This window comes from Delphinus delphis, chromosome 1, assembly GCF_949987515.2.
Source record: "Delphinus delphis chromosome 1, mDelDel1.2, whole genome shotgun sequence".
Lineage (NCBI taxonomy): Eukaryota > Metazoa > Chordata > Mammalia > Artiodactyla > Delphinidae > Delphinus > Delphinus delphis.
In genome coordinates this window covers 78258604-78402782 of record NC_082683.1, presented here as the reverse complement: position 1 = coordinate 78402782, position 144179 = coordinate 78258604, and the positions used below count along the sequence as shown (strand labels likewise).

Sequence of the window (144179 nt, the reverse complement as noted above, 5' to 3'; positions counted from 1 at the left end):
CGTGTGACTGGGTAGCTTTGAGGTGGCTGCTGAAGATTATGGTCAGGCCAACTCCTGCTGCCCCCTACGTATAACTTATTTTATTTATTTATTTATTTAGTTTTGGCTGTGTTGGGTCTTCGTTGCTGCACGCGGGCTTTCTCTAGTTGTGGCGAGCGGGGGCTACTCTTCGTTGTGGTGCGCAGACTTCTCATTGCGGTGGCTTCCCTTGTTGCCGAGCATGGGCTTTAGGCGCCCAGGCTTCAGTAGTTGTGGCTCGCGGGCTCTAGAGCACAGGCTCAGTAGTTGTGGCACACAGGCTTAGTTGCTCCGCAGCATGTGGCATCTTCCTGGACCAGGGCTCGAACCTGTGTCCCCTGCATTGGCAAGCGGATTCTTAACCACTGCGCCACCAGGGAAGCCCCCCACAAGTCTTTTTCTTGTTGATTTCTTAAATCCCCAATGTTTAGCATATAGTAAATAATTGTTGCATTGAGCTTAAACAGAATAAAGAAGAGAGAATAAAGAAGTAATTTAAAAAAAAGAAAACATAATTATACAAGTGTTAATCTTATTCCTCAATACTTGTATTTGAATGTGTTTCCCATCATTAGTTATTTTTGGCATTCCCAATGTGATCTACAAGAAGCTGCAACAGGATAATCATACTGAATTCAAAAAAATCCACCTCATGCCATCTCCAGTAGAGTGTACTGGAGACCACAGGGGAGAGTAGAGAGGCATATTGTCTTAGAACATTTAAATTTAATATTTAAATATTCATTTAAGTGTGTGAACAACAAAGATACCCTACCGGCTGGACGCACGTCAGACATTTATACCTACTGTCCCAATCCTCCCTCTCCCACCCAAACCGATTGACCCCCCGAGAGCCCCCCGAGCCCGGGGAATCTCTAGAGATAAACTGTCATGAAAACCCCATAAGCTTTCCTTCCCCAGGACATGGCATTAGAGAAGTGATCTCAGCTAAAACAATTATCACTGGGCTACTGCCAACAGAGAATATTGTATTCCCGGCTTAATAATAATACAAAAAAGAAAATGTAAGTTGAATCCAAATGAAATATAATTCTATCTGCTTTTTATCCAAGTGATTTCGGTGGACAGAGAGTAGGGGCTCTGCTGAGAGCAAATTAAATGAGTCCTGGGATACATCACAGTGGCTTTTAGAGGGAAGGAAGGTCACACCCCCTCCCCAAAGGCAAGTCTCTGAATGTCTGAAAAGAGAGGGAGGTGAGGGTGGATTGAAGCCCTGCCCTACTGATATTCCTCCCCAGAGGAGTTGTTCTTCCCTTGGAAAATCACTGCTGTAAGCAATGGGGAGCGACAGAAGATTCTTGAGTAGGCGAGTGGCAGGACCAAAGTAGCATTTAGGAAGCTGAATAAATATTAGTTGAATGAATGAATGATTCAGATTAAGGGCAAGACAGAGACATGAATTTGGCTACTTCTGAATATGGATTTTAATAAAGGATTTAGAAAAAAGGATTAGAAAATAATATCCAACCAATACCGTAATTATAGTTTTAGGTTACTTGTAGCTTTCTATCTGCTTATTCTTAGGTTAATGTAACAAAGGTGTTAAAACAGATCTGACTTGTGGAGGTGCTAACATGCAGCTCTGCTTTTGCTTTTACTGATGACGTTTACTTGGTGTGGCCCTCTTTTCCTGTCCTGGATAAACACGATTCACCTATAGGTAATAGACTGTCAGTCCTGTGGTCATTTTAAGTCACAAACACGGCCTAAGACACATTAGAACACACAGCTCTGGGAATAATTAAAACCCTGAATTCTATTTAATGTCAAATCTTGCTTTCCCTGGCCCACATTTGGCTGGCAGCCCACATTTCCCCTTTATTTCTCTTTTCTTTCTTCTCCTTCCTCATTAGGCATGCTCCTAGGGTTGGAACACAGAGAAAGGGAAGATGAGAACAGGAAATGATCTTCTGCTGTATCTGCCGTTCCTTGGCTTTGTGCTGAGTTAGGCTCACGTTTAAAGCTGACATTCTCTTGAGGGCACTTTCGGATTCTCTGGAGATGTGTTTGTTGATGCCCCTTTTTCAGCTGGATGCCCACCCTCTTCTCTGAGGACCCATCCACACACTGCTGGGGTCCCATTGCCCTTTCTAGGATGGCAGACTCTTGATCCTGGGGACTCTGCACTGGGAAAACACTTGTACTACTGCTGGAGGGGGTTGAAGTAATTTCCCAGACAAAGTGGCTAGTTGCCTTGACGCCATCATCCCCAACACACTTTCTCTCCTACCCTTCATATTTTCTGGGGCAGAAGTTAGCCCTCAGCTCACTTTGTCTCCCAAGCTTCAGACAACACCTGCCAGACTCTCAAAGTGGCTATGCTGAACACCTCCAAGGCTTGACCTCCTTTATTTCTCCAGGGGATGAGAGGTTTTGAGGTTCTTAGGACAAATTTCTCCAAAGTAATCCTTCTCTCTAGAATCTTTCCTCTTGCTTCCCATTCTCCCAAAACCTTTTATACTTTTGAAATGCAAAAGAAGCCCCTGCATAAATATCCTGAATTTTTAAATCAAACCTCAGATTTCTTTTAAGAGTCTTCTTGTGGCAGTCTGTGTCATATATACCTTGGTACCTGAGAGCTATAACATCAGTCCTGCTGGAGAAATTGAGGTGAGAATTGTTCTATTTAATATCAAGTAGGGCATTCTATACAGCAGCTTAAATTCCACTCACTTAATATTCTTGTCCTTTCAAAGTCTGAAGTTGAAAGAACTTCCAGAGTACTCAAACTGGTAAATGATATCTGCAATCTTTTTTCATTCGTAATTCGTTAATTTATTAAACATAAAAATTAAAAGCAGAGTGGGCTGCTACTTTTCACCTAATAGGTTAATAAATATTAAAAAGTATGGTAAAACTTAGTAATGATGTGAAAAAACTTTCACAAACTGTTAGTGGAAGTAAACACTAACGCAAAATTTTGGAAGGTAATTTATTAACATACATCCAAATTTAAAATGCAATCTCTATTGATTGCAACCATTGCCTGACCTTCAGAGACAGCTCTGGGTTGTGTAGAAGATTTTACAGTTTGAGGGGCACTCTTTAAGAAAGAGAATGAAAAATTAGGAATACAAAATTGGATATGAAAGCATATATTTAGTTAGAATGCAAAAAAAATTTACAACGAATTACAAATTTTAAAATGCTGATACCAGAAACAAAAAAATCCAGAAAAATTACATGATGCTTTTGTGAATAAATTATCTTATACATATACTTCTAGAATTTCTTTTGAATTTTGATATGATTCAAGAATTCTGAATAAATATAGAAAATGATCTGAAATTAAGGCATGCACAGGAATAATTAAAATGTGTTAAAACACTTCTACATTGCATTATGCTACTTGATTATATAATCACATTATTTTTATATTACATACATTGATTTGTTTATAAATATGTATAGTGATTTTGTCCCTGGGTTGTCTCTTTAAGTTCTTATGCTCCATCAATGGATAATTTTTCATCTCTTTTTGTCTAAAAGTGCTGATTCTCTTCAGGATGTGATGTGATCCAATATGTTGGATGTATAAAATATGTAACCAAACAAATAGACATGGTCATCATGGGATTTGCACTGGTTTGTACCCTACAAACCCAGGAATTCTGATAACTTCTATTTTATAAGATTTACACCAAAAAAGAAAAAATATATTGTGGGTTTATAATTGCTTATCAAGTATATTCATGGCAGGACAGAACTTTTGCCTAGGCATCTGTGAGAATCAAATACTCTGCTTATAATTGTAATTATCTGAAGATTGGCAGAACTTTCTCAGACTAGCTTCTGCTTCACACTTTTGAAAACTCGTTTCTCCATCAATACCTACATACTTCCAATGCCTGGTGAATAGATCACATGCATGTCCCAGTATGGCCTCTGGCATTGCCAAAGTAGGCAGTGGGGATATTGCCTGAAGCCATCCCTGCACCAGAATAGCTAGCAATAACTTAACTAGATATGAAAGTGAACCGCATACATATAACCTTCTTAACATAAACCCTATGTGTCTTCAACTCAACTTCCCCTTAGCTGAATCCCAAGCAGCCCGTGGTCTCTCTAACACCAACCTACAGAAGAGCGAGTGTAACACAGGGTAAGTTGGAGAGGAAAGAGACTGAGGCCCTAAATGACTGTGGCTAAAATAACTTTCACATTTTACAAAAGCATGTGATCATGGGAACACATTGCTTGGGCCCCAAACAGGGCCTAGAAAGGGGCCTGAGCACATGAGGGGCCTAGATGTCGTTAACTTCAAGGTCAATCTGCCTTGCCAACCGGGAAGTTACCCTTTTTGGATGAGCCTTCTATTCACAGCACACTTCAATTTACAAGGTTGGTGCACCAGGGTGTTTGTCGCAAATGCAGGTCAGTTAGGTTTACAGTTGGCTAACCTCCGACAAGAGTCAGCAATTGAGTAGAATTTTCCCAAGTCTTTATTTCCTAGCCTCAAGGGCTGAGGAAAGTTACTGACCTTATTATGGTGATCATATACCATTGAAAGGTGTTTGACTTAGAAAATGAAGGTACTGATATTTTGGTAGACTAGCAAGAAGGAGGCTCATGGAAGGACCATGAAAGGGGTGGGTTGTGCTCAGACACTGGGAAAATTAAAGAGAGCGTGGGAAGATGCCTTGATGATCGGTTTAAGGACTCTCTTTTGTACCCTTTATAAGGGAATAGTCAGGAATGATTTCAGCTGGAAGTAACAGAATAAACTAACAGCGGCTTAAATAATCAAGATGCTTAATTAACTCTTAGAATAAAAAATCTGAAGATAGGTGACCTTATAATTCTGCTATTTGGGACTCTGGGTCATTGTCTCTGTGATTCTCATGGTCAAAATATGGTTGTCACAGCTCCGTGAATCATTCATCCAAAGGCAGAAAACAGGGGACAGCGAGAGAGAGTGTGTGCGTTTCTCCTTTTAGCAAAGAGGAAAAATCTTTCTAAAGAGTTTCCCATCAGAATTCCTCTTTAGGTCTCATTGGCCAAAACTGGGCACATGGGCACCTCTGGGAGAAGAGGGAATTGGGAAAGTGGGTGTCTGGCAAAGGGTCATGGGAGTTCCATGTTTGGCTTAGTCATGCTTCATCTTTCTGGGCTGAACATATGGTTTCCCTGAACAAAAATATGGATTCTAGTAGGAAGAAAATGGGAATTTCTATTTGGAGAAAATTAATGTTACATGCAGTTGGAACTTTTGTGTTGAGTATCATAAAACTATCCTTTGCTTAATAATTATTAAACTAACATGAATTGAGAACGTAACATGAATACAAATTATCAGTTATTTAGTCAATACTCTGTGCCAGGAATGGGCGCTAGCTGTTAGATATATGTTATCTGCAACTAGCCCAGCCCTGCAAGATGAATATTTTTATTATTATTTTCAGAGAGATTAGGTTACCTCCCCATTGGGGAAATAAGTAGCTCTCTTTGACCTCTATCATTAAAGTCCTTGCCTTTCTTGAACTTCAAACGAATTAAATCATATAAAATGTTCTCTTTTGTTTCTGACTTCTCCTGCTCAATATTAGGCTTGCAATTCATTCATGTTGGAAAGGGTATCAGTAATTCATTTTTTTATTACTGTGTATTATTCCATTATTTGAAAATATCACAATTTATTTACCCATTGTACTGTAGATAGATATTTGGGTTGTTTCTAGTTTGGAGATATTCTGAATAAAGTTGCTATTAATGTTCTTAATGTGTGTCTTTTGGAAAGCCCTCCTTTCTGTTGGATTTATATCCAGGAGTAGCACAGGGTATTTTTAGCTTTAGTAGATACTCTTTAAATCTTTAAAAGATTTCCAAAGTGGTGGTACCAGGTTACACTCCCACAGCAATTGATGAGAGAACCATCTACCAGTGTTTGTTTGGTTTCATTATATAGAAGGTGGTAAGAGGAAAAGTTGGGCAAGATAAAGGGGATTGTTAGCACTGGGGGAAGTGGGGCAGTTTGAAATTTTAAATACAGTGGTTAGGATAAGCTTTCTTTTTTCTTTTTCTTTCCTTTTTGAGAAGGTGATGTTCGAGAAAAGTCACAAAGGAGGTAAGGGAGTGATCAATGCAGGCATATGGAAAATGTCCTGGACAGAGGGGAGAGCAAGTGCAAAGGCTATAAATAAATGCCTGGTGCCTGCAAGTCAAAGCAACAGGTCAATGTGGAAGAAGCCAAGTGAGTGAGGGGGAAAGCAGTAGAAGGTAATATAAGCGAGGCGGATAGAGCCAGAGCCGGCAGGGTCTTGTAGGAATAGGGAGGACTTGGGCTTTTACTCTGAGGGAAATGGGGAGTCACAACAGGGTTTTGAGCAGATGAGTGACATAACTGACTTACATTTTGAAGAGATTGTTCTGACTGCTGGGTTGAGAATAGACTGTAGGGTGGGAGCAGTAAGCTGTTGCAGGAGGTGACAGTGGCCTGGACCAGATGGTGACAAAGATGTCAAAACTGGTCACATTCTGGATATATTTTGAAGGTAGAGCCATTGTTATTCTTGGCATCACCAGCTTTAGTATTAGCAAGGCTATGATAATAATAATAATCATTTTCAGCCTCTTACTATGTCCCTGCTCTCTGTTTTATTATCCTCATAAACTAAAGCTCGAAGACATTAAGCAACACCCCTAAGAACACACATTTCATAAGAGATAGTCCAGGGGTTCAGTCTTAGCTCTAGCAGATTTCAAAGCTCTTAAAACTGCTTTATCACCTGTTTCTGGTTTCCTTTCTGCCTAGCCCACTCAGTGCCTTATACAGTGCCTTATACATAATAGTGATCAGTATCTTTATATTGAATTAATTAATGACACCATACACCATTGCCCGTGTACCGCAAAGCAAACAAACAAACAAACAACCTAGGCTGGGTTTGTTGGTTCATATTCTTATTGTTTGTTTAACTTTTTTTTTTTTTTTTGAGGTATGTGGACCTCTCACTGTTGTGGCCTCTCCCGTTGCGGAGCACAGGCTCCGGACGCGCAGGCTCAGCGGCCATGGCTCACGGGCCCAGCCGCTCCGTGGCATGTGGGATCCTCCCAGACCGGGACACGAACCCGTGTCCCCTGCATCGGCAGGTGGACTCTCAACCACTGCGCCACCAGGGAAGCCCTGTTTGTTTAACTTTATAAGAAACCGCCAAACTGTTTTCTAAAGTGGCTGTACCAGCATTTTAGTTGTGAATAAACACGGCATAAGCATACTTAAAAAAAATTTACCCCCTGCCCTTCTAGACCCAGATATCTTTACGTTTGGAGACTGTGTTATTGTGATGTAACTTAAATATAAATAAAAAAACTTGCTTGCAGGATTTTGTGGCCAAGAAGGAATTCCTTATGAAAGAGGCCTAAGCTTTGCTTTTCTTTCAGGGATGTTGTAGAAGTTAGACAATCATCATGAGATGATGAATGGAAAATTGCCTCAAGGTATAAGAACATACATTAATATTATTCCTAAAGATGCCGTCACTCATTAATTAAATGAAGGCAGTGTTTACTAAGTAGCTAATATAGTGAAGGTATTATGTTAGAAATGGTCTATGGAGAATATAAGTATAAAACAGAGGTCTTATCCTCATGGCATTTATAATCTGGTTAAGGAGACAAGTAAAATGTAAAAGAATTTTAAATAACTGATTCCAGTAACACAAGAGTATGCATTACAAGGATTTATTTAACTTTTCAAAATGGTTGTACAGACAATAAAAATATCATACTTATCTATTAAACATCCATATGTATATTTATGTATATGGTGAACCGTTGCAAAGTATGTAAGTTTCCTCTTACAGTACATATTGTGTGAGGTTGACAGGTCCAATACTATTATATCCGTACCTAAGCAGGTGAGGAGATTTGAGCTGGGTTTGGGAGAACAGTGGAGTCTTGGTATTAGAGAGGAGGGAGAGGACATTCCAGACAAATCGAGTGTCAAGAGCCAAAGTGCAGAGTTAAAAAGTGCAAGGCATGTGCGGGCCCCGTAAGTGAACCAGTTGGCTTGTTAACAGGTGAGCGGTAATTGAACACTGACTATGTGCCAAGCACTGGGCTAAGTCTGATACACGGGCTATCTCACTTAAATAGCTCCTCAACAGCTTCGTAAAGAAACAAAGAATTTAGATCCTTCTATACAGTTACAAAGCTAATAAGTTGTAGACTTGGGGCTCTAACCCAGATAGTCTGATTCTAATTCTTCACCTTGACATTATGCTGTAGCTTAAGGCTAGAAAGGAAAGTCGAGGCCAGATTATGGGGGGCTGAGATGTTGGAACTTTATACCCGGAGGACTTGTGATTCTCCATCTTTTCGCCACTTCTCTACGTTTGAGGGATAGGACACCTGGAGGAACTGCTCCTCAGTAAGTGGTTCAGTATGAGCACGGTTTGGGGGAAGAACATCCACGTCGCCAGCCTCCGTGTGGACTTGCTACTCACCTGTCCTGAGAGGGTGAGATGCCTCTCCAGGAAGGGCATCTCCCTTTTGAGGATCAGCGCTTTAGACAATGGGGAGGCGAGGAAGACTCTCAAACACAGAACACAGAAGGTAACAGTGAACGTCTGGAAAAAGAATTTGGCAGCAAGGTGTGTAAAGAATTAGACACGAGCGACGGAGGCAGAGAATCCAGGGAAGAGACTACTGCAGCATGATTCAGCCTGAGTGATGAGGCCACAGCTGGGCTGGAGGCACGGGAGAGCTGTTGGGAAGGGCAGACTGATAGGACTTGGTGCCCAGGGGGATTTGAGGGCGATGGAGAGGGAGGAGGTAGGCTCTAAACATTTTATTACTGTGCTTCCTTCCTGTGTCTTCCAGGAGAGCTGACTAGCCTCGGCACAGAGTTCCTGGGCCCTCAAAGACTATTGCCACATCGGCCATGGCCACTAGAGGGCTACCCGGCCTCGTCTGCTTGCACCCAGGGAGGGCAGCTCTGCTGTTTAAAATCCAAGCTAGGCTGGCCCCAGAATGCTTCGGGGGAGCTGGGGTTTAGAGCACTTGATCTCCATTGACACAGAAACTTGGAAGGTCTCCCACTCGATTGACAATGGCTGGAAACTGGGCCTAAGATGTAGCGATGAATTACAGAGCGCAGGCTCTTCGGGACCTGGAGGCGGGGAGGAGGAAACAGCTGCCTACAAAACCCCGGCTGGGCCGCAGCCCTTGGCTTGTCCTGGCCCCAGGGGCCTGAGGCTCCAGAGATTCTGAATCCCTGCCTGCCGTGGTCTCTCAACTGGGCCAGCAGTTGTTATGTTCCTCTCCTTATCCCAGGTTTGAAGTGTGTGTGAGTGTGTACACGTGTGGATGCATATGCATGCGTGTGTGTATATAAGTGAGTACGTGTGTGCATGTGTGTACACATGTGGGTGCAGATATGTGAGTGTACGTGTGTGTATGCTTGTGAGAGTGGGTGCCTGTGAGCGTGCTTGCGTGTGTGCCTGCCCTGCAGGCGGAATGTTAATGTCCGTTGCTTGGCTTTAGCCCAAAAGAGAGACAAATAATGAGATGAATGGAAGTAAGCTGGAGTCTGGGCTTCAGCACTAATTAGCTGCTATCAGTTTTGACAAAGAGGGCAGACAATAGCCACACATGAGCAAAGGATGGAAAACGCAGGGACCAGGGTTGTACAGGGGGCTGGGAGGCCACCCAGCAGTCTCATTGCGCAGGCAAGGCCGTCTCAGAAGGCCAGGTGCCTGGGTCAGGCGGGTGGATCCTTCCTGCCCTTCGGTGCAGTTAAGTGCGTGACCCCAGCATCTCTTCCGGCTGGTCTTGCTCTTACTAAGTGCCACTTCACTTTCTGATGGGCTGACAGTTACCCACGTCACCCTCCCCTGGGCGGTTTTCTCCTTCTCTTTGTCAAGCTGGCCCCTGTCCACATTTCCCAGAGATGTGGTCACAGCCTTCTTACTCACCAGCTGCTTAGATGGCCCTGGCTTTGACCTGTGTCTGCACCTAGTCATGTTGTTTTGTCCTTAGGCTCCCTGTGGAGGGTTGGAAGCAGAATGGTAAAGGCAGAAGCGCAGACTATTTAGTCGATTGCTGAGAAGTCGATTGCTCCTTAATTTCTAGACCTGCGTATGTGCTTATGTGCAAGTGGGTGGGAAAAACGGTGGTAGAAGGTGACGTCAGACCCCCACCCCACAGGCAAGTTTTCACTCGTCAGCAATAGCTGGGGGCCCTGTCCGTGGGTTTCCCACAGGCCCAACTCCCATGGACTTCAAAGACACGGGTTCAGCTGGGGGATGAGTGTCCCCCAGGTTGCCAAAGTGCCGGCCCTGCCTTCAGAGAACAAGGTCTCTCCTGGGCCCTCACAAGCCTTGTGAACATGTCTCAGGGGATACCAGGCCCCTTGAGCGGGACTACGAGACATTTTTCCAAATCTCTCCATACACGGCAAGTTCTCCTCACACTTGTACACTTGAGTGTGTGTGTGGTGGTGAGGAAGGGGTGACTGGGAGGGTATACATCATCATTTCATTCACACCCTAATAAACCTAGAGAGCTCGCTGCTTCTTAGAAATTATTCATAACACCTCCTGTTCGTTGTTTGTCTTCAAATATTCCCTGTTCTTTGTTTGGCCTCTTCAGGGCACAAGTGGCCCAGTCCCAGGCGGTTTTCTTTCTAATGTGATTCTTCCTTTATAGTTTGCTAGAACGAACAGCAGTGGCAATTCTCAAATTATAGTAAGAAAAAAAAAATCTCCTGAAGAGATTGCTTTAAATGCAGCTTTCTCAGGCCCTGTCCAGATCTATAGAATCAGGCTCAGGAATTTGCATTTTACCAAGCTCTCCCCTGTTACTCCCTACCCCAAGATCCAAAGTCAGGTGGTCCACAGAACATATGCTGTAAAACATGATGCTGGGGCTTCCCTGGTGGCCCAGTGGTTAAGAATCCGCCTGCCAATGCAGGGGACACAGGTTTGAGCCCTGGTCTGGGAAGATCCCACATGCTGCAGAGCAACTAAGCTCATGTGCCACAACTACTGAGCCTGCACTCTAGAGCTCACGAGCCACAACTACTGAGCCCATGAGCCACAACTACTGAGCCCACGAGCCACAACTACTGAGCCCGCAAGCCACAACTACTGAGCCCACGAGCCACAACTACTGAGCCCACCTGCCACAGCTACTGAAGCCCATGCGCCTAGAGCCTGTGCTCCACAAGAAGAGAAGCCACCGCAGTGAGAAGCCCATGCACCGCAATGAAGAGTAGCCCCTGCTCACCGTAGCTAGCTAGAGAAGGCCCGCACGCAGCAGTGAAGATCCAACACAGCCAAAAATAAATAAATTAATAAATTAATTAAAACAAAACAAAACAACAACAAAAAAACATGGTGCTGAAGGATGTACCTTTTTTTTTTTAAAATGTTGAGTTTTGAGAGTTCTACATATATTCTAGACCCAAAGCCTTTGTCAGATATATTTTTTCCCAGGCCATAATTTGTCTTTTCATTCTTTTTATAGGATCTTTCGCAGAACAAAATTTAAAATTTTTATTAAGTCCAATTTATACATTTTTCCTATTATGGATCATTCTTTGGTGTCAAGTCTAAAAATTCTGCCTAGTCCTAGGTCAAGAAGATATTCTCCTGTGTTCTTTTCTAGAAGTCTTATAGTTTTGGGTTTATATTTAAGACCATGATCAATTTTGAGTTAATTTTGTATAAGGTGTGAGGTTTAAGCCCAATCGCTCCTGCACTGCTTACTGAAAAGGCTATTTCTCCTCCAATGGATCGCTTTTACTCCTTTGTCAAAAATTAATGGGGGATATTTGTGTGGATCTATATCTGGATTCTCTATTCTGTTCCACTGATGTATGTGCCTCTTCCTTCCACTAGCAATACATTGTCTCCATACTGCAGTTATATATCAGACCCTAACATTGAGAAGAGTGATTCTCCCACTTTATTCTTGTTTTTCAAAATTGCTTTGGCTATTCTAGGGCCTTTCTCTTTTTCTTTCCTATATAAATTTTAGAAGAAACTCATCTAGGCCTATAAGGAAACTTGCTGAGATTTAGATAGGAATTGCATTAATATCGATCAGTTTTAAAATGGGACTATTTTTTTTCTTGCAGCAGAAGATTTTTAAAAAGCAGCTGTAAAGTCTTACCTGGTTAAAGTTATATTTTTACTTCCAGGCAATACAATCTATTGTTTTGGTTACAGAGAAGAAACTCTATGTGGAAAAGTTGGGGGGCTGTAGTTGGTATAAGATTTGCTAGTAAACGGTGTTCTATCCTAGAATCCTGGAAGCTAAGCAGACTAGTAAGTGTTCAGAATGAGCTTCCCCGAAATGTGTCACTTTTATGTGAGAATCATTTTGTGCTCAAGGCAATTGAGACCCTGGTAGTTCAAGAGAAACCACTACCCCTCCCTTAGCTACCTAGAAGAATTTAAATTGGGGATGTTCCCCAGAAAAGAGTCATTACCAGAGATAAATTTTATTGACGTGGCGCCATCTGTGAGGCAGAGCAAATATCTAATTACCAAACATCTGCTCTTCTTCCTATTGTCCTTTGAATGACCTTCCTGTCCTTGGAAGCACCAGGCCCCTATCCCATTCCTTAGCTCAGGATGACATACATACCTCATTTTATCTTTCTGTCTTCGAACCTCTTAAAGTACGTGAGGTTTCTGACCCTGCCATGTAGGTGGGGTTCCCATACATATGAAATTAAGTTTTTCTCTTGTTAATCTGTCTCACGTCACTTTAATTCTTAGACCAGCCAGAAGAACCTAGAAGGGTAGAGGGAAGATTTCTTCCTCCTCAACAGACTCAATGCTTTCAATTGGCTTCTTCAGGGCCCATTGTAGCTTAATTCATATATTGTCTTAGGAAAACAGAATAGAGATGTCTGAAGAGAAGTGGGTTATACTTCTTGAGTCTGTGAGAACCAAGTGTTTCCTTCCGCAAAATTGATCCTCCTCTCTACTTTGCCAGAGAAGGAAGATTGAGTGGACTTGAGGGATTATTGGAAGTAAACCTCCTACCAGCACCATCAGGAGCTGTTCTGAGGGCAGGGGAAGAAGTCGTGGTGGTGCACTAAAGGGAAGCTTTGTTGAAGGCCTTCCAACCTCCCCTCACTGCTCTTGTCTCCTCTTGTGTTTTCTTCATACTTCTTATCCATGAGGGAACCAGCTCTCAGCATCAGATCCTCCTGTCTTTACACCCTTTTCTTCAGTGTTAACACATCCTCCTAGTCACAACTTTAGTTCTCCAATCTGTTGTCTTATTTTTAGGCAGTGACCCAGATACTTGGCATGTTAACCTTCATTTTAGTTAACACCAGATGAAGCAATCTCAGTTCCCCTTCTGTCCTCATCCAAAAGTTGGCCCCAACTAGTTCAACAAAAATCTCTGATGTCTTTCTGGGCTGGGCTAAGCAATGTGTGCTCCTTTCGTGATATGATTTATACTGGCTCTGTGATGGGCACCACATCACATAGCTGCAAGCATTGCTAGGGAAGCATTTGATAAGAATGACAACTTATTCAAAATTTGCCCTCAGATTGTGGGAATGACTACGGATGACGGTTTTGGGGCATCCGCAGATGCTTTAAGGGGTTCTTTAACTCTGAATTTTATAGAGGCAATCAAAAGATTTGTTGAGAATGACTAACCTTACATGTGAAATGAGAACTGTATCCAGTTAACTGAACAGTTAATTATATCAGTTAATATTTAAATGTGGTATCAACACAATAAGCTTCAAGTGGCATCAGGTATGTTGTAACTTAAAATGCCTCTATCTTAGGGAATTAATGACAGCTTTAGATCTGGCTAAAGAAATGACTTTATCCGAGCTCGAAGACCTCTTTCCCCACTCCTTCCCCCATTATCCTTATTCTATATTGCTTACCCATCCTCTCGTATGTCCTCTGCCATGTTCCATTGGAATGGTTCTTTTTGGATGCAAACTGTAGCTGATGTGGTCATTGGGTCCATTGTCCCCCAAGAGCTCACTCATGGTGACAGGCATGTCCAGGGCCTGAGGGCTGGAACCCAAAGGAGACAAGGGTGGAGTGTTGCTGAGCTAACCAAGCATCTATGTCCTCTCTATTTTCTCTCCTTGGACCGTGAGAGCACACAGCTGCCTTGCTTGGGACTACAAGCTGTGGGGCAGGGCCTGGGGCTATGGAAACAATAACACCCACGGGACTAAGCCATCACTTCTTTTCTTTGCTACATTCACTTCCATCACCAGAGCAAAAACCACAGTCATCCTCTTCCCCCACCATTTCTGCCCAATCAGTCACCTCTTCCTAGGCTCACCACACTCTCTCTCCTTACTTGCCCAAGGAAGAGGGGGTCTCTGTTGGGATGCACAGAGGATCCTGAGTTTCTAGTGACACTACTCTGTCCTTCCTTGCCCCAAGCTCCTTCTGCTGATTGCAGAGAGTTCTCAGTTTGCAGGGGCTGTTTCTTTCAGTTCTGCTCTCTGCAGAAACTGGCCCAGCTGCTATTTGGGGGATGGTATCTCCCGCTGAGGTCTGCATGGACTCTGTCCCTGTAGGCTACAGGGATGAGAGTGATTTTTTTTTTTTTAACATCTTTATTGGAGTATAATTGCTTTACAATGGTGTGTCGGTTTCTGCTTTATAACAAAGTGAATCGGTTATACATATACATATGTCCCCATATCTCTTCCCTCTTGCATCTCCCTCCCTCCCACCCTCCCTATCCCACCCCTCCAGGTGGTCACAAAGCACCGAGCTGACCTCCCTGTGCTGTGCGGCTGCTTCCCGCTAGCTATCTATTTTACGTTTGAGAGTGGTTTTTAAGTCCTTGGCTTTTTGGTAGGAAGTGAGACGCTTTCACATTGAGTATAAGCTAAAACAGGTTTTCCCCCTCTGAACTGAGATCCTTGATACTTCCTGTGTTTGCAATAACAAACAGCCCTCCTAGCTGCTCCCGGAAATGGATTTGACTGTTTAACCCCTTCAGGCTCACCACGCAGGTGGGGCTCGGAGAGTGGGAGCTGGGGTGCTACCCTTTCAAGTAGGCTCCATCTACAGAGCACTTCCTATAACTCCCTTCCTGCTTTTGTAATCTTGGCAGGACAGAGCTGCCACCATTGCTCTTTGCCAAGCACTGTCTCTGCTCAGCGCCTCCTGTGCCCTCTCTAATTTCCCTCTTCCTTATAAAATCCTGCTGCCTGTTGAGGCTTCTCTCCCTGTATTTACAGCTGTCTGATCAGCTGGTAATTTACTTTCAATCAGTGCCAGATTGCGTTTCTCAGGTTTGTATCTCTTTCATTTAGTGAGGAACTTATTGCCTTTTTCCTTTTCACCATTCGTTTTACATATTAGCTGCCATATTGTGCTGATTAACAGTCCCTTAAGTATGAAGGTATATCCTGCCAGTTCAAGGGCACATTTGTCCAAAGCTAGGTCAGACTTACATCACAGCAGGTTCAGATGCCTGGGAATGGAGTAGAGTCTTTCCTAACCAGTCTTATGGCTCATGCCTTAAATCTTTCAGTTATCAGTGTCAAATCTAGATTTCTAGAAGCTTTCTATTATTTAATTCCAGCCAGGAATCATTTTCCTTGCAGGCTGCCTGTCAGGACCATCCTGAATCCTTAGAGGTGGGGGAAGGATGGTGGAGCCGTGTCTAGGTGTTCTGTCCCTAAGACTTGAGCTATACCCGGTTATAGAGGCTGCCTGATAAAGTCTGAAAAACTGTAGGCCAATAGCAAGGAGATTATTCTTGTGGCTCGTGAAGCTGGCTGAGTCAAGCGGAAGAGAAACTGGGGCAGGTGAGGGCAGATAGTCAACTGAGTGAAGGACAGATGGGCTGAGGGTCAACTGAGTCCCATCCACCCAGACTTTCCCCTGAAGCGCACCTTGGGCTGCTTCACTGGACAGGGGATGTGTCCTTAAATGACTGACATTAGTAATCTGTTGGTCTTTCTGCTTTTCTGAGAAAGACTCGCTTAGTGGGACAGGATCAGGGCTGGAGCCCTTGACCCCTGCCCACCCTTAGCACTCCCTCCCTTTGTTTGACTCATCCCCAAGGGTATTCTAGGATTTCTCTAGAAGAGGGGCTTGCTGGTGACCATCTGCTTGAAGCAGGTAGGTAGGGTGATGGTTGATAGGAAACCTGTTACAAAGCTGCCCGGCATGGTGGGCAAACTTCTTATCCTTGTGAGAAAGGGTGGGAGAAAAGAGCAGCTCTGGAGGCAGACTGCCCAAGTTCAAGTCCCAGGAGCTCCACTTAGCTCTGTGATCCTGGACAAGGGTCATAACCTTTATGTGCCTCAGTTTCCCCCCATATGAATGAAGGATAATAATTTGGGAGATCTGTCACTGGACTAGGGCCTGGAGAGGGGAAGGACTGGCAAAGGTGTGAGGGAAGAGCAGGCCCCCACCTAGATCTGTTCAGGGAAGGGGCACCTGGGGACACCAGGCAGCACAGGAGCCCACTGGGGGCCCTGGATCCTGGCTGAGGTTAGCAGCAGATGTGGGTCTGTCAGTTCTCGAGTGTTGTGCTAAGGCCCTGGGGCCAGGAAGGAGACTAAACTATACAAAGTGAGTTAGGCCCTCCCTGCTTCTCATGCCTCAGGATTACCTCTATGGCTTCATGAAAGTCAGATCTGAGGCCCCATCTTGGAGTTACTGAGATGAACATATCTGGAGGTTAACCTTCAATCTGAAGATCTTTACTGGGATGACCACAGGCTCTGATGGGAGGAGCTAGAGTCAGCAGAACCAGGGGAAATGAGGTGGAGCTCACGTTGGAATCAGCCTGCAAACTCTCACATCTCTGGACTGATTCTGACTGTATTCATTTGCTAGGGCTGCTGTAACAAATTCGCACCAACTGGGTGACTTAACACAGTAGAAATTTGTTGTCTAACGGTTCTGGAGGCTAGAAGTCTACGATCAAGGTGTGGACAGGCTTGGTTCCTCCTGAGGCCTGGGAGGAAGACTCTGTCTCATGCCTCTTCCTTGATCCTGGTGCTTTGCTCCCAATCTTTGGTGTTCATGGGCTTGTGATATATCGCCCCATCTCTGCTTTCATGTTCACGTAGTGTTCTCTCTGTTGTGTGTCTGTCTCTGGGTCCAAACTTCTCCTCTTTATTGGAGTTAAAGATGCCATCATTATAGATTATGACCTCCTTTTTTTTTGGCCGCAGCATGCGGTGTGTGGGATCTTAGCTCCCCGACCAGCGGAACCCTTGCCCCCTGCATTGAGAGCATGGAGTCCCAACCACTGGACCTCCAGGGAAGTCCCATATGACCTCATTTTAACTTGATTTTCTCTATAAAGACCTTATTTCCAAAAAATATTACATTCTCAGGTACTGGGGCTTAGGGCTTCAGCACATCTTTTTTGGGGGAGAAAGAATTCAACCCATGATACTGACCAGGTGGGAACTGGATGGAGGATAGTAGAAGGTGAGTGGGAATCATCTGAGAGCCCAAAATTGCTCAGGAAGGACATCTTGGCTGCTTCTGACATGCTTTCAAAACTCAAAATAACACTTGAAAATTTTTGAAAAAGAGAAAGAAAAACTCACAGTTATATCAAGAGATCCAATCTTGAGAGATAAGTAACTTTCAAAAAAAATTCTGATAACACAAGTGGAGGTGATCCTGAAGAAAGGAATGATTGTGTCTGCAAAGAGAGCTCTTTGGTGAGTTCTTATCGTAAAGGGTCGTGGGCAGAGGAGCACATAATCGAGAACAGATATAACCCGCAAAAGAAACCTGAGAGTGAAATGCATCTTACAAAAATACTTAGGGTGTTAAAATGGACTTTGTTACACAGGTGTAGAGCAAGGAGAACAAATGAGGCAGAGGTGATGGATGGTAACTAAACTTACTGTGATCATTTCACTACATATATATATATCCAATTATTGTGTTGTGTACCTTAAACTTAATATAATGTTCTATGTCAAGTGTATCAATAAAACTGGAAAAGAAAAGAAAATGTTAATTGAGTAACTTAAAAAATGAGAAAGTGATTTTTGTTTTCAATAAATGAACTTTATCACAAAAAGTACCAAATGTAGAAGAGACACTGCATGGGGCAGAGGATATATGTCAGCAGATGATAATAGGCAGGTGTCTATTTTGTTCTGAATTCTTTAATAGAAAGAATACATCTGAAATTGTAAAGGCAGTTCAAAGATGGGCAAAAGGAAACATCCAAATATAGATGAGCTGACAGAAAGAAATCACATAGCTGTCTTAAATGAGTTCAAAAATTTACCCTAGACTAGGGGTTGGCAAATTTTTTTCTGTAAATGTGATATTTTAGGCTTCGTGGGCCGTGTGGTCTAGGTTGCAATTACTCAAGTCTGCTTTTGTAGTGTGAAAGCAGCCACCGATAATTTGGAAATGAATAGGTGTGGCTGTGTTCTAATGAGACTTTATTTATAAAAACAGGCAGCTAGCCAGAATTGGGCTGGGCTGTAGTTTGTAGATCCCTGCACTGAAGCAATGACAACCCCAGAAAATGAAAAGAATTATTGTAGGTCATCTCTGAGGAAGCTTAAGGAAAGAGGAATCATCCAGAATCTGGAGAAGGGCCGAAAACAAAAAGGGGAGATTATTTTTCTTTTTAATTGAAGTATAGTTGATTTATAATGTTGTGTTAATTTCCGCTGTACAGAAAAGCGATTCAGTGATATATATATATATATACACACACACACACATTTTTTAAAAAAATTTTAATTAATTAATTAATTTATTTTTGCTGTGTTGGGTCTTCATTTCTGTGCATGGGTTTTCTCTAGTTGGGGCAAGTGGGGGCCACTCCTCATCGCGGTGCACGGGCCTCTCACTATCGCGACCTCTCTTGTTGCGGAGCACAGGCTCCAGACGCACAGGCTCAGTAATTGTGGCTCACGGGGCTAGCTGCTCCGCGGCATGTGAGATCTTCCCAGACCAGAGCTCGAACCCATGTCCCCTGCATTGGCAGGCAGATTCTCAACCACTGCACCACCAGGGAAGCCCCACACTCTTTTTAATACTCTTTCCCATTATTGTTTATCACAGGATATTGAATATAGTTCCCTGTGCTGTACAGTAGGACTTTGTTGTTTGTCCATCCTGTATATAATAGTTTGCATCTGCTGACCCCAAACTCCCAGTCCATCCCTCCCCCACCCGCACTCCCCCTTGGCCACCACATGTCTGTTCTCTATTTCTGTGAGTCTTTTTCTGTTTCATAGGTAGCTTCATTTGTGTCATATTTTAGATTCCACATATATGTGATATCATATGGTATTTATGTTTCTCTTTCTGACTTACTTCACGTAGTATGATAATCTCTAGTCCCATCCATGTTGCTGCAAATGGCATTCTTTCTTTCTTTTTTTATGGCTGAGTAATATTCCATTGTATATATGTACCACATCTTCTTTATGCATTCCTCTGTTGATGGACATTTGGGTTATTTCCATGTCTTGGCTATTGTGAATACCACTGCTGTGAACACAGGGGTGCATGTATCTTTTTGAATTAGAGTTCTGTCTGGATATATGCCCAGGAGTGGGATTGCTGAATCATATGATAATTCTATTTTTAGGTTTTTTGAGGAACCCCCATACTGTTTTCCATAGTGGCTGCACCAACTTACATTCCCACACCAACAGTGTAGGAGGGTTAAGGGGAGATTTAAAACCTGCAATCCACTTAGCGTCACACTTACTTCTGACACATTTTCAGAACAAATTATTAGATAATCCTATTCAACAAATGTTATTTGAACACCTACTTTGCACTGTTCTAAGTTCTCAGGGATAAACACAACAGGCATGGTTTTTGCCCTCAAAGAATTTTTTTAGTCTCAAAAAGAGAGAAAGTGCTTTTGTAAGAAGTGATTGCCGGGGTATTGAATGTCCTGAAAGGGGAAGAGCAAAGGGCAAATGGTTTAAGTGAGGGGATCTAACTTGGTTTAGGGGGTCAGGGGAGGCCTCCCTGAGAAAATTGAAATTTAAAGTTTGAGGAATTAGCCAGGAAAAGGGGACAAAGTAAGAAAGCATTCTAAACATAAGAAGGAGCTTGTGCAAAAGCCCAGCTTTGGAAAGAGTCCTCAAGGCAGTGAAGGAAACCAAAAGGGGTACAAGTGGCCAGAGGACCGATGAGAGAGAATGGGCAGGACCAGCCAGAGTGGTGCACAAGAGCAGGTTCAGGGCTATGGATTTGGTCATTTCCCTGGTACGCTAGTCTAGCGACACTGGCAAATGTGGAAATGAAGTGATTCTGACAGAACTGTGCTTTTCTTCAGCTCATAGTGGCTCCCAAAATCATCACCCCCTTTCCAGATGCCCTTGAGCCAGCCTCTTAGCTGTTCTTCCCACTTCCGGTCTCAGTTCCCTCCAGTTCGCTCCCCATTAGATACATCTCTAAAATTCAAATCTGATTATATCACAGCCAGGCTTAAAAACCTTCAGTGGATTAACTACCATGGTCCCTGGGACTTTAGTGTAGATGGATTTTAATGACATTTAATTTACTCTTTTTAATGTCTTTGGGTGATAAATTCAATTTGTAGCTGGATGTAGAGTCTTTAATGGAATTCATGTAAGCTCCCCCTGTAGTTATGACATCTAGAACTTGTGGCCTACAAGGTCTCTGTGTCAGGGGAACGTAAGAATAAAAGAATCATACTGGCTTTTAAATGACTTGGCCCAGAAGTGACATCACCTTCATTCACAGTCCATTGGCCACAGGAAGTCACATGGCCCCAACCCAATTACAAAAGAGTCTGGGAAAAGCAGGGGAGTACATGGCATATTTGGTGAGAACTGTCTTTGCCACAGTGTGTTATTGAGTTTATATCTGTCATAAAACATGGATGGTTAGGTAACATGCCTGATAAGAGAATTAATATTCAAAAATATCTCAACTGGATAGAAGGATAAATCTAAACTAACAAAAAGATATTTAGGAGGATTCAATATATAATCTTATACCTAGGTGAAAGGTTAGACTTGATGACCACTAATATCCCCTTCTATGTCCAGATTCTATGACTGTCTCATTTATGTCACTGTTCACAGGATGGGCAATAACTAGAAAGTTTTAAATGGTTCTTTTCAATGGTAATGCTTATCTAAGAATGCCACCATTCAATAAGCCACATGTATGTATCGATGTTTCTGCTCCTTGATTTTGTCCCTGAACTACCTTCAGCAGAGCATGGGCGGCTCTTGGAGCAGTGGAGATGAACTAATGCTTCTTCATTTACCTTCTTTTGTCTGGTGTCCCATATGACCAAAGGGAGCCTGTGAAGTATACAGCCAGATATAGAGAGGAAGAGGGAAGCAGCATTCATCATGCAATGATGCAGTGCTGATGGCCCATGTGCTGATGGCTCTTTGGCCCTCTGAGTGAACCAAGATTCAATGCTGTTTGAGGGCTTGCAGGGAGGAGAATAGGGCCACAGTTGTGTTGACCCCCAAATAATTCAATTCCAGTGGAAAATAGCAGAAGACTAGGACCCTGGCCCACAGATATTCCTCCATGGTGATCTTATTTTTTTAAAAAAACCCATATCTGACCACATCACTCCACCAATACTCTCCAACTGTCCTTATAATAATATCCAAACTCTAGATCATGGCTTAAATGGTCTGATTCTTGCCCCTCACTCCAACTTCATCTCATATACTTGTTCTAATATTTATTTCTTGAGGGTAGAAACCTTTTCTTGTGCCCTGTTGCATCGACAATGTTGAGAACAGTACTTGGCATATACTTTAATAACTATCTGTTAAATAAATGAATCCAGATTTGACTTCCAAAGAACTTGACTGAATTCATGTAATGGAACCTCTCATCACTAAATTCTTAAGAATAATCCTGTTTTAGAAATTCCATCCCCATATCTGCATCATGCTTTGGAAATGAAAAGCATTAGTTTAATTAATGAGGGGATAGCTGAAGGAGTGAAGAATAATATTGAATATCATGTCCAGTTCAAACTCCTTGGGGGAATTTGGTTGGGAGGATGGAATTACCCAAGTTGGACTGTGCCCAGTGCACCAGGCTTAAGTTATTGGATAAGAGTACATTAGAAAGATGAATTTTGGCAGCCAACAATATATTCTCTTTATGTGGAAGTAAGTGACCTTGGATTTAGTTTCTTTTAAAGACTGGTTTTCTCTGGCAGGGGCAAGAGATGATACCTTGAAGGAGCCAGGATTCTGTAATGACAGCGGCAGTACCAGGAAACTTGGGGGTGGTTGTCCTGCGTCCATTTCTCAGCATCTATTAGAGTAGGAATGTGATGGTCCAAATCTGCTTCTTGTTTTGCCAGTATTTGGTCTCTTCATCTGGAGAATCACCCATGATTGTAGCTGACTGTATTCCAAGATTCGTGAGCCTTGGCACCTGAATCAGATACCTATGGATAAAAAGAAACCATTTATTTATTCCTTTCTTCTTTCTCTCTTCTTACTCCCCTGTTTAACTGTCCCAAATTGTCAGCAAATGAGTCAAGCGTTCAACGTTTTTTTTCACAGAGACTGAGTTTGGAAAAGCTGATACAGTCCATCATACTGTTTCTCAGCGAGTTTACCGTGACATTCTGGGATTTTGAAAAGACATCTTTTCTGTGTCAAGCCATCCTAGGGTAGTTTATACTCCTTTGTTCATTTTTGGCAAGACAGATGGAGGACAGGGCAGTAACACAGCAGGATGAAAGGGAGAGAGTGGCGGGATGAAGGGTGTAGACACGGACGTCGGCAGTGGAGGGTGCGGATGGGGCAGAGGGCAAAACAGCAGGGAGGGCTGAGCGACCTCCTTGTCTGAACTGCTCCATATTCCTGCATGTCCCTAAAACTGGAAAAGAACTTGAACAGTGGAGGCCTTCTCTGAGGTATTTATAGTCTTTGCTAATAAGGTCATAAATAATCACCTTTATCGTGAAACTAAATAGAGTATGTAATGCCAGTCATGGTGGGGTTTGGAGGAAAACACCCCAAAACACCTCCCCTACCAGCCTGGTCTGGTGCCTACAAGCTCTGCTCCCAACCTTTCTTTGCGCAAAAGCCCTGTTCCTCAAAGCCCCTGTGAAAATGCTGGCATTTTTCCTGGGAGGGGAGGGAGGTCAGCTGACTGGAATGGGGTCGTTTTATTTGGCTGTCAGCTAAGAATTCAAGAGATTGTAGCTAGAGAGTTTGGAATGGGGGCGGGGAGGTGGGGTGGCAGCTGCAATTGCTTTCACACTGGAGAGCTCTGGGGTGGCAAGAGCAACAATAAAAGACACCTGTTTGGGGCCAACAAGGTGAGTCAGAAGATTAGTGGCAACAGGTGTGAGCTACAAGAGGACCATTGCTTTGCTTCTCCCCTTCAGATCTCCCACAAGAATATCTCCTGTGGCCACTCTGATGGGACACGTGCAGGGAAGGGAACTCTGGGAAATGCAGTTCTGCCTCACCAGGTGGACACTTATCAAGCCAGCCTGCCAGGCCAGCTGCTTCCACATCCTGCAGACTTTCCATGACACCACATCGCCCCTCTCCAAATGGCCTTCTAAGTTATTTGTTCATTCTTCCTAGTTCAGCCTGGTTTAAGTATTGATACCACAGGCCTCGAGCAGGGTTAGTGCTGGGGGCAGCATGGAGGCGAAAGACTCGGAGGTTAGTGTCTTCTCGGGGAGATCCAAGCACAGATGAAACTCCAGCTGCAAAGGAAAAGGGTCTCATCCTTGGGGTGCATAGAGTAGGAGTCAGGCATTTTGTTTTTCATTACCCCTAGCCCTCCAATACCTCCTTCTCACATAGCCAGCCACCAGGTGCACTTATGCAGTTTCTGTCCTGCACAAAAATGTCCAGCCAAGCAGGAATATAGCCCTACTTCTCTCATTGGGCTCACAAGTGCTTCAGCCTTGAGGGATAAAAAATGTTTCCGATCCAGGGCCCTGAAGGAGGCACATTTTTACAGTTTGCACAAAGGCACTGGATGTGTAGCTGTGCCCCTTGAGTCACCTGCCTGTAGCTGTCTCACATTTTTTTTTTTTTTTCTTTTCATTTGGGAAAGCCGAGCCAGTGTGGTGCGCCTGGACTTCACAGATCGCCCTCATCCAATGAGCTCAGCTCCTGGCCTTCCTGTCTGGAGCCTGAGTGCACCTCCAGGTGAGGAAGGTAAGAGCTGAGAGGAGGAAAGTTCTCCCAAAGCATCGGTACAATGATACCTTCATTATGATTTTGAAGAGTTTCTCCTTTTCTTTTTGAGGATCAGCAGCGCATTTCAATCAGAAACTGAGCTTGATAGAGGAGGATTTGGGGTGTGTGTGTGTGTGTGTGTTGTAGGAAGTGAGGCGATAGAAGCGCATTTTCAAAGAACCAACTTCCCGTCAAGATGAGAGGCAGACTGTTGACTGATTTTAGCTACATACAGTCTGTGAGCTCATAGAATAGGAATGTGCCTTATCAGGATAGCTTAGTACCTGATAGCTTAGTATCTACTGAGGATGCTTCTTTCTTTCCTGCTGCCTGTCATGGCTCAGACCCACCTGCTTTAGCACTTCCAGCCTTTTGCTCTGATGTCCCTCTGAGCTTTTGCTTTGGCCCTTATAGCCTGGCACACTCCTGGTGGTGCTATTATGGGATGGCTAACTGGAGCTGGTTTTGGACAAGTCTTCATATTTCCTTTTAAGCATCAAATGAAATACTGAAAGTATGTAATGCTTGTGATTAAAATTGTAGTGGAAAGTACAACTGGCCCACAGCAGATTCTGCTCTAAGAATCTAAACGAGATAAAGTAGTTGGCTAAAGAGCAGACGTACATTGTTTTCGAGGCTTTCTGATGTAGACACAATGAATCATCATTACGTGGTGGGCACTTTGTGCTATTTAGGGGTCCAGGTCTGGAGCCATTCACATACCCGCATCTGTAGACCCAACCCCAAGTAAAACTATGCCATTTAGGAAGTCTGTTCTTCTGTTCCTGGATCCTTACTAATTCTTTTATCTGCATCCCTTTCTATCCTCTCTGGAACTTCCTAATTCTTTACTCGTTTTTGCAACGTGGAAAAATACAAATAATCATAGTTAGTTAATGTGTATTACATACTTGGCATGTACAAGGCATTGTTCTGAGCACTTTACATAAATTGAATGCTATTATCCAATAAATATTTATATAGGACTTATTATATATTAGAAGATGTTCCAGGTGCTGGGGATATGGAATAAAGCAGACAAAAATCCCTTCTGGGGCTTCCCTGGTGGCGCAGTGGTTGAGAGTCCACCTGCCGATGCAGGGGACACAGGTTCATGCCCCGGTCCGGGAAGATCCCACATGCCGCGGAGCGGCTGGGCCCGTGAGCCATGGCCGCTGAGCCTGCGCATCCGGAGTGTGTGCTCTGCAACGGGAGAGGCCACAGCAGTGAGAGGCCCGTGTACCGCAAAAGAAAAAAAAAAAAAAAAAAAAAATCCCTTCTGTATGGAATTTACATTCCAAAGGGAGATAAAGAGAATTTAAAGAGGAAACTATATGATAAAGGTGATGATAAATGCATTGTAGAAAAATAAAATGAGGAAGCGTACTAGGAAGTGCCGGTGAGCGTTGGGGAGCAGACAGTGTGGCTATTTTAAGTAGGGCGGATGGCAACACTGAAAGCTGATCTGCGTGACAGCTCTGTAAGACAGATAATACTGCTATCCTCATTTCACAGATGACACTGAGGCTTAGAATATAAAAACTTTTTCTCAAGAGTAGATCTACCCGCTCTTCTTCCGCCAGAGTCTATCTCTCCCAGAAGCATTTGCTATAACTTCCTTCCTAGCTGTAGAATGCAAAGCAATTGTACACAGTTGAGGAATTATATCAGCAGCGGCTATGCCAAAAGCGTGAGAAAGAGGAGATGTTCCGTTTCTTGTGGCTCCTACAATCACGATGGTTTAGCTGACTTGCTTACCTTGTCTCCCTCTTGAGATAGAACAGACCTCTCTGCGTGATGCTCGGGTTCTACGGCCATAGAACTAAGACTTCAAAAACAAAAAAATCTCAGCCAATTTTAAAAAATAGACTTTATTATTTAGAGCAGTTTTAGGTTTGCAGCAAAATTGAGCGGAAAGTACGGAGAGTTCCCACACCCTGCCCCCATTCCCACCCTGCCAGCCTCCCCCACTATTGACATCTGCCTAGTCTTTTATTTACAAGGGTAACTTCTTCCCTGTCCTGTTCCTTTCTCATGTATTGAATCTTGGCTGCAGGTTCAAATACTATCACTCACTGGGTGCCGAGGCCCCAACTCACACCTGGGCTGCCCCATCCAACAGGGGCCAGCTGTTCTCTCTCTTCGCAAGGAGGACGCAGTGCAGGCAGAGGAGGTCAGAAGGACATGCAGGAAACGCGGACGGACAGATGGCTGCGTTCCTGAGTGCTTGCAGGGCCGCGAGCTGCTGCAGGTCTGAGGCCATCCCCGCCTCATAGCCCTGTCAGTTCCACCAACCTTCTCCTCCCGGCCAAGGTTGTGCAATTTTCTAGGAATTTCTCAGCCCTGGGTTTCCCCTTTTGCTTTTCAGTTTCTCATTGTGAGTCAGCTCATCTTGCCCTCCAGACTTGCCTAAAAACTCCATATTGGATGTTGAGCGGTGAATAAATTCCTGTCTGCTGCCACGTGCTGAGCCACCAGGGACTCCTCACTGACTCCTGGCTGCCTTTTGGGCTGGGGGGCTTGCCCTAGGGCTGAGAGGAAGCAGCGGGCAGCCGGATAACCGCACCTTCAGGCAGAGGCACTTCTGAGAAGCCGTCCTCCATCCTCCGGGTGAAAATGTGTCATCAGCCAGGCAGGTGGGAGAGTTGCGTGGGCTGGCGTCGGGGGTGACATCATGCCCGATCTTTCCTGCCAGATTGGAGGGGAGGTCATGCGTAAGCTTGACTTTTGAGGGAAAAGGAGGTGGAGTCACTGATGAGTTTCTGTACTTGAGAGTCAAGGGATGAGGTCGCATCTGGGTTTGTCTTCTTTGGAAGAGTGAGGTCATGCTGCTGTTTCCCCTATTTTGGGTCCTGGAGTGAGGAGACAGGGTACACTGTGCTAGGATTTGCCTTCTTTAAGAGGCTGGGGAGGTTAGGAAGCTGCAGTGCCTTCACAGGGAAGAGCTTGCTTCTCTCTGGGAAGGTGCCTGAGGAAGCAGCCCTCTGGGGCAGCACAGTGTTGGAGAGCTCTGCTGTTCTGCTCGGGAACACCCAAGGCCACACTATGATTTTCATAGGCCCCTTCCTCCATGAAAAAGAAATTAAGAATTTTCTTTTATGAGTGTGTTGGTGTAGAGATGAATAGAATCCAGACTGGAATCATTATCACATATGCCTTATATTCATTTTCTTCTGATTTTAAAAGAAAATGAAAACATTCTCGTGGGTCTCTAAAAGGTTTCATGGGCCTTAGGCTCTCTCTGCCTAATGGATAAATTAGCCCTGAGGTTAGGGGTCTCCTCTTCTTCAGAAAGGAATCTGGGGCTGGAGCAAAACACACAGGGCACCGTCAGCTCCCCACCCTCACTTTGCCTGACTGAGATGCTCTGCCGGGACCTGGGCTATGAGACCGCACAGAACGCAGCCTGTCTTCTTGTGCAGACAGGGACTGAGCAGAAGCAGAGTGGTCCACCAGGCAACAGGCTTGCTTAAGAGGACTGATGTCCAGAGAACTGCCCTTACGCTAAGTACATAATTCATCCAAGAGCAGATACTAGTCATCTCCTCAGGCAAAGGCAGAGATCCACGGGGGCAGGATTTGGAAATTCATGTCAGGTGATCAGTGTTGAGGAAGCCATGTAAGGTAAGAATGATCACATACTGTATTCACATTCATTCATTCAACAAATATTTATTGAACATTAGCTATGTGCTAAGCACCAGGCCTTGGGGGTTACAAGTTCTGACATTCGTGGAACTTCCATAAATATTATACCCTGTCCATTCTCCAAGGCATCTATTTATAGCCACAGATAAGTTGGGAAAAAGGGGAGGGAGAAAACCATTAAGTTGTGAGAAGCCACGTCACCTATGACCTGCCAGCAGCCTGATGTGTGTTGTCACTTGATCCTCCTCACCACCCCATGAAGCACAGATGTAAAGGTACGTGCATGCCTCTGGTTGAGGTACGTGCAGCGTCACTATGGGTGCCACACCTGAAGTGTGATTGCCTGCCCCAGACACACTCAGCAACTGGGCACGGCAGCCAGTAGAACATGGAATGAGAGGTCTGCTGGGCAGGAAAGTTCTGCAAATGGAAATCAAGTTTCAAGGAGCAAACCTAGCTGGGGTCAAAATCCTGGGATGTACAGAACAGGAATCTCAGATCAGCCAGTCTCCTTCAGGCGGGCACCAACGATCTGGGCACACGCAGTTCCGGAAGCAGGGAGTCAGAAACCACGGCCCTGGAGGCCTGGACCCAAGCGAGGTGAACACCAGTCCTACAGAGGGAGCTGTCTGCTCCTGATTTGTTTTTGCCATGTGCTGGTGTGTGTGTGTGTGTGTGTGTGTGTGTGTGTGTGTGTGTGAACATCAACTGGGGCACAGGGAACTGGATTCCAGGTACTCACAGGAGCCAGGAATCTAGCCGTTTCTGGATGAACCCTGTTGCCTCCTGAGGTAGGGTTAGATTATTGTGTTGACCTCTCAAAAATGTGAAATTGCTCGTTCGTTTTACACTGCCATAGCATCTACTGATTGAAATGATCGAAAATGTACTTAAAAATAATACAAACAGGTATTTTCCTTCACAGTCTTCTTATACTGTCCTTGTTTTTCTCTTATATACTGAGACTCACGTATAACCCAGTCCTGCCCCACCTAGGCTTGGTCACATAATAGTAACTCAACAGAATAATATGCTGAGACCCATCATCTGTCCATTAACTAACCTCTATTTCTGCTTCTAAGCCCAAACCCCATTACCCACCCAAGTCACTTTAGAAATAGATTATTTTTTCTTCTTTCCCCTCTAAGTATCTGACCAAACCAAGAGCATGTGAGTCTTTGGATGAGATCCAGTCTTCCCAATCTGTATGGTCTTCCCTCCCTCCCTCTCTCCCTCCCTTCATTCCTCCTTCCTTCCTTCCTCCCTCCCTCCCTCCCTTCCCCCCTTCCTTCCTTCCTTCCCTCCTTTCCTCCCTTCCTTCTGAGTAGTAAGTAGAGTACATAGAACATAATTTAATCTGTTTTAGTTGATAACGAAAATCCTTCTGGAAATTCAGATTCACCATTAGGAATTATTTTCATTGGATAGAATGGTGAATATTCATGTATGAAGCCTATAGACTAGTCTGAATTGATAAATCCTTGAGAAATGTCCTGAAAGTTGGTGATGAGCAATCCTCAATTTAGAGTCACTTTTTTTGTGATTTCCCATTTCCTCCTAAAAATCAAAGGCAGAAGAATTTCTGATTAACTGAAGTTTCTGGTTATTTGGTCTCTGGTTAAAGCTTTCTTTGCCACTTTCTTCTCGTCTTTTCCTGATACATCTGGGTTAAAATATTAGGAAGACCCTAACAAAGGAAAAGCCCTGCTCTTTATAAACCATCCACATATTTGTCTGCAAGATCATCTTCATGTTCATAATTATCTCTAGTTGAAAACATTTTATCTTGATTAATTAAAGCACTTCTGCTGCTACCAACAGCAGGGAAGAGTCTCTGGAAAGGACTACAAAGTCACTTGGCCTCTCTAAAACCTCTACTGTCCACAAGTCTAGACAAGCACGTGTCTACCACCACTTTACTATTTTATCTAGCATAGCAGAATTGTGGCAATTACATACTTTCAATTGCTTCTGTCACACTTGAACTCTACCCACATAATTAACAACCTCAACTTTTAAAAAATGCTTTTCTGTTTTAAATTCCATATATTTTCATTGTAGAAAATTATAAAATACAGAGAAACATAACGAAAAGTACAAAGATCGCCCTTAATCATACTACTAAGTGATAAACATCAACATTTTGGTGAATACCCCTCAAGTATTTTTTTTATTGACACAATTTTTTATATTCAACTTAAATCTTACATTTTTAATAGGGATTTGTTGTTTTTCCACTAAAAAATATATTTTTTATATTATATATTTATATATATATATAATATATATAATATATATAAATATATATATATAAATATATAAAATATATAAAAATATATAAAATATATAAAATATATATAAAAATATATAAAATATATAAAAAATATATTTTTATATATTAACAGATATTTGTTCCATGCAGGTAAGTATTCATATACAACGTGACGTTTAATGGCTACGTAGTGTCCAGTTGTGTAGATGTATCATGATTTAGTTAATAAATCTATTGGGAACCACAATTAGGTTGTTGTCATTTTTTTTTTTCACTGTTGTATGTAATAGAGACATAGACAGCCTTGTACGTAGATCTTTGCAAGAAATCCCAATTACTTCCTTATGGCAAATTCCCAGAAATGGAAGAGTTGGCTGACAGGGCTTAAACATTTTCAAGTCTTTTGCTAAAATACTGCCAACCTTGTCTCCAGAAAGAATGTACCAATACTAGTGAGGCTGAACACTGTTTTACATGTTTAATTGGCCATTTGTATGCGAGCCTTAGGGAATGGTTCATTAATGCCTTCTACTCAATTTCCTAATGTGATGGCTATCTTTTACTTATTGGTTTGTAGGTGAGCTAATTGTTATGTAGTTTCCACTGTCAGATCATTTCCAAAAATAAATTTTATGGCAATGTTTGTTTTATACACTTCTTTTTTGTCACCTTCTCTAAGAAGGTTATGGAAAGTGAATGCATGTTAAAAACCCGCCAGATTACTTTGCTTCCAAATTTGCAAGTAATGTTTCTCCTAAGTCTACGCATATAATTATTCTGTTTTGAAATTTTGCAGTGACTCCTTCTCACCTTCAGGATGAAAATGAAACTCACCAGAAAAAAGCAACATACCTGATCTAGCAGCAGATTTCTTCTGGAGCTGTGCTGTTCAATACACACTAGATCTGATGTTAAGCATTCTCATCACACACAAAAAAGAATAACAGAGTGCAGGAGGAAACTGTTAGAGATGATTGATATGTCTGTGGCATAGACTGTGGTGATGAGTTCACAGCTATACACTTATCTCCAAACTTATCAAGCTGTATACATCAATTATGCACAGCTTTTTGTATGTCAATCACACCTTAATAAAGTGGTTCAAAAACACAGTAGCCACTAGCCACATGTGGCTACTTAAATTTTAAAAATGAAAGAAAATTAAAATTTCTGTTCCTCACCTGCTCGACAGCCACACATAGTGAGTGGCTAACTTTTTGAATAGCGCCGATATAAAACTTTTCCATCACCACAAATGGTTCTGGACACAACTGATCAACAGTTTTAGCTTTTTCCAGTTCCTGTATCTGCTCTCTTCTATACCTCCTAGCCTCTACGTAGAATGCCCTTCTCCTTTTCTTTGGCTGATTCCCACATACCCTGCAGACCAACTTTCACCTACTCTGGAGAAGTGTCTCCTAACCACTTGTGTCTCCAGCCTGGATTGCATGCCCTTCTGTGGCCCATTGGAGCCCTGGGCATAGAATGCCCACTACAGTCAACTGCAGATGTCGGTTCACTGGTCCTTGTCCTCTACCAGCTCGCCGAAGGAAGAGTATGTCTTCAACTTCTGATTCCCCAGGACCCAGCTTTGTTTCTGAAAAATGGACAAAGCTTAGTGTATGTTGAATAAATGGTCTGCCCATCATTTGCCCCCATCCTGTACAAATGCAGTGGTTTATTCTTAAAAATTCTCAAGAACTAAAATGTATACCAAAAGAAGTAGTTAAGGAACAATGTATTTATTTTAGGAATACAGTTATTAACTGTAATAAAGTAATGAAATCCATGGGCATGCTTTATGAACCGCTTCATAAAAGATAGTTACAATACCAATACTATAACCTTTCTCCTGATAGAGATATAGACATATTACCTTTATACTTCAACAAATATACATCATTGGAATAATTACAAACCATTTCCTCTTAATAATTCTCATAAAAAATAAAAGCTTTTCTGTTATCCTTAGTCTTCCCGAATCTCTCTGGGTTCTTCATCTCCTGTTCCTTCTAAAGTGACAGAATATTGCTTGAGAATGTGCATTTGTGAGCACCAGGTCCAGTGTACTTTTTAATCTTTTAATTTAAAAAATCACAATTCATATATATTTCTTAGAGAAAAAAATAAAATACTGATACAGGTAAAAACTAAAGGATAACTCACTCATAATCCCATCACCAGATGACAACCTCTGCTTGCATCTGACATATAATTTCCTTTGATTTTTCTCTATGAACAGATTTTTTTTTGTTTCTTGCAAAAGTGAGATCATACTGACCTTAGATTTTAATTTTTTCAATTAACACATCATAAATAAGTTTATTTATCAAGAAATATGTCTGTAACATTATTTTAAATGTCTATCTAGTGTTTAAAATAACACTGTCCGCTTTTGGGAAGCTTAGATCGTTTCCAATCTTTTTTTTTTTCTTCTTGTTAATAGTGCTGTGACGGCTCTCCTTCTGACTAAATGCTTTCCAGGGATCTATAGATCTGAATGTGTTCTCCTCCAAGGCAGAAACGAGGAAGGACCTTCTTTTGGGGCTGTAGAGAGAAGAGGTGATTACAAACCTGCCCAGGCCAACCCAGAAACAAACCAACCAAATTAATGGGTCAGTGGACCACTGTTGGTGGATTCCCTAGAAAACCGTCTGAGGTAAAGCTTACCTGCTAATGCTTCTCTGGGAGGTGCAATGGCAAGGTCGTGAAAATGAGGGAAAAAGAAAAGCAAGGCAGGGAAGGAGGAAAGCAAGTACTTGCTAACGAGTTGGTCACAGCTTCATGGTAAAGCACAGCTGGCTTCTTGGTGACATGGGACAGCTCTGGCAGGGCATAACAAACAACCGAGCCTCGGAATGGTCCATAGCAGGGAGGATCCCTGGGTCTCCTTTCTCTCTTTGGTTCAAGTAAACCCCGCCGGCATGAACTGCCCCTCACTTCCAGGTTGTGTCACCTGGTCAGCTCTGGACAGCGGTCACTATGGCGCGGTGTTTCCTCTAGGTCTGAAAGTGGTTGGAAGAGCAAGGGACTCCCTGGGTGTAGTCAGGGTGAGCATGGGTTACAGAGATGCTTCCACCATGGCAGGCTCACGGGGTCCTGGCAGAACCTGAGCCTCACCCTGAGAGAGGCAGGAAGTGCAAATAAACTAAGAAGTGGTACCAGCAAAGGAGGCGGATAACCTCTGGCTTTTCAACCTGTAGCTTTCCCAGTAGGCCTATGGTTTTGAGAAAAAAAGGGATTCTGCAGAGAGCTAGCCACGTGAAACACCAAGTCCCATTCCCCCCAGGAGGTAGGACAGGAATGCAGCATTGTGAAGAATGGGGAAAGGAAATTCAATTCTGTGGGCAGGAAAGCTCCACCTTTCCTCTGGGGACAGAAAAAGAGCAAGAGGTCAGACGGGGACACTCGGCTGAGTCCAACCACGTCCTCCTCTGCATCTTCTGGTCTGGACCATCCAGCCCACGTGACTCAAGCCAGCAGCCGGGCTCAGCCAGGAGCCGGCTTCGGAGAGGGTGGGCAGATGCAAACTGTACACCTTGTTGTGCCCTGAGACCCACAGCACCTCCAAATGAGCAACCCCAAACCACAAGGGGCAGAGGCAGAGGGGGGAGGTTTTGACTCGAGAATGACACTAAGAGTTCAGTTTGAGTGGTTTCCTTTATGACTTTCTAGACTCTAAACAAGGCAAGTTTCCCACAATCAGCTGGTCTATTAAAAAATGGCAGCAAAGGAAGAAACTAGGGTGTGAAAGAAGAGGAAGAGGCAGGGACAAAGGAGAATGAGTCTGGGTGGTTTCCCTGAGGTCTCCCACGCCAAGGACAAGTTAAAGCAACACATTACTGTTTATGAGTCTCATTATGCAAGGCCAAGTTTGCTCTGGGCATTGTCAGTCTGCCCACACTTGGCTTCTCCTTGCAGCCTTTGGTTTTCTTCAAGACCAACCAGATGGTAGTTTTTTCTTTTTACAAGGATTTGAAAACAGAGAGGAAGGTCTCAGACAGCCTCTGTAAGATTATCCAGGCTTGGAAAGTAACTGAGGATAGGCTTAAATTCCTTCCTGTTTCCCACTGCCTGAAGGATAAACCAAAGAGCTCTCTGGTGTTGGTGGCATATCCAAGGCACCCTCAAGCTGATCTATCCATCCTCACTTCCCACGCATTTCAATGGCTCTTGATCCTTCCCTGCCCCTAAGACCTCCAATGACAACATGGGCCTCTCAGGCCTCTGTGCCCACTCAAAAAATCTCTTTCCCCACAGTGCTCTCAATTCTTCCTGGGCGTCACCTGCATCAGGACTCGGCTCAGGTTCACCTCCTGAAACCCTTCCTGTCATCAGGTGAATCTGACTGCATCCTCCCTGTGCGCATGTGTAGTGTGAATGGACATCTAGGTGAGCTCTTGGAACACACTGTAGCTATTGAAGACACGGCTGTCATTTCCTACTACATTATGAACAATTTAAACACAGGGATCATATTCATTTTTGAACTTTCAGCATCTAGAACAGTGTCTGGCACCTGGAATGTGCTCAGAAAATGCTGGTTGGTGGAGAAAGCGCCTGTGTTTCCAGCGTAGTACAGTTGGTCCTGTGGATACAGAGGGCTGACTGTTCTACACTATTTTATATAAGGGACTTGAGCATCCACGGATTTTGGTATCTGCACAGGAGTCCTGGAGCTGTGAAAGGAAAATCAAAATGGCACCAGTGTTGCTAAGAGAGCTCTCTAAGTGGAGCTGGAAGGCCACTGAGGAAGTGTGACTTGTACACATCTCGCCCACATAGAATCTGAACTTTTGACCACTTATTGTCTTAAATGCAGGCACCCAGAACAACTGCCAGAAACTCAAGATGCTTACCCGACCCTTACCTTAAAACAACTGGTGACAGCCTATCCCTTAAGGACAAATATTTCTTTTCTTTTGTCAGAGTACAGCCTCATGGCTTTTGCCTTTATAAGCCCCTGACTCTTTCTTTTCCCTGGAACACTCTTTTGGCTTTACCTGAATCTGTCTCCCAAAATGCAATTTTTCAGACCCCAAATCAACATTTTTCCTATTTGTAGCCTTCTGGGCTTTTTTGGTCCACAGAACCAGTCCCCTACAGATATCTAGGGACGACTTAACTGCATTTACATGTCTGCTACACCACTCATCATGCTGCCCAGTGGTAACTGCTTACCTGTGGCTCTCCTGGGATGTTTCAGCTCCTTGAGGGCAAAGACAATGCCTTTGAGACGATGCCTAGCACATTCTAGGTGCTAAATAAGTGTTGACTTTAGGAAAATGTGCAGTATTGTAGGCTACTTTTTACATTATCCAGAGCTCAGTACATAGTCATAATAACACAAGCAAATCTCTTGAGTGCAAGCATTGAGCTAAGCACGTCTTACACATTACACAACTAATCATCACAACAGCCTTTAAGATGGGTACCCCTCCCCCATCACCCTCCATTGTATGTTGAAGAGACTATGACTCAAGGAACTAAGTGATTTGCTCTAATATACACATCCGGACAGTGGCAGAGATGAGATGTAAACTCTGGTCTGAATTCAGATGCTATGAGGCAGCCAGCATTTGGGCTCTAGCCCTTCCTCCCCATATCTCCAGTTACCTTTCAGCATCTGAACTTCCAAGAAAAGGGAACAAGCCTTCCTTCCCAAACTCTACCCACTTCTCCTCACAGCCCCCACTAACTGCTCTCCATATAGCTAACCAGATACTTGGTTGATTGCATTATTACTACATTGTCATTCCGTTTTACTTTCTGGCTATCAAACTTTAGGTTGTATCATAGAGACGTTGAAAATAGCTATGACTTGTGGCTGAGGGTGCAAGAATGGAATACTATGCAGCCATAAAAAGGAATGAAATAATGCCATTTGCAGCAACATGGTTGGACCTAGAGATTATCACACGAAGTGAAGTAAGTCAGCCAGAGAAAGACAAATACCATATGATATCACTTATATGTGGAATCTAAAATATGACACAAATGAACATATTTACGAAACAGAAACAGGCTCGCAGATATAGAGAACAGACTTGTGGTTGCCAAGGGGGAGGGGGAGTTGGGGAGGGATGAATTGGGAGTTTGGGATGAGCAGATGCAAATTACTATATACAGAATGGATAAACAACAGGGTCCTACCGTACAGCACAGGGAACTATATTCAATATCTTGTGATAAACCATCCTGTGATGAAAGAACATGAAAAAGAATGTATATATATGCATAACTGAATCACTTTGCTGTATAGCAGAAATTAACAAAACATTATAAATCAGCTATACTTCAATAAAATAAAGAAAAAGAAGAAATTTACAACTAGTAAGGACAGACTTGGTACCAGCATTAGGATATATAACATCTTAGTACTTCCTGAGAAGGGCCAAAATACGGATAACTTTAACATACACAGAGGCCAGAGAGTTTACATTAACTTTCCCAAAGTCATACATCAGGTAAATGGTGAGTGAGGATTTGAATTCACGTTGGATTCCAGGGCCTGTATTGGAAATGCAGGTCAGGCCTAGATTGTGGTAGATCTTGAAGTCTAAGACTGTATTAAGAAGACAGCGAGAAGGTTTTTGAACAGAGGAGCAATAAGATCAGAGCTACACTTTGGAAAACTAGTCTAGTAATGGAGAAGAGAAAGTGAGGGTGGAGGGACCAGAGGTCTGTGGGGAGACCGTTTAGGAGGCTGTTGCCACGACTAGTTATGCTTAGATGAGCTTTGCTCTCAGACACATTAAGGTGTGTCTTGAGATGACAGGACAAGTGGAAATGCCCAGAAGCTAGCTGGAGGTGAGAGGCAGAAGAGAAGTGGTAATCAGAGGCAGAGATCTGGGAGTGGCTACAGAAAGGCTGCAGACAAAGCCCTGAAAGTGAATGAGGTCACTCGTGGCTGGGCTAAGAAGGAAGGGGGCCAGAGGAGTGAGGATTAAGCTTGGAGACTTGGCATTTTCAGAAGGAAGGAGAAAGGCAGGACATTTTGAAGACAGGAGGAATAGTCAGAGAGGTGCAGCTCAGAGCAACGACTTGTAACAAACTGGCTGATAAGACAACTTAACAACAGACATGAGAACTCCTCTTATGGGATGGAAGTGTGTTGAGAAAAACTGTGATAAGCTGCCAGGGTGACAGGGGTGAGAGCGAGGATGTAGATAGCGGGAGAACGTTAAACTACCCGGTGCTGGAAGTGAGGAACTTGAGATTAGGGCTGTGGTGGAGCAAAGACCAGAGGGCTGGGGAGAGGGAACGATGGGTGTGGGGAGGGGGGAGGGGGAGGGGTGATAAGGGAGGTAGAGGGGATGGCCAAATCTCTTCGTAGACTGGCTGAAGGGCTGTTACAAAATTAGGGCCCTAAAGTGGCTTTCATGAATGCTCTGCATCTCTCCAAACCTTCGTTAAAATCTGAAATGCACCAAAGCCTGGTGTGTGCACTGGGGGAAATAAAGGAAAGTGCAGATTGTCTTTCAGGTGTAGAACAGGGATCAAACAGGGGGAACAGTGAGTATGAGTGGAAGACATTCTATAGAAACAGAGGTTCAGAGCCAGTGGCCTGAATCCATAACCATACCAGAAATTTGTGAACTTTGGGGAGGACACTGGACTTCCAAAGGGCATGGAATGGGGGAATAGCCAATTTCATCTAAATCTTGAGACATTCAGACTCCAGCTGACACCTGTGGTACAACCTTATGGTGGAAGACATGCCCTTCAATAGTTATTCCTTCTGAATGAACTAAATATGCTGGTGGATTTTAGAGAGTGAACATGAGCAAGGAGAGCCCTCAGGGAACTGGTTTGGAGATTAAGTAGGATGCAGGGAGAACACAGATCTTAAGGCAGCATTACATAGACAGCTCACATCAGCTGTAGCAGGCAGGCTGCCCAGCTGTGAGTCATTAGTTTAAATTGTCTGCTGGAGAACATCTCTGGGACTTTTCTGGTCCATTTGCTCATGAGTAATTGTTTCCTAGAAAACTTTTCCAGCCCCCAAATGTTCTTCCTGAGCTAGAAGGATAGGACCTAACAGATAAGGCTGCTGCAAGCAAGGGGTCAGAGGCTTCAGAGATCTGTTCTTGCTGCCTGTCCTGCAGTCACTGTGAGGGTTTGTCAGGAAGGGAGCTAGGGAAGGAGACAGCTTCTGTGCCTGGAAAAAACGGAAGCTGAGGAACTTGGCTAAGGGACCACGCAGGGCTCTGCACTTTTCCCCACAGACACTGATAAGACTTTTCCTCTTATTAATCTGTGTAAGTAACAGACCCAGGGTGTATGCATGTTTGTGTCCACATGCATCCCTGAGCAACTGAGGAAATTTTGGCTAACACTGGGAGAAACATATGATAATCAAATAAAATTTCTGAAAGCACCTTACTTATACCCTGTCAAAAAGTTGACGATTTTAAAGATGTGATTCAATAAAATGATATGATGGCTTTCTTCCAGTTATTTCATAATAGTTATTCTACCAGGCTCTCCCAGCTTGCCCAAAGAAATTAGGAACAAAAGGAGTGAAGAAAAGACTAGCTTTCTCAATTCTCTGGTTTTTTACAGTAATCACCAGATATGCTGAAAGATTGTATGAAGTTTGTGAGTGTACTTGGCCTTTATGGATTTTGTGTTTCTTAGCTACAATTGCTCGTGAACATCAGTTATGGAGAGGTGCTGCCCAGTGGTTGAAGAGGATGGTGTATATAGTGTGACAGATGATATTTTTCACAGGTGCCTCAACACTATCTCCGGCTCCACATATGCTTCTTACAATGTGACACGGACACTCCTCCCATTGAAAGGTGGGGGTCCGTGTCCCCTCTCCTCTGCCCTTGAACTGGACAAGATTTATGGCTATTTCAACCAATGGCAGAAGTGATATCATAAAGTGTGAGGCAGTGTACTTTCTGGCTGTTGGAATAGTCGCCTCGGAACCCTAAGCTATCATCTAAGATCTCTGACTACCCTGAAGCTGACATCCTGTGAGGAAGCCCAGGCCATATGGAGAGGCCCATCTGAGGTTCCAGCCAACAGCGAGAATCAAATGCCAGACATGGGAGTGAAGATGTCTCCAGAAGATTCTAGCTTCCAGTCACCGAGTCTTCCCAACTGAGGTCCCAGACATCATGGAGCAGAGATAAGCTGCCTTTGCTGTGCCCTTTCCGAATTCCCTATCCACAGAATCTGGGAGTGTAATAAAATAATTGTTTCACCCTATTAAGTTTTGGGGTGGTTTGTTACAAGGCAATAGTAATTGGTACAGATATGAAACCAGGAGCCCTATGTGGTCCCCAAGTCCTCCTGAGATAGAGATCTGGGAGTGGCTACTTTGTGGAAGAGTTAGAGCTTCTTGGAATACTATTTGAAAACCTCTGGACTAACCAAGGGCTCCAAATTCTGTGTTTCTAAGAAACCTGGAATTTAATAGCTTTATCAAGAAAGAGAATTGTCTCGTTCAGTGTTATGAACTGAATTGTGTCCCCCCAAAAGATGAAGTCCTAACCCCCGGTACCTGTGAATGTGAACTTATTTGGAAATAAGGTATTTGCAGACTATCGACTTAAGATGGCAGCATCAGGGTGAGCTCTGATCCAATATTCTGTATCCTTATAAAAAGGAGAAGTTTGGACACAGAGACAACACACACAGAGATAACGCCATATGAAGATGAAGGTAGAGATTGGGTGCTGCATCTATCAGCCAACGATTACCAAAGATTGCCAACAAACCATAGACTTATGGAACAGATTCTCCCTCACAGCCCTCAGAAGGAACCAACCCTGCTTTCACTTTGATCTAGAACTGTGAGACAATAATTTTGTTTGTTTAAGCCACCCAGTATGTGGTAGTTTGTCACGGCAGCTCTGGGAAAATAATACATTCGAGAACCAGTTTGAACAGGAGTGATAGCCCTTTATAGCTCCAAGGTCCTCAGCTAATACAAGTTAGGCCTCTTGATTCATTCAGCAATATCTTTTCAAGGTCCATCTCATAGAAGTCACAATGGGAAGCACTTTAGAAAAATACAAAGATAAATTAAGTCTTGGTTTCCACAATCATTGGAACACCAACTCTGGAAGGAGAAATATGATAAGTCCTAAAATAACCATAGTACAAGTGATAAGTGCCCTAGATGATGAGGCATGTAGAAAGTGTTAAGAGAAATTCTAAATAAGCCTTAAAATTCTTTTAAAAAGTCTCAGTGATCTTAGTATAAGTAGAGCCAAAATTAGATTTGGATGGACAGAGTTGAAGGTAGAAGGGGCATTTCTATGAATGTCTAACACTCAGTGGGTCCCTGGCTAATCAATTAAAGTACATAGGTAAAGTATAACTCCTTTATTGTCAGGTCTATTTAAAGCATTTATAGAGTCCTAGATACATTTTTGTATAATGATTGTTTCCTCCCTGTACACATGAGAAAAAAAATGTGTATGAGTCTAAACATTTTAAAACAATCTAGAATGCAACTTCTGTCTTACAAGCATTTACTACAAGGTTTTAGAGTCAACTTTCAGGCATTTTTGATGCAAGTTCTTTTTTTTTTTTTTTTTTTTTAGTTTTTATTGGAGTATAGTTGATTCACAATGTTGTGTTAGTTTCAAGTGTACAGCAAAGTGACTCAGTTATATGTATACATATATCCACTCTTTTATTTAGATTCTTTTCCCATATAGGTCATTACAGAGTACTGAGTTGAGTTCCCTGTGCTGTACAGTAGGTTCTTATTAGTTATCTATTTTATATATAACAGTGTGTATATGTCAACCCCAATCTCCCAAGTTATCCCTTCCTCCATCTATCCCCTGATGCAAGTTCTTGATCAGATTTATAATTAAAGCTCTCAATAGTCACGAGTAGTGTCTTTTTAAAAAATTATTTTTATTTGTTTTATTATATCAGTTTCTGAGTTAGGAAAAGTTATCTGAAAATAATGGTCTAGTTAGTTTTCCATACTTGAGCTTTGATTGTTTTCACATTGTTGGTAGAACTGAAGGGCAACAAATCAGCCTGAAGTTTAGAAAGTGCACTGAGCATCCTTTATCAGGAGGTTCCCCGTTGACTCACACCTCTACTCCCCATACTACCCCACAACAAACAAAAGCCTTATGTAATATAAATCAGGTATTTAATCCCTCTGACATTTTTCATATTTCCCATTTGAAACCAATTCAGTTTCTTTAAGAGGTTATCTGGACTTAAACTATTTATGTAGCTAAATGTTTTGACTGAGTAGTTTTGACTGAAGCTGAATCTCGTTTTCAATTTCACAAGCAGAAACTCATTTTAAACACTTCCTCACTTCTCGTAATAACCTAGAATGGAAAATAATCTTAAAATTATATATATATATATATATATATATTTATATATATGAAGTACTTTCCTGTACACATGAAGCTAACACTACAACGTAAATCAACTATATTTCAATTAAAAAAAAAGCAAAGGGGAAAAATACTAAAGTTAGGGCAGTCAACATCCTGTCTTTGTTTCTGGATGCATAAAACAACTAAACCTGTTAGCCTGCTGATACTGTTAAGGCTTAGAATGTGACTCCCAAGAAAATACGCAAGTTGCATCACCAGAGGCTAGAACCTGGGGAGAATTAAGAAGAAACCCTGAATAAATAATAAGTCCTGAATAAAGTCTTCCTTACCATTCTAACAAGTATCAGATTAATTTTTTCTTTAACACCACTTAGAGGTCATTAATGTACATGGCCTCAGGTTTTTGTTGAGATTGGCTACATTAAAGTATTTTTCATAAAGCAATTTAAATCATTAAGAAATATAATTTATACATACAACTCAATGGGCATAAATGGAACACATCAACTATTTCATAAACTTGTGGACATTTATTTCTCAAACTTACAATGATTGTAGCTTCACATTTTGCATTGATTTTATCTATACTTGGACTGAATCAGCCTGAGATGTTGAAAGCTGTTCAAATGTTACTTAGAGTATTTTTTTTTTTTTTTTTTTTTTGCGGTATGCGGGCCTCTCACTGTTGTGGCCTCTCCCGTTGCGGAGCACAGGCTCCGGACGCACAGGCTCAGCGGCCATGGCTCACGGGCCCAGCCGCTCCGCGGCATGTGGGATCTTCCCGGATCGGGGCATTAACACATGTCCCCTGCATCAGCAGGCGGACTCTCAACCACTGCGCCACCAGGGAAGCCCCTAGAGTATGATTTTAACAAAATTATTCCACATAATCTATGTGAAATTAAAATGGAATCCCAAGAACCTTGTAATTCAGATTGAAGAAATGCAATTTTTTCCTATACCAAAATCTCTGCTGAATAGTTGATTTTTTTTTCCTAGAAGAACTATGGAGGAGATATAAAATGCAAAACTTGCATGTTGCCTCTTTGTGTCACTTTCCCCAAGATCTGTATTACATGAAACTAATAAGAATGGAACTAAATATTTTTTTAATGGTGCTGTCTAAATGTAACCTGAGTTGAAATAAAATTAATTCCACAACAAGGACCTACTGTATAGCACAGAGAATTATATTCAATATCTTGTAATAACCTATAACATAAAAGAATCTGAAAAAGAATATATCTGTGTATATTTATATCTGTATATCTGAATCACTTTGCTATATACCTGAAACTATCACAACATTGTATATTAACTATTCTTCAATTAAAAAAATTAATTCCTTAAGTGTTTAAAAAAATAAAGTCCATCTTCTAATTGTTCCCAAACTTTACAAAAGAAGAATCCCTGAATCAAAATAATCAGAATGGTCATTTCCGTTCAGATGTTTGGTAATCAAATCTTTGCCTAATGTTGTGTTTTTTATGCAAAATCTCCACAACTCTGAAAATACTTCATCACTTATGGTATGCCTGATCACATAAATGTTTACTTGTACCTTGCTTTGTTCAAAAATGTTTAAATATGAAATCTAAAGTATAGCCTGTATTCAAAGATTTACACACAAAAATAATGTAGCTTATGAAGAGCTTTTCACTTTTTCCTACTTGGATATTTAGGATGACATTCAAACGTACATTCAGAAATACGCACGCCTTATGCTATGGCTATTTAAGTAGCCCACTGAGTCTAAAATTGGTTTTAGTGACTACTCTCTTCATATACTTCTCCATCCAAATCAAAGTGCTTATCTTATATCTTGCTAGGCAACAATAATGAACAACTGAATCAATCTAGTTAATTTCAGTGTTTATCTCAATATTCTGTACAAATGAAAGGACTGGAAGATGGGGCAGTGGAAGGTGGCAGTGGACAAGAGACTTTTTCTTATGTGCATATTACACTGAAATCACCAGATGTCTCTAATCTGCTGCCCATCTCAGTTCTTGTCTCCATAGTTTCTCCAGAGCTCTCACATACTCTGATACACACATTCGCAAGGCCTCTCTCACCACACTCACAATCTTTCCTCATCTCAACAGTTCTTCTCCAAAGGATTATCAGTAAAATAACTGAGTCATAAATAACTATGGAAAAATATGTAAAGTGACAATTTAGCTTCGAAATTTACCCATCACAATTTTCTTATGCATAAGTGGTACATAAAGTTTTCTTATAAAGGGCTTCCCTAAGCCTGGGGTGTATGTGTTTAACTAGGGGAGGCCTTCTGGTTGTACAGAACCATTCTGATTTCTTTAATGACAATCATTACCATAAAAGTATTTACCGAAAGCTGGGCTGGACAGCCATGGTACAATGTGATCTGGCAAACGCACAGAAACTGCGCTCCAGATTACACAGTCAGGCACTAATTACCCAAATGAAACTCCAGGGGCACCTTGGGGAGATGCAGTACAGAGAATTAAGGAAGGAAATAATTAGTCACAATTGCAGAAACTAGCTAAATACAAAGTGAAAGAATGCATGCAGCCTATTTCCTGCAGAGTACAGGAAGCCTTAATAACAGAATATGCAAAAATACAAGAGAAATCCAAAAGAGAAACATGATTTCTACAAATGAATAAGAAAGGGACCAATCTCAATTTTAAATTACAAAAATGACTTTATTTTCTGTTCCTATGTACTACATAGCCAAATAACCTTAAGACATTGTATCATGAGTTTACACTGTGACAAATCAACTTTCAAGCATTTTCTTGACAGTCTTAGAGGTTTTGCCAGCATTTGACACAATCTGAACACATAAAGCGAGAGAAAACAAGCAGCAGAAGGAAAACTAAGTGACCATGTAAGGCATTGAGTTTCAACCCTAGTAAAAATGTTCATTAAACAGGCAGAATCGTATGGGAGAGGGAATGGTATTCAGCAGAAAGCAAATTTATTCCACATCCGAAACCACACATAGGGGCTGTTATTTAACATGGCCGAGAAATTAAGTTGTTCGAAGTTATATACCCCTTTTTATATATACCTCCTTGGGGTGGGAGGAGACCCTCTTCCCTCACCCCAAAAGGAATTCAAGGATGTTACCTTTATCAGTGAAAGGCTCTGGGAAGATGGAGTAAGAGTGGACAGCTAGTTTGGAAGGATGTAATTGTGTTAGAAGCAGGTCACTGAGGCCTAAATCTGAAAAATCAATGGCACGTCTGGTCGAGACTGTCCAGGCTTTCTTACAATGTATCTGAATAGACAAGAAAAAAAGTGAGAAAGTCTTACCGACCCTTGAGGCATTCCCCTCACTAATAACTGTGCTGTTTTGCTATGGAACCCTACGTACCCTGAGTTCTTGAGATCCTACCAAATATGTGAATTGCTTGAATGGCATTATCACATGCAGGATTTATAGGAGAATGTAAATTGAATCTTACTTTAGTCTCTAAACACAAATGGAAATTGTTTTGAGGTTTATCTTATCTATTCACTACTGCATATTGCTGACAGTTTTCATAAAGATGGATCATGAGTGTTCACTGTTTTAGTAAATATATCATTACTACTGATCAGGTGTTTGGTATGAAATTAGATTAGAGAGTAAAATACGCCTTAAAAAATGGACTTTTCTTAGAATTAGGAACATAAACAACAGCAAAACCCTTGGGGGAAATGATAACAAGAGATGTAAAGATTTTTTCTTCTCTTTCTTATAACAGAAATCATAAGATAGCATATTGCAGAAATGTGGACTTTCCTCATCCCAAGTAACCCAAGGAAGATTCCAGGTTGCTTAAGCCCCTCTCTATAAAGATGGCTTCAGAGGGAGATAAGGAGGCACCTCTAAATGACCAAAGTATTCACAGCAGGCTCATGTCCCGAGCCTTTCTGAAAAAGCAGTGCCTGCACACAGGATGCCATGGAAATTGTTAGAACGCATTACAATAGCTACATTGGAAACCTAAGGCAGAGAAAGGTGGGTGAATGAACAATCAGAAAATTTACCAGTGTAAATAACAGGTTTCACTGTATCAAGAACATTTATATTAAAAGTGTTGTATTAAAAACAAAACAAAGTGAAAACCCAACATAGAACTAGTTTTCTGAGATGTGGTCTTCTTAGGTGAGTTCCACTGGGATATACTTAGATGCTCTGTTTCAACCAGACCATCTCCGGACAACTGTCTGTTCTACACTTAACCATTAAAACTGACCAAAAAGCATACTCACTATGGGTGTCCAATAGCCGTAGGATTTAAGAGTACATATGATGCTTTTATATTTACATAAGCTGTTTCCCATGAGTCTTACAGAAGTTGGAGAAATAGAGCTAGTTGTTCCTTTTTAGCAAGAGCACTTGTAAAAATACGAAAAGGATTGGGTTAATACCCCTTTTAACACTGAGTTGATTCATTAAAGAACTTTAGAAAAGTCAGCAGTTCATTTACCTGAGTTTCCCAGTTAAAGGCTAAAGAGTAATTTAATGCTTTTCACTTAAGAATGTGAACAAAAATATACAATATTAAAAAGGGTCAGGGTCAGAAAATTTAGACTCAAGATGAAGTTTGAACATTTTGAATTTTTATAAAATCTAACAGAAACATCTATGAATTTTCCTTCCTAGTTAAACCATAAAGTCATAGAACTATACTGATTTACTGGATGTTATTTAGAACTTAGGTTAGGGGTCAGCCTGTGAAATCATTAAGAAAGCGAATCAAATTCTTTTGGCATTTTGAGCAAATTGTCACAAAGACTAATTATTAGTTACTTCAGTTATGAACACATATGAGATTATGCGTTAACACCAGATAAAGATTTCAGCATAAATATGATTTTTAACCTGAATAGGTCCCTTTTAAGGGGGATACAGAAAACAACTATAAATTTTATCCAGAAAAATAGTGCACCTAGTGTTTTACCAGTGGTTATCAAAGCTCACCTTGCAACAGGGTCATGCTCAGCCATGGACAACCTTCCAGGTTTGTTTGTTTGTTTAAAACAGGTAGCGCTATGTTTCTAAATATAACACATCGTTCATAATCAGGATCCTAACAACATTCTAGAATTGAATATTTTATCCTACAAGAAATATAACCATGTTACTATTTTAAACATTTTGTTTCAATTCCAGGGCAAAATAAACCAGCTATACAAAATCACCATTGTAACACTTAAACACAGAGCAGAGGCAGCAAAGCATTTTGGTCTACATGATTCAATTATTAAATAAATGAAAAGCATCTCTTCCCCAAATCCTTTACCCCACGAAGTATCATAACATTTAAAACACAGTTGAGGTACATATATCTGCTGAGTAGTTCCCATAGCTGTGTTCCATGTATGACTCAAAGTAGCATTAAACAAAGTCACCAGGATCAAGGGGTAGATTTTAAAAGCAGCATCTTGAAACCCCAAACCATCTTTCTATTTTTCTTCGTTAAGTCACAAAACTTCCTTAGGTCAGACTAGGGTTCCGAAAACAGTGTGAATTTGGAGCATAAAACAAAATTCCCATGATAGGTAGCACTGGTCCTGGATTGAGGGCACAAATAGTGCTTTCATTTTCCTGTTCTATACAGCTTAATAGTCAGTGAAAACTTGTGCCCAAGACCCATACTATGTTGGATGTTTAAGTACAGAGATAAATAAAACTTGGCTAACCACCAGGCAAAAATTATTTCTATCTACTTAGCAATTTATTCACACTTAAAAAAGAAAAAAAAAAGGAACAGAACCATTTTAGATGAGATGCTTTTTTTTAAGCCAAAGAGAGCAGACTTTCTGTGCTTGCATCACTAGCATTTGCAGCAAGGACAGGCTTGAGGGAGACAGATTTATATACGTACATATACGTGGATTATTTCGTGTAACAGGCAGAATTTGAATAGAGATCCCCACTTCCACACTACCCAGAGGAGCCAGTGTGCCTACCTGGAGTGCATCAGCTCTTTAGCAGAGTGCCTTAGTAGCACATTTTTTTTTCTTCCATCGGATGTATTCCCATATCAAGATATCAAAGATGATTAAGTTACTAACAAACAGGCTTCTGATTTTTAAATTTAATTACCTATTATAATTAAAATAAATTAGCATTTCTAAGGTTGTTCACCAGTACTACATACAATATTGATAGTAAATGGGAAGAACCTCTGTATTTCCTTTTCAGTGATATTTTTTAAATGTTGGTAAAAATGTAAATCAGTTAAATTATAAACGACCAATTCAAGCAAGCTGACCACGGGAGATTATTGTCTTTACTCACTTACAAAATCCTTGCCTAAGGATAAATAACTGTCAGGTATGTGAAAGAATAGAATTTAGGGTTCTGTTGGAGGCAAGGGGAAATTTCGCAAATAATAGTCTATGACAATGCCCTTATGTGAGTTTACACTCCAGAGAAGTGTTTTCTATAGAATGAAATACTTGGCCAATGGAGAAGGCAGCTGGAATTAAAATAACTAGCACAGATTCCTTGGTACACATACAATGAAAACAAAGATAAGGACCCTGTACAGGTGTAAACAAGCTAAAAATGACCTTGGCAAAATATCTTCATGGATTTAAAAAACACCAAAAGCATGCAACTTAACGTTCCCTTCCCTTCACAAGAATGAACTGAAAAACCAAAACAAACAAAACAACCAAAACAAAAAAACAGACGGAACCATCTGTTTCTGTCAGTAGAAAACAGTAATAGATACATTAGGTTCCAGGACAAATAAAACTTTAAAATATTAATATTGAAAAAATACAATTAACTTTTTATTAAAAATACATACTCCTTACTCAGTCTTTGTGTACATTTTGTTTTGTGTGAAAAAGAAAAAAATAATAAAATAGGAAAGGCATTAAGACTACCTAATTATTTATACTGTATTTGGTAGAAGCATGTTTCAGTCAAACTTTAAACAAAAATAAGTTATTCTGTTTTCATTTGCTCCCGGACATCAGAAGGCAGGGTTTCAAACAGAGCATCTTCTACAACTAAACCAGCTCGCTTCAGAGCCCGACAGTCGCCCAGTTCGGGAGGGAGGATTTCAAAGTGATTGCCTTTGACATCTAAATAGGAGAGAAATAGTAAATTTCCAATTTTTGGTGAAAGTACTGATAGGCTGTTTTTCCCAATCTTCAGAGTTTTGAGTTTCTTACAGAAATAGAGTTCATCTGGAAGGCTCTCCACTTTGTTACAAGTGATGGAAAAATACTGTAAACTTTGTAGAACTCCGATCTCAGGCGGGATAAATCTAATGTCGTTGTAGGACAAGTCCAGGTATCGGATCTTGTTGCATAGGAAGAGGTGGGAAGGCAGCACCTCTATTTTGTTGTGACTAAAGAAGAGGCGCTCCAGGCTGGTGAGTTTCTTTATGTGCTCTGGGATGTAGGTGATGCTGTTATGCCACAGTTTTAGCACTGTCAACTTTCTCAAGTGCTGGAAGCTAACGATCTCCTCTATAGACTTCAGATTATTTTCCTTGAGGTCCAATTCCTGGAGGCTCAGCAGGCTGAACACGGCGTGAGGAATGCGCTCCAGGTCACAGTGGACCAGCTCCAGCTCTGTCAGGTTGGTCATCTTCTTCAGATTGTTAAGCATCACCAGCTTGGTGCCATCGTTGTGTATGCACATCTTCTGGAGATGGCTGGAAACGTCAACCACTGCCTGTGGGATTTTGGAAACGTTGCTTTTGATAGAGAGAATTTTAAGGCTTTTGAGATCCCGCAGAGACTCAAGGGTGATATTTTTGGAAATATCGTGACTTAGAGAGCCAACCAGGTAGAGCTCCTCCAGGTTCCGGAGGCCATACATCCAGGGGGGCAGCTCCCTCATATCATCAAACTTGACGCTCAAGACCTTGAGGTTCTCCTTCAGGAAGGAGAGCGCCGCGCTGTGGATTTTGACCGAGCACTGGTGCAGAGAGAGCTCCTGGAGATTGTCTAGCTGTGCAATGGTGGCTGGTATCATGACATTCTTAATGATTTCAAGTTTTAGAGACTGCAACTCCGTGATTTCAAAAACAGTGTCTGGAAGGCCAGAGAGCATGATGAGAGGCAATTCCAGGCGGTTATGGGCATTCGTCTGCAGCTTCTGCCTCAGTTTATCCGGAGTCCACTCGTTGTTTAAGTTCAGCTGCTTTAATTTGTTTTCACTCACTTCAGATAGGAACACTGCAAATCTCTTGGAATACAGAGGGTCGTACTGATCTATCATATGAAGCATAAAAGCAAAGTCATTTTTCACGTCTGGAATATCATCAATTCCAGTTTCCTGCCGGACGTACTCAAAAGAGTACTCCCTCAGAGAACGGTAGAACAGCCAGTATAAGGTATAAAGGCACGTCAATCCGTAGATACTTACAAAGCACAAGTAGCAAAAGGAGAGTTTCGAGAACAAGTGTGCCATGGTGTGATTGCAGGAAAAGTTCTTATATCCAGTCATGTCCTGAATGTCAACATTGCAGTCCACTGTAAATTGGACTTTGGAAACCAGGGCGCTATTATATGCAATGATGATTAGGAATTTTATAACCTTAAGTACAGTCTGACGAACATACATGGCGTATAATATATCACCTTCTTCTACGTGCAGCCTGAACTTCTTCACCTTCTCAAATAAAGCCTTCGCTTGCTCACCCTCCTTCTTATCTAGAGCCCCTGCAGTGGATTTGTCAACCACAAACTTCTCAGGAATTGACTTTAAAGACTGAGAGTTGACCAGGCCGCCTTCCGGACCAGACGGGGTGGCGTTGGACCTGCTCACGTTCTTCCTGTTGTCCTTTTCTTCTGAGTCCTCCCCAGACACTTCAGATAAAGCCCGTGTGGTCCAGGGAGAGTCAAAACACTTCCCCAGGATCGAGATGAAATGTTCTATTTTGGAGCTGGAACCGGGGAATTTGAACCAAAAGTTGCTACAGAGCATGAAGACCAGGGTATGGATGAGGACAAGGTAAGGGAAATACTTGGCGTACCAGTGGAGGGCTCGCTCATAGCACATCTGGTTAATGAAGCTGTACTGCTGAAGGTCCAAATCCGTCTTCAGTCCTTTCATTTCCACAGTGACTGGGTTAGTGGGAGACGGTTTCGGTGGAGGCAGTGGGGTGGTACTGGCCACTGCTTGAGAGACATTCGAAACGGAAGACTGGTTCTGAGAAGCCTGCACTCTTTTTGGAAGGCAGATTATCTTGTCTTGCATGACCTGAAACAAAGAAAGAATATTTTCAAATTATATTACTCAAAGAGCTTTCATAATGTCATTAGTGCGAAGAAAGCAGCAATACCATCCAATAAATGTGCATTTCCTTTGCCTGGAGAATACAATGTTCAATTCCAGCACCGAGATTTTTATTCTTAGCCCACATGTTGGAAAAATGAATTGTATCAATATATCTTTGTTCACCATGTCTAACTCAGGACACAAAACGCAGCAGTTTTTTAGGACACAGAACGATTCACAACAAAATAAATAGTTAAAGAACATTCATGTATTTAAAAAAATTTGCATTTCTTCTCTCACTGAAGCCTGGGAGAATCAGTCATTGGTCTGGGAAATACATCTTCTTATCAGACTCAGTCTTGAATTGGATGGCTCCCAAGACTGATATTAGTTTCTGTACGAGAAGCATTAAAAGGAGGAAATACGGGAGAAATTCCCGTCTTTATTGTATCCTCTTTTCTTTCTATCCATATCTTAGACATGCGTAGATGAACGTGAATGGCTTTAATAAAATGGGAATTTACTAAGCTTTTGTAAAAACTATTTCTTCAGACAGAGATGAAAAAATACAGAAATGTTCGATAGTAAAATAGTTATGTCTAAACTTGCTGCTTTTCACACAAAATATTACATCAACTTCTATCCCTCTACCAATGCTTCAATTTGTTGAAAAGAATATTAAGCCCTAAGAATGTCCAGCAGTCTCATAAGATTGCAGTTTGGGTAAGAGAGAACACATTCTTTCTGAAGATGAGGGAGGATGAGGCAAAATACTCCTTGAATCAACCTGGAGGAATCATCCCCAGGAAGAAGTACACGTAAGTGGAATCATCTGGACAATAAGCAAACAGTTCAGAGAAAGAATAATAACCAAGAAATTGATGGTAATAACATGGAATTGATAATGCAGGGGAAGTCTATTTGTACCTTATTAGGCCAAATGGCTGAAAATCCATAGAGTATCATGATTTTGCAACAGCAAAGCTCTTTATGTTGATTCTAGAAGTAGAAACTGACTCTATTACAAAGTAGACTGCTATGGCATGAGAATATGACCATAACCTGGTGACATGGGAGATAAAGCCCCATAGAGAAAAGTATTTACAAGGTTTGACAATGCAGCGGAGCACCCAACCCTTAGTTGAGTGTCCGATACATAGGAGACCATCAGTATTTGCTGAGAAAGTGAGTGAATCTAGAACTGACACTAGTCCTTCCAATTCAGAGTTGCATAGGTCTGGGTGTAGACCACACGTCTCCTAGGGATGAAGATAAGGATGGTGATTATAGTGATGACAGCAACAAACTTTCTGTTGTATTTAATATGCAATCCTGTTCCAATAATGTCATGGGTATTAATTATTTTAATTGTCACCTTCACCTGATAAGGCAGGCACTCCTTTTATCCCAATTTCACAGATGAGGAGACCAAGCCACAGAAAGGTTAAGTAACTTGCTTAATGTTATCAAGCCCAGGCCACCTGGACCCAGAGCCCACATTCTTATTTTATTTTATTGAATTTCTAGGATTAAACCAAAAAGATCTCAATTTGACTTTATCCTAAGTAACAAATTACCTTATATAAATTATACATATTTTAGGGAAAAGCTTTTCTCTCCCCATATCCTATGCAGATAACAATGAAAGAATGAGGTTAGGGGAAGAGAGGAAGTTTCATTTATAAAGATTTATAAAGGCTCCAGCCTAAAAGATATAGCAGGGGGCTACTACTTACTATGTAAATCAAAAGAAGGCAGGGAAGAAAAACAAATGTAATTGCATTCAGAGGGTTCAATGGCTACAGAGGTGTGAGAATGTTTGAGAATGCCTTCAAACATTTTAATCACTTACCTGATGTTAAACATGCCCACGTTTGTGGGCATATATATGTCTACTTATAATTATACCCATAAAGTATTGCCAATCCATATGTCAAATATTAGAAAACTTAATTATTTTTCCTTTAAGTTTAAAATAAACATAAAGCTTTCATTTTAATCTCATCTCAATGGGGCATGCTTTATATTTCTTGGAGGTCAAACACTCTACCTTGGAAACCTCTGGAACAGAAAAGAGTAAGAGAAAGTCTTGACAGATGCCGGATTATCCTGAAGAAATATCAAAGAGAAAAAGTAAGAAAGTCAGTGTTTGGGGCCATATTCTAGATGTTTTCTCATTCGTGGTCTCATTTAATGCCCCCAATAATCTGTGTAGTAGGCATAAGGTAGGCGCTAGAGACCAGCATGGAAAGAAATGCTTCCCCAGCACCTTCTCCAAGAGTGACACCTTTGAGCTAGTATGTTAATATGACATTGTTAATGGTGTGATGAAAATAGAAACGAGCTAGAAGGTAAAAAGGCAGGCACCTTCTGGAGGTGCTAAGTCCCTGCCAAGCAACCAGGTGGCCCCATTACTGCCCCCTGCCCAGCCCTTCTCCAGGCTTGCTCCTCATGGGGAAAGACGATAAACCTCTGGAGCTTGGCTGCTACACAGGGTTTCAGGTTATGTCCTGCACCAGGGTGCCCAGCTGAGGGGCAAGTGTGGGCTGAAATTCTGCTTCTGCCCGCCTCGGTCAGCTGTTCAGCCTCATGGGATGCCTTTTTATATTCTGCACAAAGGTACCTGACTGGCTCGCATCTGCCACGCTAGAGAGGTAGGTCATCTTCTCCCCATTCTACAGAAGAACCCAACTAAAGTTCAGAGAAGTTCAATCACTTGCCCACGTTCACATAGCTAGGAAACAGCAGAGCAGACTAGTATATTTCCACCATTCCAGATAGTCTCCGCATTCCTCCGAGTTTCTGCTACGATGGCTTTAAGAGAACAGCCCAACGTAGGAGGGGAACATGTAGACAATCTCCAGAAGTTCCTCTCCGCCTTCTGATGTCATATTTCTTTCAATCTTCACAAAGATGTAATTTTTAAAATGTGCCTATTTAAATCCCAGGAAGGTAGAGACAGTGCTCTATTTTCCAGAAGCTGTTAACTACTCAGAAATGAGCACAGAGTAGAAAAAGATGCTGGAATTTAGTCACCACGAACAATTGCTGCTCATGCTGCCAAGAGAACACATCCTAAGAAGACTCCAGCAGAGACACAGCTCATAGTTGAAGTCCCAAAGAATGTGATGGCCGGTTGTCTATCCAGGACTACGAAAAGGAAGAGGGCAGGTTACGGAGTCCAACAGTAAAGAGTGTGAGGACTTAAACAGTGAAATAGCCACAGGAGAGAGGAAGGAAGTTATCTTCCGTGGTTAATGGAAACTTTGCAACACTGAGAAGAATTGGGAGAAGCATCAATATTTTCAAAGGTAGAGTAAAACAGAGAAAGAAGACAGAAAAAAATAAGGCAGATAGGTTTCTTTTAAAAAAAGAAAAGGGTAAAGGGTGTTTCTGGGGGATATCTGTAAATAGCAGCTTGTAAGAACTTGAAAGTTTCTGCTTCACCTTTTCTGCTCTTTTGAGAAGCTTGTCTAATTAAACCTATACCTCACTTCTTTTTGCCTTTACCCAGAAATTTAAAGATTAAAGTACAAAACAAGCCTTAAGGAAAGGCTGCAAAACAAATTGCAAAGGCATAATGGTAGGGTTCCAGGCTGCCGGTGCAGGGCTAAGGGAGAGTGCTTGGGGTAAGACCAGGGAGAAAGCCACCGCCCACATCCCATCCTACAAACCATCGAGGCTCAGACCATCACCACCAGCTCATACACACACATGTCATTATGACGAGGAATCCCATCCTTTTCTTCTGGGGACAGCCCTCAGACTGCCTTTGGATGAAAAAGCATTGAGACTAGAGATACACAGAGTCTTTATATAGAGGGAGGGCGAGAAAGAGGGGAAAGAAATGAGGGTAGGAGGAAGAGAAAAAAATTTAAAAAACAAGATGAACAAGAGAATCTGATCCACAATATAGCAAGGTGAGAACGTTACTCTCCTAAAAGCAGATACGAGAATAATTCTTCAAAAAAAAATTTTTTTTTTTTGATGTGGACCATTTTTAAAGTCTTTATTGAATTTGTTACAATATTGCTTCTGTTTTATGTTTTGGTTTTTTGGCCACTGAGGCATGTGGGATCTTAGCTCCCCAACCAGGTGTCAAACCCACAGCCCCTGCATTGGAAGGTGAAGTCTTAACCACTGGACCACCAGAGAAGTCCTCCATGAGAATAATTCTTGAACGAAATCATCTACTTTCAAGAAAACATCTCAGTTTGGGAATGAGGAAGATAGGGATATAGAAGGAGGTGAGTCACTGAGGGCAAAGGTCAGGTGAAGCCAGGCAACAAAGATGCTAACCGCCCCCCACCCCCACCCCGCGCTGTATTGGGATGAACAGGCTTGGAGGTAGGAGGAGTGAGTCAGCAGAGCAGAGAGGGGCTAGAATCGAAGGAAATAGCTCAAGCAACATGGTAGGAGGCTGGGGTGTACACTCATTATTTCTATTTTGAGATGTAAATACCTTTCACTCTTCCCTAAACCTTTGGTAAAATCGGCTAAATGCACACATACACCCCTATTATGAATGAATTTTGTGGAAATCACAGCAAAAATAGGACTAAATTTCATGCTTGGATCAAAACTGAACAGACAAGGAGAGTTTGCCTGGGATGCTAAAAATCTATAAACTGTTTCCATGGAAGCAGGAACTGGGACCATGAGAACCTAATTCTTCTATGAGTCCGTCAGAACTTAGGCCACGGACTGGAATTTGATCCAATATCCTCTAGGTCCTACGGAGCAGCTGACATCCAGTAACATAAGTATATAAAATGCTCCTCAAGACTTTACAGTGAAAGTTCCTAGAGGAATAAAAAATATACATGTAAAATTGTTCCATGTCTGTCATAATATCTAGGTAATATCTCTGGAAAAGAAACACAAGGGTTGCAGTGATTGGAGAAATGGGCTCACTAAAGTTGGATTCATGAATTCCCATTTGCAAATTATTTTGAGATAACACCACAGCTGTTTTTGAAAAAAAATTCTAAGGTCAATGAAATCAACTGAAGTTCTTGCTTTTACTTTCTACAGGGGGATGTCTTTCAAGAGAAACGAAGTAAAATTCAAACTTCTTTAAAAAAGGAAGCAACCCATCCAAACTATGCCCTGAAACGCTGCTCAGATCTAGGAAAAGAAATCAAATATTTTAAATTGTAATTATCACATTTATACTAGCAAAGAGATGCATTTTTAAGTAGAGTATGTACACTCTAGATCACATATTGAAATACCTCGCATGGTCAATGTAAACTTAGGGCCTTTTAATAGTAATCATCACAGTTTTAAATCATTAATGTTCATCTACATCTTTGATTGTTTATCTTTGATGATGGTTATTTGATTCTCAGTCCCTTTGTTAGAATCATAACACCCATTATTATAATGTAAAACTAAGATCTACTTAATTTAGGCAGTTTCCAGAAAAGGACTGCGGTGAGAAGCAGCAGGGAACAGTGGTACCATGTTGAAACAGTTTCACATTTGCATGAATGAGACACCAAAGGGCTGAGGTTCAAACCAAACCAAACCAAACCAAACCACTTAGCTTCAGAGAAACGGCTTGATATAACAAAAATAGAGCAACATAAATAAAGGCCAGCTTATCTGTTACATGAGGGAGACATAAATGACATCGATGGCGGTGGTGTAGGATGTGTAGAACACAAGTGCTGAGTAGTTCTGCGTGTGCCTCAGGAAAAGTCAACCATTGTGGAGGCTCTGCTGTACGTCAGATATGTTAGAGATACCAAGAGCAATGTGCCCTTCCAGGTCAAGCACAGGAGAAAGACAACTGAATCAGTCATGAGTGTTGCAAGTGCTCAAATTCATGCTCGTCTTTCACAATGAACTTTATAATCAACTTTATAGTCTAGATCCAGAAAAAAAAAAAAACAACTTGGTGGTATTTTTATTGGGATTACATTACATTTATAAATTAATTTAAGAAGCACTGACATCTTTATGGTGTTGATTCTTCCTCTCCATGGTGTGTGTTTCCACTTGTTCAATCTAATTTTCTGTCTCCCAAGAGTGTTTCATAGCTTTCCCCAAATAGATTTTGGACATTTATTGTTAAGTTATGCTTAAACATTTTATTTTTTGCTATTATAAATCTTTTTTAAAAAACACACATTAAGCACAGAAGGGAGCATCCTCCCTTCACCTTTCCTACTCCCTTGCCGTTCCTTAGGAAGCCCTGATAAGCTTGGTGTGCACTCTTCTAGATCTATATCTGTGCATTTACAGAAACATGACATATAAACACATGGGATCTTCCTACATGAGTTGTTCTTGCACCTTGAGTTTTTCACTCTCATAGTATGTCTTGGAGACCTTAACACATCGGCACATAGGGATCTACTTCATTCTAAGGGCCACATTATTACATGGTGTGGATGTGCTATAATTTATTAAAAACATTCCAATGACGATGTGCATTTAGGCAATTTATTAAAAACATTCCAACGACAGTGCCAGTCTCAAAAAAGTACATGCTGCCTGATTTTACATGGCATTCTGCAAATCAGGCCAGAGAACAGATCAGCGGTTGCCAGAGGTTCACTGCAAAGGTTCAGAACCAGGGAATTCCTTGGGGTGTTGAGATTCTTTTTATCCTGCGTGGTGTTACAAGAATTTATGCATGTTTTAAAATTTAAATAGATACCTTGTTTTGATAAAGAGTGCATTTTAGAAATGCTGTCTAATATTAACAGAGCTCCACTGGCTTTTTTCTGTTTTTTAAATATCCTTCTTTAATCTCTATTTTGCACCTTTGTCTGTGATTTTGTTTTATTTTTTTAGGTGTCTGTTTTATGTATTTTTAAAAAAATCTAAACTAATCACCTCTTTCTCTTACAACTGAATTTAATCTATTACATTATTTTGCTAACCTCACTCATATTGGGATATTTACTGATATTTGGATTTATTTCCATAATTTTATTTTGTTTTTTTAACATGTTCATTGGAGTGTAATTGCTTTACCATGGTGTGCTGTATAACAAAGTGAATCAGCTATACATATACATATATCCCCATATCCCCTCCCTCTTGCGCCTCCCTCTCCACATTTTTATTTCTATATATACCATTTCTTCCTTCTTCCTGTTTTCTGTTGCATTGATAACATCTTCCACATCTCCTGTTTTCCATCCTGCTTCAGCTGGTTGGGAAGGTGAAGATTAAATTTCTGTAATAAAGGTTATCTATAATTTCTCAAAACATATACACTTAAAGCTTTTCAGAATCCCTACCTCCCCTTCCAAGCATGTTTTAACTAGCCGCTGAACCATCCCGTTTTGTTGCTCCCAGAGTTTGTTTTAGCTTTCCTTTGAAACACACAATTAAAAAAAAATAATCTGTAGTTGCTTGTGATTATTTACATATTTATCATGTGCTCACCAATTTTCTTAGATCCTTTATCTTGCCCCTGGGTTCCTTTTCCTTTTGATTAAAGTATCTCCCTTAATAATTCTCTAGGGTAGCTTTGAAGATTTTACCTTTAACCCCAGATCTTCTATAGTTTCACTTTAATTTTAAGTGTATGTAGATGAACACTGCTTGGTATCTGTAGCTAAGGATTTGACTTTCTTCAATTTTGGAAAACTTTAGCAAAATCTCCTTAAATAATTGCTTCAAAACTTGCTTCATCATTTCTTCCATTTTTTCCTGCAATTCCTATTAGATGTACGTTAGAGTCTCTCAACTGATCTTCCACGGGTGTGTGTTTGTGCTTTTTAATACCTGTCTCTCTCTGTGCTGGCCTCTGGGTAACTCAGAACTCTTATCTAATTCATTACATCTTTCTACAACTGAGTACAGTGTCATTATTCTACCTATTGATATTTTAAAGTTCAGTGGCTTTTTTATTTCCATGATCTCTAAATTTTTTATATCCATTTGATCTTATGTCATATCTACCTACTTTTTAATATTATTTCTTTGACCACTCTAAATCTATTTTTTCTGCTTTTTATTTTATTTTTTTTTGAACTTTTTTTTTTTTTTTTGGTACGCGGGCCTCTCGCTGTTGTGACCTCTCCCGTTGCGGAGCACAGGCTCCGGACGCGCAGGCCCAGCGGCCATGGCTCACGGGCCCAGCCGCTCCGCGGCATGTGGGATCTTCCCGGACCGGGGCACGAACCCGTGTCCCCTGCATCGGCAGGCGGACTCTCAACCACTGCGCCACCAGGGAAGCCCTTTTCTGAACTTTTTAAAGTAAATGTATTTATTTTAACTTCACTGCTTGTTTTAAAACTTAGTTTCATCTCAAGTGGAGAGTATCAATATTCCAACTGTCAGTTTTGCTGAGAGAGTTTCTTAACATAATTTTCTTCACGTGTTCTGGGTGGTAGACTTGTTCTGAGATTGTTTTCTCTTGCGCACTCTTTTGTGGTTTCTGCACCCAGCTCCCCAGTCCACCATTAGGGCTCGTCATGGTGTTTTGATGTTCTACTGTGATGTCAGGATCTCACAGTTCCAGTCAGGGAGACATGGGCAGGCTGACTCAGTTCCTGGTTGGGAGGCACCCCAGATGCACGGTTTCCTCTGAAGTACCAGCTCCAGCGGCCAGTTAATTGCCATTCTTTTTAGCTTCCTTTTGGGAGTGAGGACCTTTGGCTCCAAACAGTGACCAGGCTCCGGTCTCTTATCTTGCTTGGTGCATTTTTAGTTCCTTTACTGGCAGGAGCTGAGCTCCTGGCCGCTACTGCCTGCGTTTGGATGACAGCCCAGCTGTTGCTTCAGCCCCACTCAGTATTCCATTTGTGCTCCACAGAAGTGTTTATCTTGTTTTTGAGTCCATGTATGCATTTTTGGTACCTCCTTTTATATTTTATCATGGCTATACCCGTTGAACACAGGGAGTGTTTTCAAGCATAACTCTTGCTTTACTATCTTTTCATAAGAGAGAGACAGTGTGCTGTAATATAAAATTAGTCTCAAGACTACCATTATGAAGAATCAACATTGCTTGGGTAGCGCCAAACAAGGTAAACCTGCAATGTCAAATTCCTCTCCCCACAAGAAAAGGCTGGACTTCTTTATACATCTCCCCCTAACAGCATATGAGAGTACTTATTTTCCTACAACCTCAACAATTAAGTACAATATTTTTTCTATGAACTGTAACCCCCAAATTATTTCTCTGGTTTAGACTTTAAATCTTAGTTATGACTCTATTATCACTGAAAGGAGTGAGAAAACTTGCTGCATATGGTGAAACAGCAGGCATCATTCCAATATGTTAATGTGTGACCCGGGGGTATTCTCTAGATTGTGATCTGTTCGTTTAAAAGATGGTGCTTTAACTTGGTTATGGCAAGTTGGATACAGACATGTAGACTGGAGCCACAAAGTGGCAGGTGGGCCAACAGAAAGGTGATTATCTTTTACCCTCCCTCCACTCCATAGATTCAAATACAACTGGTTCCAAAGGGTTGCACCCTGAAGCTGATTGTCCAGATTTGTCCCCAGTCTGATAGAACAAAACAAGCTATCTCTGCTGATCTGAGAGTGACCTAGCAAGAAACAGATCCCAAAGACCTATTCCCCAGGGCTTGTTCGGAGAGATACTAAGGACAGACTATCCATATAGTCTAAAACTATAAGGACAGTTTATAACTTATTGAATATCTACTTTATGCTAACCATTATAGGAAAATCAAGGAGGCATAACTAACGTTCTAAAACTTACTGAATATCTACTTCATTGAATATCTACTAAAACTTATTGAATATTTACTTTATGCTAACCATTATAGGAAAATCAAGGAGGCATAACTAACGTTCTAAAACTTACTGAATATCTACTTTATTGAATATCTACTAAAACTTATTGAATATTTACTTTATGCTAACCATTATAGGAAAATTAAGGCGGCATAACTAAAAGCACTTACAGTCTCGTTGGAGAGACATAAATAGCCACATGAAAAGTCAAACAACAGTGCACGCAAGGCTGTATATATACCATGTGAATGATGTGGTAAATGAAATAAAAGCTAAGGCTTGCAGTGAGCAGAGAAGGATTCATGCAGTAGGAGCAACTTCATTTGGGCCTTGAAGCTGCTGGACTTGGATAGGTTTTGCGGGGAGGGTAAGGTCAGAACCTTGTGGGTTCCAGAGACAGGAGGCAAAGGGCTGCATTTGGGAAGAACAAGGAATAAGATTAAAAAGATGGGACCTCCCTGGCGGTCCAGTGGTTAGGATTCCGAGCTTCCACTGCAGCGGGTGCAGGTTCGACCCTTGGAAGGGGAACTAGGATCCTGCATACCGCACGGCGTGGCCAAAAAAAATTTTTTTTAAATAAATAAATAAAAAGGTGGACTGTTGCTCTTCCTTTCTGAGGTAGACCCATTTCTCCTGGGAAAAGAGATGGAGATACAAGGGAAGGGAATTAACTTTCATGTCACTAAGTTATCAGTTAATGTACAAACTAATTATGTTCTCTCAGAAATAAGATGCTAGAAGACAAAGCATCTATCCTCAAGAGATGTGAGATTTACCTTCATCAGTGATAGGATTAACTCTGAGAATGCAGAATCTGTTTTAAGGCTAACTACTGAAAATATTTTAAGTACCAAGAAATCTTGTTGAGAAAGAAGGAACTGAAAAGGCAGGGAAGATGGTTTTAAAAGGGCGAAGATTTAAGTGATTTCATTCTCAGCAAATGTCATATTCAAAAGGCTTACTATTCTCCAAGTCCAATACATGTGTATTTGGGGGCAATCACCCCTGGAGCACAAAAACAGGCATCCATGATCACCACACACACTGCATCACTCTCACTAACACAAACGAGTCCTTGTCTCCAGGGGAAATGGAAAAGCATAACTGCAAGGGTGTGGCATCATTTCCTGCCTGCTGTGCACATGGTATCTTTCTTCTTTAATGACAATGTTTAAAACTCATGTGTTGGTCAGGAAATAACACCCTGCGTATGGAGGAAGTTTAGACCCAGAGAGTAAAGAGAGAAAGAGAGCGAGCAGTCTAGAGATAATTGACAAACTTTCAGATGTTTATTAATAAACACAAGGGCTGAGTAAAAAGTCTGTTTTTATTGGTTGCTCATTTCCTCAATAGCAACAGGAAAAGGAGAGGCACAAGATCATACCCTGGCACCTCTGGGGCATGAAGGCAATGTCCTAGGGAAAAAAATCGAAGGGGTTGGAGGGGTGAGCTGATTAAAACTTAGATTTTTTTTTTTTTTTTTTTTTATATTTTATTCTCTTTGCGGTACGCGGGCCCCACCCTCGTGGCCTCTCCCGTTGCGGAGCACAGGCTCAGCGGCCGTGGCTCACGGGCCCAGCCGCTCCGCGGCACGTGGGATCCTCCCGGACCGGGGCGCGAACCCGCATCCCCTGCATCGGCAGGCGGACTCCCAACCACTGCGCCACCAGGGAAGCCCTAAAACTTAGATTTTTGAATTAACGAATTCTCTTGGTGATAAGGTATAACAACACTACACTTGCTATAGGATTCATCTGTACATGATTAAAAACCAGACATCAAGCAAATCTTCTCTAGTGAAGCATCATCAGAAATTTCTCTGCTTGAGGAACATAAAATGCCACCAGTCTGGTGGAAGAATTAAACATTGAAAAAGTTAAAGCATAATTACCCGAGTCATTACTATACATTAACAGAACAAAAGTATACAGTTAACTGGAGCAGTTTTTAAGTACTGATTTTCCCTCTATCGTAGTACCTGTGGAAACACAGTGTAATTGGCTATTATCATTTTACCTCCTAGACCAATAAGCTCTCTAAAGGCAAGCTCCAACCTTGTTGACGTTGCCTGGCACAAAGTAAGTATGTACTAAATATGAGGTGAATAAACACACACTGTGCCCCCTCCCCAAAGGAAAACAAACCACAACAACGGCAAGTACACACATGTATAAAATCAGATGCCAGTGGACATCTGGAAAAATTTGCCTTAGCTACCTTCCTCTGAGATGAAACAGCTCACTTCACACAACCTCCAAATTGCCAAGTGATGTCAGCCTAGTGATTCCTAAAGCCGGAGCTAAGTGCTGACTCATTGAAGGTACACAAAGAGAGTGCCAGATTTGGGAGGCACAACCTATTCATTTCATTTCCAAGTGAAAGAAGAAACCATCACACCTACTTTAGGATCCTGTATGCATTTTGATACCTCTCTTAATAAAGGCAATTCTCCTACCACTATGAATATACAGACACTGACTTTTAGAGGGTAAGGATGACTATACATACTATGAATGTGAATTTTTTTTAAACCCTTGGTCAGCCTGAGACTTTCCAGCCATCAAGGATGCTTTCGTTTCCTGTAGCTTGTATTTTAGTTGTATCTATGTTATGTTTTCGTCTCCTTTCTTTTGAGAAAAGCTTCTCCAGGACACAAAAAAAGAAAAGAAAAATGAGGGAGTGGACGAGATTCAAAACTGTTTTCATTTTGCTTCATGGCATTTTCCCATAAGCCAAGTAGACTAATGAATTATTTAATCCATGGCAATTTTTTTTTTTTTTTTTTTTTTTTTTTTTTGCGGTACGCGGGCCTCTCACCGTTGCGGCCTCTCCCGTTGCGGAGCACACGCTCTGGATGCGCAGGCTCAGCGGCCATGGCTCACGGGCCCAGCCGCTCCGCGGCATGTGGGATCTTCCCAAACCGGGGCACAAACCCGTGTCCCCTGCATCAGCAGGCGGACTCTCAACCACTGCGCCATCAGGGAAGCCCGATCCATGGCAATATAAGATCTAAGTGGAAAGCATCCATTTCAAAGTCAAACCATGCGAGAAAATTCAGTGCATCTACAAAAACTATGGATAAACATTAGGAACATATTGTTAGTGATTCATAACCAAGACAATTTGTTTCTGGTGCTTAAAATTTTGAAATATTTATAATTATGCTCTTGAAATAAGAAAAAGCTCTGAAGCGACCCCCAGGGACTGAAACCATAGTTCTGTACTCAACTGACTTATCTCTGGACACCCTGCAGTTCACTGATAAATCTGTGAGCAGTAGTAAGATAAAAGAAATTGGGAGAGTCCCGGAGAAACATAAATCCTCTGGACTATCCACACCAATGTACAAACAGCACAAAGATACAGAATTCTAACACTGGAATCATACAAATAAACAAAAAAGTATTAAAAGAATCTTTTTAAAAAAAGATCATTTATTTTAGAAATTTTCTATAGTAATCAAAGAATAATTTGCTCTAGTACTCGGCAAGTGAATGATGTCAACTGCCAGGCTGTGGTAGCTGTACCTTGTTATGACAAGAAGACTTGTAGGTAAGGTAAGAGTCATGACAATTTATCATTTAGGTGTGGTGGACGGTAGGAGAATTTTTTTCCCAGCCATTATGCTTTTTGGAAGTTAAGCTATCCTGGACTGCAGAAATACCATTAATTTGGTTCCACACATTCCAAGCGAATAGATCTTTTACCATATAAGGTGAATTTCAGTTATGGATTTTTCCTTTTTTCTGACTCATCTAGATGGCTGATCTCTGGGCAGGACTCAAGACTCTTCTTTGTTCCTCCTTACTTCTTTCTAGAAGGAGGGCAAGTAGACATGGCAACATTTCAGGAGTAGTATTAAACCTTGGTGCTCATAAGGGGTTAAGGCTCTGAGTTCAAACAGGGGATCTCTTGGAATTAGTTTGTTTGGAGTCTCTTTTTAGAGCTCCTCTTAGAAGCCATCACTTTGAAGTCTCTCTTCTTCCTTGAAGTTGATGTGATAGGGTGGGTCTGGAGCTGCTCTCTCTTGGAAGTGGATTATACCCTAGGAGGGCCAGGGGAGGATAGCTCACATAAGCTCTCCTCTTGGCTTTAGGGAGAATCAATAGTCAATTTCCTCCTCCCCACCCCTTCCTCACCCTGTCTCCTCCTTGCCCAGGTTCCCCTTTTCTTCATCTGGGCAAACAGAGATTAAAGTACAGGGAAAGAGGGTAAGGAGGCTTCCTGTGCTTCCTCCAGCTTCTGGTCCAGGTCTTCAGCACTTAGGCAAAGGAAGTCCTTGTGACTTAACCGAGTTCTAGCCTAGCTCACCAGGAGAGTGACGGTGAGGTTTGGGGCCAGAGCTTAGTTTTCATTAAATGTTCTTTTGCCTGTCTTGTCCTCTGTCTATATAGCTCCTGCAGATCCTCTGGGAGAGGAAGGCAGATAGCTGTGGGAGGGAAGAATTGGGCATTGTGGACCTTGATCTCAGACTTCTCTCAATCAGAGGCCCAACTCATCACACCTGTGACATATGGAAATGCCCCAGATGAAAAGAAGGCATTTGAAGTCTATAGTTTAAAAGACTAAAAATAATAAATTTCTATTTTACCATCATTTTTTTTTTTCTTATCTGTGAAGTGGAAATGATGCCAAGCCTGCTCCTTTAATAAAACTGGCTCAGAAAGGCCACGTATTTTACCCAAAATCACATGGCAGAGTCCATGCTTTCTGCTTGAAGCTCTGGGGAAAGATTTAACTCTTCTCTTTAATTTACTTGACCTAGCTGAAGTTATAAAAATTAACCAAGATTTTATATTTCCGCTGAGCATATGAGGTTCCTTACAAGGTAAAATGATGATGTAGCTGATGGCCTGCTTATTAGACAAAAGATTTGTGGCGGATACTGCAGAATTTCTAAAAATATTAAGTTAAGAAACTGACCAGTACAATGATACACAAAAGTGATTCAGAAAGGGATCTCTACAACATTGTCTCATCATGCATTAGGTATTTTCTGAGTCCAGTATCCAGCAGCAACATTTTAAAACTTAACATCAACATCCCAAAACATAAGCTAATGTATTGGAATTTAAGATTACACAGCCTTAGCTTTAGGTATCGGTGCAAAGAATCTCACTAGCTCTTAAGACTAATATACCTTGAGTAGGGAGATGCCAACTCAAATTTAAAGTAGCTAACTCTAATATTGCCAGTTAGCATAGTTTATTTCTTGGGAGGGCTAAAGATTTAAACTTGCTATTACATGATGAACAGTCATGTGTACATTTAAAAGCCTTTACTCCTTTATTCTTAGAAATAAAGTGCTGTTACATCTAAAAAGCTGAAAGTCTTATTTGCTAGACACGTCCATGTGGACATTTGCCCCACAAGTCTTATTCTTTGTAACACACCACAACACATTTTTTTTTTCAGGAATATAATTTAAACCATCCTACCTAGAATATCAAGAAACGTGATTTCCCCAGGTAGACTTAACTATCCTTCCTCTTTTGCAGCTATTGCAATATATGGTCATTGCAATATGAACACACACACACACACACACACACACACACACACACACACACACCCCGCAGCAATTATCTTCTGTTTTAGAAGGATGTATGTGAATGTCCATCTTTGCAACAGTTTAAACAACTTCAGGTCCAAGACCAAGTTTTGTGTTGTCAGAACTTAGCACAGTGCCTATAACATCGCATACTGAATAAACTGGTACAATGAATGAATGTGTTATTTTGCTTCTCCAACTATTCCTTAAGCTCCTTTGGGGCAGAGATGGAGCCTTAAATTATTTTTTATTCCCAATAATACCTAACAGTGCTGGGAACCTAGTCAACATTCAATAAATATGCACTGATTTATCTGCAGTTTCATAGCAAAAATTTCATTAAACAGAACACTTCTTGCTATCACCAAATACACTCAAGTAGAAACTAGATATTAATCCATCAAGGAACTATAAAAGATTTCTATACTGGATGAGAACTTATACTAAATCACCTCTAAATTCTTTTCCAATTCTGAAATTCTATTATTTTTATTTTTAAAAGACATTTAACTAGTGCAGGATTATAACCTTCTTAGATTAGAATAAACAAATATCATGAAAATATCACCATGACTCAGAAACCACTAAATTTTAAACGAATTTTAAAAAATCTCCAAAAGACTAAAGTATACTAAATAGTTAATGAACATTAGCAAGCCCTCAAAAGTTCATTTGAAAACTCGTTGTTTAGAAAGAAGAAACCATTTTCCCACAAAACAACATGGAGGTTTTTAGGCTCTCAGGGCAGTTCATAAAATCTATTCCATGGGTACAAGATCAAGTACTAATACTGTTACAGAACTCAATCAACACTCATAATGTGGTTTATTTGGGGATGCCCGAAATATTCTTCTCCATACGACATCTGTATGAATGGGCAATCATCCGGGTAAGAAAAACCTGGTTTTCACCATGGCATTCAACTTTATTATAAAACAACCACATATGGCCAAAACATAAATTCTCAGTTCTGTAAAAATATACTTCATTGGTCTCACTGAAATGATTCTGTAACTTGCTCTACTGAGGTGCCTCAATGTCTATCGTTTCTTAAGTTTCTCTGTCACAACAGCATGATTTTTTTTTATACACAGACTTTGGCTGTAGTTTTCTAACATGTGAGGGCATATAACATATACAAGTCAGGAATTGTTGATCTATTATTAGCACATTTTTGCGGTACATCCTCAAAGGACTTTTTCTTTCAGGTTTATTGCTCAAGCATAAGGGCCTGTCTCCCTTCTCTGGCACTAGGTTTATGCTAATTATTCTAGAGAGGATGCTCCTAGTATTCCTGTCCAGCTCTGCAGAGTGCTGTGGTTAATCTCTGATGCTACTAAAGAGAGATCATTTGCTGCTGGCCGCTTTTTCTACTTTTTGCAGGGGAGATCTGATTTTTATCACCTTGTCGTTAATTATCCCACACAAAGCTCTCCTCCATCAGTTTATGATCCAGTTTTAAATGACAGTTTGTACAATTGTTTTTATTATTAAAAGAGTCAATGAATTCTTAGAGCTGCTGAAGCACATTGATGCATTCACTCAACACACATTTCTTGAGCGTTAGGTCTAAGACACAAAGGTGGGTACAAAGATGTCTCACACACAGATCCTGCCTTTTAGCAACCTGAAGTCTTGAATGGGCCATGAGATATGTTCTTAACATTTGCTTCCACACACTGTGGTTAGTTAAGTGTCAACAAAGAGGTAATACTAATTGTTTTGGTAGTTCATAAGGTCCCAGGTTCCAGATACCGCAGGATTAAATGCTTTTTCTTAACTCTGGCAAGTCTGAAGCTTAAATCTCAGAAGGCTGACATTTGCAGTAATGCTCAATTTAGGTCAATACTGACTTCAAGTCTTACACAGTGGATCCTAGCAAGAAAACACTGCAAGGGGCTACACTCCCCCGTGCTGTCTCTATATCTGCCACACTGGCCTCTTGTGATTCCTTTGCCTGGAATGTTCTTCTCCCAGATACCCACATACCTCCCTCTCTCAGTTCCTTTAGTTCTGCTCCAATGTGACTTTTTCAGAGAGGACAACCCTACTTAAAGTAGGACCCCTGTCCCTCTCTCTCCTTACACTGCTTTTTCCTTACAAAGCACTTATATCTGACATTATATTTTAAATGTATCTTTATTTTTTTGGCAGGGCCTTGTCATTTTTATCACTGCCTAACCCCATTGCCTGGAACTATTTATTATATGTTAAAGACAAATGCGCATGGTTCTGTCTGAGGACACGTGGACTCTCCTTGTAGCCTCCCCTCCACCAGGCTATTCACTCTCTACAATGGGCATCTGCAATAATAGGAATCTCACTACCTAACATGACATTTTCAGAAAGTTGTTAACTTTTTGAAAGTTGAGTTTGTATTGAGCGAAAATCTTCTTTCCTAAAACTTCTGCTGTTGGTTCTATTTGGTGTTCTAGGACACGTGGAATCAGTTTAAAACATCTACACTTTCCACATGGCAGCTCTCTGAGCATCTCCTGTCTGTTTTCATAGTCCCATCAATCTTCTCAACTTTAGGCTATATATACCTTCAGCCAGGTCTCATATAAGGGTTTTTGGTCTCTCTTTTATGCTGGTCACAATCTCTTAAGTTATGGTGTAAAATACCCAGAAATTAGCACAGTATCTCTGTAATTCAAAGGTCTCAGTCCCTTTCCACAGCCGTTAAATGCTCACTGTACATTAGCACATGCCAAAAATGTCTCATCCACTTTTCCTCACTCACTCGTCCCTTCATTCCACAGAATGAACTCTGGTGAGCGCTTACACATGACCCACAGGACTGCTATTGTCTTTCATTCTGGGGATGTGGGAATGAACCCTACAGACGAGGCCTGGCCTTATAAAGTTTCTATTCCTAACAATTAGAGGTAATTCTTCCAACTAGAGTTTTGTTTTTGAAACAGAGGGATTCTAAATCTTAGAGCTAACAATTTACCCACTTGTGAAATCTAGAGTTAGGAAATTTCCTCCTTGTGAAATAGAATATTTGCACAGAGATTTATAAATTTACAACTGGAAAAGGGATGAGAATTAGATGGAGCTTCTGAAGAAATTAGTTCATATAGTCAAAGTGTTTTGTTGTGTGTGCGGTGGGATTGGGGACCCTCGGGGCAGAGGGCTGAACTCTCCATATTTCTCAAGGTACAGTATGTTATCAGGTCCTGCAAAACCCCTCCCTCCCCATCTCCTTCATCTCCTCTTCCTCCTCTGTTTCTTTTCTTTCCTTTTATCACCTTACACCATTCTATTCCTCTTCACCACCATAAGTGAGCACTCTTCAAATAAATTTTGGTATATGTTCACCAAGTTGCTTTTTCTTAAAAAAAAATCTAACTAGACTTTTCTTAATATTGCTTTGAATTTATAAACTAATTTGTGAGGACTGAACATCTTTGTAATATCAAGTTTGTGCCATCCAAAGACATACAATGTCTTTCCATTTATTCAAATTGTCTTATATGTCATTGACTAGGCATTTAAAAGTTTTTAAGTTCTTGTGTATTCTTTTTTTTTTTTACTTTATAAACTTATTTATTTATTTATTTTTGGCTGCGTTGGGTCTTTGTTGCTGCGCGCGGGCTTTCTCTACTTGCGGTGAGCGGGGGCTACTCTTCGTTATGTGCGCGGGCTTCTCACTGCCGTGGCTTCTCTTGTTGCGGAGCGTGGGCTCTAGGTGCGCGGGCTTCAGTAGTTGGGGTGCACAGGCTCAGCAGTTGTGGCCCGTGGGCTCTAGAGCGCAGGCTCAGTAGCTGTGGCGCACAGGCTTAGTTGCTCCACGGCATGTGGGATCTTCTCAGACCAGGGCTCGAACCTGTGTCCCCTGCATTGGCAGGCGGATTCTTAACCACTGTGCCACCAGGGAAGTCTCTGTGTATTCTTGATTAGCTTAATTCCTAGATATCTGATAGTTTTTGTTGCCATTCTGAGTGGTATCTTATTTTTTGTTAAATCTTTTAGTTGGTATGTATCTTTCTAGTTGGGAGTGTTTTATTTCATAGTTTAAAAATTAGACACAAAACAATAATACTAGATTTAAAGAAAAACTATATGAAGGCCAGATGTCCCAAAACAATAGGGATTATAAAATAATAAAAATGCAGGATTTTACAAGAAAACAGTAGTATAGGGGACAAAGGAGCAGCGCTCATTATTTATATTAAATAGAAGACTCCAGATATAACCTAGAAACTTACTAGCCTTGTAATTAAAATGTAGTCCAGTGTTGGCCTAAGCCTTAGCACAGGGTCACTGTATGGCTGGGAGGATCCAGATGTGGTCAGTGTTCTCAGCGAAATGGGGAAGAAGGGCCTTGGAGAGGAACCAAGCGAGGACAGAAGAATTCAAGTGGATCTGTTCGCCTGATAGGATGAGAGGATCGGGGAGGGTCTCCAAATCAGGGGTCCTGATTAGAAATACAAGATTATCTCCCTCCATATCATGATAAACCCACTTAACAGAGATTTTTAAACATGCATTTTGGTGATTTACAGTACAGGATCCACAACAGAGACTAAATATACAGTAAATCTCATTTGCTTCACATAGGAAAAAAATCCAGTACTCTGTCAGTGCTTTATTATTTGAGGGAAAAGATGTAATATTAAACAATCAATGGCAACATGGTCATAACAATCCATAACAGTGAAATAAAAGGAAATGTTCCCCATTCACTGACTGGCATTGGACGGCATCCGATGATCTAAGAAAAGCATTTAGATTCATGCCCTGTGTTAAACCCAAGCAAGTGAGGTGAAAGGCACTCATATATTATTCTTGTGGCCAGGAATTCACTGCACATTAAGTTGTCAAGGTGATAGATGACAAGAAATAAAGTTCTAGGGAAGAAAAAAGTATCAGTTTGAATAAACCACCATAACAAGGAAGTCCTAACTGAGGCATATTTTTGTTACTAGATGTAACAGGGATTCTGAAGTAGTGTTTCTCTCACAGCATCTACCGCCATCCCTACAGAGATGCGAAAGGTTTTCTTTAAAATTATGTTCACCATCAAATGATTTTTGTTTCATATTCTCCAAAGACTGAAGTAGAATATTGACATGTCGTGGGTACACAGAAACTTTATAAAACATATCGTAGACGAGGTCTTCATTTTAAGCCTACCCATTGGTGCTATCTGCTGTTTCATTAGCATTCTGAATTTCACCTTAAACAATAGGCTAATCTAAGTACGAATTTCTGAGTCTCCATCTGTAAATTCAGATCTGGCAAAAGAAAAAGATCTACTAGAGATCCCGGTTAGTATGGGACAGAGGACTGGGGGAGAGAGGTATTATAGAAGCAAGGATTCAGGGCACATTATCAAAATGAACTACTCTGAAATCCCTCTGCGGTCTATAATTTTTACCACCCGTGCTTTCCAGTGAACTGCCTGTGAGCATTATCGGCTGAAGGCCATGTGCCATGGCGTTGATGCTGATGGTTCTAAATCAGAGAAGCAGTTGAGTATGTACCAAAAATAAAAGTGGGGATTAACTCCAACCAAGCAGCTCAGATGCACCAACTCTTGTCCAGTGTGATCCTGCTGGTGCCAGCCAGTTTGCTCCTGGCGACTGGCTTAGTCCACAAGGAATTTTTTTTTTGGTAGGTGGTTTCAAGTCATTGAAATCATTCCCTTGGCTTCCCCCCCCACCACCCAATTCAGAAAGCAGGAAATGTCTTTCCTGTGTAGCAGTCACAGAGCAGTCCCCTAGGGTTTTCAGGGGGCTTGTCTTCCAGTTCCTGCTTCTGGTTTCTAACTGTTAACTCTATATTTGGTAATGGCCTGACGATGGGCTGTTGTGGATTTGGTCATCATAAGATAACCTGGAGTCACGGAGCAGAGATCTAAAGCAATCTTATTTTTCCAGGAAGCAACGTGTTGACCTTTCAGGATTTCGTCTATTTTATTGAGTGTTTTGAGTAGTTGAATAATGTTGTTTATTTATAGCACAAGATTGGGTGTTTACGCTATGGGTCCTTGAGGGTCTGTGACTGTACAGAAATAGGATACGTACACTCTCCTGGTTTACAATGAGTTTATATTTGTTTCTTTGTTTCTTTCTGATGTAATCTAAGGAATGCTCTTTATGCATGCTCTTATCCCATGGCAGCCTTGAAAATAGCTACTTGCTCAGAAACGAATAAATATTTGTCAGATGAGTAAGACAAGTGTTGACTTTAATCCTTTTACATCAGGGCAAGAAAGAATCAACATCCCATTGATAGTCGATGACTTCCTCCTTCCTCCAGTATCTTTAAAGCTACATAGTGTTAAACCTATAGGCACACAATCTTTTAGGAATAAAGAGATAATGAAATAGTGTTTGCCATTGGAAGAAGCCATTTAGAAAATAGTCCAAAATAATTGGATTCCTAGTTTACCACCAGAGTGCTCTTCTAACCCTACTTAGATTTTGCTTTGTCGTGTTTTCAAACCCCAAGCGTTAACTTGTTTTGTAAGTAAGATCAGAATGACTGCACTTTCATTTCACAAAAGGAAAATCAAGGCATAAAAACATATTTTGATTATTGTAAGATCACCTTGGAAATGGGAAAGGATTTTGAGCTTCACAGAGAACCTTTTGTTTATGAAGTTATCAGTCATTAAACCAATTTCAGAGGATTATCATAAGAGAGCTAAAATAAGAGATTAAATTCTCCCCCTTGGAAACATTACTTTCATTTGTAATATGAATACTGAGTGGTTTTACTTTCTTCAGTAATTTATATCTTATTTCTTTTCTCTTCAATGTTCACTATAGGTTGGAAGTTTTTTTTTTTAATAGCAGGTGTATAGTGAATAATCTTTTAGAGAATCTAAGCTGTAATTCAGAAAATCAATTCCTTTTATAACTTTCTATTTTCTCTTTTAGTCATTTTGCACTTGTTTTTATACTTAAAATCCTGTTTTACGAGCCAAAATTTGGCCACAGGATCTGTGCAACTGTAATGATTCCATAATATCCCACAGCAGGGTGCACGGGGGTGAAAGCCACATGCTGGAGAACTGACCTGAGATCTGAACCCTCGCTGCATCCCTCTTGGCTTTGGGGGCATTACGTAACCTTTCAGACGAGAATTCTCACCTGAAAGATGGGACTAATCTACTCCCCAAGGGTCCTTCTGGGAGCTAAATAAAGTACATAAGGATTCTACACACAGGTAGCACAGGTTCCTTACCAGTATCACTCGATGCGAGTGCTATTAGCATCCTGGATTCTGTGGGAATGCCCCACCCAGTGCAGGATGCCCCCGAAAATGCCATGAGGACCCATAATGAGGGCTTTGTGAAATGATCACACTAAATCTATTGCTTATGCTGATTTTTTCTTCCATTCCTCTTTTTAAAAAATGTATATTTTGGATTTGTATACTCATTCTTTGAGAATTAGCTCAAATTCACCTCCTCAAGTCCCTAACTTCCAGTAGCTGAGATGACATCATATTTAATGCTCTTGAAATCTACCACCATAAAAGCGCTTACACACCAAATGGCACTGCTTCTGTATTTGTACAGTCTGTAGACTATTAGCAGTCTGACGGCAGGGGCTGTACTGTATTTCTCTTTCAGTGTTTCGAGCACCCCATATAATGCCTGACATATCTCGGGTGCTTAGGGATGTTTGTTGAACAAATGGTCCATCCCATATGAATTCTGAGCCTGGTAACCTTCATGTTCTGATGGAATCTTCCTTTGGGGTATTCCACATTTTTTAGAATCTTGACATCTCAGACTACACTTCCTGTACCCAACTGGCGTCCATATTCTTCTTAAAGGCTGTAAGGATAAAACAGGCCTGTGTGTGAAGTGTCCAGATTAGGTCACCCATCTGAGGAGCAGGTACTCAGCGTGCTGGGCAGGGTGCTAAGTGGGATGCTTCTGTGCAGCAGAGAGACATGACGGGGGCTGTGCTCCAGGAAGAGGGTTCTGACCAGGGCTCAGGAAGAGATGCTTAAGTTGTTCTTGAATCCCCTTCTGAACTCACTGTGGCCACATCCCTAAATGATGTTCATCATAGACATTTCCATAGGTCCACACTACCATTTTCATTTATTTTGTTCCAAGTTAGCTACTAGTTCTTATAGATACTCTGTGTGGTTTCTCTTTTCTGCATTTCATCCTGCTATGAAATAAGTAAACAAGAGAAACGACTACATACTCCAATATAAAATTAAAAATTAAAAAAAAAAAAGGAGAAACGACTCCTGTGCTTGTTCATAAGCAGGTCCTGTGGCAGTGCTGGTGCTGCGCGTGGCACAGTAATAAAGACAGACATAGAGTCCTCCTGCAGATCTATGTCACCTCCCTCTGCTATTTCCCAAACTTGCCACTCCAAAATTCGCCCTTCTCTACTACCTACCTTGTTGCCACATCCTGCTACCTCCCTTACCTCACAATCGCTCAGCAGATGTGTCACTTACTATTTCACAGAAGCTACAAGGCACACACTCCCATCTTACTGTGCCTCTCCTCTCCTGCAATAAAATGCATCTTGTGGAAGGTACGCCCTCCACCCAAATCAAGGATAATCCCACCTGGATCCTGGATCCATCACATCCTTCCTCCTGACCATTCTTCTCTTACCCTGAACTACCGGGTCTTATATCCAACTGCTTACTTCTCCACTTGGATATCTAACATATTTCAAACTCAACATGCTCAAAAACAAACTTTTTCCAAGTGGCTCAGGCCCCAAAATCTTAAGAGTCATTCTTGATTTCTCTTTTTCTCTCATACACATCACTCACGCTCAGTTCAATTTTCTAGCAAGTCTTAATGTTTTTTCCTTCAAAATATATCCAGAACCACGGCTTCAGTCCTGGTCCAAGCCATCTGATTCATATCTTCCCTGGATTATTGCACTAGCCTTCTCAGTAGTCTCCCTGCTTCAGCTCTTGCCGCCCCCCCCACCATACTGTATTCTCAACACCTAGAGTGGTCTTGTCAAAACCTAAGTCAGATAATGCCAACCCTCCAAACATGTCCCACCTCTGTCAGAGCAAGGACAGAACTTTTACAGTGGCCTCCAGGCCCTACATGATCCGGCAGCTGTTACCTCTCAGGCCTCATTCTTCTACCACTCTTCTCCTCACTCTGCTATAGCCCACTGGCCACCTGGCTTTTCCCTCAACATGCGAGGAATACCCATGCTTCAGGCCTGCGACATCACCAGGGGTCTTCCTAGGATCATCTCAACATTCAAACTTATAGTATTATCATAAACCTCATTTGGTACGAGAATCATTGGAAAGAAACAGGATTGGAGTCACAGCTTGTCAGCCAGGCAGCATCAGACTCTCTCCCTTTGGGGGAATCTTCACAACTGCCTGTGTGGTGGTCCACACGGCTGCCCAGGAGCTAGTCTCTCCCTAAGCTTCTCCACGATCATCTCAGATGCAAGAAAAAGAGATCCACTGTAGGCAGATTCCGGAGTTACTCTGGCTTTGATGCCTTATGCTCCAAAGGAGCCAATAGCTCTTGTAACTCAGTAGATACACCTTCCATATATCAAGGGACATGCCCAGTTACAAGTGTCACCACAGTCACAGAAATCCCATCTATGGCCTCCTACCAGGCGCTTATCATTCTCCCAGCCCAGATGCAGTTGTCCAATCAGCAGCCATTTATGCCATAAGCAATGTTGCCTAGTAACACAGTTAACATTCTACCTTTATCAGGCTCCCAGGGAAGCTGAGCTAGAAAGCTGAGAAAGCCAAATGTCAAATTCTCCTGCAGAAGGGGAGGGGTCCTGTGACTGCTTTGTTCATCGTGTCTCTTACTCTTTCTGTTCCCTCTGTCTGGATGGCTCCTCCCGGGACATCTGCAAGGCCCGCTTCCACGACATCTGCAAGGCCCACTCCCGCACCGACTTCAGTTCCCTCCTCAAAAGTCACCTCCCAGTGAGGCCACCCTATTTGAGAACCACAACTCTTAATCTCACCTGCTGTGATCTCCTACCATCCTCATATGCTTTATTTTCTTTTTCATTGTCCTTATTACCTTCTAACATATATAATTTACCAACTGATTTTGCTTATTTTGCTTGTTTTTTCCCCCACAGAATTTAAGTTCTTTAAGGCTGGGATATTTGTCTTTTATTTCTTTCCTCCTGCACTGATAATGCTTGGCCCCTAGAACAGTGCCTGGCACACAGTAGATTCTTCAACAACTATTTGTTTTATTTATGAATGAATTAATGCCCTTTCTCTCTTTCAAACTCTAGTTTTTCATTGGCATCCTTTTTTTTTGGTGGGGGGAGGAGGGCGAGATATTTTCAGCCCACAAATAAAAAGCAGCATGGTGTTAGGGATTAAGGATAGGGACTTTGGGGCCAAACTCCTTGGACTTCAATAAGGGTTTTGCTACTCACCTTGGAAGTTTCTCTAATCTCTCTGTGCCTTAGTTTTGCATCTATAAACGGGGATGATAATAGTATATCCCAGGGTTGGCATGAGGATGAAATGATTTAAAACATGTGTAAAGTGTTCAGAAGAGTGTCTGACACGTAGGAAGCACTAGATGTTAACTATTATTAAAATCAACATTAAAAAGGTCTTTATTTCTCCTCTGCACCACTTCTAGCTATTTCCCTCTCTCCTGGCTCTCCTTCCTCTCAGATGATCTACTTGAAAGTTCCATAAGCCTTTAACTCCAATTCACTTTTCCAACCAGTGACACTAAGATTTCTAATGCCCTATTTACTGCTTTTCTCCCCTTAGCCCGTGAGTTAGTTGAACCACCTGCCATCACTGACCACACCTGAGCCCCTCCTCTCTCTTGGTTTCCCCCCATCCTTATGGCTGCCCCTACTCTGCCTTCTCCAGAGGAGTCTCCTTTTCATTCATTCAGTCTTTACTGTTATTCCTGACATCATCTCACCAACCACATTCTCCTGGGGTGACTCCACTCCCGGGTATGGCTTCAACTCTCATGCTGATGACACCCAAAGGGTGTCAATCCTAATGACTGTTTCCTAGAGACGTCATGTCCTTTCTCATAACCATGACTTGGAGCTTTCCTTCCTCTTCCTGGCACTTTCTTCATCCCCAGCTCCCTTTTCCTGACTGGTTCTCAAGTTTTAATATACCATTTCTCTTGTTCCTCTCCTTTGAACTTGCATAGAGCTTTTCAGAAAAAAAAAAAACAACTCTAGCACAGTATAACCTTTTCTGTTGTTTGTTTATTTAGTTTCCCTCTAGAAATGAACTGCTTACAGGTATATATGTCCTCAAAGTATGGTGCCTGATACATAGGTTTGCAAAAAATCTGGATTCAATATATGAATATACAGTATCTATATAGAACAATTTATGATTCAGGTACAATTTAACTCAGAACTAAGCATTGGGTAAGATAATATCTCATCAAAATGTCAGTCCTCCCAGAAAATCTTATCGGGGTAAATATAAGAGATAAAGAAAAACATTCCATTTTAACAATATAAATGGCACTCTGGCTATACATAATATATTTTGCTATATTCTGTATTTTGCTGTGGGTATAAAACCAACTTTGAAAGATAAAGGGCTCCCTTTGATGTTTGTGACATCAAATATTACTTGACTATAGTCAACTGCTCTTTGAGCTCTGTTAAATCTTACAAGTACCGTATTTACCTAATTAGGAAAGTTTGGGAAATCAGGCTTCAGGCTCCCTGCCATGATTACAAACACCATGCATAAGTACAGAAGAGCAACTAATATATACATGGTTAAAAATCACACACTCTTTTTAAAGGGGTTTCAACGGCTTAGTGACTTGCTCTGGCTCTGTTTTTTTTTTTTTTTTTTTTTCGGTACGCGGGCCTCTCACTGTTGTGGCCTCTCCCGTTGCGGAGCACAGGCTCCGGACACGCAGGCTCAGCGGCCATGGTTCACGGGCCCAGCCAATCCGCGGCATGTGGGATCTTCCCGGACCGGGGCACGAACTCGCGTCCCCTGCATCGGCAGGCGGACTCTCAACCACTGCGCCACCAGGGAAGCCCCTGGCTCTGTTTTGACATGAGGCTAGGGACCTACCTGCAAAGTGCATCCGAACACACCGATCATCAGCATGGCCACGGACAAGTAATCGGTAAATACATCCCACCATGGCTTCAGAACCCGGAAGGCAGGCTGCTGCTCAGAGAACTGCCGGAACTCTGTCACCGGAATCATGTTTCTGAGAAAAGAGAGATTACTGGTGAATTAATTTATCTTTATGCACAACATACTGCATTGTTAACAGCATTTGAAATTCTGCTTCAACTCGTCGGATTCAGTGGTCGGAATCAGTCCAGGAGCTGTCACAGCACCTCAGAGTTTGAACAAGCTATTGAGAAATCCACCAGTTGAGGAAATAAGGAGCCCCATGTCGAAAAATCAAGTACCTTTGCTAACTCTTGTCTAACCAGTGGGTGCCCTTTAGCTCCACATGGACCAGAGAGAGCATGACCAGAGCCACCCGTTATTTCCTGGTCTCCCTTCCCCTAAACAGAGCACAAAGATGGCAGAAAGAGCAGAGCCCATCCTTTAAAATGTTTTTGCTATTTATCTTATCATCTTGGGTTTTTGCTTCAAACTACTTTTTTAAGTGTATCCTCAGCATTGGTTTGTATTAATTATTTACTAAGCCCTATTTGTAAAGCCTTTTGCTTGCTCCCTGGGGAAGGCAAACGACTTTGCCACTGGTCCTCTTCTTGTAAAAGGGACAATCTCATTGTGGGGAGGAGGTGTTGGGGAGAACTTCAATTTTTTTTTTTTTGCCCTCCCTCTTTTTTTGGTTCCTGTGCTTTTGACTTGATTTTTTTCTCTATTTCCTAAATTTCACTGTGAACCTCAAACTTATCCTCTGACAGTTTTCTCTGGAAACACCTAACTCTATCTAAATGACAGAGGATAAATGAATAGGGTGCACTGAGGCTCTGGGAAAAGCGGAAAAGAGACACATCCTTTTCTTAGCCTGCGTTGTCCTTTCTTATCGCTCAGTCCCACTGCCTGTATTATGATCTAAGACTTGAAGGTAACCATCCAGCTACAGGGAGAAGGAATATTCTTTCCTTATCTCATGGCAAGGAATAAGGGTGGCCAGTGAGGGCCAAAAAGACAGTTTCTCTCCCTTTTGCCATCTTTGGATCCAATAATCTTGCTCTTTACACCTGCCCTTGTTATTTAGTCTGATTAAAGGCAGGGAAAAGCTACATTTGGTGCTCATTCTTCCAACCCTTTTTGTTTCCTGGATCTTCTCTTCCCTAATAGTGAATTAAAGGCTGTACAATAAACAGCCTAAAGAAAACCAGAGCCTCTTCTTTGAGTTCACTGCTGTTTATCTTTGGAAACTATTATAATGTGTTCCATTCCATCTCACTGCTTTATCTGACTTTTTCTTAAGCAGTCTTCCTTAACATGACGTTGAAAATTCAACCGCTTCATGCTGCTTTCACCTATGACCTACCTACTCGACATCTTTGCAGCATTTGATATGATTGCCTCATTTTATTGAAACACAACTTTCCTTTTCTTCTTTTTTTTTTTAATGTTTATTTATTTTTGGCTGCGCCAGGTCTTAGTTGTGGCACTCGGGCTTTTCGTTGTTGTGGCATGAGGACTTCTTAGTTGTGGCACGCAAACTCTTAGTTGCAGCATGCACGCGGGATCTAGTTCTCCAACCAGGGATGGAACCAGGGTCCCCTGCATTGGGAGTGCGGAGTCCTACCCACTGGACCACCATGAAAAGTCCCAAAACACAACTTTCTTAACTCTACTTTGTTACCACCACTGGGCTGGAAGTTTCTTGAAGGGGGAAAATCTATATGTTATGCATATGTGTGTTCTCAAAACATAGGTTGCAGGCAAGCCACCCAAGCTAAATGAAAAACTTCACTTATTCCTAGTGTTATTAGCATTTCAGACTAGTCCAAAGTTTGATTTTCCTGACCTTTCACGACCTTTTTCTTCTCAATGGATCATTATAATCTCATGGCCCCAAATGTTTTCTTGTCACAGCTATCCAGTGGCGGTCACAGACAGGCACGAACTCATCTTAACTTCCACATTCTGCCTAAAAGCTACTGTCTTGTTCTATTTTGCACCTCTACCACTTACCACAGTGCCTGGAAAACAAGAGGCCCTGAACAACTGTCTGTTAAATTGATGGGTGAATTCGGATGCTTGTTCGTGGAGCAATGCTCACTCAATCAGATTGGGGGGGACCCTAGCCAGCTACAGTGACAGCACTAACAAGTATGGTGCCTGTGCTGTAGTCTGCATCCTTTGATAGATTTAGTTATTGTCTCCTTCATGATAACTTCCTGTACATCTTGGAGGGAATTGGGCTTGTTCTTTGAAGCAAGGAACAATTTCAGGAATAAAATATACCAATGTGTATTTTATTGAGAGCTGTGTTCTCAAACTTTTTGACCTCAGGATCCTTTCATGTTCTAAAATGTAGTGAGGAGGACCTCAAAGAGCACTTTTTAGGTGGGTGATACCTATCAATACTGGCCACATGAGAAATTAAAACCAAGAAATTTCAAAAATATATATTAACTCACTTAAAAATAACAAATCATTACAAGTTAACATAAATTGTTATTATAAAAAATAACTATATTCTCCAACACAAAAACAATTAATGAGAATAATAGCATTGTTTTATATTTTTGTAAATCTCTTTAAAAGCTGGCTTAATAGAATATAGCTGGATTCTCATATCTGCTTATTCAATCTGCTGAGATTTTTTTTTTTTTTTTTTTGCTGTACGCGGGCCTCTCACTGTTGTGGCTTCTCCCGTTGTGCAGCACAGGATCCGGACGCGCAGGCTCAGCGGCCACGGCTCACGGGCCCAGCCGCTCCGCGGCATGTGGGATCTTCCCGGACCGAGGCACGAACCCGTGTCCTCTGTATCGGCAGGTGGACTCTCAACCACTGCGTCACCAGGGAAGCCCGAGATATGTTGTTTTGATTGAAATTTATGAATCAAATATATGTGCAGTTAGCAAAAGGAGGACTTTCTTAACAGACTTTTTATATAATTGGGGATATTAACTTTTGATAATATATCAAACTAACTTGGTTAGTTGCAATATGGAATCTGAAAACTATATCAATGAACTTTTCAAACTCCTTGATGTTAAAACTCATTCGTCAGGGAGGACCTTCAAGATGGTGGAGAAGTAAGACATGGAGATCACCTTCCCCCCCACAACTACATCAAAAATACATCTACATGTGGAACCTCTCCTATAGAACACCTACTGAACGCTGGCAGAAGACCTCAGACTTCCCAAAAGGCAAGAAACTCCACAAGTACCTGGGTACGGAAAAAGAAAAAAGGAAAAACAGAGACAAAAGAATAGGGACAGGACCTGCACCAGTGGGAAGGAGCTGTGAAGGAGGAAAGGTTTCCACACACTAGGAAGCTCCTTCGCGGGCGGAGACTGCGGGTGGCGGAGGGGGACAGCTTCGGAGCCACGCAGGAGAGCACAGCAACAGGGGTGCGGAGGGCAAAGCGAAGAGATTCCCGCACAGAGGATCGGTGCCGACCGGCACTCACCAGCCTGAGAGGCTTGTCTGCTCACCCGCCAGGGCGGGCGGGGCTGGGAGCTGAGGCTCGGGCTTCGGTTGGAGCGCAGGGAGAGGGCTGGGGTTGGCAGCGTAAACACAGCCTGCAGGGGGCTAGTGCGCTACAGCTAGCAGGGAGGGAGTCCGGGAGAAAGTCTGGACTTACAGAAGAGGCAAGAGACCATTGTTTCCGGGTTCGCGGGGAGAGGGGATTAAAAGCGCCAACAGAAACGGGTGCGAGCCGCGGCTAGCAGCCGGGACCCCACAGACGGGCATGAGATGCTAAGGCCGCTGCTGCCGCCACCAAGAAGCCTGTGTGCGAGCACAGGTCACTATCCACACCTCCCCTCCTGGGAGCCTGTGCAGCCCGCCACTGCAGGGTCCCGTGATCCAGGGACAACTTCCCCGGGAGAACGCACGGCGCGCCTCAGGCTGGTGCAACGTCACAGTGGCCTCTGCCGCCGCAGGCCCGCCCCGCAATCCGTACCCCTCCCTCCCCCCGGCTTGAGTGAGCCAGAGCCCCCGAATCAGCGGCTCCTTTAACTCCGTCCTGTCTGAGCGAAGAACAGACGCCCTCAGGCGACCTACACGCAGAGGTGGGGCCAAATCCAAAGCTGAGCCCCAGGAGCTGTGCGAAAAAGAAGAGAAAGGGAAATCTCTCCCAGCAGCCTCAGGAGCAGCGGATTAAAGCTCCACAATCAGCTTCATGTACCCTGCATCTGTGGAATACCTGAATACACAACGAATCATCCCAAATTGAGGAGGTGGACTTTGGGAGCAACTGTAGACTTGGGGTTTGCTGTCTGCGACTTATTTGTTTCTAATTTTTATGTTTATCTCAGTATAGATTTTAGCACTTGTTATCATTGGTGGATTTGTTTATTGGTTTGGTTGTTCTCTTCTTTTTTTATTATTTATTTAAATAATTTTTTTCATCTATTATTCTCTTTTTCATTCTTTTTTTCTCCCTTTTTTCTGAGCCATGTGGCTGACAGGGTCTTGGTGCTCTGACCTGGTGTCAGGCCTGAGCCTCTTGAGGTGGGAGAGCTGAGTTAATGACACTGGACCACCAGTGACCTCCCAGCGCCATGTAATATAAATCAGCGAGAGCTCTCCCACAGATCTCCATCTCAATGCTAAGACCCAGCTCCACCCAACTGCCAGCAAGCTCCAGTGCTGGACGCCCCACGCCAATCAACTAGCAAGACAGGAGCACAACCCTGCCCATTAGCAGAGAGGCTGCCTAAAGCCATACTCAGTTCACAGACACCCCGAAACACACCACCGGATGCGGCCCTGCCCACAAGAAAGACAAGATCCAGCCCCACCCACCAGAACAGAGGCACCAGTCCCCTCTACCTGGAAGCCTACACAAGCCACTGAACCAACCTCAGCCACTGGAGGGCAGACACCAAAAACAACGGAAACTAGGAACCTGCAGCCTGCGAAAAGGAGACCCCAAACACAGGAAATTAAACAAAATGAGAAAACAGAGAAATATGCAGCAGACGAAGGAGCAAGGTAAAAACCCACCAGACCAAACAAATGAAGAGGAAATAGGCAGTCTACCTGAAAAAGAATTCAGAATAATGGTAGTAAAGATGATCCAAATTCTTGGAAATAGAATAGACAAAATGCAAGAAACATTTAACAAGGACCTAGAAGAGCTAAAGAGGAAACAAGCAACAATGAACAACACAATAAATGAAATTAAAAATACTCTAGATGGGATCAATACCAGAATAACTGAGACAGAAGAACGGATAAGTGACCTGGAAGATAAAATAATGGAAATAACTACTGCAGAGCAGAATAAAGAAAAAAGAATGAAAAGAATTGAGAACAGTCTCAGAACTCTGGGACAACATTAAATGCACCAACATTCAAATTATAGGGGTCCCTGAAGAAGAAGAGAAAAAGAAAGGGTCTGAGAAAATATTTGAAGAGATTATGGTTGAAAACTTCCCTAACATGGGAAAGGAAATAGTCAATCAAGCCCAAGAAGGGCAGAGAGTCCCATACAGGATAAACACAAAGAGAAACATAACAAGACACATATTAATCAAACTATCAAAAATTAAATAAAAGAAAAAATATTAAAAGCAGCAAGGGAAAAGCAACAAATAACATACAGGGGAAACCCCATAATGTTAACAGCTGATCTTTCAGCAGAAACTCTGCAAGCTAGAAGGGAGTGGCAGGACATATTTAAAGTGATGAAAGGGAAAAACATACAACCAAGATTACTCTACCCAGCAAGGATCTCATTCAGATTTGATGGAGAAATTAAAACCTTTACAGACAAGCAAAAGCTAAGAGAATTCAGCACCACCAAACCAGCTTTACAACAAATGCTAAAGGAACTTCTCTAAGCAGGAAACACAAGAGAAGGAAGAGACATACAAAAACAAACTCAAAACAATTAAGAAAATGGTAATAGGAACATACAAATTGATAATTACTTAAATGTAAATGGATTAAATGCTGCAACCACATGACACAGACTGGCTGAATGGATACAAAAACAAGACCCGTATATATGCTGTCTACAAGAGACCCACTTCAGACCTAGGGACACATACAGACAAAGTGATGGGATGGAAAAAGATATTCCATGCAAATGGAAATCAGAAGAAAGCTGGAGTAGCAATTCTCATATCAGACAAAATAGACTTTAAAATAAAGACTATTAGAAGAGACAAAGAAGGACACTACATAATGATCAAGGGATTGATCCAGAAGAAGATATAACAATGGTGAATATTTATGCACCCAACATAGGAGCACCACAATACATAAGGCAAATGCTAACAGCCATAAAAGGGGAAATCGACATAACACAATCATAATAGGGGACTTTAACACCCCACTTTCACCAATGGACAGATCATCCAAAATGGAAATAAATAAGGAAACACTAGCTTTAAATGATACATTAAACAAGATGGACTTAATTGATATTTATAGGACATTCCATCCAAAAACAACAGAATAAACTTTCTTCTCAAGCGCTCATGGAACATTCTCCAGGATAGATCATATCTTGAGTCACAAATCAAGCCTTGGTAAATTTAAGAAAATTGAAATTGTATCAAGTATCTTTTCGGACCACAACGCTGTGAGACTAGATATCAATTACAGGAAAAAACTGTAAAAAATACAAACACATGGAGGCTAAACAATATGCTACTAAATAACCAAGAGATCACTGAATAAATTAAAGAGGAAATAAAAAAATACCTCGAAACAAATGACAATGAAAACACGATGACCCAAAACCTATGCGATGCAGCAAAAGCAGTTCTAAGAGGGAAGTTTAGAGCAAAACAATCCTACCTCAAGAAACAAGAAACATCTCAAATCAACAACCTAACCTTACACCTAAGGCAATCAGAGAAAGAAGAACAGAAAAAACCCGAAGTTAGCAGAAGGAAAGAAATCATAAAGATCAGATCAGAAATAAATGAAACAGAAATGAAGGAAGCAATAGCAAAGATCAGTAAAACTAAAAGCTGGTTCTTTGAGAAGTTAAACAAAATTGATAAACCATTAGCCAGACTTACCAAGAAATAAAAGTGAGAAAACTCAAATCAACAGAATTAGAAATGAAAAAGGAGAAGTAAAAACTGACATTGCAGAAATACAAAGTATCATGAGATATTACTATAAGCAACTATATGCCAATAAAATGAACAACGTGGAAGAAATGGAAAATTCTTAGAAAATCAAAACCTTCCAAGACTGAACCAAGAAAATATAGAAAATATAAACAGACAAAGCACTGAAGTTGAAACTGTGATTAAAAATCTTCCAACAAACAAAAGCCCAGGACCAGACAAGATTCACAGGCGAATTCTATCAAACATTTAGAGAGGAGATAACACCTATCCTTCTCAAACTCTTCCAAAATATAGCAGAGGGAGGAACATTCCCAAATTCATTCTATGAGGTCACCATCACTCTGATATCAAAACCAGACTAAGATGTCACCAAAAAAAGAAAACTACAGGCCAATATCACTGATGAACATAGATGTAAAAATCCTCAACAAAATACTAGAAAACAGAATCCAACAGCACATTAAAAGGATCCTACACCATGATCAAGTGGGGTTTATCCCAGGAATGCAAGGTTTCTTCAAGATATGCAAGTCAATCAATGTGATACACCATATTAACAAATTGAAGGATAGAAACCATATGATAATCTGAATAGATGCAGAAAAAGCTTTCGACAAAGTTCAACACCCATTTATGATAAAAACCCGCCAGAAAGTAGGCATAGAGGGAACTTACCTCAACATAATAAAAACTATATATGAGAAACCCACAGCCAACATCGTTCTCAATGGGGAAAAACTGAAACCATTTCCTCTAAGATCAAGGAAAAGACAAGGTTGCCCACTCTCACCGCTGTTATTCAACACATTTCTGGAAGTTTTAGCCACAGCAATCAAAGGAGAAAGAGATATAAAAGGAATCCAAATCAGAAAAGAAGTAAAAGTGTCATTGTTTGCAGATGACATGATACTATACATAGAGAATCCTAAAGATGCTACCAGAAAACTACTAGAGCTAATCAATGTATTTGGTAAAGTAGCAGCATACTAAATCAATGCACAGAAATGTCTTGCATTCCTATACATTAATGATGAAAAATTTGAAAGAGAAATTAAGGAAACACTCCCATTTACCACTGCAACAAAAAGAATAAAATACCTAGGAATAAACCTACCTAAGGAGACAAACTACCTGTATACAGAAAACTATAAGACAGTGATGAAAGAAATTAGAAACGACACAAACAGATGGAGAGATATACCATGTTCTTGGATTGGAAGAATCAACATTGTGAAAATGATTATACTACACAAAACAATCTACATATTCAATGCAATCTCTATCAAACTACCAATGGCATTTTTCACAGAACTAGAACAAAAAATTGCACAATTTGTATGGAAACACAAAAGACCCCGAATAGCCAAAGCAATCTTGAGAAAGAAAAACGGAGCTGGAGGAATCAGGCTCCCAGACTTCAGACTATACTACAAAGCTACAGTAATCTAGACAGTATGGTACTGGCACAAAAACAGAAATATAGATCAATGGAACAGGATAGAAAGCCCAGATAAACCCACACACATATGGTCACCGTGTCTTTGATAAACAATGCAAGAATATACAATGGAGAAAAGACAGCCTCTTCAATAAGTGGTGCTGGGAAAACTGGACAGCTACCTGTAAAAGAATGAAATTAGAACACTCCCTAACACAGTATACAAAAATAAACTCAAAATGGATAAAGACCTAAATGTAAGGCCAGACACTATCAAACTCTTAGAGGAAAACATAGGCAGAACACTTTATTACATAAATCACAGCAAAATCCCTTTTACCCACCTCCTAGAGTAATGGAAATAACAAGAAAAATAAACAAATGGTACCTAATGAAACTTAAAAGCCTTTGCACAGCAAAGGAAACCATAAACAAGATGGAAAGACAACCTTCAGAATGTGAGAAAATATTTGCAAATGAAGCAACTGCCAAAGGATTAATCTCCAAAATATACAAGCAGGTCATGCAGCTCAATATCAAAAAAACAAATAACCCAATCCAAAAATGGGCAGAAGACCTAAATAGACATTTCTCCAAAGAAGATATACAGATTGACAACAAACATATGAAAGGATGTTCAACATCACTAATCATTAGAGAAATGCAAATCAAAACTACAATGAGGTATCACCTCACACCAATCAGTATGGCCATCAGCAAAAAATCTACAAACAGGGGGCTTCCCTGGTGGCGCAGTGGTTGAGAGTCTGCCTCCCGATGCAGGGGACATGGGTTCGTGCCCCGGTCCGGGAAGATCCCACATGCCGCGGAGCGGCTAGGCCCGTGAGCCATGGCCGCTGAGCCTGTGCGTCCGGAGCCTGTGCTCTGCAACGGGAGAGCCCACAACAGTGAGAGGCCCGCGTACTGCAAAAAAAAAAAAAAGTCTACAAACAATAAATGCTGGAGAGGGTGTGGAGAAAAGGGAACCCTCTGGCACTGTTGGTGGGAATGTTAATTGATACAGCCACTATGGAGAACAGTATGGAGGTTCCTTAAAAAACTAAAAATAGAACTACCATACGACCCAGCAATCCCACTCCTGGGTATATACCCTGAGAAAACCATAATTCAAAAGGAATCATGTACCACAATGTTCATTGCAGCTCTATTTACAGTAGCCAGGATATGGAAGCAACCTAAGTGTCCATCGACAGATGAATGGATAAAGAAGATGGGTCACATATATACTATGGAATATTACTTAGCCATAAAAAAAAACCGAAATTGAACTATTTGCAGTGAGGTGGAAGGACCTAGAGTCTGTCATACAGGGTGAAGTAAGTCAGAAAAACAAATACCATATGCTAACACCTATATATGGAATCTAAAAAAAAGGTTCTCATGAACCTAGGGGCAGGACAGTAATAAAGACGGAGACCTAGAAAATGGACTTGAGGACATGGGGAGAGGGAAGGGTAAGCTGGGACGAAGTGAGAGAGTAGCATTGACATATATACACTACCAAATGTAAAACAAATAGCTAGTGGGAAGCAGCTGCATAGCACAGGGAGATCAGTTCGGTGCTTTGTGACCACCTAGAGGGGTGGGATAGGGAGAGTGGGAGGGAGATGCAAGAGGGAGGGGATATGGGGATATATGTATACATATGGCTGATTCACTGTTATACAGCAGAAGCTAACAGAACATTGTAAAGCAATGATACTCCAATAAGGATGTTAAAAAAAAAAAAAACTCATTCGTCTATCTTTCACTTTGAATGGATCTTTTATCTGTACATGATTTGGTAAAAACATGTGTTGGTCATCTGGAAAATACTGGATCACTTAGTTATGGAGATCTCACAAATGTTACAAATCATACCTAAAAATCACATTCATTAATATCACTACTGCTTTCATCAGAAAATTTTTTAAGTAATTGGAGGCTATCCAACTCATGGTGGTGGACACAAATTTTCCAAAATTCTATTCCTCACTTGAAAGTTTGAATTTTATTTGTGGCAGCAAATATTATCAGTTGTTTGCCTTGAGATGTCAAGTTCGCTTCAATCATTTTGAGAAAGTATCTTCCACATAGTCAAGTCTGAATAATCAGTTGTTTTATTCAATTAAAAATGGTACGTTATGATAAAGTGGCTAATTCAACTCCAATAAGGATTTCCCTTGAGACACCCACTGTACTTTGAATTCAGCAGAAGTGCTTTATGTATTCTTCCCTTTCATCACACTGTATATTATTACAATACGTAGTCAAAGGTCAAGAGCTATTAAAATAATAATTTTTACTGATTCAATGAGGACATTAGATGAAACTGGCTTTTTTCTTCCTTTAAGTTGTAAAAGTGTGCCAATGAAGAATACTGTACAGTAGAATTTGGTGCCTCTATTATGATTCACGCTAAGATGACTTACCCACCATTGCTTTTGTACCATCAGTGAAAAAGGCAAAAAAATATCTTAGCATTAAAAATTAGTTTTGATCTTGTGGACCCCCTGAAAATGTTTAGGTGACTGGTGTTCCATGAGTCACACTTTGAGAACCACTGAGGTAGAGGCTCACTGTTCCTTCCTTTATCTATGGCTCACCTTGAAAAAGCAAAGGCCTGGGCACTTAATCATGAGATTCTCCGAGTCCTTGGCTGAGTTGTTTCATTGGCATCATTCTCTTAATAGGGAAAATAAAGACAAACTGAGGAATCTAAGAAACTTAAGTATTATCTACTGCTTCCTAATACTGGTACAGCCTAGTTAAGACGGACTGTCAGAGAAACAAACAGTCAAGATGAAACAGACTTTCAGCATTATAACTCTACTCAATGTACTTAACCTCTTTTGGGTAAGTGTGTGTAAGTGTGTGTGCTCGTGTATGTACATGCCCTTATATGTACGTACATATATAATACATATAAATGTATACATATAAATGTATGTATACATTTATGTATACATACATAAATGTATGTATACATATACATTATATGTATATATAATACATATAAATGTATGCAGACATACGTATAATACACACACAGATGTATAATACACATACACATAGACTTTATTGTTTTTACATATCACAAGGCTCAAAGCCAATATCCAGCACAGATTTAATCCTTGGAATTATTTTTGATGCAAGGAGGAAGTAAAGGAGAAGTTGACTTAAAAACGCCAAAACTAAACAGAGGGTAGATGAACCTTGTGCTTGCTTAATTGAAAAACAATTTTGTATTCTTTCACAAATTTCAGCATCTCTTAAAGTTGTGTATTACAGTGATGACACAATTTCTCTTTCACTATCATTGTAGTTTCCACACGATTTGTGACCATTTCAAGCTGAAGAAGCCACTTCTGAATAAACTGCTGAGTTTATAGTTTTTTCCCCTAAAGATCAATTAGGATAATTATACTTATATTTAATTTTTTTTTCTATTTTAGAAATATAAATGGTTATCTTTATATTTCTTCCAGCTCTAATTTCCAACCATTATGTAAGATTTTAGCTTACCTAATAATGTCTTTGGAAACATGGCATTTCACATTCAATCAAGAGATTCTGGTATCCTATACCAAGGTGAGGGGGGGCTAGGATGAATTGGTAGATTGGGATTGACATATATACACTATTGATACTCTGTATAAAATTGAAAACTAATGAGAACCTACTGTATACCACAGGGAACTCAACACTCTGTGGTGACCTAAATGGGAAGGAAATCCAAAAAAGAGGGGATATATGTATACGTATAGCTGATTCACTTTGCTGTACAGTAGAAACTAAGACAACATTGTAAAGCAACTATACTCCAATAAAAATTTTTAAAAAAGAAATTCTGGTATCCTAATTAAAAATATATAAACTTTTATATTATGTTATATATTTGCCTCTGTATCCTTTTGCAGAAATCTATTTGCATTACTTTTATTAAAAATACTTATTACCAAAAGTCATTTTAATGGCCTCATTGTCTATAAAATTTTACCTCTCAAAAATATCACATAACATAATCCTTAGGTAAAGAATATTGGTAAAGTTAGTTGCAAACTCAGAGTTTTTTATTTCTTTCATTTATCTGGTTCTTCCTGAAACAATCTGTCTTCCTCCCTCTCAGGAGAAGTTTAATATCTTCTCCAGAATTAATTACAGAACAAATTCTACTCTATTTGTTAACCCATGACTTTAAGAATACCAAACATATTCTACTTTGATTCAAATCTGATTGCTAACACTGTTTTCCAACAGCTATCAGGTGGGTATATATGGCTAACAGTGCTTTGTTCCACATTTTTCTGGCAGATGGAGAATGGCATCACCTTTAGACAGTACAATCATATACCACTCAAGGAAACAAGGGCCAATTCCAAGTGATAATAGTAATCATATCAGTAACATAGTGAGTGTCCCCTTACAAAAATGAATTTTAAAAATTCAGTAATTCCTGAGCATCAAGTGTGAATTCTACAGGAAAGAAACCCACATATATTATTCATCTACGTGGCTAAATCTAATGGTCAATTCTCAGCCCTCACCTTACCTGCTCTATCTTCAGCATTTGGCATAAAGTGCCCATTCTCTACTTGGCTTTCAGGATGTCACAGCCTTTAGGTTTTCCTCCTGTTTTCCATGCTGTTCCTTCTTTAACTACTTGTCTGTTACCTCATCTTCCCCCGACCTCTGACTTTGGTGTGCCCAATGCTTAGTCTTCGATGCAGTTCTCTCCTCTAACTCACTCCCCTGTGAGCATAGTGCTTTAAATGGCAGACCCAACTGCCTACTCGGTATCTCCATCTGGACATCCAGTAGACACATGAAACTCACTACGTGCCACACTAACTCCAGTTCCATTCCCTTATCTCCACCTCTCCCATCCCTGGCAAAGCCCTGTTGCTCTTGCAACTTTTCCCCCTTGATGGCAACTCCATCTTTCCAGGTGCTCAGACCAACGTTTCTGGAGTTATCCATGAGTCTTCTTTGTCTCTTACATCCCACATCCCATCTGTCAAAAAATACTTATATTCCTTATTGTCTGTCCCCCCTAAAAGAATGAAAGTTTCTTGAGGACAGGAACTTTCTTTTCAATTCTATTTTGTATTTTGACGTGTCCCTGTACCTAGAAAATAATGCTTGGCATATAGTAGGCACTCAATATTTGCTGAATAAATCAGTGAATAACTAGTAATTTTAATAAAGATAGGGGGTGCAATTGCCTTTCGTTTTGGAAAGAATGATTATGAAAGCAAAGCGTGTGTCTGAGTAATGTCATGGGAGGAAGATCCCACAGTGCAGGGCCGGGACATTGGCAGAGCCAAGGCCAGTGCAGAAAAGCAGTGTAAAAGAGGAAGGGCACAGAAATACCATGATTTATTTATGGGTCCTTCTCAGTGGTACCAATCAAAATAAAGTCATCAGAACATGCTCCAAACATCAATTATAAAACAAATTACGTTTCCTCTAGCAGTGCAAAGATGGAAATAAAAAACAGGACAAAAGCCGAAGTTTCTAATTTTATAGAAATATCTTTCTTTCTTAGGAGAGTGTGACTCTTGATTGTGTTTTACTCTGTAGTTGTGGTATATGTGACAAAATTTTTTTTAGAAAAATCCACTAGAGAAGACCATAATTATATGGGTCTATAGACATATACTTAATTTAAAGAAACTCATAAATGGGTTATAACAGTTCAGAACCCAAAAGGCACTTTCAGAAGTCATCCACTCCATAACTGTCATTTTATGAGTGAACAACCTGAACCAAGAGAGATTATGTGACTTACCCAAGGAACACAGCTAGCGGTGAGCCTTGACTTCTGGTCAAATCTTACCTCTTACTATACAGCTCCTAGTTAACTACATCATGCTGATCTGAATGTACAGAATCTAAAATATACTAGGAAACAAATGGTTTAAATAGAATTTCTCTTTTCATGTCCCTCTTTGAAAATAAAATGAAAAATAAACTATTATTAATACATTTAAATGATTCTTAAGCTATAGTGCTCTTATAGTCCCATAAATGAGAACTTTAGATTCAGAAGGAATCACGAGGCAAGTTGAACTTGCAACCCAGTGGATACTTCTGTACTATCATCTCCTTGAATATTTCTGCTATGCCGTGTGTTAAATTAATGGCCCAATCACATTATTTGAAAAGTATTCAAAATGAGCTTAACCTGTTTTTCTAAGACAGGTGGGGAACAAAAATTATGCCTACCTGGCAATTTTAGTTATCTTTTAATCAGTAAAGATAGAATACCTCTTTCTCATTATACCCTTCCCATATTTAAAGAAAACTCCTTTAGTCACCGTGCTTCAGGTCACACATCTCAAGGCTGCTGCTTTACATACTAGTTTCCACAGTTATCTTTAACACAGTCATAAGCTTTTTTTAAAAAATTAATTTAATTTTTTATACGGCAGGTCCTTATTAGTTATCTATTTTATACATATTAGTGTATAGATGTCAATCCCAATCTCCCAATTCATCCCACCACCACCAAAAATTTGTTATGTACTATTATCAGTAGCTGATTTTTCTCTCTCACAAGCATAATTCATTTACTCATGCACTTGCTATAAATAATTATAGCATTATAATAAATATGTATTAAAATGTATATTAAAATGTACATTAAAAATATAAATTTTAAGATATGCCACGCACCGTGCTAGGTGCTGGTGGAATGGAAGTGAACAAAATAGACAAAGTGCCTGCCTCACCCCTGTGTACTCTACTAGGAGAATGTGCTTGAAAGAAATTCCTATGAAAGCATGAATTGTAACTGCTCTTCTTTGTACATGTGATTGATTATTGTTTCTGGTGCCAATGGTGCATTTAAAGAGGTGGTTGTTTTCATTTCATTGAGGACAAGGTTTATATCTTGTTTAACTTTGTATCTTCTAGAAAATAGCACAGTGCCTTAGAATAGACCCTCAATACATATTTGTTAAATTCAAAGAGGCCTAAACATATACACACCCAATTGAGCATTTTGTAGTAAAGACCAAATTCTTCTATTATGTTATTATCCTCTGTTATAGTTTGATACTACAATAAATAAGAGAGTAACGATTATCACACAGCTTCACACTGTAAATAGTGACTATTCAAAGTACATCCACTACTGAAGAGACAGTTTGAGAAGAGGACAAGAGTCAGGAATAATTTATAATTTCAAAGTTAAGGGTCATTGAAATTTTTTTTTTTTTTTTTTTTTTTTTGCGGTATGCGGGCCTCTCACCGTTGTGGCCTCTCCCGTTGCGGAGCACAGGCTGCAGACGGGCAGGCTCAGTGGCCATGGCTCACGGGCCCAGCCGCTCCGTGGCACGTGGGATCTTCCCGGACTGGGGCACGAACCCATGTCCCCTGCATCGGCAGGTGGACTCTCAACCACTGCACAACCAGGGAAGCCCGGGTCACTGAAATTTTAATGTACAATGTCTGTCACCAGTTATAAAAAGGGTGTGTCATTCGATGACGACTTCTTAGGCACCAACCTGTACCCAATGGCCACATTTTGTGACTCCCTTATCAAAACATTACCCTATTAAGAAACAAGTGGCAGAAAACAGATCCAAACAAAGAAGTGTTATTTATAATATAATGGTCTGGAATACTGCATTTATAAATCTTAGTGAGATCTTGATTTCTTTAGAATTTTTGTCAAAGAGCTTCAGCTACATGTATATGACACTAATAATTATGTAATGCTTAATCTATACATTTTAAGTAAATTTCAACTCAGAAATCTTTTTGAGAATGAGGCTAAATTGTGATCTAATCGTTTTTTAAACCCTGACCATAAAAGATTATCATAAAATCATAAAATGTTACTCATTCCCTCAGCTCTCTGCACCCCACTGGTCTTCTTGGTCACCTCTTCATTCCACACTGTTTCTACTTCCTTTAAACCGGGAACAATCTTCCAGGAATTAGTGTATACTCAACCCCCCGCCCCCCAACCCCATAAGATTCTAAACTCTTGAAAAGACTGTGTGTTTCCCCGTATGTGATTTAGACGAGGTTTCGGTTCTTACCAGTCTTCACATCCAAAAACTAAGTCTAGATTTCAATTTAGTAAATCTGTAATGATTGTTTTGAAGATGATTTATTTCTTCCTTTAATGGACAAAAAAAGACTGAGGCTTATCTTTAGTCCAGTTTTCCCCCTTGAACAAAGAGAGCATAATAGTTCTAAGCAGCTGACACACCATGAATATACAGTGCAGGCCGGAAGATTTAAACAAGTGCAGGAAGCCATCTACCTGGAAGGCAACTTTCTCTCTGAGGAAGGGACAGGGAGGAGAGGTAGGTGGAGAAGACGGGAAAATTCCTGCTCTCTAGAACATTAAAACTAAAAAGTTTTTGTGTTTTTTTTTTTTTGCGGTACGCAGGTCTGTCACTGTTGTGGCCTCTCCCGTTGCGGAGCACAGGCTCCGGACGCGCAGGCTCAGCAGCCATGGCTCACGGGCCCAGCCGCTCCGCGGCATGTGGGATCATCCTGGACCAGGGGAAGAACCCGTGTCCCCTGCATCGGCAGGTGGACTCTCAACCGCTGCGCCATCAGGGAAGCCCTAAAAAGTTTTTTGTTTATTTTTCACAAAATAGAGCAGTCTGAAAAGGCAGGGATCACCTTTTCTTTCATATTGCACGCTATGGGGCCTAAAATGCTCAATAGTTTGTTGAATCGAATTCCTAATGATTCTGTGGGGGGAATGTTGCCTTTTCTGTTCCAACAGAAAGTTTGGTGTGTTTTATAAACACCTTTTCACACACATAAGTAGACTGGTATGTATGAAAACAGAGCACCAACCAAAAGAGTGACAGGGAAGTTAAAGCAACTTGTTATCAAAACTTTGCTACTAAGCTTTCTTTTTCAATGGGGTAAAATTTCAAATTTCCAGCCATGTTAAATACAGTAGGAGACAAAAGTAACCCTCCTCAGGAAACAAGAGATTGGCGGTTAAAGTGAGAGATTGAAAGACTAATGGATTTATAGTATGACCATTTTTATCATCCTTTAACTCATCTTTATAAGAATCTGACATTCACAATTTCTTTTTTAAGATCAGGGACCATGGTAGGGTTGTTAATAGCAGAAAAATATTAAATGCTGAATAAATTTCTTTGGGGCTTTTCAAGAAGGTTATTCTCAAGAAGTTAGCTCTTGGTCTGTCTTTTCTGTTGGCTGTGCTCGGTAAAATCCATGATGGAAGGAAGAAGTTCAGATCCTCCAGTCTCCAAGAAAAAAAAAAAAAACTACAGGAGAAAATCAACAATGACCAGAATTTTACTGTCAGCATATTAAAACTGACATGAATGTACCTGAAAATTGGAATATTAGGTTTTTGTCCATCCAACCAATAAATATTTAACACAAGGCTTTGTGCCTAAAAGAAAAATATTTGTTGGGTTTGGCTGTAAAGTTAACACATTGATTTAATGGCCCATCTTTTCCAAGTTAGACATTATATGAGTTCCCTCTTCCAACTCTTATTCTCTCACAGCAAAGCTAAATAAAATCTAACATGGTGATATTCAGTTCTCCTAGAGTCTCACATCCTAAAGGCTGGCAAAGGGCATAAGAAGCTTCTGTATATGAAGGCTCCAGGAGAATATGGTCAAAGGCTACTTGCCTCTCACACCTAGACTGTGCCAAGAATCTAAATGAAAAAATCCTTGGAAAATATAAATCAATTCATTAAAATACATCTGTTTCTGAAGATAATTATTCTTTTCCAAAAACACATAATAAGACCCTATTTCCCGCCCTCCAGAAAAAGGAAAGAAACTAGGTGATGCACATGATTGCAAAGGTTGAGTGGTCTCTGGGGCTCTCATAAAGTCACTACAAAGGAGATACAAGCAATAGTAGCAGGTCCTTGTGGTGCTAACCCTACGATAGGAATGTTCTTTCAATCTCTCCTCACTTTTCAGACTCCTATGTACCCTGCAGAGCTTGGCTTTAGTACCACTTACTCAGAGAAGCTGTCCTTGATCTCACTGACTAGGGCAAATCCAACACTGCAGGCTCTCACAGCACTGTGGACCTCTCTTGGTTGTCCCTGTCATAGACACCATTTTCCATTCATTTGTGTGGTTCTGGGTGAATGTTGGTCTCCATTGTCTTCCCAACACCTAACAGTCTTGGCACATAACAGGTGCTCAATATATATTAATCAAACAAATTAATAATTCATTCAAAACAAAGTTCCAAGAACAGTTCCAAAAACAGTTCCAAGTGTGAGATCTCAGACTTATTAATTTGAATACTTTGTCAGCAAAAAGAAAATAGAGGGAAAAATTTAGAGCCCATCAGCTAACTTGGAATAAGACCCCAAACAGTGCCATCTTTATAGACAAACTGTATAGCAATATTTTGAAACTGTTTACTTGCAGTTGCTATTATTAGTAAGAAAGATGGCTTGGGGCCAGATGAGGTCTTCCTGAGAAAACTATTTCAAAGATATTGAGCTCTGCCAAATGTATTTTTAAATGGTTCAAAGACCTAGAAGACAAGATACTAAAGCCCAGTAATATTATCAACTTGCATGGTGACATCCAGTTATCTAAACCAGTTTTATTCAACAGCTTCATCAGTAGGATGAAAAGGCAGATTGAGGATGCTTGAAAGGAATAAAACTGATTCAAGAGTTGTTAAATTGGGAGGTTTTAATTATTAATCACAAATACTGAAAAACTATGCAGAAAGGTCACAGACATTTAAAAACAGATTTAGAAGGAAAAAGTGAGGAAGAAACAAGTAAAATGTCTTTTTAAAAGTCGAACATTTCAAAGCTGAGAGATCCTTGGAAGTTCTGAAGTAAAATGGGATTTAGGAATGAGTGAATAATCTTTTGGGTGGCTTAGGGCCAAGGGAAAAGACAAGGTTTACGGAACAACTGTGGGGATTTATTTGTTTTTACTTATCCTGTAATGTTTAATCCTATTTCAGATGACCCATGTTAAAAACTTAACAGACCAATGTTGTAGGGCCCTAAAAAATGGTTATACAGACATAAGTTAAAATTGTTTCTGGAAAAACAAAGTAAATGTCTACTCAACAAAGGAATAGAAATTGGTAAGAGATAAGTTGGTTCATTTCTACTCAATGTTCTCAGATATGAAAAGTGTTGGTATTCTTGTGGGAAAGAAGTGTAACCTAGGGAAATGAGGTCTAGAAGGCCAGGATTTTGATTCATCCTTGGTCTTTCCTTTCTGGAGGCTGAGAGAGGGATATATTATCATTAGAGATAGCTACTCTAGAGGCACAAAGTTTTTCAAGGATAGATTCGGTGCCATTGAAAAGCTCTATATTCCTAGCACCTACCACGGTGCCTGGCAGCTTTATTCATTCTTTCTGCAAGTACTAGAGTAGCTTTTATCTGCAAGGTATTGAGCTCACTAATGTGGATATACCAATGATTAAGACAGATATAACTCCTGTCCTTATGAACCTTATATCATGATGAAAAGACATAGTAAATAACGACACACAACCATTTAATCACAATTGTGACAGGTGTGATAAAGTGGAAGTTTTGGGTACTCTGGTAGTATACCGTAAGTCCCCTACATACGAACCTTCAGGTTGCAAACTTTCAAAGATACAAACGTGTTTGCATGTCCAATCACGTAAGTTAGTTCACGTGTCTGGCGTACACTGTCACGTGCGTGCATCCTCTACAAGTGGTTGTGTTTTTGTGTACTTACATCGTGTAGCTTACTGATGAAGACCTGATGGAATTGGAAGCCCAGAAAAAGGACGAAGAGAGACAAGAGGCAGAAGTAGTAACTGAAGAACTGAAGAGGTTCACGATGCAGGAGATGGCAAGGGGATTTTCTTTATTTGAGAAGGTACTGTTAGTTTTTGAGGCACAGGACCCGAACGTAGAACGGTACACGAAGGTTGCGGCAGCCGTTCGGAATGCAATCCAGTGCTACCGTGTCATCCATGATGAGATAAAAAGAGCTCCTACCCAGATATCACTGGGTCGTTTTTTCAATAGGGTAGATAGAACTGAATCCAGCAAGGAACCAGAACCTGCGCCATCAACGTCAGGCATGAGTGAAATTGCAGCTTGCCCTCCGTCCCCTATTGCTGATGATCCTTCAGCTCTACCACCTCCCACCTCCTCTCCCTCCTCCAGTCAGTAACTCTTCTTGCCTGTTCACTCGATGCCAGATGCTGTACTGTACTACTGTACTTTTCAAGGAACTGTACTGTAAGATTAAAAATGTTTTATTTTTTGTGTTTGTTTTTTTATGTATTATTTGTGTGAAAAGTATTATAAACCTATTACAGCACAGTACCATATAGCCGATTGTGTTAGTTGGGGACCCTGGCTCACCTTGTTGGACTTACCAACAAACTGGACTTATGAATGTGCTCTCAGAACAGAACTCGTTCGTATGTAGGGGACTTACTATACTGAGGTACCTGAGCTACAGGGGGTTTAGGAAGTGATGCCTACATGAAAATAGGAAGTATAGGTAGGAATAGTTACTTTGATAAAGTTGGAGCCCAGGACCAGGAGAACATTCTGGGCAGAATGAAAGGGCTGAAATGTGACGGCTTTTGGTTCCCCCTTTGAGACATATCATTTTGCCCTCCATCACTCATTAGAAAGGTTTTGGTTCTGTTTATTCGAATAAGGTTGGACTTGATATCTTCTGTCTCTGGAGACATGAGGGAAGGGGTAGCCTGAGCTCGTTCAGATTCCATGAGACAGAGGGTGCCCCAAGTTACATGTTCTTAGACTGAAAGGACAAAAAGTCACCGGGACTCACGAGCAGTCTTTTTCTAAGGTGGCAGCTATGAGGGCCAAAGGCTGCTCTTCTCTCCTGCATCCGTCCAAATGTGTACCAGCCTGCGGAGTAGTCATCTCACTCAGAATCTGTCTAGAATTCCTCCTTCGCAACTGACTTCTGAGTTACACACAGGAAATTCAGTCTTTGGTCAGAGGACAGTCTCCTTTAGTCTGTTTTATTTATGTTTTTTTCTTTTCCTCCCTTGGGTAGAACCTTCTTCCTTCCATTTCTTTCTTCCTCTTTCCCTTCCTTTTTCCTCCATCCCTCCCATTCTTCCTCTTTCAACATTTGTTATCCAACCACTCTGTGTCAAGTACTGGGGATAAAACATAAATAAAAAGCGATAGTTGACTATGTGGGCAACAGATCTATAAGCAAGGAGACTCAAAATGTGTTATCCCTTCTTTTTGCTCCTCATCTATTTGTATGGATTCAAACCCAAAGGGTTTATGTGAGCCAGACCAGCACTAGGAAAGAAGCACACCACTAGCCTTTAACCTCTGCAGGCAGTTTGTCAAGAGCCCTGTCAGAGAAGGACAGAGATATAAAAGCAAGCATGAAATTGTCCTGGGATGAAGTAAAACTAAAAATGGAAATAGGGGCTTCCTTGGTGGCGCAGTGGTTAAGAATCTGCCTGCCAATGCAGTGGACACGGGTTCGAGCCCTCATCTGGGAAGATCCCACATGCTTCAGAGCAACTAAGCCCATGCGCCATGACTACTGAGCCTGTGCACCTAGAGCCTGTGCACCGCAACGAAGAGTAGCCCCTCCTCACCGCAACTAGAGAAAGCTTGTGCACAGCAACAAAGACCCAAATGCAGCCAAAAATAAATAAATAAAATAAAATAAAAAATAGAAATAAATAGGTACCTTAACTTTCACAATCTGAACTGGAATAGACTGGGATAGATTTTTTGTTACACAAACTCTTGCAACTTGCTATTCAAAACCCAAGAACCAAATAAATTTGGATAAGAGAGACTATTTATTCAGTATTTCCATCCATTATTTCTTTTTGTAATTGAGATATAACTGACATATAACATTGTATTATTTTTAACTGTACAACATAATGATTTGACATACTATATATTGTGAAATGATTACCAGAACAAGTTTAGTTAATATCCATCACCACACAGTTACAAATTTTTTTTCTTATGATGAGAACTTTTAAGATCTACTCTCTTAGCAACTTTCTAATATACAATACAGCATTGTTAACTATAGTCATCATGTTGTCCATTACATCCCCAGAATTCATTTATCTTATAACTGGAAGTTTGTACCTTTCAACCGCCTTCACCCATTTCAGCCACGACCCCCATGCCCACCCCCCGCCCAGCCTCTGGTAACCACCAGTCTCTTCTCTGTATCTATGAGTTGTTTTGTTTGTTTTAAGATTCCACATACAAGTGAGATCACATAGTATTTGTCTTTCTCTGTCTCACTTATTTTACCTAGTATAATGCCCTCAAAGTCCATCCATGTTGTTGAAAATGGCAGGATTTCCTCCTTTTTCATGACTCAGTAATATTCCATTGTATATAGACACCACGCTTACTTTATTCGTTCATCCATCAAAGGACACTTCAGTTGTTTCTATGTTTTGGCTGTTGTAAATAATGCTGCAATGAACATGGGGGTGCACACATCTTTTCCAGTTAGTGTTTTTGTTTCCTTTGGATAAATGCACAGAAGTGGAATTGCTAGATCATATGGTAGTTCTATTTTTAATTTTTTGAGGAAACACCACACTGTTTTCTATAGTGGCTACACCAATTTACATTCCTACCAACAGTGCACAAGGGTTCCCCTTTTTCCATATCCTCACCAACACTTGTTATTTCTTCTTTTTGATGACAGACATTGATTTGCATTTCCCTGATGATTAGCGACATTGAGCACATTTTCATGTGCTTGTTGGCGATTTGTATGTCTTCTTTGGAAAAATATCTATTCAAATCCTCTGCCTATTTTTAAAAATTGGATTGTTTGGGTTTTTTATTTTCCTATTGAGTTGCATGAGTTCTTCATATTTTTTCGATATTAACCATTTATCAGATATATGACTTGCAAATAATTTCTCCCATACCATATGTTGCCTTTTCATTTCCTTGATGGTTTCCCTTCCTGTACAGAAGCTTTTTAGTTTGATGTAATCCCACTTGTTTATTTTTGATTTTGTTGCCTTTGTTTTGGGTCTCAAGAGCTCACTGCTAAAAACACTGTCAATGATCTTACCCTCTATGTTTTCTTCTAGGAGTTTTATGGTTTCAGGTCTTTAACTCATTTTGAATTGATTTTTGTGTATGGTATATGATAGTGTTCCAGTTTCATTCTTTTGCATGTGGTTGTCCAGTTTTCCCAGCACCATTTATTAAAGAGACAATCCTTTCCCCATTGTCTATTCATCCTTTTTTCTTAAACTGGTGCTTCTTTCTGGTGAGAAAGTCCATAGCGCTTTTCTAATCCTCAGTGGGATTTGTAATCCCCCAAATACTTAACCACTACACTGCAGTACATCAGCTGTTATGACTACAGAAGAGCAGAAAAACGTGTGTGGAAAGAAAGTAGCTGCAGGAATTAAACTAGAAAAAAGTGGTAAGAACATGAATGAGTCAGCATAAGGGTATAAGAGCTTTAAAAGGTATCAACTTCAAAGAGAAAATGAAATTATTTGGGTTGCCCTAGTAACACCAAGATAAAAATGTGGAAGTGAAAATGCAGGATTTAACACTAGGAAAACCTTTGGCACCAAGATCTCTCCTATCATGGAATGAGCTTTACCATGGCAACAGGCAAAAAACATGTAAACGGATTAAAGAAAAAATATCCAAGGGAGTGGAAGCACGGTAATAAAGACAAAGCTGATCTAATAAATAAACTGTACCTTTCTTTTCTTTTAATTCACAGCATTAAATAGGGGGAAGGCAAAGGGTCTGCAGGGATCAAATGAGACTTTCCTCAGTGACATGTGGTCTTAAATGATTTTAAAAGTTCAGCTTAATGTATTATTTTCACACACTTATTTTTCCCCAAATGGTATAGAATCTCTACTCAGTCTAGACCTCTGGTTTTATTATAGGAAAAGGCAAAAGAAATAAAAACAGAAGGAATAGGTTAAATTTTCCATGCCCAATCTCTACTTTTTTGGAGGAGTTATGTCCCTGGCGATTAAGGCAAGAAGAGACATTCATATTAATGTACTACTGCAGTATTAAAGGATTACTCTAGTATTATAGTATTCAGGACACGGCACTGAAGTCAAAGCGTCCAGGTCTGAATCCTGGCTCTGCCACTTGTGAGCTGGGTGACCATGAACAGGTTACTCAATCCTTCTGTTTCCTCATTTTTAAAATGGGGAAAAGGATGGTATCTTCCTTCACTGGGTTTCTGGGAAGTGTATAAGAGGTAATTCTGGCAAACACTAATTGCTGTACTAGGCAGGAAATTAGCACTCATATATGACAACTACTAATATTATCAATAGAGATAACAATCCAGTTTGATAAGTATGATAGGGAGTTTACTATTAAGAATAAGAATTTCTTGGTGTTTAGGGCCTTCAGCTCTAACTTGAGGTATCAAACTAAAAACAATTCTTTATAAAACAAAAGAAACAAGGTTTGAAAGATCGTTTTTGTTAAAAGGGAGAGGAAAGATCTAACAATGAATAGTTAATATTATTATACCTACTAAATACCAGGCATTAAACAAGTTATCTGTTGAGCTTCCACATGAAACCCATGAGGCAGGTATGATCTTAGCTCTTCAGAAGAAGAAATGTACAAGAGAGACGAATGATTTCTCCAAGGTTACAAAGCCTGTGACTGGCACACCAAAACTTCCCACTCCACTCTGTCAGATTCCAATGCTCAAACTCATTCTACTTCATGAGAGAAATTATTTTAGTCTCTAACAACCTCCTTTATGGGAAATTCAGCCTTGTCATCCATTGGCCAAAAAGCCTATTTGGGGAGTTAGCTATCTGAGGACTGAATGCAGGGCAATCAAAACTCTAGCCTAAAGTCTGGCACTGAGAGAGAAATCCAGTCTGAGGAAAGATCTTTTAAAAGTTTATAAAGGACTCAGCTTCTCTCCACGAGGGGGTAACTGGTATCGCACTTACACTTCTGTCGTACGTAGAGAGAAAAACACAATTTTACCAGAACCACAGAATATCTTTTATGTTATACTCTTGGTTACACCTATTTTTCGTTTGATGGTAAACCCTTGAGTGGAGAATGCAATCCCCCAATTTCACACTGTTCCAATCTCCTTTAGGGGGACCTGCATGTGACTTTCAGGAACTCAGTGCAGCAAAACAGCAAGAACCTTCTGTACTGAGAATTTGAATACTGGGAAGCATATACCAAATGAAAATAGAAGGACAGTGACTACTTACTTCCTTTTCATTGTTCTTATTCAAGTTAATTTGGTCAAGAAACTTAACTATTAACCATCTCTTGCCCCTAGAAAATTATCAGATCCTCCCTTTCTTGATGTTTCAGCAGTGTTTTGCTTTATTGCAGATATGTCTACAGAGGATTTGTTTTTCTAAAACATGGTTCAAATGTTCATTGTCTTTTTTTCCTAATTAATTAATTAATTTTTGGGGGGGGGCTGTGTTGGGTCTTCGTTTCTGTGGGAGGGCTTTCTCTAGTTGCGGCAAGCGGGGGCCACTCTTCATCGCGGTGCGCAGGCCTCTCACTATCGCGGCCTCTCTTGCTGCAGAGCACAGGCTCCAGACGTGCAGGCTCAGTAGTTGTGGCTCACGGGCCTAGTTGCTCCGCGGCATGTGGGATCTTCCCAGACCAGGACTCGAACCCGTGTCCCCTGCATTGGCAGGCAGATTCTCAACCACTGCACCATCAAGGAAGCCCCATTGTCTTTTTAAAATTATGATTCTCAATTTCTTGCTTCCAGTTTCAGATCACACAATGTTTCCAGAAGCAGGGGACAGAAAATGCTTCAGGTGCACTTTACGTAAAAAATTCCCATAGGTACCTGAAGTCTCTTCCCAATCCCTGGGTTGATTGGGAAGAACTAAGGTTGGCAGCCTTAGTTCTGCCAACTAATTCTTTTTTTTTTAAATCTTTATTGGAGTACAATTGCTTTACAATGGTGTGTTAGTTTCTGCTTTATATCAAAGTGAATCTGCTATACATATACATATATCCCCATATCTCCTCCCTCTTGCGTCTCCCTCCCACCCTCCCTATCCCACCCCTCTAGGTGGTCACAAAGCACCGAGCTGATCTCCTTGTGCTATGCAGCTGCTTCCCACTAGCTATCTATTTTACATTTGGTAGTGTACATATGTCCATGCCACTCTCTCACTTCGTCCCAGTTTACCCTTCCCCATCCCCGTGTCCTCAAGTACATTCTCTACATTTGCGTCTTTATTCCTGTCCTGCCCCTAGGTTCTTCAGAACCATTTTTTTTTTTTTTAGGTTCCATGTATATGTGTTAGCATACGGTATTTGTTTTTCTCTTTCTGACTTACTTCACTCTGTATGACAGACTCTAGGTCCACCCATCTCACTACAAATAACTCAATTTTGTTTCTTTATATGGCTGAGTGATATTCCATTGCATATATATGCCACATCTTTATCCATTCATCTGTTGATGGACACTTAGGTTGCTTCCATGTCCTGGTTATTGTAATTAGAGCTGCAATGAACATTGTGGTACATGACTCTTTTTGAATGATGGTTTTCTCAGGGTATATGCCCATCAGTGGGATAGCTGGGTCAATATGGTGGTTCTATTTTTAGTTTTTTAAGGAACCTCCATACTGTTCTCCATAGTGGCTGTATCAGTTTACATTCCCACCAACAGTGCAAGAGGGCTCCCTTTTCTCCACACCCTCTCCAGCATTTATTGTTTGTAGACTTTTTTTTTTTTTTTTTCGGTACGCGGGCCTCTCACTGTTGTGGCCTCTCCCGTTGCGGAGCACAGGCTCTGGACGTGTAGGCTCAGCGGCCATGGCTCACGGGCCCAGCCGCTCCTCGGCATGTGGGATCTTCCCAAACAGGGGCACAAACCTGTGTCCCCTGCATCGGCAGGCGGACTCATAACCACTGCGCCACCAGGGAAGCCCTGTTTGTAGATTTTTTGATGATGGCCATCCTGACTGGTGTGAGGTGATACCTCATTGTAGTTTTGATTTGCATTTCTCTAATGATTAGTGATGTTGAGCAACCTTTCATGTGTTTGCTGGCAATCTGTGTATCTTCTTTGGAGAAATGTCTATTTAGGTCTTCAGCTCATGCAGCTCAATACGAAAAAGACAAACAACTAATTCTTGATGTTAAGACATACCCAAACATGTAGACCATTCTGAAATTGTAGCTCTTTTAGGGGAATCTGACTTACGATATGATTTCATGTCAACCTGAATTCTAGGGTACATGTTCCCTTAGCTTCAATTTTTCTTCATATCATCAAATACAACCTGCATATACTTCTATTAGTGCTCTGCTTTCTATTTATATTTAACCTTAATGTTTTCATCCCAACTCCCCAAGTTTCCTCCTTTTCTTGTTTTCCCCAATATAAGTGACTCATGATGTATCTAATGGATCAGATGTATGGTTTGAGAGAGAAGAAGATGACACCAAGATTTTTGACTTGAGGAACAGAAAGGATAGAGGTGACATTTTCTGAAGGGAGAAGAAAACGACAGAAAGAGTAAATTTGGGGAGGGGGGGATGAGGAATTTGGTTAGAGACATGTTAAATATGAGACATCTATTAAGACGAACAAGTGGAGGGACTCCAGAAACAGTTGGATATACTAGGCTAGAGTTAGGAAAGATCTGGGCTGGAGATATAAATTTGGGGGTCATCAGGGTATAGGAAGTGATTAAAGCCATGGGACAGTATGAAGTCACTTTGGAAGTATACAGAGAGAAGAAAACTACCTAAGGACTTCTACAGCAAGGAGCATTTTGCCACCAGATGTGGGATTGAATTACTCTCTCACTTGTTTAGGTTACCGTGAAAATGTCATATTATCATTAACATGATAATGGAACACTGTCTCTGGTGACCCTCTTTAAAATATTAATACTAACTTGTCACCACCAGTGGCACACTATCCAAGCATGCCAGTTTTTCATTCTCCTAAGTGACTTTTATCAACAGCATTATCTTTATCAGATGTACTACATACGTGTCTACTAGTGTTTTTGTCTGTCTCCTGCATTATAAGGTACACATAAGAAACAGGGACTTTGTTTTGTTCACTCGTACCTCCCAGTGTGCAGAACAGTGCCTGGCACATAAAAAGGACTCGGTAAATAGTTGCTGGATGAATGAATGATGAAGAATGAGTATACACGTATTCTGAAATTCTCTCAGTTGTTAAAAATGAATAACTATTATACCTGTTTTATTGCTCTTCACAAATTGAAGGTTTGTGGCCACCCTACATTGTGAGATAATGGTTAACATTTTTTAGCAATAAAGTCCTTTAAAATGAAGGTATGTACATTGTTTTTTAGATATAATGCTATTATTGCACACAATAGACTACAGTGTACTATAAACATAACTTCTATATGCACTGGGAAACCAAAATTTGGTGTGATTTGATTTATTGAAATATTTGCTTTATTGTGGTGGTCTGGAATCAAACACACAACACCTGTGAGGTATGCCTGTATAACAGAAATATTTCTGTAAATACCAGAATTTAGAGTTAGGTGCACTTAGTTTTGAAGAAGAGAACCACCAGATTTGTTTTTGCAACACTCTGCATCTTCTCATGATACCCACACTCTGCTTCAGGGCAGAGGAGAAGCAAAGAAGGTATGAAAGGCCACCTGCGAGATTTATGCGGAGGTTGAAAAGGAAAATCTTTCTCTGCCTTGTTCAGGGAGTTGGGAGAGGGAAGATAGGAGAGGAGTGGGAAAAGAGAGGTTCTCGGCCTGATTTATTTTGAACTTGGGCTCCTAGATAATAACTGTAGCAGTATCATATTCTTTCCTCTACTTCCATTGCCTGTCTAAATCACCTTCCAGGGACCTACCATAGAATAAGGTAAAGACTGCAAGAAGGGAAGGACAGGTACTTACTAAGCAACGGCAGGCAAGAGTGATCATTGATAGTTTGGGTCAGAATTCTCAATGGTAAATGACTGGCAAAGCACAAGTGCAGGAGGATGGGAGAGTCAGGACTGTGGGAAGCCATGGTGAATCTACCATCATTCTGCAAAAAACATGATACTAAACTGGTGATAAGAAGAGCCTGTAAGTCAGCCTTTTGCTATAACTAGCATTATTCAGTCCCTTACTGGAGTCTGAGTTCCATCTTTCAAGAGGAATGTGGAAAAATATTACATAGACAGTTATTTAAGAGCAAGTTCCACCTGCAAAAATATATCCAGATTTCAATATTTCCAACTCAGCTCTATTGCTATTACCCTGGTCCAAGCCATCATCATCTCTCAGCTAGATTACTGCAATAGCCTCACAACTGGTCTCCCTGCTTCTACCACTGACCCATATACATTTGTCTCAACTGAGCGGCAGAATGATCCTATTAAAATATTGGGTTTCTCCTGTGCTCAAAACCTTCTGACAACTCCGTCTCACTCAGAAAAAGCCAAAATGTTTACAAAAATCCTACTAGGCCCTATGTAGTCTGCACTCTTCCCACGCTCAGCACCAGTGTCATAGCCTCCTTCACTCTTGCTAGCTCCAGCCACACTGGTCTTTCCTGCAGTTTTTTCAACATCCCAGGTTCACTCCTGCCCCAGGGCCTTTGCATGTGCTGTACCCTCTGCCTGGAATTCTCCTCTTCCTGATACCAGCACTTATCTGCATTCCAACCACTTTTCACCATTTCTGTCACTACCACTCTGGGCCAAGCCTTCACCAGCTCTCGTGTGGATAATACAGCAAAGCTGATTTCATGTATTACAACCGCAGCCCCGGCACTCCCTTTCTTCCTGCCCTGCCTTACTTTTCTCCATAGCATTTGGCACCTTTGAACACGCTACACATTTTAGTTACTTACGTGTTTCTCTTGTCTCCTCCCCCTTGACCATAAGTCCCATGGAGGCAGGAATTTTTGTCAGATTTGGACACTATTTTGTCCCTAATGTCCAGGAGAGTGTCTGACCCATATTTGTCATTCAGTAGGTATTTTTTGATTGAAAGAATAAAGCAAGAGAAACAGAATTTAAGGAGACAGGTTACCTAAATCGAGACAAGCAAAGGAATATATAAGTCTAACAGATGATTCAAGAACCTAGAAGTATATGGATAGACTAAGGTACCGACTACAAAGTGCTTCAATTTCAGATGTAAAAACAGGCCCTCAAACGGCGGCATGAGAGGTTCAGGGTAGACAGGAAGAACCTGTTGTTACATTATTCAATAGACGGTTCTAGAACAAAACCTGTGGGTTGGTCATGCCACTGAGATGTGAAAAATGGGTGCGACTTGCTCTCTGGGGGTGGGAAAGCCCACCGCTGCTCTGCTCGGAGCCTAAGGTGAGTATTTCCCCAGGAGCCAACATCACTTACTGAAACAGCAGAGTGCCATGTGCTTCCAAAGGGGAAACACATGTACTGGTGTTCAATCAGGAATTACCCACTGCAAAACCTGTTGACAGAATCTGGGCTGAGCCGGGCTCCTGAAATTTATTAGAAAATCTTGGGGGAAACAAAACGCAGGGGACATAGAGTGGTGGCTCTCAATGTGTGGAATCAGCTGGAAAGTTTCAAAAAATACTAATACCCGGGTCCAGTTAAATCAGAACATACCCCAGGCATGAAGTTTCTTCTTTAAAGGTGCCCAGGTGATTCCAACATGCAGCTGAGGTTGATATCTATTTCCCTAGAAACCTCGTACTTCCTCTTTTTGTGATTAAAAAGTAACCCTATGAACCAGGTGATGTCTTAAGGAAAAACTGGAGCTTTATCTGTGCCTACCAAAGCAGAGTTCACTTACTTAAAATGCTTTCAGTACTCTATGAACTCACATTTTCGTATCATGTCTGTAGTTAATAGGTACCTCACCTCTCCCCCGATCACCACATCAGAATGACAGGCTTCCCCAGGTGGCCCACCCTCCTGTGGGAAGAGGGTAACGTTTGACGGGGTCATGACCATAACTGCAGTGTCCTATTTTGGAAGGCTGTGGCTGGGTGTCTTCATAGGCAGTCCAAGATCAACACTCTCCCTACCTGCTCTGTTCACTCCTTCACTCCCCGGGGTTATTTATATATGAATCCATCTCCCCGCCCACACTATAAATTCTGTAAGGGCAGACGCTGCCTTGCGCATTTTGGCACTCCCAGCCTCTGACCTCGTTGTCTGAGGAATAATGACAAGGAGCTCCACAGGCATGGCGATGATTTACCCCTCCAGGACATTTTCTAATGTGGATGATGCATCGAACACTAGAACTGTAGTTTTGATGGGGTCCATTTTTACTTTACAGGTGTTTTATTTTAGAATAACAGTGAGTGTGGGTCTTACCAGCAAAGATCTCTTTATGGATAAAGAAAAATCCCATCTCCACCACAACAGGAGCTAAGGTTTACTATGTGCCTAGACAGTGTCAGGCACATCACATGTATCATATTATTTAATCCCCGAACATCCCTAGGCTCTAGGTACCCTTACGGAAGAAACGGAGACCTTGGAAGGTTAAACGTCCTGCCTAGGGGTTACACAGCAGTAAGCAGAAGAGCCTGGATGCAACCAAGGTGATCTGGTTTTAGAGCCAATTATTCTAAGTAAGTCACTAAACCTAACATTTCATGGATAACAGAATTGAAAATTGAATTTCTTCCTGATTTAATTTAGGAATTAGTTGGCAGGAAAGGGTGTTTTCCCTTACTCTAAAGAAGGATTTCTTAAAAACTGGGAGTGCTACTACTTAACATGTCCTATTAACTTACATTATAATATCAGAGATGCTTTCTTTTAAATTCATATTATATTCAGAGTATAACATATTAAGAGATGTTATCTTTAAACTTTCTGTTTGCTTTTCCATTGGTGCTGACTCCTAACTTTTTGGCTTTAAATCTCTTAGCTCTTCAGTCTCTTGGTCAAGCACTTAATAATTTTAAAGAATTTTAAGAGTAGAATCTAATCTCATCGCATAGCTAAATGAGAGTACAGCTAGTCTATTTTCCTGTTGTACATCCATATTTTTAATAAAAATTTATAGTTTATTACTTGATAATGAAAGATAATACACAGTTTCAATTTTTATGTCAAATACTTAGTTTAGGAAAGATAATGAAGATTTCTTTAACCTTCTTCATAGGTGATTCTGATATAAAAATACTGACAATGCTTAGGTAGCGTTTCTGCTACTCTCCCCACTTTCACTAAATAAATTAGTTGGAGTATGCGATGCTGAGAGATTGGGAATGACTCTCTTAAAATGTCATAGGGATGAAAAATTTTCTCTTTCTCAGATTATAGTCTAAAAACAAACATATTTTAAAACAGGCTTCATTCCAGGTTTCCAAGCAAACACACCCAAATAGATTAACTAATATATCAGAGCCTTAGACTGTTTTCAAATGCTATACCTACACTGCTTATGATGTCATACAAATAATTTTGGTTCAGTTTGAATGTGTCAACAGGAAGAGGTCTGGCAGAAACAAAATTCTAAGCAAACTAATTATGAGACTCAAGCAATTCCATTACCAGAAATGCTAGTTAAACCAAACAGTAGTGTGGCCAAAGAACATCAAGGAACACCACTGTTTTCAAGACTTGTGGTTTCCTCATGTAAGGGACCTATTCTGCTCTTATTTGGATGTGGCACAAGGGGGCTTTTTGAAAGCATGGTATATTTCAATCTAATAAAAAAAATCTCAATACAGCTGAGTGAACGTAAAGTTGCTCGCAGTCAGACACTCACATTCCTCAGTCTCTATAAATATGTCTGCCGCTTAACATCAATAACACACCTTGTTGCCTCACCTAAAACATTCTTGGTTTTGCACATCAAATATTCTAATGTGATCCGGTCCTTTGTGCACGGCTCCAGTTTGGGTCTAATATTCTCTTCCCTTCTATTGAAGAATAGGTCTCCTGAAAATTTTGTAGAAACAGACTGTCGTCATACTAAGCATCTTTCTTCCAAACCACAATGGCCACTGCTGACTGAGCTTACTAGGCAAAATCATTCATAAAGGTGGGCTATGTTCCTTCTTATGGCATCAGTGAGATATTAATAGCATTTTAATACAAAACCTCAGGGTAATTTGTGCAAATTCTTTTCTCTATGAAGTGATTCTAGTTTTGTACATTTAGGCTGATATGAAATCCTTAGTCCAAAGCAATATATGCCAACAGTAAAACTAATAAAAGTATTCCTGTTATTGCCTTATGGGTATATGTTACGTCATTGAACATCTGTATTCTGAGAACTCTAAGTTTAGTCATAAGCAGCCACATTAAACTAAAAATGGAAGTAAGTTATCTCTACTTACCATTTTGTTCAACATAACATAATGCAGTGGTTAAAATGCAAATGTTACAGCCAGAAAGACCTAGGTTTGAAATCTAGGTCTGTGGCAATCTCTTTAAATTATGCACACTTAGAAAAATGCTTGGCAGTAAATATGACAATTATCAACCTCATTATTTAATTAAGAAAATATTAGCTAGGCTTCTCTCCTGGGAAGCTTCTGAATTCTGAAAATCCCACTTACTGTATGTTTCTCTATATCTACTGTTCATGGAATATGCCTAAAAGTACCCCCAAACTGTGGTGTCCTCTAAAACATCTGGTAATTTTTTCCACTTACCTCAAGATAGGCCAGTTTCTTCAAATCAACCACCTCTAATTTACCTGTTTTACCTGTCTTTGCTGCATGGATATACTGAAACAAAAACCCATGAACATGCCAACCTACCCCAACTCTTGAACTAGATATCTGGAAATTTAGAGGTCCCAGATATGCAAATCTGTTAGATCCTCCCCACCCCATTCCTGACTATGTGGTTCCTGAAGCTTCCTCGGCACCTAGCATCCCTGGAGCATGACCCAAAGCTTTAAGGAAACCTCAATAGCTAAGACTAGTAAAGATAAGGCCAATGGAGCAGTTCCTAAGAACAAGTACCCATCCCTACCCCCCACCTTCAGGTGGTTAGACCTGCCAGCATGAAAATCACACCACCGTGGAAAGGCAGTTCCTCTGACTGCTGCCATCCAAGAACACCGCTGCCTTTCTGGAGTGTACAGGATGGCCAGCAGCTGCAGCTGCAGGACTGATCCGTCCCCTTACAGGAGACTTCCTGGAAGCTGAGTCACTATTTCCAGTAGTCACTGAAAGAGCCTTCATGTTGAATCTTCCTTGCAAGGTGCTACCATGGCCCTGTGCTCTTTGTGGCCTGAGCTATAAGATGGCAACACCACGGTAGGAAAGATCACTTATTGTCTCCTGGTATCCAGTGTCTCCTTTTTACAAGATGATTTTTATGTGCCTGTTCCAGCCCCCTTGCAGGCAGGTGTGACCATGTGACTTAGTCCTGGCCAGTGAAATAGAAAAGATATCTTTGATTCTGAGTTGTGTCCTTAAAGGAAAGGAGCTTGCCCTCAACATACCCTCATCCTCACTTCTGAGGAGGGTATGTCACTTCAATCAGACCAACAAGGGATACATGATAGCAACGGTGGAGCATCAAGACATAAGGAGGCTGAACCCTTGCCATTATATACCCCCATGATCACGTTCCTACTGGTATGGGAAAGAAAGAATGACTTTCTTGTTTAAGCCACTATTAGGAGGAGGGGGTGGGTATCTCTGACATCATTTGAACTCATAACTCTTAGCCACATATGGCAGTGCTCACACTGGGGTAGGTGAATGCATCCACGTGGGGAGTGTGAGAAGCCATAAGATATACATGTGTATTCTCTAGGTACATAGACTTTACTCAAAGATTCTGGATTAAAAGTGTTATACTGAAACCAACGGGGACATGGTTTCATATGTTTTTGAAAGTTAAAATACAAGATAATAAATGAAATTTGGTGCTGCAGACAGAATATTTCTAGCTCTATTCCAGGTTCCTGAAATAAGCAGAAAATCTCTTCTATCCTGAGGGAGGCTCTGATGGAAAGTAGGAGGTGTATTAGTTGTGGAAAGGATATTTAACTACAAGTCCAAGGTTCTAGACTCAACTCCACTTCTGACTATACTATATGAGACAAGTCCTGCTGCTGCTCTGTGCTTTTAGGTTTATGAAACAGAGCCACAGGTCTATGTGTCCAGTCAACACACTGCCATATATATATATATATATATATATATATATATATATATATATATACATACACACACACACTCTTGGGTTGCATGGGGGATAAAGATGACTTAGACATGATCTTGGAAGGCAATGAGATGCTAGGAGTTGTAATCCAGGAATAATGACATCCAAGTGGAAGCCTTCCCAAAAAAGGCCACTCACTACCTGGGCAACCTATTGTGAAGTTGTTTAGTGGAAAAATTCTACAATTTGCACAGAACTCCCAAACAACTTTCTATGGTTCACTATTAAATGAGAAGACAATTATAAATTACCTGCTACTTAGGGAATGCCTCCACATATAAATGCCTTTATAAGAGAGATATAAAGAAGACAAATACACAATGAAAGGAGCAAATGAACACAGACAAAAGCCTAAAGCAGGAGAAACATGCAAAGCAAAGAGCAAATCACTTAAAAAAAACTCTAAACTATAATTAGTCTTTTCAGGGAGCTAGCAGAAGATATTGTGTCCATAAACATATCAGAAAAAGCTTGGAAATTAAAAATAAGATAATTAAAATGTCAACATCAGGGTTAGATTATAATGTTGAGAAAATTCATCTTGAAGTAGAACAAAAAGGCAAATGGGGAAGAAACAATAGATATACAGATTACAGATCCAATATCTGAAAAACAAAAATTTCATAAAGATTATAAAGCGGAAGTGAGTAGAGAAATTACACAGAAAATACTGCAAGAAAATCTTCTCAAATTGCAGAATATGAGACTCAATATTTTTAAAAAGGATGACCAAAGTGTCCAGCATGAGGAATAACTAAAGCCCCATATCATCATGAGGTGTTGGACCATCAAGGATAAAGAGAAGATCCTGAAAGCTTCTGGGAGATAAAGGGGGTTAGAGGGCATATATGAAGAAACAAAATTCAGAACCACTGATATTGTTAGACTTCTCAATAACAGTACTTACTGGATGCTAAAAAAAATTGTTTAAAAAAAAGGCCTTTTGGGCTTCCTTGGTGGCGCAGTGGTTGAGAGTCCGCCTGCCGATGCAGGGGACATGGGTTCGTGCCCCGGTCCGGGAAGATCCCACATGCCGCGGAGCGGCTGGGCCCGTGAGCCATGGCCGCTGAGCCTGCGCGTCCGGAGCCTGTGCTCCGCAACGGGAGAGGCCACAACAGTGAGAGGCTCGCGTACCGCAAAAAAAAAAAAAAAAAAAAAAGCCTTTAAAATTCTTAGTGAAAGTAGTTGTCAATTTAGAGTTCAATACCCAGCCAAAATAACTTTCAAATCTGAGAGTAGAATGAATAATATATTTCAGACACTGAAAGACTCAGAAAACTCACCTTTATGCATTCTTTCTTTTAAAACTACTGAGGGATGTAAAGGCAATAAAAAGTTCCTCCCTGGAAATCCAGACACACGTCCAGCTGCTGACTTGACATTTACAATTAGACGTTGAATAGGCATTTCAAAAGTAGTGAGTCCAAAACACAATTCTTTATTTCAACCCCAAATCTGCTATTCCCACAATATTCTACATTACAGTTCCTCTGGTTTAAAACTGGAGTTCATTTTGACCTCTTTATCTTGCACCCAGGTCTATTCTGTCAGCAAAGCCTAGTGGCTTAACTTTTAAAATATACCTAGAATCTGACCATTTCTAATTAATTATACTGCTACATCCCAACCACCAGCATGTCGCATGTGGTTTACTGCAACAGGTTCATAACTAGTCTCCATGCTTCCATCCTTCTCACCTACAGTCTAGTCTCTACCATTTTTTTCCTCAAAGTGTGCCTGTTTTAGAAAGTCAGTGAGGTCAAAACTATTTTCATAAGAATACTACACATGATTTGCCTTTTTAACTCACATTCTCTGGTGAATGGACAGAGGAATTTTCTGGAGGTTACATGATGTTAGTGAACAGACTGAATGCCAGGCATTAAAGAAATATGTAAAAATTTAAAACAATGTCATTATCTTTCTTTGGGGGAAAATATAGTTATTTTCATAAAAAATATATTATTTGTGTTAACATGTTTTCTTATTATTTTAAAATAAGTTAATCCTTAACAGTTTAAAATTTCTAATATGGTCAATATCTACAAATATAACCCACATAAAGCTCTTTGGGAGTCTTCAATAATTTTTTAAGATTACAAAGGCCCTGAGGCCAAAAAGTTTGGCTAATGGCTTCTCTATACTGCAGCCAGAGTGATCCTTTTAAAACTCAAGTCATACTATGACCCTCATTTGCTTAAAACCTTCTAATGGCTCCAGTCGGAGTAGAGGAGGACAAGACACTTCATGAGCCTACAGTACCTTCTCCTAATAACTACTATTCTCCCCTCGCTCAGTGCCTTCCACCCTCGTTGGCCTTCTTGCTGTTGCCCCATCATGCCAGGGATATGCCTTTGTATTTGCTGTTCTCTCCTCAGATATGGATGGCTCCCTCCCTTCCTCCAGGTCTTTGCCTTATGAGCCATATTTCTTGTTGTTTCTCTTTCCAGATATTTAAATACTTGCAAATATTTCCCTATTCTTCTATGGTAGTGCTACCTCTTATCTTTGCCACACATATATTTGTTTATCCTACCCCACCTGTCCCAGAGTATGTCCCGAGGACAGTGGCTGGGTTTTAATCTCCTCAAAGGAGAGCAGATCTGGTGGTGGTTTGCACCCAGTTATGGTCCTGAACTGAAAACACACGGCTGAACTCAAGGGATTATCCGGCTAGACCTTCAGAAAAGAATATACTCAACGCAGGGCAGAGAGCCCCAACTCTATTCAAATTTTGAAAACAAAGACCCAGTCTCTGTGAACATTTGTGGAAAGTCTGATGACTTGGTGTCAGAAAATTCTTTTTAAATTCATATGCTGCAGGAGAGACCTTCAAGATGGCAGAGGAGTTAGATGTGGAGATCACCTTCCTCCCCACAAATACATCAGAAATACATCTACACGTGTAACAACTCCTACAGAACACCTGCTGAACGCTGGCAAAAGACCTCAGACTTCCCAAAAGGCAAGAAACTCCCCACGTACCTGGGTGGGGCAAAAGAAAAAAGAAAAATCAGAGACAAAAGAATAGCGATGGGACCTGCACCAGTGGGAGGGAGCCGTGAAGAAGGAAAGGTTTCCACACACTAGGAAGCCCCTTCGTGGGCGGAGACTGCGGATGGCGGAGAGGGAAAGCTTCGGAGCCACAGAAGAGAGTGCAGCAACAGTGGGGCAGAGGGCAAAGCGGAGAGATTCCTGCACAGAGGATCGGTGCCGACCGGCACTCACCAGCCCGAGAGGCTTGTCTGCTCTCCCGCCGGGGCAGGCGGGGGCTGGGAGCTGAGGCTCGGGCTTCGGTCGGAGCGCAGGGAGAGGACTGGGGTTGGCGGCGTGAACACAGCCTGAAGGAGGCTAGTGCACCACGGCTAGCTGGGAGGGAGTCCGGAAAAACTCTGGAGCTGCCGAAGAGGCAAGAGACCACTGCTTTGGGGTGCGCGAGGAGAGGGGATTCAGAGCACCGCTTACAAGCTCCAGAGACGGGAGCGAGCCGCGGCTATCAGCGCGGACCCCAGAGACGGGCATGGGACGTTAAGGCTGCTGCTGCCGCCACCAAGCAGCCTGTGTGCAAGCACAGGTCACTCTCCACACCCCGCTTCCGGGGAGCCTGTGCAGCCCACCACTGCCAGAGTCCTGTGATCCAGGGACAACTTCCCCGGGAGAACGCACGGCGTGCCTCAGGCTGGTGCAATGTCACGTGGGCCTCTGCCGCCGCAGGCCCGCCCCGCATCCGTGCCCCTCCCTCCCCCCGGCCTGAGTGAGCCAGAGTCCCCGAATCAGCGGCTCCTTTAACCCCGTCCTGTCTGAGCGAAGAACAGACGCCCTCAGATGACCTACACGCAGGGGCAGGGCCAAATCCAAAGCTGAGCCCCTGGGAGCTGTGTGAACAAAGAAGAGAAAGGGAAATCTCTCCCAGCAGCCTCAGGAGCAGCGGATTAAATCTCCACAATCAACTTCATGTACCCTGCATCTGTGGAATACCTGAATAGACGAAAAATCATCCCAAAATTGAGGCGGTGAACTTTGGGAGCAACTGTAGACTTGGGGTTTGCTTGCTGCATCTAAGTTGTTCCTGGCTTTATGTTTATCTTAGTTTAGTATTTAGAGTTTGTTATCATTGGTAGATTTGTTTATTGATTTGGTTGTTTTCATCCTCCTTTTTTAAATATATATATATATATTTTTTTCCTTTTTCTCTTTTTATGAGTGTATATGTGTATGCCTCTTTCTATGATTTTGTCTGTAGACCTTTCCTTTTACCATTTGTTCTAGGGTTCTGTCTGTCCGGTTTTTTTTTTTTTTTTACTATAGTTTTTAGCGCTTGTTAACATTGGTGGATTTGTTTTTTGGTGTGGTTACTATCTTCTTTCTCTCTTTCTTTTTTCTTTTTAAATTACTTTTTAATATTTTTATTTTTAATAATTACTTTTTAATAACTATTTTATTTTTTTCTTTATTTCTTTTTCTCTCCCTTTTCTTCTGAGCCGTGTGGCTGACAGGGTCTTGGTGCTCTGGCCGGGTGTCAGGCCTGTGCCGCTGAGGTGGGAAAGCTGAGTTCAGCACACTGGTCCACGGGAGACCTCACGGCTGCATGTAATATCAAACGGTGAAAGCTCTCCCAGAGATCTCCATCTCAATGCTAAGACACAGCTCCACTCAACGACCAGCAAGCTACAGTGTTAGACATCCTATGCCAATCAACTAGCAAGACAGGAACACTACCCCACCCATTAGCAGAGAGGCTGCTTAAAATTATAATAAGGTCACAGACACCCCAAAACTCACCACCGGAGGCGGTCCTACCCACAAGAAAGACAAGATCCAGACTCATCCACTAGACCACAGGCACTAGTCCCCTCCACCAGGAAGCCTACACAGCCCACTAAACCAACCTTAACCACCAGGGTTAGATACCAAAAACAACGGGAACTACGAACCTGCAGCCTGCAAAAAGGAGACTCCAAACACAGTAAGTTAAGCAAAATGAGAGGACAGAGAAACACACAGCAGATGAAGGAGCAAGGTAAAAACCCACCAGGCCAAACAAATGAAGAGGAAATAGGCAGTCTACCTGAAAAAGCATTCAGAGTAATGATAGTAAAGATGTTCCTAAACCTTGCAAGTAGAATGGAGAAAATACAAGAAACGTTTAACAAGGACCTAGAAGAACTAAAGAGCAAACAAACAATCATGAACAGCACAATAAATGAAATTAAAAGTTCTCTAGAAGGAATCAATAGCAGAATAACTGAGGCAGAAGACCGCATAACTGACCTGGAAGATAAAATAGTGGAAATAACTACTCCAGAGCAGAATAAAGAAAAAAGAATGAAAAGAATTCAGGACAGTCCTAGAGACCTCTGGAACAACATTAAACGCATCAACCTTCAAATTATAGGGGGTCCCAGAAGAGGAAGAGAAAAAGAAAGGGACTGAGAAAATATTTGAAGAGATTATAGTTGAAAACTTCCCTAATATGGGAAAGGAAATAGTCAGTCAAATCCAGGAAGCGCAGAGTCCCATACAGGATAAATCCAATGAGAAATACGGCAAGACCCATATTAATAAAACTATCAAAAATTAAATACAAAGAAAAAATATTAAAAGCAGCAAGGGAAAAACAACAAATAACATACCAGGGAATCGCCATAAGGTTAACAGCTGACCTTTCAGCAGAAACTCTGCAAGCCAGAAGGGAGTGGCAGGACATATTTAAAATGATGAAGGGGAAAAACCTACAACCAAGATTACCCAGCAAGGATCTCATTCAGATCTGATGGAGAAATTAAAACCTTTACAGACAAGCAAAAGCTAAGAGAATTCAGCACCACCAAACCAGCTTTACAACAAATGCTAAAGGAACTTCTCTAGGCAGGAAACACAAGAGAAGGAAAAGACCTACAATAACAAACCCAAAACAATTAAGAAAATGGTAATAGGAACATACAAATTGATAATTACTTAAATGTAAATGGATTAAATGCTCCCACCAAAAGACATAGACTGGCTGAATGGATACAAAAACAGGACCCTATATATGCTGTCTACAAGAGACCCATTTCAGACCTAGGGACACATACAGACTGAAAGTGAGGGGATGGAAAAAGATATTCCATGCAAATGGAAATCAGAAGAAAGCTGGAGTAGCAATTCTCATATCAGACAAAACAGACTTTAAAATAAAGACTATTACAAGAGACAAAGAAGGACACTACGTAATGATTAAGGGATCAATCCAAGAAGTAGATATAACAATTGTAAATATTTATGCAACCAACATAGGAGCACCTCAACACATAAGGCAAATGCTAAAAGACATAAAAGGGGAAATCGACAGTAACACAATCATAGTAGGGGACTTTAACACCCCACTTTCACCAATGGACAGATCATCCAAAATGAAAATAAATAAGGAAACACAAGCTTTAAATGATACATTAAACAAGATGGACTTAATTGATATTTATAGGACATTCCATCCAAAAACAACAGAATAAATTTTCTTCTCAAGTGCTCATGGAACATTCTCCAGGACAGATCATATCCTGAGTCACAAATCAAGCCTTGGTAAATTTAAGAAAATTGAAATCGTATCAAGTATCTTTTCTGACCACAATGCTGTGAGACTAGATATCAATTACAGGAAAAAATCTTTTAAAAATACAAGCACGTGGAGGCTAAGCAATACACTACTAAATAACCAAGGGATCACTGAAGAAATTAAACAGGAAATCAAAAAATACCGAGAAACAAATGACAATGAAAACATGACGACCTGAAACCTATGGGTTGCAGCAAAAGCAATTCTAAGAGGGAAGTTTATAGCAATACACTCCAACCTCAAGAAACAAGAAACAATTCAAATAAACAACCTAACCTTACACCGAAAGCAATTAGAGAAAGAAGAACAAAAAAACCCCCAAAGTTGGGCTTCCCTGGTGGCGCAGTGGTTGAGAGTCTGCCTGCCGATGCAGGGGACATGGGTTCGTGCCCCGGTCTGGGAAGATCCCACATGCCGCGGAGCAGCTGGGCCCGTGAGCCATGGCCGCTGAGCCTGTGCGTCCAGAGCCTGTGCTCCGCAACGGGAGAGGCCACAACAGTGAGAGGCCCGCATAACGCAAAAAATAAATAAATAAATAAATAAATAAAACCCAAAGTTAGCAGAAGGAAAGAAATCATCAAATGAGATCAGCAATAAATGAAAAAGAAATAAAGGAAACAATAGCAAAGATCAATAAAACTAAAATCTGGTTTTTGTGAAGATAAACAAAATTGATAAACCATTAGCCAGACTCATCAAGAAAAAAAGGGGGAAGACTCAAATCAGTTGAAGTAGAAATGAAAAAGGAGAAGTAAAAACAGACACTGCAGAAATACAAAGGATCATGAGATATTACTACAAGCAACTATATGCCAATAAAATGGACAATCTGGCAGAAAATCACAAATTCTTAGGAAAGCACATCCTTGTGAGACTGAACCAGGAAGAAATAGAAAATATAAACAGACCAATCACAAGCACTGAAATTGAAACTGTGATTAAAAACCTTCCAACAAACAAAAGCACAGGACCAGATGGCTTCACAGGCGAATTCTATCAAACATTTAGAGAAGAGCTAACACCTATCCTTCTCAAACTCTTCCAAAATATAGCAGAGGGAGGAACATTCCCAAACTCATTCTACAAGGCCACGATCACCCTGATATCAAAACCAGACAAAGATGTCACAAAGAAAGAAAACTACAGGCCAATATCACTGATGAACACAGATGTAAAAATCCCCAACAAATTACTAGCAAACAGAAACCAACAGCACATTAAAAGGATCATATACCATGATCAAGTGGGGTTTGTCCCAGGGATGCAAGGATTCTTCAATATACGCAAATCAATCAACGTGATAAACCATCTTAACAAATTGAAGGAGAAAAACCATATGATTATCTGAATAGATGCAGAAAAAGCTTTCGACAAAGTTCAACACACATTTATGATAAAAACCCTCCAGAAAGTAGGCATGGAGGGAACTTACCTCAACATAATAAAGGCCATATATGACAAACCCACAGCCAACATCGTCCTCAATGGTGAAAAACTGAAACCATTTCCTCTAAGATCAGGAATGAGACAAGGTTTTCCACTGTCACCACTATTATTCAATATGGTTTTGGAAGTTTTAGCCACAGCAATCAGAGAAGAAAAGGAAATAAAAGGAATCCAAATCGGAAAAGAAGAAGTAAAGCTGTCATTGTTTGCAGATGACATGATACTATACATAGAGAATCCTAAAGATGCTACCAGTAAACTACTAGAGCTAATCAACGAATTTGGTAAAGTAGCAGGATACAAAATTAATGCACAGAAATCTCTTGCATTCCTATACATTAATGATGAAGAATCTGAAAGAGAAATTAAGGAAACACTCCCATTTACCACTGCAACAAAAAGAATAAAATACCTAGGAATAAACCTACCTAAGGAGACAAACTACCTGTATACAGAAAACTATAAGACAGTGATGAAAGAAATTAAAGATGACACAAACAGATGGAGAGATATACCACGTTCTTGGATTGGAAGAATCAACATTGTGAAAATGACTATACTACCCAAAGCAATCTACAGATTCCATGCAATCCCTATCAAACTACCAATGGCATTTTTCACAGAACTAGAACAAAAAATTTCAAAATTCATATGGAAACACAGAAGACCGCGAAGAGCCAAAGCAATCTTGAGAAAGAAAAACGGAGCTGGAGGAATCAGGCTCCTGGACTTCAGACTATACTACAAAGCTACAGTAATCAAGACAGTATGGTACTGGCACAAAAACAGAAATATAGATCAATGGAACAGGATAGAAAGCCCAGAGATTAACCCATGCATATATGGTCACCTTATTTTTGATAAAGGAGACAAGAATATACAATGGAGAAAAGACAGCCTCTTCACTAAGTGTTGCTGGGAAAACTGGACAGCTACATGTAAAAGAATGAAATTAGAACGCTCCCTAACACCATACACAAAAATAAACTCAAAATGGATTAAAGACCTAAATGTAAGGCCAGACACTATCAAACTCTTAGAGGAAAACATAGTCAGAACACCCTATGACATAAATCACAGCAATATCCTTTTTGACCCCCCCCCAGAGAAATGGAAATAAAAACAAAAATAAACAAATGGGACCTAATGAAACTTAAAAGTTTGCAGAGCAAAGGAAACCATAACCAAGATGAAAAGACAACCCTCAGAATGCAAGAAAATATTTGCAAATGAAGCAACTGACAAAGGATTAACCTCCAAAATTTACAAGCAGCTCATGCTACTCAATATCAAAAAAACAAACAACCCAATCCAAATATGGGCAGAGACCTTAATAGACATTTCTCCAAAGATATACAGATTGCCAAGAAACACATGAAAGGATGCTCAACATCACTAATCATTAGAGAAACGCAAATCAAAACTACGAGGTATCACCTAACACCAGTCAGAATTGCCATCATCAAAAAATCTAGAAACAATAAATGCTGGAGAGGGTGTAGAGAAAAGGGAACCCTCTTGCACTGTTGGTGGGAATGTAAATTGATAACAGCCACTATGGAGAACAGTATGGAGGCTCCTTAAAAAACTAAAAATAGAACTACCATACGACCCAGCAATCCCACTACTGGGCATATACCCTGAGAAAACCATAATTCAAAAAGAGTCATGTACCAAAATGTTCATTGCAGCTCTATTTACAATAGCCAGGATATGGAAGCAACTTAAGTGTCCATTGACAGATGAATGGATAATGAAGATGTGGCACATATATACAATGGAATATTACTCAGCCATAAAAAGAAATGAAATTGAGCTATTTGTAGTGAGGTGGATGGACCTAGAGTCTGTCATACAGAGTGATGTAAGTCAGAAAGAGGAAAACAAATACCATATGCTAATACATATATATAGAATCTAAAAAAAAAAAAATTCATATGCTGTAAGTTAAACTTCTATCTCCTTTCAGAAGATATATACAATCACTCTTTAGATTCCATTGGAGATCCCTTCACATCACTGGAAGTAATTAAATTTTTGCTTGTCTTCCTTGTCTTAGCTGAAATATCCCAGTTCCTTTCATTTATTCCACATAGAATCAGTTTTTCAATGCTGTAACCCTCTTTGTCATGGTCTTTTGACTCTTTTCCAAGTTTTTCATCTTCCTATTTATTTGTGTAGTCGTAAATTAAAGTGTATTAGTGTGACATCAAAAGAACCCAAATCTACTTTTCTTTTATTATAACGTACTGTATGCTTTTAATACATACTAATACGTTGCCTTATAAAAAACAAATTTCCAAATCTGTTTGTGTAATAGAACTTGCAACCTCCTTCCAGAAATTAATGTTCCTGATACAATGCTTAATTAATTGATTCTCATGAACTTTAATGACATTAAGAAATTCTGGGAATTTAGTTACCACCCAAGCAGTTGATAAACTGTCAACCAAGAGTTTAGTAGCCTTTAACCAAATACTATTTTCTTTTGATGTTGAATCTAACACTTTTCTAACCATTTTCTTTTCCTATAAAATGTCCCTACCAAGTGCAAATCTTTGAATTAGCCTACTAGAGAGCTTTTTTTTTTAAACAGGAAATCGATTGTAATTCTTTGATACATGCTAAGTACAAAGTTTTTTGTTTTTTGTTTTTCAAATGCAGGGATCAATAAACTTATTCCATAGAAGGAGAGACAGTAAATATTTAGGCCTTATAGGTCACATCTGGTCTATGTTGCATATTCTTTAAATTTTTTAAACAACCCTTCAAAAATGTAAAAACCAATCTCAGCATGTGGGCCATACAAAAACAGGTTGCAGACCCAAACTATGCAGGCCACAGTTTGCTGACTTCTGTTGTAATGGTTCTTGGAGGTCCCATGGAGATTTGCTCATCTCAACAGAGCAGCCGCTGGATCAAGGAACTTCATGGCATGTATGCTATTGAGATCCCTTGCTTCTCTTCCTGAGCCTGGGATGTTTTGCTGATCTACGGCAATTTGAGCCCTTGAATGTCAAAGTCTAGTGGCTATCTGAAAGCACTCCTGTTCTACTGGGCTTATGGTGATTTACTATCTAAGTTGAGAGCTTGGAGAGTAGGCTGGGCCATAAGAATTGGTTAAACTTGGGGTTGGAGTTAAAGCAGAACTCCTCCCCAGGATGAGATCAGAGAGGTATTTTGATATCTGAATGAAATAAAGAACTCCCAAGAAGGGAAGTCAAGTGTAGAACCCAAAGTTTTCAACCCATATTTTAAATTTGAGAACTTCCATGGCCAGTGTTTTGAATTTGACTCATTCAATGGCCAAATGTCTGTTATTATACTAAGAAAAACCAAAGCCCTTATAAAGTAAGTTTAGGATGAGCAACTATGCATTTTTAGGGGAAAAGGTATCTAAAACTTGGAAGTGAGGCAAAGGGAGGGCAGAATATCCTTTTATTATTATCTTGAAGAACTGTTTAACTGGCCTACGCAAGGATAATTTAGGGAAATACTTTTTTTTTTTGACTTGCTAATTACTACTCATTACATTCCAGACTTGCAGATTTTTGTTCGGTAGAAAAGAAAACCCAAAACATATGTTTTTTATTGCCCTGAAGGATGTTACCTAGTTTTGTATCTAACCTAGCAATGTTATTCTAACATTCCTTTTTTTTGTTGTTGTTGTTTTGTTTGTTTGTTTTTTGCGGTACGCGGGCCTCTCACTGCCGTGGCCTCTCCCGCTGCGGAGCACAGGCTCCGGACGCGCAGGCTCAGCGGCCATGGCTCACGGGCCCAGCCGCTCCGTGGCATGTGGGATCTTCCCGGCCCGGGGCACGAACCCGTGTCCCCTGCATCGGCAGGCAGACTCTCAACCACTGCGCCACCAGAGAAGCCCTAATATTCCTTTTTAAAATAGTTCCTGGAATGCTCTTTAAACCAAACGGTTTGCCATCTTGCCAACTCCTTCATTAAGGAGTTGAATAAATCTTTGACATGTTCGTTCTATATTCATTTGAGTCATGTTTAACTTTTCGAAAATTACCCCTTGACAACATTCACAGAAGTCTTATTGTTTTTTGCTTATAGTAGGTTTGTGTATATACTTGCACTTGTATTTGCATTTGTCTAACTTAAAAATGTACGTCGGAATTGGTTCAGAGGTTTTCTGTATATTTGCCTGTTTCTGTAAGTGGTTATTTATAGTGCTCTGTTTTTTTGTGGTCAGTGATTTCTTCGGGCACCTACTAGACGTATAGCTTCTCCCTTGCTTCGAATACCTCTAAGAATGAAAGTTAAGTGGTCACAGAAGTTTGTCCTGTGTGTGCTAGGAAAACACCTCCTTAACAAATAGATTCACTTTGAAATGAAGGGAGAAGGGGAAATCTGCCTGGGTGATTTCATAAGAGTGTGTAGGAAAGAGTTAAGGGAAATTTCTCCTAGGTCTGATAGTGAATTAAAAGAGTAGTTCTAATAGACCAAAACAGATAGAATCTACAGTTTAAAAAGATAGTCCCTCTATCACCATCCTGGGCAAACGAGTAGTGCCTGAAAGAATGTTAGCCAATGAAAGGTGTTTTACTTTTAAAAGTGCCTTTACCTCTTTCCAGAGGGAAATTAACAAGACTGTAAAGACTCAAAGGAATGAATTCACATATTCCAAGCAGGAGATAATAAATATGTATATCTAGAATAAGAGAATATGAAAAATATTCACCACTGTCCCACAACAAAAAGAAGAAAAATGCACAAAAGGGAAGTTTGGAGGTAGTGGTGGTATCCAGGTCACTAATAATAAGGAACTAAAAAAATATGCAAATAGTTTTCTGGTCAGCCTTCAGTAGCTCTTTCTATATTTCTCAATCAGAACTTTTAATTCAAAGAGATTCAGTAGTACTTTAACAGTACTTCACAAACTATGACTGAATTATATAAAATTCAAAGTTCAATTGATATTCCTGATAATGAGTACTTGGACAAGTTAAACTATTTTGTTAAATTTCATTTAGAAGACAGTTAAATGTCTTAGCCCTGATTTTATTCTAGTTTGGGAGATGATGAAAAAATTATACTTCATTTATATCAAAATGTTAAACACAGAGACACCATATGACCCAGCAATTCCACTTCTGCACATATCTATCCAAGAGAAATGAAAACAAATGCCCACACAAAACCTTGTATATGAATGTTCGCAGAAGCATTACTCCTCATAACTCCAAAGTAGAAACAACCTGAATGTCTATCAATTGATGAATGGAAAAAGAAAATACAGTATACCCATATAATGGAATATTATTTGGCAACTCAAAGTAATGGTGTAATGATACATGCTACAACTCGGATGAATCTTAAATATATTCTAAGTAAAAGAAGCCAGTCACAAAAGACTACATATTGTGTGATACCATCTACATGAAATGTCCAGAATAGGTAAATCCATAGAGACAGAGGATAGATTAGGGGCTGCCTAGAGCTTGGGAGAAGAAGTAGGGGTATGGTGGGGAGTAATAGCTAATGCTTACAGGCTTTTTTGGGGGGTGATGAGAATGTTCTAAGATAGATTACGGTAATGGTTGTACAATTCTGTAATTATTCTAAAAACCACTGAATTGTATACTTTAAACAAATAAATTTTATAGAAGGTAGGTTATACCTCAATAAAGCTGTTAAAATGTATTTTAGTTCATGCATGACTGATCTGTCCTCTGATAGGATGCCTATTTAATTGGAAGTTACTAACTTCTTGATATTTGTCTCATAGGTCAGATCATTTTGTTGTTGTTGTTGAATTATGTTTTATCTGGCAGATAAAACTGAGGACACAGCATCTCAGATAGTTCTAAGAGACTGCTCCCTAGATCATTATTTACACTAAAGATTTAAGTCTTTGTATATATGTTCAACAACACTGAATTATAACTAGTGCCAATTTATTTAATGTTTGTTATACTCCTGCAGTAATATGAAACCATGAAATGTCATATTTCCCTGATACATTTTTAATATGAACTGTGATTATATCATTTTTAAGTGGCAATGTAAATTGTAATTAAACATAATTAATATTAAGACCTGGGACTAATATTATAATTAGATAATGAATAACCTTTGGCAAATACTATCATATGATGGTTTTAACCTATGTATCATATCTATACATAAATATAATTTGTTCTTCATAACATTTAAATAATAATACGATAATTGTCTTATATAACATGCTTTATAAAATTAATTTTATCTTAAAAACCAAAGCATAACACATTAAATGCTGTCATCCACCATGTTTTTAGTTTATGTGATTTATATGATAAATAACACATATTGAGATAAAATTATTTTTAATTAGCTTAATAGAATAGGTAACTGGTAACTGAGGAAAAAAAAAATTCTCAATATGAAGCTGTAAAATTATTTACTTACCATATAGTCTACCTAGTTGCTAAAAGATATTTTTTCACTCACCCAAACCAAATGTGTTCTTTCAGAAGGGGCAATTAGCTTTCCTGCTTTTGTGCTGATTTTTGATAATTCAAAATTATAAATAACTGAAAACAAACAAGCGGAATTAATAAAGAGATTCCTGGCCTCTAGAGAAATTAAAATTCTGAGATTTCTTAAACACTTTCTTAGTTGTAGTTAATAAGCCAGCCATCAATATGGCCTTCTTTTATCATTGGGCATCTACATTCTTATCTGGCAACATTTTAAAATGTTGCTTTGAGACTGTTTCAAATTTGGAGCAATAGAAAAAGGAGCAGTTTTTTAATATTCAAAACATGTTTGAGACACACTAGACAGCCTCTAGGGAGCACCAAAGGTGTGCTCCCTCTCCTATAATCCAGGATGTGGCACTCATAAGTAAAAAAGATGCTGGAAATAATTCGTTGTAATTGATTTGCTCCTTAAATTCCTTAATTAGGTCAACAGTAGGCTGTTCTGCTTATTGAAGTACATTAGGGGAAAGCTGTCAAGTAAAAAAAAAGTTAGATAAAATGTTAGTGATGTGATTATGTTATCAGATACCCTTTCAGGATAAGTAAAATCATCTTCAAGTTCAGGTACAAGGGCTGACTGAAACAGTCACTGTCAACAGATTTACTTCAAAGATTTTGTTTGTAAATTTTAAATACCCACATGTCCGTTAGAGATTAGTGTGGCATTTATCTTTATTTGTTGCTTTGTAGATTCCTTGGGATATGGAATCCTGATTTCAAACACAAAGTCTGTAAGGAGAGATACTTTTACTTCTTCCTTTCCAATCTTTATGTCTTTAGTTTTTTTCATCCTCATTGCACTGGCTAGCCTCCTGCATGATCTTGAATGGGGATAAGACTCGTCCTTGGAAACCAGCTAAAGAGGTAATCAGTTAACTGTCAACTGTTAGGCAAGAGTCTAATGACCTTGAACCCACATTTTTTTTATCTAACCTAACAATGATACCTAACCAGTCATATGCTTATAAAATGTCCCTAGTCAGGATGAATTTTAAAACTGACCTACCAGAAATCTTTTCTCTTATATGTAAGACTAAAGTAAAACTTTAACACATAGTCATAAATGATTTGTCCAAAAAGTGTTTTCTAACAGTCTATTCAGTCATACAGTTATCTATCACCATCTCCTTAGGATTAATTTTACTTTTGCCCTAATGGCATGTAGCTAGTCTTTCTCCATCTTGCATTTCATTCATGTAGTCATTCAACAAATATTTACTGGTCCTTTGCTAACATATACTGTTCTAGATACTGGTGATACAAAAATGAACATAACAAAACAAACAAAAATCTAGTATATTTGTATGGCTGGTTTATTTAGTTTTCTTCAAGTTACAATTCTATACTTTCCTTAAATGAATTTCACTGCTCAGTTTTGACTGTTTCCTTTCATTTTTATTTTATTTTGCCAAGCTCATTTCCAGTCTTTCCTTCAACACTGTACTTCTCTATCCACTGTGGAGCCACTCACAGAAATATAACACGTTATGTTATCCAGATCCTTAGATAAAATGCTTAAACACTCAACACACATCCAAACCCTAGACACACCTCCAGCTGCTACCTCCTCAACTTTAACCATTTTCTGGTTACAGGGATCCACATAGCTGTGCATTAACTAGAAAGGTTTTTTGTATGCTGTACAGTATTTCCTAACTTTGCTGACTTTAAGAACATTATCCTGGACCTTGCTAATTTCTGTACAGTATTTCCTAACTTTGCTGACTTTAAGAACTTTATCCTGGACCTTGCTAATTTCAAGGGCGATAATACAAATTAGCCTGCTGGTTTTTCCTAGCGAAGCTATCCTCATAGTTATTTTTAAAAATCAAGGTGTTATTAGCTAAAAAATCCCCTATTGTATTTTTCCAGGAGTTGGATTTATAGGTTATATCTTTCCCATTTAAAAAAAAAAGATATTTGAACCTGTTTCTAATTTTTATAAATCTCTAAGGTATATGAGGAAGAGTAGTTAGTAATTTTTATTGATTTGACAAGTTCCTCATATATACAGGGAGAACACAGGACCCAAAAGCTTTCATCTATTTAGCTTATTTAGTGACTTTTATCTAGGATTGGTTTTGATGTTCTGACTTCATATTTTATATAGTACTCCAAATTTCCAATTACATATAGAAATATTTCTGTATACATATTTCATGACCCTATTGAGAAGAATAACTTCTAATTACACTCTCAAATTTCATTTCTAGAATTTAAAATAATAGAAAGGGAAATGGATACACTCTAAGATGTTAGAAACTTTACTGTAAAATGTACCATTAAATATTTATTCCACAACTGTTTCTTGAGCAGCTCTGTCCCAGGCACTGTACAGGTGCTGTGGATACAGAAGTGAGCAAGACAGAAATGGCCTATATGGCCTCTGCCCCCGTGGGACTTTCAGTGCAGCTCCAAAAATCAAACAGAGAAAAGATGTTGAAAAACAAGGATGTTTCTGGAGGTTTGAGGGGAAAGGAGAGGGAAAAGAACAATATGGTTAAAATAGAAGCTGAAGAAGAGGATCAGCTGTTGTCGGGGAAGGAGCATGCAAAGGCTGAGAGCCTCCAAATGTTGAAAGAAGCCAAGCTCCTCTAACCCTAACAGTTCTGAGGTTCCACATCAAAAGCCCAGGCTCATGGTCCCCAGGGAACCAAAGCAAGGAACCGAACATGAAAAAGCTGAGTGACTTCAGAAGCCCCACCCCTACCCCCAAATAGCTACTTGTTATGAGTTAAAATCTCTTAGATAGAGAACATAGTATTTCATAATAATAAATAACTACTGTAAAATGCAAATGCTCTAATAAATACAAACTAATTTATACTCATGTGTAATTGACCAGTCACAAGAATGAATGTTTAGTATCAGAGCCTTCCCGGCATAATAGAAGTAAGTAAATAAAAGATGCTGAGTATTTAAAGTTTGGGGAGGGCTTCCCACCCAGAAACAAAACAACACAGGTAGAGGTGGTTTTGGAAGATAACTTAATGAATTTAATAATTTTGCCAAGATGAAACTGGGACAATTGGAAGACATATTTTTACAAACATATTTCAGCTTGAGAGCCAATAAAGTATACCTCTTTATAAAGGAAAAAAAAATGTATACGTATATACTATTCTTCATGTCTTTTAGTTCCATATGGCTCTTTTATGGTTTTCAAACATAATCCAGAATCATGCTCTACCATGTGTTCTCAACAGGGGGGCAATCCTGTCCCTGTCAAAAATTGGGTCTGTGGGGCAGGGTAAACCAATCTTCAGGTTTGTAGCCTGCCAACAGGCCACAGTACATAAATGGGTATACCAGTGTATCTGTGGCATTACAATGTATCTAAAAAAAAACTCTGGAGGGAGGGTAGTAATGAACTAAAGATTGAGAAATGCTTCCCTAAGAGCTTCCTTATTCTCTCTTGTGCTTCCAGCCCTCGGGCAGTGTTTGGGTTTAGCCAAACTAATTTTCTTCCTTGCTCTTCCGACCGACCCCTCTCCAGTATGGGCAGAGCTTGGGTTCTTCTGAGTTCTTAGAAGGGTTCTTTAAAGAACATATAGTTCTCCTGGATGCCTTTGACCCCAAATACTTCAGTCATCTGGAACACTTTCAGTTGTTTCTCTAAGCTTTACAGCATTTTTCTTAAAATTGTTTTTTGAATTTCGCCGATTTCCTCTTTTCTTTTCTTAACTCTGTTCATTTTCTAAATATTACCATGTCTCTACCAACTGCCACTCACAGACTATAGAATATTTTAAAAGGACACCCATCCAACACTAGAAAGGGATCCTAAATTCACTCCCAGAACTTGTGACAGTGTGTTACAGTTCTAAGTAAAGAGTCCAAGTTATTTTTTGTTTCATGCCTGATATTGGAAATGAGTTCAGTTATTCTCTATCTTTTAATATGTTTAGGAAATTTTCAATATACCTGCCAAACCATCTACTTTAAGAAAAGCTCTGAGATTACCCTCTTGCCCTTCTGTGCCAGCGCTGGGAGCAAATGGGAGTATATTAATGTTCTAGATGTTCAAGGCCACAAAGGAGAGGCAGAAAACAGGATAGTGCATTTGCCAAAAAATACAAATTCCATCCCATTGAAATATGGCTAGTAATGTTCCAAAAAATGTGCAGAGTGAGCAAAGGAAAAACTACATAAGGTGAGTAAATGTTTATAAGTCAAGATTACAAAAAAAGGATATGATACAAAAGTTAAAGATGCTAAAAACCAGATAAGGTCTTTATACAAAAGAGTGAATCATCGACTAATCGACTGACAACATCGACTGACAACATCGACTAATCGCTATATGCACATAAAATACACAAATGTAAAATAAAGCAGAAATTTCGATCCATGCTAGAATACAGTAACCCCTACTATTTATTAAGCATCTACTAGGTGGACAGGAGCTGTCCTTCACAGGTATTGTTACATTTAATCTACACAGTGACCCAGCTAGGTAGGTTTTATTAATAACCCCATTACACACAAAGAATATGGGGCTCAGAGAAGCTCAGTAATGTGAGTTAGTTGGCACTTGTATTGTGCAATAGCGCCAGAATTTGTATCAGCTTTCCCTATCTTGAGGCCATGCCCTTTACCCTATGCCAGTCTAGAATGATTTACATTTTAAGAGAAATTAAGTGAATTCGAGGTGCATAGTGATGTCACCTCACATATTGGTTGCAATATGCTTTCATGAGTGTTCTGGGGCTAGAGATATAGCCAGCACTCCAGGGACTGAGTATAAAGTCTTTGGGAGTGTGTTGCAGCCCATGAGGCCATCATTATCATGTGGATGAGAAGAGCTGATGAGCAGGAGTGAAATGTTCATTAGGTTAAGCTCTAAATCAGTCATTTAATAGAAATCAGTGGCAAGAACAGGGATTTGGGAAACAGATGGCCCTGATTCCAAATTCGAATTCTGCTGTATACAAGTTACATGGAAAACTCTGGACAGGTGACTTAAACTTCCTTGATCTCCATTTCCTCATACAGTCATTATGGTAAGTTAACAAAAATTTATGTAGGAAAAAGAAAAAGAGGCAGCTTTGGATAAAAAAAGTAAATCATTAAGACTAGAGGCTTTGGATATACGTATTCGTATAACAGATTTACTTTGCTGTACACCTGAAACTAACACAACATTGTAAATCAATTATACCCCAATAAAACTTTTAAAAAATATACTAGAGGCTTGGCTTCGTTCAAGCATTAACTTAGCTGTAGAGTCTTGGGTAAGTCACAAACTCTGAGCCTTTTTCTTCTGTGAAATGTGAATGGCCATCTACCTTAAGGGTTTGTTGTCAGATTCTGAGATAATGTGTCAGACACCTACAGCAACTAGACCGTATTATAGTGGTGCTCCATATTAAATTATTAACACAACACTTGGCAAAATAAGTGTGTGTTTCCACTCTATTTCTTTTTAAACTTGGGCTTTATTATAAAGTCATTGGTGACTACAACTTAAAAATACTACAGACTATTAAGAATCATTAAAAATTTGGTAAAAATTAGATACCTTAGAAATTAAAAATATTGCTAACTTTGTAGTTTTTTAAAAGATAAACTTCCTATAAGTGGAAAACTATTCATTCTTTTCTCTTACAGTTCCTCATACTTTTTACTTTTACTAAAAGCATTCCCTTCTAAACACACACTTCATTAGGTAAGTGCCTAGTCAATCTGAGAAATAAGAGATTAGTACCATTAACAAAGGCTTTGATAATTTTATTAATAAGAAAGTTGTTAAACATGGTTGCTATCTCTGATATGGTTGTTGGGTTAGTGGGCCTTATCTGTGGTCAGTCTATTATGTGAACCATGAAAAACATCCATCCTTGCAAAGCTGCTTCCCACCTCTCCCTCAAAAGCAAACACACTGACCTAAAGAGTATATAATCACTCGAAAGTAAAGCAAATCAGGGTCACATCCAGGGTCTTCCCTATTAAAGCAAGTCACAAGAAATGCAAATATCACAGATAAGAGTTGTATACATCTAATCTGTTATCTATGTCCACACACCCAACACATGGTTTATGAATCTGAGCAAATTTTGGGAAGTTCGGCTTACCTTTGGGGCTTACATAAATCATTAAAAAATAGAGAGAAAAACACATAAAGCTGATTGGCTCTGACGATTCTGCAGTATTGTGCCGAGAGGGTTAAGACCACTTGTCCTCATCTCTCATCTTGATGGCATTTTAATGACTTGTCCATGAAGAAACCTCAGGTATGCCTTAGGAAACCACTACATACCTGTCCGGAAATGTGACCGTTGGTTAAGGCTACATTTCTTACACTATCGATGGCTTGTAAGAAGCGTGTGACTAAAATAGGGCTGCCATTTCCTTTACCTATTCCTCCCCCATAAGGCTGCATGAAATAGTCATTCAAGTCTCCCTCTGCCCAACACCGGCACTCCCACACAGGTTGATCGGGTCTTACTTTTTACTTGAAGGTGGATGGGGACTTGAAAGTGTTTCCTAACTGGTTTGCTGGGAGTTTAAAATGCTTAAAAAGAATTCGAAAGTGAAGTTTGGCCCTAACCCTCTGAAATATCCGTCCTGGGATGTGGGCTAGGTGTCCGTGGCATTCAAAGCTAGGTACAGAGCGAGGTTTTGAAGGGACCGGAATCTGATGTACCCCGGCAGGCGTGGGTGGGGGAGGGAAGAACTGGCGGAGGGAGAGAAGAAGGAATTAGGGTCTACAGAGCACATCCTAAGGTTGCTGAGTTGCTAACTCCATCCCTCACCATCTCGTCGTTGAGAACCAGCTGGAAAGGGCAAGACCGGCGAGCCTGGGTTTGGGTCGAAGGCAGCGGTCCTGGCCTCGACCGCCGGCCTAGACACCTGGCTTCTGGGGCCCGCGCCATCCGGCGAAACCCTCTCTCCCCTAGGGTCCTGCTGGGGAGCAGACATCACGCTCTCGTTCCCTTCGGAGACCTTCTAATTCCTCTCTCTCTCCGAAAGTGCTAACTTCAGGGTTCGGGGGCGGCAAGGGAAGAGCAGACCAGAAGGGGCAGGCCCTGGGGTCTCAGGAGTTTTTAAGGTAGAACGACGATCGCTCCCAGCGTGGCCCCGTTTTCTCCTGGTCCCCTGGCCCCATCCCCCCAAGTCCGCAGAACCTGCCGCGCTGCGCTTGGCGCCAGGCTGGGGTCTCTCGCCCGACGCTGGGGCTGGCGTGGGGAAGGGTGGGGAAGGGGTTGGCGGGTCCCCGAGCCCCAGCAGCGTATGGCTCCAGGGACCACACGCTGGGCAGGAGACTACAGTCTGCCCTCCCGAGAGCCGGGGAAAGGCAGGGACGCGAGCGAGGCGGGGCGAGTCGTGGCCCCAGCGCACCTAGCGGACTGAGCCGCCGGTCCTCGGCGGGCCGTCCCTCTCCATCCCATCCCTCGGCGGTCCCCGCCCTTACCTCTAGGCGAGAGGGTGCCGTCTGCAAAGGGTGCTGGGGAGCGGCGAGCCGTCCCCCGGCCGGGCTCAGCGGCGGCCAGCGACAGCGGGGTCGCTCGCGGGGCCGCTGCTCATGGCTCGTCGCGCTCGGAGCACTGCGGCTGCGGCCACGGAGGCGCCTTCCTCCTAGTCCTCTTCGCGGGCTCCGAGCCGGGACGCAGCTAACGCCCCAGCCTCGCAGCCCTCCGCCCCTCCGCCTCCCCGGCCGCGGATGGAGCCGCCTCCAGCGCCGCCCTGCAAGCAGCCGGGCCAGCGGCAGCCAGCGCCCCCCAGCGCCCGGCCCCGGGGTCGCCGCGCCGCCCACCGGTCGGCTCCGCCGTCCCAGCCCGCTGTGACGCAGGCCACCGGGCCCGGGAACTTCCTCCCCCGCGGAGACCACCCCAAGCCCGGGCCGGCCGCCAAGGGGACTTCCTTCAGAACACGGAAGAAAATCTCCCGCCGCTTCCCGGCGGGGCCACTGCGGCCTTTATGACGCCCACCTGGCGGCCAGTGCCGGGGGAATCGGCTGGGGCTAATACCTTCCGCCATCCCTAACAATCCGCGGAAAACCCGAGGCTTCCCTGCGCTCGGCGCTCGCTCCACAACCGCAGCTCCTCCCCTGGGTAAGTTAGAGGGGAGCAGCTACCCCTAAAAATAGCCCTTCTGGGAACTCCTCGGAAGGACCGGGGTCAGGATAGAGATAATCCCTCTTCATTATCATCCTCCCCGCACAGAAGAACAGAACGGTGGGAAGGGGTGGTGGGACGCACCGAAGGAGACAGAGGACAAAGGCAAAAACCAGTTTTTCTGGACCATAAAGCCCATGAGCCGGTCGCTTGACACCTGAGCTTCCTGTCCAGCAGGAACCCCCACGTTCCCGGACCTTAACAACAGGGCGCCTGGATCTCTCAGCCGCAGGTTCCAGGGACGCTGAAATTGAACGCTCTGCCTACAGTTTCGTGCTGTGCATGAAGGAGTTGACCAGGCACGTCAAAACCACCTGTTGTCTAAAGAGTATGGGGGAGAGGTTTTCCCTTTTTTTTTCTTTTAAATTGATCTGAACAATTTTTTTCTCCACCTTTCCCTACCCAATTTCAGGATGAAAAGCGAACTCTGCCTTCTTGAAAGCTGACAGTTATCTGTATGGAAAATCTGCCCAGTGGAAAAGTGTCCAGAAAAGATTACTAAGTAATATAGGGTCTTCTGGGATGCATTACCAATACGAGCTTTTCTAAGAGCACCAAAAATTAAACTGTTGCTTTGTCCTGGCATTCAGGGAAAGACAGGTGTATGCCGAAAGAGGAATTCGTAGACAACTAGTCCTCTTTCACTAGTTGGTTGGTTTTTACACAGTTGGTTGGTTGGTTCTTAAGAAAGCAGGCACCTCCTTTTAACCCATGCCAAAATTAAAATGTGTCCAAAAGTTGTTCTTTTAGGCTTTTTACTGATTTCTCCATGTTCCTCTGGCAAACTCCTACATTTTTTCCAATTCCAGTACTGTGGTTGGGTGTCTTCCCCAGAAGACAACCTGAAACCCTCTCAGGCCTTAGGAGATGACCTGAATACTAGCCTTAATTAACCTAGATCAACACAAAATTCTAGAGTGGAGCCATTCTCCTAGGTAGCAGGCAGAAAAATTCCTGGAAGTTTCCTGGGGAAAAGACAGAGACTGATTAGCAATTTGCTAAAAAGTACTGAGTACCTTGCAGGCCACCAGGTACTAGCTGAGGTAGTTCCAGCTCTTCAATGCCTTGCCGGGATTTAAATGCACAGTGAGGTGAGTACTAAGGGCACTAATGTCCTGTGGAGGGCTTTATTCTCCAAGGGCTTTCTGAGTGCACCTCTATCTTCCTTGTGCCACTGGCACCCTAGACTCAAGCTTAGTCATCCCTGAAATGCTCCCACACTACCCAGTGTCAAGGAACCACAATTCTAGACTTTGGACACAGGTGAACCAGGAGGAAGTCCCTACTCTTCTTGTGTAAATGTAAGGAAGTTACTGCTACATTTTTTTTCCATCAACAATATTAGTACTATAGAGTGCTGTGAGAATTAAATAACATGCTTAAATCACCAAGAACAGGGCCAAGCACTTTATAAGTACTCAGTAAATGGTAGCTGTTGTATTTACTATAGTTCATTGCCCTGAGAACAAAAGGACCAGAAACAGAAAGGAGGTTTGGAGATGGATTTGAATCCCTGCAAGTTGAGTTCTCCCACCCCATCCCCGACAGTTGCTTAATTGTGATACTTTTGTCTACTCTGTGCCTGCTTTCTAGTAGGGTGAACTGGACAGTTCTGCGTGTAGTCAGGTGATTCCTGTGCACACTAAAGTCTGAGAGGCGCTAGTTTGAAAGCCGCTATGTTGTACTGCTTAGGTGTCCTTATTTTACAGAATGTAAGCTGTAAGTCTAGTCACCTCACTTCAGTCAACCTACTGTAAGTCAACACACACACTTATCAAGCCTTCTGTAAAACACTAGATGAATCAGCAATCAGCCAACTTTTGTGAAGGCTGAACCCTGAGGGTCTCAAAGAAGTGTAAGTCTTATTCCCTGACTTCAAGGTGTTCACAGAGCATGAGAGGGAATCTGGCATGCATATAAGTCAAAATAAACCATTTTTAACTAAATGTGTTTGGAGTTCAGAGAAAGGAGAGGGAACTGTGGGCCAGAGCCACCATCTTGATCTTTCACTGAATACCCAATTCTTTAGGCCAAAATTTGACATTCCAAATGGGCTTCCAGAGTGAGTTTCCATACTTAGACTCCACACAGAAGTTAACTATGTACTGGTTGACAAATAGGGAGCAGAAGTAGACCTTTCTGAGCAATGCATGACCATGATAAGAAATTTGGAATGATGTAGATCTGGGCTCAAATCCTGTGTCCACCACTAACCAGCTATGTGACCCTGAGCTTCATAATCTTTGAAGCCCAGTTTCCCCATCTGTCTCTTAGAATAGCAATACCTTCTTTTGAAGGTTCTAGTGAGGCTTAGAATATCTGCAATCGCTCCGGTGGATTGTATGGAAATGGTGATTATATTACATTGTCTTGTTAGCTACAAGAAAAAGCAGGCTGGACTATATCATTCCTTAAATCACATTTCAAAAGCCGCCTTCTCTGTGGAGCTCTGCAGGCTCCAGCCAAGTGTAATTCTCACTTCCTTATGCTCCCACAGCACTTATTTTTGAACTCTGTTTCAGAACTTAACTGGTGTCCTGCCATTTATTTCTTTATGTTTTGCTTCTCTACTGTATATTCATCTCTACATCAACACCTAGCAGAGAGCCTGGCATTAAATTTTGAAAGAACAAGTTTAAAAATGTTTCAATTTCTTGTACGGGTTCTGACTTTCACTATAATTTGTATTAAACTGCAGGCTCTAAAACCTGAACCCTTTTGCTCATAGTTTATACTAAAATTATGTATTTTGAACATGTATCTGCTTAAACCTTGATTTTTCAATGCTGGGCTTATTCTTTAAGACCAACCTGCTATGCTTGTTTTGTTTTGTGATGTCAGTTGATCCTTCCCAGTAATAGTGAAAGTAAAATCTAAATTCTAAACCAAAACCACCAGCAGGATTTTACTCAGCATTCTCTACCCACTCTGTGCACATCTGCTCCCCAGACCTTTTCTGAGCTTTGTGGGAAAGATCCTGAGCTAACAGGAAACATGGTTGTTTTAAGTTTCAGCTGTTAACATTGTTGCAACCATTACCACTTTCTGAATTAATAGCTGCAAGATAAAACCCACCTTTAGCAACAGTTTTGAAATCCTTGACTCCATGCCAATAAAAATGCTAGGGAAACCTTCCCTAGAAAAAGTCGTGTGAGCAGGAAGTTGCCCAAGAGGTAATGTGGTCAAATGTGGTCTTGACCCTAAAAAGGCAGAAGAACTTGTGCCAGAGGAGAGGGTGGTGTCATTGAGGACTTAAAAATAGAATTCTAGAAAACTTTGGGTCAAATTCTTCTAAAATCAGCCCTGTATAATTTATACACCTCCCTCCACACACATGCACACGCGTTGGAAGTGGTTGGTACCACTAACTTGTGGGATATTCTTTGGAAATAATAATGAATAAGCACTTACTAGGTACATGGTATGTGCTAAGTACTAACTTTATATATATTGTCTCATTTAGTCGCTGTCCTCATCCACTAGTAGGCAGTGTTATTTTCTGCTATTGAGAGAGGGGAAAACTGAGGCACTTTGTAATCAAGTAACTAGCCAAAGGTCACATGACCAATGAGTGGAAGAGTTAGGATTTGGACCCAGGTGAGTCTAATTGCAGAGTTCTCAGGCTTAACCACTACTCAATCCATGGAAAAGGAATATTTATTTTTAAAGTGAATCCATGAAGTATATTCAGTAAGGTTAACAATGTAGTTTTTCAGTAGTTTATGAAATTGCATTCATTTGTACTTTTCTCAATCATGTATTCATATCCTAAATGTGCCTTCCTGGGGTGATTTCACAGCTTACTCTTTAATTGAAAAGCATTTTATGACTGAAAGCAAACTTAATGAAAGATCATGAAGTGTCTGTGGTTCTGAGTTTAGGCAATATGAAAGATACCAGGCAGAGAGCCTCATTCTTAGAATTATTGTTTATATGGGCCAATGATGAATAACTTTCACGTGATAGATATGTAGTATAAGTTTAAAGTAAAAAATGAGTTTGCTTTCTTTCCGCCATCTTTCCGTGCCGCCATAATGGTGCGCATGAATGTCCTGGCTGATGCTCTCAAGAGTATCAACAATGCCGAAAAGAGAGGCAAACGCCAGGTTCTTATTAGGCCGTGCTCCAAAGTCATCGTCAGGTTTCTCACTGTGATGATGAAGCATGGTTACATTGGCGAATTTGAAATCATCGATGATCACAGGGCTGGGAAAATTGTTGTGAACCTCACAGGCAGGCTAAATAAGTGTGGAGTGATCAGCCCCAGGTTTGATGTGCAACTGAAAGATCTAGAAAAATGGCAGAATAACCTGCTCCCGTCCCGTCAGTTTGGTTTCATTGTACTGACAACCTCAGCTGGCATCATGGACCATGAAGAAGCAAGATGAAAACACACAGGAGGGAAAATCCTTGGATTCTTTTTCTAGGGATGTAATACATACGTGCAAATAAAATGCCTCAGAGGGGGGAAAAAAAAAATGAGTTTGACATTCTCAGGAGTGACTTTTTTGTACCCAAATATCACTGCTATCACTGCATTACTAAATAATATTTGCTTGCTCCTGTTTATTAATCATGTACAGCCACTGATCTAAGAACCTTATATGTATTAACTCATTAATTAAATCTACAAATGACTGGCTCTGTCCATGAAGTAAATTATTTAAAGATAATGAAACATTCTTAAGGGGTTTAGAACTTCCGTAGTTATTAAACAAAATACATTAGGATTTACCTCTTATGGAAGGAAACTCATTTTTTCCCCAGGACTCAACATTTTCAGCCTTTTCTCAATACCGTATCACATTATGCACGTAGAATGTACCTTAGAACATCTCAGATCACATTTTAACATCAACTTGCTTCAAATTTCAGTGACATCAGCCCTGACAAAGCGCCTAATTTCAGGCCTAAGGAATTGCTTCTTTCCTTTGACTAAAAAAGCCTCTCTTTCTCTCTCTCTCTCTCTGAGGCATGAAGATCCATGGCTCAAGACACCTTATCAGGGTAGTGAAATTGAAGATGCCCTTGTTACTCACATAAACATGACTCTCTCTTTGGAAAAGTATCATGGACTGTGCTTTGTTTACTTAGAAGATGCTACAAGCGTGCCTGGATGCTCTCTTCTTAAAGCTTCCACCCATACTGACACAAGACACATTTTCTTGAGCCTTTTTTCAGTTCATTTATTAATTTCCTGAATTTACTCATGTTGTTTACCTCTCTGGGAAAAAATCAACAAGAAAGCCTGGTTAGCTTTCTCAGTGTCAATGATAATGATCATTTATGATCACGTTTATTGCTAGTAGTGAAAAGAGCGTAAACCGAGATTAAGAGACCGGAGTCCAGGTGTGGTTCTGTCATTGACTAACTTTGTGACTTAGGACAAGCCTATTAATATCTTTGGATCTTTGCTCTCTTGATCTGAAGTGAAGGGGTTGGAATAGGTGATTTTTTAGGATTTATTCAGTGCTAGAACTTCTCACATTGACCTTAAAATGGTACATATTTATCCTCCCTAGATTTCAGTCAGTAATGCATATAATCACCAATATGTAACCAAAAATCCAAGAAGGCATCCAGTGCTGTTATCTATAGGAAATATGTCTAGAGCAGGGCAGACCAATCAGGCAACATCTTCTCAAAGCACCTCTGTCTTCCACTATCCATTACCAGTGAGACACAGCCATTCCTCTACTGAGGCATTTCCAAGTAGCATTCTGTAGAACCTTTGAGTACCCTGAGAAATAGGCGTCTGTGGTCAAAGTCGTTTGGGCAACACTATATTCCTCTTGGAGATTCACAATGCGTATTAACATGCTTAGGGCTCTGAGAAGTCCTGCATTAAAAATACTTGTTGACTTTGCTGAACCTAGCATGTCTCTAACTTCATTTACCATGGAACTATTTCCTTGGTCATATCTATCAACATTCCAAGAAGAATAAACTCTCTCAGAATAGAATGTTTGAATTGTTATTCTAGAGTTAAAGACTTCAGAACAGTCGTAAGGTTTTCTCCCTTTGGAAAGAGAAGGGAATTATAGGCCGTGTTAACTAATTTAATGAATGCCTACAAAGATGAGCCCTCTTGATAGATGCGATCTGCAGGCATTTTCCTTACAAACAGCCACAATAAAGTGCCTGTTGTCTTCAATAGGACAAAGAGCCCCCATTCTCACTGGTAATAGTGTAACCTTGCTCCTTTACACTGAGGAATATTCCCTTGCCTTTATACGTTTGTACTGGCCTCCAGGTTCTTTGACATTCTTTTAGAAATAGTTGAAAGTGGTATAAGACAAACACATTCATTCTGTGCACTCGAAGAGGTATCATAGAATAGTTTATCAATGACCACTGGGAGACAGCTCTCCATGGGTCTCTAGTATTTCTGTACATTTTATGAGCAAGACACTCACTGCCCTTTCTTCCAGACTAGATTTTCAAAGATATTTGTATAGTGAACAGCCTTTAAAGATGGTGATAATGTCTGCCTCTAGAGCAAAGGGCATGCATACTTACTGTCCAGTATAATAAAGGTAATGTCTCTCTCCAGAGCAAAGGACAGGCAGACACACTCGTTATAAAGGGTTCACATTCTCTGAGCTCATGGTCCCCTCTCTTATAACACAACCTACTGTTAATGTGTTAGAGCTCAAGGAATGGACACATAAAAAATGCTGATACTTCTGGCTACTGCTGTTGCTGTGAGGGATGAACATGTTTCCATCTCTGATCCAGGAGCTTCATGTCTTCTACCAGAATCCAAGAAACTGGAGCAGGCTGATTTTTTAGCTTGCAAATAATAAAAGTCTCAGGCTTTTCACAGTCCTTAACAGTAACTGGCTTTTTCCTTCTTATGAATTGGACAGTGGTGGAATAACTTCATGTCCTTAGGTGTTCTCCCTCCCTGGTGCTGTGAACATACTCTCCTATGAGTGCTTCTCTAGGCCTGTTGTAACATTAATAGCTGTCCAGCCCACTTTCTGAGGAACATTCAGTAGAGGGCTGATAGAAGTGATGTGCTCTGATTATGGGATATCAAAGAAAGGCACAATGAATTTCTGTCCGGCATGATAATATTTCATTAAAATGATTAGAAACTATCTTGCTTTCTATCTTATTTTAAAGGAATTTAAAAATTAATCCTCAGTGAAAAGGAAGTACCATCTTACAGTAAAGAATGGATAAGTATGTGTCTGAGGGCGGGAGGGGTGGATACTTCTGAGTTAACTGCACTGACTTCTTCCAAAAGCAATGTAGATAAAGGAAAAGACTAGAGTTTGGGACTTCCCTGGTGGCGCAGTGATTATGAATCCGCCTGCCAATGCAGGGGACACGGGTTCGAGCCCTGGTCTGGGAGGATCCCACATGCTGCGGAGCAACTAAGCTCGTGCACCACAACTACTGAGCCTGCGCTCTAGAGCCCTCGAGCCACAGCTACTGAGCTCGCGTGCCACAACTACTGAAGCTCGCATGCCTAGAGCCCGTGCCCCACAACAAAAGAAGCCACTGCAATGAGACCGCACGCACCGCAGCGATGAGTAGCCCCTGCTCGCCACGACTGGGGAAAGCGTGTGCAGCAACGAAGACCCAATGCAGCCATAAATAAATAAATAAATTTATTAAAAAAAAAAGACTAGAGTTTGGATAAGATAAATTGCTTCACGTGGCCAAAGGCAGCATGATTTTACCATAACATGAAAATAACAGTGACCAAGTTTAAGAAACTGAAAACATCCAGATTTCTTGAATGTCAACAACATTCTTCAGTTTGTAAGATACTCCCTACAACAGTCTATTTACACCTTATCTGATGTCATTTCATATTAACTGT

General features: G+C 40.8%; 2 protein-coding genes across 2 annotated transcripts; one reads left to right on the top strand and one right to left on the bottom strand.

The window, feature by feature from the left end:
* Nucleotides 1–47374: 47374 nt before the first annotated feature.
* Nucleotides 47375–135797, bottom strand: LRRC8C (leucine rich repeat containing 8 VRAC subunit C). Its single transcript, XM_060006371.1, has 3 exons — nucleotides 135643–135797; nucleotides 77974–78115; nucleotides 47375–50633 (listed from the first exon to the last, which is right to left on the bottom strand). The coding sequence occupies exons 2-3, from the start codon at nucleotides 78109–78111 to the stop codon at nucleotides 48363–48365; spliced, it is 2409 nt and encodes an 802-aa protein (XP_059862354.1). The 5' UTR covers nucleotides 78112–78115; nucleotides 135643–135797; the 3' UTR covers nucleotides 47375–48362.
* Nucleotides 135798–140348: 4551 nt separating this feature from the next.
* On the top strand, nucleotides 140349–140810 carry LOC132433895 (small ribosomal subunit protein uS8-like). The gene has a single exon (XM_060025253.1). The coding sequence runs from the start codon at nucleotides 140380–140382 to the stop codon at nucleotides 140731–140733; it is 354 nt and encodes a 117-aa protein (XP_059881236.1). The 5' UTR covers nucleotides 140349–140379; the 3' UTR covers nucleotides 140734–140810.
* Nucleotides 140811–144179: the final 3369 nt, after the last annotated feature.

Coding starts and splice junctions, on each gene's coding strand:
- LRRC8C (XM_060006371.1), bottom strand. CDS start 78,111: ATGATTCCGGTGACAGAGTTCCGGCAGTTCTCTGAGCAGCAGCCTGCC. Junction 50,634..77,973: donor TGTTCGGATGCACTTTGCAG/GTAGGTCCCTAG, acceptor TCTTTGTTTCAG/GTCATGCAAGACAAGATAAT.
- LOC132433895 (XM_060025253.1), top strand. CDS start 140,380: ATGGTGCGCATGAATGTCCTGGCTGATGCTCTCAAGAGTATCAACAAT.